General features: G+C 45.2%; 1 long non-coding RNA gene and 1 other non-coding gene across 2 annotated transcripts; one reads left to right on the plus strand and one right to left on the minus strand.

The window, feature by feature from the left end:
* Window positions 1-14707: 14707 nt before the first annotated feature.
* Window positions 14708-74584, minus strand: LOC144582475 (uncharacterized). The gene is made up of 4 exons (XR_013535203.1): window positions 74118-74584; window positions 45967-46149; window positions 17006-34806; window positions 14708-15037 (listed from the first exon to the last, which is right to left on the minus strand). It is a non-coding gene; the product is annotated as an uncharacterized LOC144582475 (long non-coding RNA).
* A 7796-nt stretch (window positions 74585-82380) lies between these two features.
* Window positions 82381-82507, plus strand: LOC118154363 (small Cajal body-specific RNA 15). Its single transcript, XR_004744230.1, has one exon.
* The last annotated feature ends 61672 nt before the right edge of the window (window positions 82508-144179 follow it).

Genomic DNA, 144179 nt, shown 5'->3' on the forward strand with positions numbered 1-144179 from the left:
TTTCTGTTCTTGTGTCAGTTTTCTGAGGATGACGTTCTCCAGATTCATCCATGTCCCTACAAACGACACAAACTCATCATTTCTGATTGCTGCATAATATTCCATGGTGTATATGTGCCACATTTTTCCAATCCAGTCTATCGTCAATGGGCATTTGGGTTGATTCCAGGTCTTTGCTATTGTAAACAGTGCTGCAATGAACATTCGTGTACACGTGTCCTTATAGTAGGACGATTTATAGTCTTTTGGATATATACCCAGTAATGGGATTGCTGGGTCAAATGGAATTTCTATTTCTAAGGCCTTGAGGAATCGCCACACTGCCTTCCACAATGGTTGAACTCATTTACACTCCCACCAACAGTGTAAAAGTGTTCCTTTTTCTCCACATCCTCTCCAGCATCTGTTGTCTCCAGATTTTTTAATGATTGCCATTCTAACTGGCGTGAGATGGTATCTCAATGTGGTTTTGATTTGCATCTCTCTGATGACCAGTGACGATGAGCATTTTTTCATATGATTGTTGGCCTCATGTATGTCTTCTTTCGTAAAGTGTCTGTTCATATCCTTTGCCCACTTTTGAATGGGCTTGTTTGTTTTTTTCCTGTAAATCTGTTTGAGTTCTTTGTAAATTCTGGATATCAGCCCTTTGTCAGATGGGTAAACTGCAAAAATTTTTTCCCATTCTGTTGGTTGCCGATCCACTCTAGTGACTGTTTCTTTTGCCGTGCAGAAGCTGTGGAGTTTCATTAGGTCCCATTTGTCTATTTTGGCTTTTGTTGCCAATGCTTTTGGTGTTTTGTTCATAAAGTCCTTGCCTACTCCTATGTCCTGGATAGTTTTGCCTAGATTTCCTTCTAGGGTTTTTATCGTGCCAGGTCTTATGTTTAAGTCTTTAATCCATCTGGAGTTAATTTTAGTGTAAGGTGTCAGGAAGGTGTCCAGTTTCTGCTTTCTGCACATGGCTAGCCGGTTTTCCCAACACCATTTGTTAAACAGGGAATCCTTTCCCCATTGCTTGTTTTTGTCAGGTTTATCAAAGATTGTATAGTTGTAGATATGTTGTGTTGCCTCCGGTGCCTCTGTTTTGTTCTATTGGTCTATATCTCTGTTTTGGTACCAGTACCATGCTGTTTTGATTACTGTAGCCTTGTAGTATAGTTTGAAATCAGGTAGTGTGATGCCCCCCACTGTGTTCTTTTTGCTTAGAATTGACTTGGCTATGCGGGCTCTCTTTTGGTTCCATATGAAGTTCATGGTGGTTTTTTCCAGTTCGGTGAAGAAAGTCAATGGTAGCTTGATGGGGATAGCGTTGATTCTGTAAATTACTTTGGGCAGTATAGCCATTTTCACGATATTAATTCTTCCTAACCATGAACATGGAATGTTTCTCCATCTGTTTGTGTCCTCTCTGATTTCGTTGAGCAGTGGTTTATAGTTCTCCTTGAAGAGGTCCCTTATGTTCTTTGTGAGTTGTATTCCAAGGTATTTTATTCTTTTTGTAGCAATTGCGAATGGCAGTTTGTTCTTGATTTGGCTTTCTTTAAGTCTGTTATTGGTGTAGACGAATGCTTGTGATTTTTGAACATTGATTTTATATCCTGAGACTTTGCTGAAGTTGCTTATCAGTTTCAGGAGTTTTTGGGCTGAGGCAATGGGGTCTTGTAGGTATACTATCATGTCGTCTGCAAATAGAGACAATTTGGCTTTTACCTTTCCTATTTGAATACCCTTTATTTCTTTTTCTTGCCTGATTGCTCTGGCTAGAACTTCCAGTACTATATTGAATAGGAGTGGTGAAAGAGGGCATCCTTGTCTAGTGCCAGATTTCAAAGGGAATGCTTCCAGTTTTTGCCCATTCAGTATGATATTGGCTGTTGGTTTGTCATAAATAGCTTTTATTACTTTGAGATACGTTCCATCGATACCGAGTTTATTGAGGGTTTTTAGCATAAAGGGCTGTTGAATTTTGTCAAATGCCTTCTCTGCATCAAATTGAGATAATCATGTGGTTTTTGTTTTTGGTTCTGTTTATGTGGTGAATTACGTTCATAGACTTGCGTATGTTGAACCAGCCTTGCATCCCCGGGATGAATCCTACTTGATCATGATGAATAAGTTTTTTGATTTGCTGTTGCAATCGGCTTGCCAATATTTTATTGAAGATTTTTGCATCTATGTTCATCATGGATATTGGCCTGAAGTTTTCTTTTCTCGTTGGGTCTCTGCCGGGTTTTGGTATCAGAATGATATTGGTCTCATAAAATGATTTGGGAAGGATTCCCTCTTTTTGGATTGTTTGAAATAGTTTTAGAAGGAATGGTACCAGCTCCTCCTTGTGTGTCTGGTAGAATTCGGCTGTGAACCCGTCTGGACCTGGGCTTTTTTTGTGTGGTAGGCTCTTAATTGCTGCCTCGACTTCTGACCTTGTTATTGGTCTATTCATAGTTTCAGCTTCCTCCTGGTTTAGGCTTGGGAGGACACAGGAGTCCAGGAATTTATCCATTTCTTCCAGGTTTACTAGTTTATGCGCATAGAGTTGTTTGTAATATTCTCTGATGATGGTTTGAATTTCTGTGGAATCTGTGGTGATTTCCCCTTTATCATTTTTTATTGCATCTATTTGGTTGTTCTCTCTTTTCTTTTTAATCAATCTGGCTAGTGGTCTGTCTATTTTGTTGATCTTTTCAAAAAACCAGCTCTTGGATTTATTGATTTTTTGAAGGGTTTTTCGTGTCTCAATCTCCTTCAGTTCAGCTCTGATCTTAGTTATTTCTTGTCTTCTGCTGGGTTTTGAGTTTTGTTGATCTTGCTCCTCTAGCTCTTTCAATTTTGATGATAGGGTGTCAATTTTGGATCTCTCCATTCTCCTCATATGGGCACTTATTGCTATATACTTTCCTCTAGAGACTGCTTTAAATGTGTCCCAGAGGTTCTGGCACGTTGTGTCTTCGTTCTCATTGGTTTTGAAGAACTTCTTTATTTCTGCCTTCATTTCGTTGTTTACCCAGTCAACATTCAAGAGCCAGTTGTTCAGTTTCCATGAAGCTGTGCGGTTCTGGGTCGGTTTCTGTATTCTGAGTTCTAACTTGATTGCACTATGGTCTGAGAGGCTGTTTGTTATGATTTCAGTTGTTTTGCATTTGTTGAGCAGTGCTTTACTTCCAATTATGTGGTCAATTTTAGAGTAGGTGTGATGTGGTGCTGAGAAGAATGTGTATTCTGTGGATTTGGGGTGGAGAGTTCTGTAAATGTCTATCAGGTTTGCTTGCTCCAGGTCTGAGTTCAAGCCCTGGATATCCTTGTTGATTTTTTGTCTGGTTGATCTGTCTAATATTGACAGTGGAGTGTTAAAGTCTCCCACTATTATTGTGTGGGAGTCTAAGTCTCTTTGTAAGTCATTAAGAACTTGCCTTATGTATCTGGGTGCTTCTGCATTGTGTCCATATATGTTTAGGATCGTTAGCTCTTCTTGTTGTATCGATCCTTTTACCATTATGTAATGGCCTTCTTTGTCTCTTTTGATCTTTGTTGCTTTAAAGTCTATTTTATCAGAGATGAGAATTGCAACTCCTGCTTTTTTTTTGCTCTCCATTTGCTTGGTAAATCTTCCTCCATCCCTTTATTTTGAGCCTTTGTGTATCCTTGCATGTGAGATGGGTTTCCTGGATACAGCACACTGATGGGTTTTGGATTTTTATCCAATTTGCCAGTCTGTGTCTTTTGATTGGTGCATTTAGCCCATTTACATTTAGGGTTAATATTGTTATGTGTGAATTTGATACTGCCATTTTGATGCTAAGTGGCTGTTTTGCCTGTTAGTTGTTGTAGATTCTTCATTATGTTGATGCTCTTTAGCATTTAGTGTGATTTTGGAATGGCTGGTACTGGTTGATCCTTTCTATGTGTAGTGCCTCTTTTAGGAGCTCTTGTAAAGCAGGCCTGGTGGTGACAAAATCTCTGAGAACTTGCTTGTTCGCAAAGGATTTTATTTTTCCTTCACTTCTGAAGCTCAGTTTGGCTGGATATGAAATTCTGGGTTGAAAGTTCTTTTCTTTAAGGATGTTGAATATTGCCCCCACTCTCTTCTGGCTTGTAGTGTTTCTGCCGAGAGATCTGCTGTGAGTCTGATGGGCTTCCCTTTGTGGGTGACTCCACCTTTCTCTCTGGCTGCCCTTAGTATTTTCTCCTTTATTTCAACCTTGTTGAATCTGACGATTATGTGCCTTGGGGTTGCTCTTCTTGCGGAATATCTTTGCGGTGTTCTCTGTATTTCCTGCATTTGAGTGTTGGCCTGTCTTGCTAGGTGGGGAAAATTTTCCTGGATGATGTCCTGAAGAGTATTTTCCAGCTTGGATTCATTCTCTTCATCCCCTTCTGGTACACCTATCAAACGTAGGTTAGGTCTTTTCACATAGTCCCACATTTCTTGGAGACTTTGTTCATTCCTTTTTGCGCTTTTTTTCTCTAATCTTGGTTTCTCGTTTTATTTCATTGAGTTGGTCTTTGACTTCAGATATTCTTTCTTCTGCTTGGTCAATTCGGCTATTGAAACTTGTACATGCTTCGCAAAGTTCTCGTATTGTGTTTTTCAGCTCCTTTAATTCATTCATATTCCTCTCTAAGTTATCCATTCTTGTTATCATTTCCTCATATCTTTTTTCAAGTTTCTTAGTTTCTTTGCATTGATTTAATACATGTTCTTTTAGCTCACAAAAGTTTCTCATTATCCATCTTCTGAAGTCTAATTCTGTCATTTCGTCACAGTCATTCTCCGTCCAGCTTTGTTCCCTTGCTGGTGAGGAGTTTTGGTCCTTTCTAGGAGGCGAGGTGTTCTGGTTTCGGGTGTTTTCCTCCTTTTTGCGCTGGTTTCTTCCCATCTTTGTGGATTTGTCCGCTTGTCATCTGCGTAGTTGCTGACTTTTCGATTGGGTCTCTGAGTGGACACCCTGAATGTTGATGATGAAGTATTTCTGTTGCTTGGTTTTCCTTCTACCAGTCTAGCCCCTTCACTGTACGACTGCTGAGGTCCGCTCCAGGCCCTGCTTGTCTGGGGTGCTCCTCTAGCAGCTGTGGCACAGCGAGGGATGCTACCAGTTTCTTTTTCTGCTATCTTTGTCCCAGGATGATGCCTGCCAAATGTCAGTCTTTTGGATATAGAGGGGTCAGGGAGCTGCTTGAGGAGACAGTCTGTACTTTATAGGAGCTCAATTGCTGAGCTGTGAGCTCTGTTGTTCATTCAGGGCTGTTAGGCTGCTATGTTTGATTCTGCTGCAACAGAGCTCATTAAAAAAAACCTTTTTTTTCCTCAAATGCTCTGTGTTGAGGGGTTTGGGCTTTATTTTTGGATGTCCGTTGAGGTCCTGCCCAGCTAGGAGGCAGACTAGCCACTGTTTGCCTGCCGAGGCTCCGCCCTGTTGTTGTGTGGTTCGCCCTGTTGTGCAGTCTCTGCTGTTCTGCTGTGTTCTTCGCCACGCCCTGCGGCGGAGTCTCTCTGTTGTAGCGGGTTGCCTCGGCAACGGCAGGCTGCGTCAGCAGTGGGTGTGTATCTCAGTAGGGACGGGTTGCCTCGGCAACAGCTGGCTGCGTCAGCAATAGGCGTGTATCTCAGTTGGGGCGGGTTGCCTCGGTAATGGTGGACACCCCTCCCCCACAGCACGTCTTGGGCCGTCTGCACGGGGATTGTTTGAAATCGCGGTTTTGTTCGTCCCACTGGGCCACCCCAAACGCTCTGTCCCTGCAATCCCCTGGGCTGGCCCACTGTCCAAGTCTCGCTCAGTCTCAAGTCCAGCCCTCTCACGTCTCCAGTTGCCGGTTCAACAGGGCACCCGGACAAGTGCGCCCTGTGGGGAGCACTGGGCAGGGCCGGCCGCCGCCACCCCGGCTGCCAGCTTTGCCAGGCAGAGGTTCTGCCTGGCATCCCACGTCTCCTCTTCACTTGGGAATTTCCCCGTTCCGTGGGCAACAAAGATCAGTCTGGAAATGCAGCTCCGACTCACCTCTCCGCAGACTCAACGAGAGCTCCAATCCTGGGTTGTTCTCACAGTGCCATCTTGAGTCCTCCCCTAACTTACTCTTATAGTAAACTCTTTTAGCTTTCAATTTGAAATCATTTTAAGCTTTCAGAAAATTGCGAAAATAAAATTGAGAGTTCCCTTATGCCTCTCCCCCAGCTTCCCCTAATGTTAAGAACTTATGTAACCATAGTGAAAAAAAAAAAAAAAAACACCTGGAAAGTTAACATAACTAATCTGCAGACCGTACTTGATTTTCACCAGTTTTCCCATTAATGCTCTTTCTCTGCTCCAGGTTCCAATCTAAGATCCTACATTGCCTTGAGTTGTCATGTCTTCTCAGTTTCCTCCAATCGGACAGTTCCTCGGTCTTTCATCTTTCATGACCTTGACTCTTTTGAGACGGTACTGACCAGCTACTTTGTAAAATATCCCATAATTTGGGCTTGCCTAATGTTTTCTTAGGGTTAGATTGAGGGTATGTATTGGGGGCATGAATATCGTAGAAGCGATGTGCCTTTCACAGTGCAGGGGAGCATGATGACGCGTCATACCAGCTAGTGAGTGTCAGTGTGTCCATCATGTGTGATGTTAACCTTGATCACTTGGTTAAGGTGGTACCTGCCAGGTTTCTATGCTGTAACGTTACTATGTTTCCTCTTAGTAAATAATAAATATCTTGTGGGGAAATACCTTGAGATAATGCAAATACCCTATTCTCATCATACTAAATACTAATTTTAGCATCTGTTGATGTACTCGCCTGTGACAATTGCTATCATAGTATTTGCCTACTGGTGATTTTCTATTTCCATCATTCCTCAACAACTATTAATCAAAATTCCTCTGCAAGGAAGAGCTGTCCCTTCTCCTCCAGTACATACAATTATTTCTATCAGTATGGATTTATAAATATCTATTTTATTTCATGGCTTATAATCCAATTCTTACAGTAAATTCTAACATAACCCTTTTTTCTCCTGTTGAATTTGCTATTCCATTTCACGGCTATTTTGGTATATTCCTGCCCTAGTAATACACTATCTTAATCATTACAGCTTTATAATGCATATTAGAATCTTCACATTGAAGTTCTCTTCTGTCATTATTTTTCCAAAAATCCCTGGGTGGCTTTTTCCTATTTATCTTTGCAGATGAGTTTTTAAATAGTTTTGTCAACTTACACAACCCTAAGGGCATTAGGTTGAAATTGCATTCAATTCAAGAACTAATTTGGGGAAAATTGTTTTCTTTACCATACTGTCTTCCCATCCAAAAACACGATATGCCTCTCCATTGACTTAAGTAAGCTTTCAGATGCCTCTGTGAAGCTTTGCCATTTTTTCACGTAGGTACTATACCTTTTGGTTGGAAATTCCTAGAGTCTATTGTCCCCCAGCATTCTTTTTTTGTAACCAGACACCTTATTGAACCATCTTATTCATTCTGAAGTTTTAGTTGATTTATTTACTCAACAGTTCTTTACCAAGCATCTACCATGTATCGGGCACTGACATGAGAAATGGGGAGTCAACTTTGTTCTGGGCTTCAGAGACCTGAAATTCTAGCAGGTCAAAGAACAGAAAATAAGTAAATATTTACAAGTAGGACTGTTGTTTATAATAAGGCAGTATTAAGTGCTCTATACAACACTAAAGCAACATAGGGAAGAGAAAAATGAAAGGAAGTGGGTATTTTCTTAGACATGGCCATTGGGAAAGCCTCTCTGGAGAGGTGATATTTGAGCAAAGACCTGAATAAAATGGAAAAGTAAGCAAAGAAACCATCTGGGCAAAGAGCATTCCAGGTAGAGAAAACAGCCTGTGCAAGGGTCCTGTGGCAGAAATGAGTTTGGTAGGTTTGAGGCATGGTAAGACCAGGGTGGCTGGAACAGAGTGAGGGAGGGCAGAGTAGGAGGACAGCAGGTCGGAGAGGTGGGCAGAGGGCAAGCCATGCAAGGCCTTGAGGCCCTGGTAAGGAGTGTGTAGCACAGTCTAAGTGTGATGAGAAACACAAAGCAGGGAATGCAGTAGGGAGGCCCCAGAGGTCACCCAGGTGACAGAAGATGGTGGCCAGGACCAAGGCAGGAACTGAGGAACGGTCAGAAGCAGTCAAATCTTTGACACATTTTTTAAAGCAGCCCTGTCAGGATACTAACAGGTTCAATGTCGGGAGTGGGGGAAGATGAGCATGAAGGAAATGTACCAAATCCACAGCTGGGCATATATTTCATGCCTCTCACATTTATCCTCAAGGATCCAGACTCAGCCAACACTTTGTTACACTCATATAGCTAATGCATAAGGTCATAGCTAATTTAACAGACTGTTCTTTGACATTAAAAAGAAAAAAAAAAGGGGGGCATTGTGTGATGACTCAATCCTATAATCTCAGCACTTTGGGAGGCCAAGGCAGGAGGAACACTTGAGCCCAGGAGTTCAAAAGCAGCCTGGACAATAGCAAAACCCCATCTCTACAAAAAATATAAAAATTATCATGCAAGGGATGGGGTGAACTTGCAGTCCCAGCTACTCAGGAGGCTAAAATGGGAGGATCCTTTGAGCCCTGCAAGTCAAGGATGCAGTGAGCCACGATTGTGCCACTGCACTCCAACCCTGATGACAAAAACAAAAAAAAACACGCCATAATGGCGCTGGTGGCAAGTCCATCTAGGGGGAAAATTGGTGACAAATGTGGACCCAACACAAGCAGTTCCCAGTTTTTCATCTGCACTGCCAAGATGGAGTGGTTGGATGGCAAGCATGTGGTCCTTGGCAAGGTGAAAGAAGGCATGACTATTGCGGAGGCCACTGAGCGCTGTGGGTCCAGGAATGGCAAGACCAGCAGGAAGATCACCATTGCCGACTGTGGACAACTCCAGTGAGTTCGACTTGTGTTTTATCTTAACCACCAGACCATTCCTTCTGTAGCTCAGGAACGGTCTGGTGGTTAAGATAAAACACAAGTCTAACTTACTAGGAGAGAGCACCCGCCACCCCATCTGCTCGCAGTCTCCTAGAATCTTTGTGCTCTCCCTGCAGTTCCCTTTGGGATCCATGTTTTCCTTGTTCCCTTCCATGCCTAACTGGACTGCAGAGTTAAATTTATGATTATGAAATAACAAAAAAAAAAGAGGCTCTGTTTGCTGGCTCCTGTGTTTGGCCATAAAGCAGATCCACATACTCCTGGGATAATCAAGAAGCAGCTGAATCATGTTGAATATGCTGTGATGTAATAGAACTTAGAGCTAGAAAGCAGGGGCTCCAGGCAAACTTCAGCTCATGACCCAGCCTCTCTGGCCCCAGATTCCTCACGTACAAGGAAAGGGCTGAACGGGCTCCTCTGGAGGTTTCCTAGTCCAGGCATTCCAGACTCTATAAGCTGCATCACCACAGGGACCCGAGTTAAGGACAGCAATGAAGGCTAGACAAGCAACAGAGAAGAGCCCCAGTTCTCACTGCGTGCCCAAGGACACAGCGGGATTCCCTGAAGCCCACCACGTGAAGCAGAGCTGAGAAGATTACATGAGAAAAGACCTGGAAAGTTCTAGCATCACACCTGGCAGATGAGAAGAGCTCACTCCGCAAAAGCTGCCAACACATGTCTAGTTAACAGAGAGTTAACAAGTATATATAGATCACCAATTTCCAACTCTATTATACTTGTCAACTGAAACTCTGCTCAACACATTATATTTTATTGATGACTCAAGTACCCTTCAGGCTTGGGAAGGAGCCTGAAGGTCATGATTATAATCTCTAATTAGCTTTGTTCTGGAGCTGTGTGGGAGGGCTGGTTAACCAGAAGTTGCAGGTACGTGAGTTCTGGATAAAGAATTGCTACCACAATGGATGAAGAACAGATTTTGTTCATTTACTGAAGTGCTTGTTAATTGTGAATAATTACTGGAGGGTGTGCTTTCGCCATCACCTACACATATAAATAACCGTTTGTTCCATGACTCCAAGCTATTAATACGCTCCCAGGGCCGTTCTGATATAATGCCAGGAGAAGTGTGGGACTTCCATCCTCTATGTGAATTTTTGTTTGGCCTAACATCAGAGGATGCCAGGAGGAAAAAAAAAAAAAGAAAAACTCCACTGGGATCCAAGTTAACCTGAATTAGTGAAGGTTTGAGCAACTAGCATCCATAATGAAAACTGCTTAAGGACAAGGTATTTTTGGAAGCCCCACCCCCCACAAAGGATTACAAAAGAATTAAACTCTGGAATACCTTAGAGTCAAAGCAGGGCCCCCCACTGGCTTCAAAGACTTTGGCCTCTTCATTAAGGAGCAAAGCAAGAGGGTGGTCCTGGTGTTTACCAACTGTCCTGGAGCTGGCCTCCCTTCTGTCAAATGCTGGGCTTAAGAGGGTTAAGAGCGAGTAAGTGGTACAGAGGAATGGGCCCAGCCAGGGAGGGGCAGCTCAGACCCAACCATCTCACCAGGCAGCAGGTTCTGCACATTCCTCAAAAATAAAGTCAGCCCAGTTCATCCCTTGATCCACCATCATCCCTGACTCCTGCGGCCACTCTCAGCTTTTCTCCATCATCTCAGGGCTCTGCTTGGAAGTCCCCTATCCGTGCACATCACCTCTCTCGGACCAGTTTCCTTCCTTAGGTTTAGCTATGCCATGTGATGTTGTTTGAATTGCGTCCCCCTAGTAGATAGGTTAAGGTCCTAACCCCAGGTCCCTGTGAATGCCACCTTATTTGGAAACAGACTCTTTGCATATGTAATTAATTAAGGTGAGGTCATACTGGATTAAAGTAGGCCCTAAATTGACTATGATGACTGGTGCTCTTATTAGAAGAGATGAAAACACACACACACACACACACACACACACAAAGAGAACGTTCTGTGATGATGGAGAGTGATTGAAGTGACACCATCTATGAGCCAAGGAAGGCTAAGGATTGAGGGCCACCCTCAGAAGTCAGGAAGAAGCAAGGAAGTATCCTCCCCTAGAGCCTTTGGAGATGGAGTGTGGCCTTGCAGACACAGTGATTTCAGACGTCTAGACTCCAGAACTATAGAGAATAATGTTTTAAGCCACCCAGGTTGTCAGCAGCCCTAGGAAATTAATATAGCATGCAATACAGCCACGTTCGAACTTTTCTGTTCAGCCACCCTTTCTTCAAATAAAAGTTTACAAGGAAGTTTAATAAGATATTGGAAGAACTCTGATGAATGTAAGATGTGGAGAGAGAGAGGTTAGCAGGAACTCAGGCCTCCACCCTCCCCTTCTCTAACCCAGAAGCTGGGTGTAGGGAGGGCAGGACCATGTCTGACATCCCTCAGATACCATAAAGCATAATTTGGCATGAGAATTAGACCGGCCTACAGCACAGGCTTTTCCTGGATTTGAAATTCAGCTCTTCCCCCTCCCAGCTGTGCGATATTTGACAGATAACTTATTGGGGACCCAGTTTCTTCATTGGTAAAATGAAGACAAAACCACCTACCTGAGGCAATCAGTGTGTAGACAAATGGAGCTCCTATTTGCAGAGCACTCACCCTGGCCCTGTAACATAGGCGGAACCATGTCCCCTCCCAAAATTTCTATATTGAAGTCCTACCCTCCAGTACCTCAAAATGTGATTCGACTTGGCACTGAGGGTATTTAAAGATGTGATTCAGTTAAAATAAGGTCATTAGGGTGAGCTCTAATCCAGTATGACGGGTGTCTTATGGGAAGAGGAGATTTGGACATAGGCAAACCAGAGTAAAGACCACGTGAGGACAGAGCAAGAGGCAGCTCTCTACAAGCCAAGAGAAGTCTCGGAAAAAACCAGATCTGCCTACACCTTGATCTCAGACTTCCAGCCACCAGAACTGTGAGACAATACCTTTCTGTTGTTTAAGCACCCAGGCTGCGGTGCTTTGTTACGGCAGCCCAAGCAAACTAATAGAGCCTGGTACACAGGTCATGCAGGCAATGTTCATTTCCTCTCCATTCCTATGTACCAGACTCACCCACAAGTTTGGTTTTTTTGTTTGTTTGTTTTTTTGCGATGGAGTCTTGCTCTGTCACCCAGGCTGGAGTGCAGTGACACTATCTCAGCTCACTGCAACCTCCACCTCCCAGGCTCAAACGATTCTCCTGCTTCAGCCTCCCAAGTAGCTGGGATTACAGGCCATGCACCACCATGTCCAGCTAATTTTTTTTGTATTTTTAGTATAGATGGGGTTTCACCATGTTGGCCAGTCTGGTTTTGATCTCCTGGCCTCAAGCGGTCCACCTGCCTTGGCCTCCCAAAGTGCTGGATTACAGGCATGAGCCACTGCGCCCAGCCACTGGGAAGCATTTTAATGTCACATTTGATTAATTCTAGATGCACCGTCTCTCCCCATGTTGACATCTCTGAAATGGGGACGTGTCTGGTAGTCTCTGGGAGCCAGGCCAGGTGGGTGCCATGATCACAGTTGTCATTGCCATGTACACTCAAGCCTGGTGGGGACTTCCGGTGGATAAGGGCAACTCCCACATTTCAACCAGCAAACAACTGACTTACAGATTACTGAAGGAACACAAGTCTGGGCGCCCTCTGCAAACCCTCTATCAACACCTCCTAGTAAATTCTAAAAATTTCAGCAGCAAAATTTGCAGAATGGGCAGCTTGGGGGAAAAAAGATTCAGCTAGGAATTGAGAACATTTCTAAGAGTAACTGCACTGTGAACACCCTTGGTGGCGCTAAGGACAAGGTGACAGAAAAGTGCAGGCATCGACCCCTGAGTCAAAAAGTGATTCAGAGAAACTGAACTCTGAATGTGAAAAAGGTTTAGGAATCCTTCTATCAATTTATTTTGCTTATATTTCCCTTTTAATGTATGCAACTGCCTGATATATGATAGAATCTATGTCTAAATGAATTTTAAAGAGCTTTCAATAAGCATAAAATAAAAATTCTAAGTGATAAAAAGCATGAACTCTAGTTTAGATAGCAGCATTTTTTTCTCTCTTAGTGATGCAAAAAATAAAAGTGCATCTTACAGTTAGTGGTCAGAGGCTTTGGTTTGATGAAATATGGTATTATTTTAATTGCCACAATGACTTTAGGCAGGAGGTATGGTTATCCTCATTTTACAGGTGAGAAACTGAGGCTGAGAGAGCCTACATGACTTGCTCAGCATCACACCAATAACCACTCAGGCCAGGATTGGGAACCAGCCTTGTACCTAGAGACCCTTACCACCTGGCTGTGCCAACCCTCTCAAGCTCACCTTGGCTGCCCCCAACCTAAACCTGAATTCCAATCCTGAATCCAGCCTCCGGCAGGAAGTTATTGCCAAGGAGTTAAATTAGTTGGTTTTCCATGCATATATAATGAACTCTTAGCAATAAATAAGGCTTTTATGGGTGGCAGATTTATCCATTTTTATGGTACAAAAGTAAAACTTTCAGGGTGTGTATTTCTAACAGGTGCTGCCTCTCACATCTGCATATGCAAATCACAGTGGTGTGAGATGGAAGCGTGGGGGACCTGCCTGGAGGCCTGGTTTACAAGACTGTCAATAGTCCCAGCCTAAGGAAGCCTGCATGACATAGGGTAGCACTGGGGTGAGGACTATTTACCAGACACAGTCCAGCTACTGGGAGGTCATAAAGATAATGTTCCGGAGGGTTGGAGTGGTCCCCAGGACACCTGGATGGGCTGTCTAAACAGACATGAAGTATGTCACTGAGAGCGCTAGAAGAGAGAGAAGCCATTCCCAGGATGGCAGGCAGAGCAGGAATCCACAGGGCACTCTGGAAGGAAGCAAAGTCTTAGAGTCTAGGCTTTGCCTCAGAATCATCCAGAAGGCCTGTCAGAATACAGACATCCAGGCTCCCCCTCCCCGTAAAGCCTGGCTCAGGAGGTTTGGGCTGGGGCTGAGATTCTGCATTTGTCCCAGGAGATGCTAAAGCTGCCAATCGATGAATCATGCTTTAAGTATCATTGCTCAATGCCTAGATTTTATTTTGAGTAAAGGCACAAATATCCCAGCATGTGCTAGCGCAGTGCATCCAGGTGTGAAGAGCCAGCCTGGGGGCAGCCTGGCAGTTAGGAGCATGGACTCCAGAGGTGCCTGGAGAACTCAAAGCAAGTTGCTTGTTCTCCCTGAACCTCAGTTTCCTGCTCTGCAAAATAGGGTCATAATAGAACCCCTAGGATGAGATAGTTGTGATGGTTGAGTTATTTTAGGCAGGGTTTTCTCTGCTCAGTAATTGTAAAGCCAAGTGATGGGTTGAGGGGCATTAATTGTACTATTATCTTCATCTTCTGTGTACATTTTTTTGTAATAAAAAAGGTTTTTTTAGGAGGCAATGCGGCCGGGCATGGTGGCTCACGCCTGTCAACCCAGCACTTTGGAAGGCCGAGGCAGGCAGATCACTTGAGGTCAGGAGTTCGAGACCAGCCTGGCTAACATGGAGAAACTCCATCTCTACCAAAAAAAAAAAATTAGCCAGACATGGTGGTGTGTGCCTGTAATCCCAGCTACCCAGGAGACTGAGGCAGGAGAATCACTGGAACCTGGGAGGCAGAGGCTGCAGTGAGCCGAGATTGCGCCACTGCACTCCAGCCTGGGCAATAAAGCAAGCCTCCATCTCAAAAAAAAAAAAGGCAATGTTTGTACACATACCCAGCTCACAGAGGCACATTTCTATTCTATGTCCCCGACTCTGGCATACCCCCCCACCCCCAAAAGCAGCCTGGAAACTGCAGCTCTAGAAACAAATGTGTATATGACAGGAAGTGGGGGCAGACCAACTAAAGGAAGTGCTAGGTTTGCTTGTATTTAATTTTATTTGCTTCAAAAAATAAAGAGGAGCGACGAGGGGAGGTTTGCACAAATGAACGCCTTCCACTGCCTCTTTCGGCTTCTATTGTGATCTCTTGCTCTGAGTCTTCCCTCCTCATTCTCTCCCTCCTTATCTTTCTCTTTCTCTTTCTCTCCTTTTCTTTCCCTCTGTTCCCTCCTTCTCCCCCTCCTTCTCTCTTTTTCTCTCTCATTTTCGACATACGCATCTGTGAATCTGTGGAAGGAAGCGAAAGCAATTTCAGAACAGCGACTTCAGTTTTTACCCCCAGCACTAGCACCCTACTCCCAACATTTCCGTGCTTGCTTACTATTTTTGTGGGGTAGTCTTGCGGAGTGGTGGAAAGAACCCAGAATTAAATCAGACACCCCTGGATCTGAATCCTGGCTCAGCTTCTCACCAGCCATGTGGCTGGGTAAGTAACCCCTAAGAGCCTCAGTCCTCTCATTTGGAGGAAGCAGGTACGTGTTTGGGTTCCCCTGAGAGCAGAGCCAGAGTGTATTAATCCATTTTCCGTTGCTTATATCAGAATACCTGAAATCGGGTGATTTATGAAGAAACAGAACTTATTTCTTATAGTTGTGGAGGCTGCGGAGTCTCAGACTGAGGGCATGCATCTGTTCAGAGCCTTCTTGCTGGTGGTGCTGAGTCCCGAGGTGGTGCAAGCCATCACATCGTGAGAGGCACTTTGTTACAGCAGCAAGCATAACCCAGTCTAACCTTCCCTACCCGTGAAGAACTCTCTGCCAGTAAGACAATTGAGGCATGCACCCAAGTGTCTTAGTAGAGAGATGACTTACAGGAACTTCAGACCCTGGAGGATGATTTCTCACGGTGATACCAGGCTGTTCTGCCATGTGGCACAACTGCAGGAGCCATTCACATTTTCTGTGTGAACAGCACTCCCCGTATTTGTACAACCTGCCACCCTGGGCAGGATTCCCAGAGGAGTGGGCCTTGTTGCTGAGGCTCCAAGGATGAGTAGGAACCCCACCCATGGAGATGGAGAAAAGGCACTGCAGCTGGATGAAACAGAAGGGACAGAGACACAGCATATGGAAAACCAGAGGCATGCATGCGTGCAGCAGTAATAGCCACCAGTGTCTACTGAGCAGGAACGAGAGGCCAGACATTGTGCTAAGCTCTTTACATACATTAGCTCACTCAGTCTCACAACAGCTTGTGCAAATTCACTCTGGCTCCAGAGGCTGTGCTTTAAATCCCCCAACAGATCCTGCCCACTATCAGTAACATTAGTAGAGCACTTTACAGTTTACAAAACCCCTTTGGACTCATAATCTGTTTTCATCACGGCAACAGCAACTGTTCCCGTTTTACAGGTGAGGAAGCAGTACTAAAGGTCTTATGACTTGTCAAGGTCACACAGAGAATAAATTGAGAGGCCAAGACTCGAAACCCATCCTCTGGCCTTAGACCAAGGATACCACAGCAAGGTGTCTGCAAAGCAGTCTCCTTCCTCCCTGCTCTGCACAGAGGTGAGGTGTCTATATTTAGATCATTACAAGAAGCTGCTGAGAGAATGTCCTCAGGCTATGAATTCAGCCTTACCCACAAATTCACTGCAGATCCAGGAGAAGGCCAGGAATAAATGGGTGGGAGAAGGTCCTTGACTCCAAACAGAAACTGAGCTGATCAAACACAGCCTGAGCATACACACAGGCTGCAGGAAGGAAACCAGATTAAACTCAAACCCTGTGTACTCAGAAGCTTTCCCCGGTACCCAGGTCCCACAGGCAGGAAATTGTCATTTCATGCATTTGTTTATTTTTCCCATGTCTTTTGCCAGGCTCCGTATTTCACCGAGTCCTTATCTTCTCTGTCCATGTCCACAGACTATTGGGTTGGAAATAGCCAAAATCTATTCAGACCATTTCAGAGGCTGAGTTGTATCAAGGATATTTCTTGTGGGTAGAGCAAAGGTATGCTCCCACTCTCCAGTTGGGCTCACTGAAACCTCCCCTTCGTGGGGAATTGGCTGGGCTCCTCTGGCAGAGATGCCTACTACTTATCAAAAATGCATGCTCCCCCTACTGTGATATAGAGTTGTCACTGAAGAACATGGACCAACCAGGAACTACATTTCCCAGCTACCCTTGCAGATAAGTGAGGTCATGTGACCTGTTCTCACCAATGGAATATGAACAGAAGTGACAGGTGTCTCACCTGGGCAAAACAGTTACAGAGTGGATGTGTTTTCTCCACATTCCCTCTCTGCTTCTGCCTGGATTCGCACCTGGGGAATGGTACATAAAAGGAAACTGAATATCCGTAAAGAGAAAATATTTGTGTTAGGTTACTAAAATGATCAGAGTTATTGGTTATAGCAGCAAGCATAACTTGAATTAATCTATCATCCTTCCTGACTCTTGGCAACTTTAGCTCCCTATGGAGAAAGGGGTTGGAATACCACCTGTTCCTCAAAGAGAGCTGTAATCTTCTATTGTTCCCTGTTGTGTGCTGGCCTCACCCTCACAACTGGGTTCCTCCCTCAGTTTCCCTGAATAGAATATCAGATTCTCCTTAAGACAGAGGTGACTCTTATCCACGTCCATTTGGGACTGACTGCCCAGCTTTTGATGTTTTAGTCAACATCAAAATGGGCTAAGACTCCAGTGTTATAATTGATGCCCACCTACCCAGCCCCCCAATTCATGTAGCCACTGCCCAGCAACTCTGCTACTGTATTTGGTCCCTTTGAGGTTGCCACTGGCTGGATTTGAGCCCACAATGTCTAGCCATACTGGTGACTTCATACTAGACCCTTAGGGGAAGAATGATTTAAGAGGAAGAATGTATTAGTCTGTTTTCATGCTGCTGATAAAGACATACCTGAGACTGAATTTACAAAAGAAAGAGGTTTCATTGGATTTCCCACATGGCTGGGGAAACCTCACAATTGTAGTAGAAGGCAAGGAGGAGCAAGTGACATCTTACATAGATGGTGGCAGGCAAAAAGACGATGAGAACCAAGTGAAATGGGTTCCCCCTTACCAAACCAGCAGATCTCATAAGACTCATTCACTATCACAAGTACAATGCAGGAAAGACCCACCCCCATAATTCAATCACCTCCCACCAGGTCCCTCCCACAAGACAACACATGGTAATTTACGATGAGATTTGGGTGGGGACACAGCTATAGAATCAGAAGAACCAAACCTACAATTTCCAGGATGAAGTTGTGCTCTTCTGGTAGTCCAGGAGGTGCTCTGTGCATTGCCCTTGCCAACTGCTCAGTCTTCTCCATCTACTTTCTCCCAACAGCCTGGCCCACTTTCTGCTCTCCCAAATGTATGGCACTTCCTGGGCCAGCAGAGCCATGCTGTTCTCTCCATTCAGAATGCCCTTCTGACATAAAGTTCAGAGCCTGGCAGGGGCTCACTGCTAGTTTTTGCCTATTCAGCAACCCTCTATCTTCTTCTGGAAACATAAACCCATGTGGGGAACCTAATCCATGAGGCTTAATTAGGGTTAACCCCACTTTCTTCCCCACCAGAGGGGTAAGCATGCAATTGTTTGGGACTGATCTAGGAAATTTAATATTTTGACACCAGGAGAGATCAGATCTCTTTTTTTCCTAAGATACATGAAAAAATTAAGCTTGAGGTCTTCAGTAACAATCTCCATTTGAGAATGGAGTTTAAAAGGAGACCTCATGGGAGAATCACTTGAACCCAGAGGTAGAGGTTGCAGTGAGCCAAGATCCCACCATTGCACTCCAGCCTGGTGACAGAGTGAAACTGTCTCAAAAAAAAAAAAAAAGTACACCTCAAAAAGAGGCAAGAGATAAATCCCTGAGTCATTGCTTGAGCACCTTGGTGTGGACAGTGTTGGAACCTCACCCAGATCCCCTCTACAAGGCCAGAGAACACCTTTGTTAGTGTCAACTGGGAACTGCTAACAGCTCATAGTTGTACCTTTGTTTAAAGACTTGCCTCACCCAAAGAGAGCCAGTTTTCCCAGAAATTTTCAAAAGATTATGCACCCCATCCCAGAGGGAACTCCCAGCCAATGCCTGATCAACATGGGGGAACAAAAGATGAGTCCTCTTGCTTTGTAGTGAGACAGCTCTGTGATGGTATTCCTATTCCAGAGATCCTCACGGGAACAGGTTGAAAACACATCCTTCATCAGCTTCTTCTCCTTCCCTGTCTGGCATAAAAAGCCACTTCCTTGCAATTACCACTGAAAGCACCTCCTCAGTAAATCACTTGCACAAGAATCCCCGTCGCAAGTTCTGCTTGTACTGAATCCAACCTGAAATACCCCTGGATCAAGCCATGCCTGAAGTTAGACCATGGACTTTCTAGCCCCTAGAGCACGGAAATTCTCTTTTTTACTTAAGCTGGTTGAAATTGGCTTTCTGACAGTTGGGCTTGATCTTGGAGACCTCATATTTAGTGAAAAATAAATATTCATGCAGTGTCCTTTATTCTCCATCTCACCTTCACCATCAGCCCAGAGTGAGGTAAGGCTACAGCCTGCCGGCTCCCTGGAGAATCATGTGTCTAGCCTATGCAGGCAGGCATAGCCCCACACCCAACACCCCCAAGCTACAAACAAACTGTCACACCTCCTCACACACATCTTGGTAACTTTATTCAGTGTGTGATTCTAAAAAGAGTTTCCAGATCGGGCCAGATTTCAACTGCAATAAAAAGGACCAACTGCTTAGCCTTTCTTTAGTCTGTGCTGAATACAAATAATACTTGTATTTGTAATAAATGTTTAGAGAAAAATTGTGTCAGTCCTCGGCTTTAGAGAGTTGTGTGCCTTTCAAGTATTCTTGCATCTGACTGTTATAATGCAGAGATTGCTGGCTATTAGGATCTGTTCTGAAATCCTCCAAGATGTTGGCACTGTATGGTATTAGAAAATTATGGTGTTTTGCTGTGTCACCACAAAAAGAAAGATTAAACAGAAAGGAGGGTTTAATAAATAAAGTTGAAGGTTGCTGAGCAGAACAAGGGAGATTACTCTTCATTCCTACGGCCAATGCCCTGAAAAGCCCAGAATGAATTATACACACCCCAAACTCCAGACCCACCAATCCCCAGCATTTTCAGTCCTTATCTCTCCAAGAGAGGTTGTTACAAATGACTTGGGTGTTAATGTGTGTTGCTAATTTCAGTTGATACTGGGTATAAACCTCAGGCTTTTCATTCAATCTGTATATGTGCATTAAAGCTGCTATTTATTGATAATATCATACCAAATTCCTATCAAGCCAATAAATCATTATTATCATCCTCATTTTACAGAGGACAAATCCCAAGCCTACAGAGGCTGGATAATCTGCCCAAGGACACATCATCAATAGGCTGAGATGGGAATGGAGAATTCTCTGAATCCAAAAGACATACTATGTTCATGGAGCTACATTGCCCTCTGTGTCAAAGAATATAATGTGGATTTATCCATTCTTCTCTTTAAAAGTTTGATAATTTTGTGTGGAGCACTGTGAATAAAGCTCACTTTTGTAGTAAAGATTACCTTTCTAAGATGAACCTTTAAAGTCAAGGTGGCCACAAGTCTTCAGGACCAGAATTTGCTTCACTGGGTGGCCCCAGAGCAGGATGCACCCTCAGAGCCCACCACATGGTGCCTACTTGGAGAGCACCAGGTATGGGACCCGGGGGTCAGAGGCAAACTGCCTCATGACCTCAGAAGGGGACAGTTCCTGTCATCCTTTGCTAAGACCCCTGCTTTCTCATCTGTAAAATGGGGATCATAATGCCTCCCTGGAGGTCAGTTTTGAGAGTTAAAACATTGTGGATGTGAGAGATCTTAGCAAAGTATCTGGCATATAAAAGCTGCTCAGTCATGTTTGCTTCTGAATCTGAATGGGTTCAGAATACTCACTTAATAGATGAGAAACCTTAGGCCCAGAGAGGAAACAAGACTTGCCACGGCCACACAGCAAGTCTAGCTAGAAGCTCTGTTGCCTCTCGGACCAAGGCTTCCTCATCTTCCCTATATGCACTCCCTCCTGAAGCTGGCACAGAGAAGCTCTGTCTCCACTGTGCCTCACACAATACTTCCCAGGGAAGGTGGTTTATGCACAGGCCTCCAGACACTGAGCTAGCACAGTGGGGAGGGGAGCAGGGGGTGAGATGGCCTCAATTAGCAGGAATCTCCCTGCCTTCTTTTATCGGGGTGGGGACTCCAGCTGCCTTTTGCCAGCATGACCTTACATGCTCCCTTCAACCTAAGCTGAGGGCAGACACCTGGATAGAGCAAGGGAGACCCATTAGGCAGTGAAGGCAGATGGTGGCAGGCAGGCAAGCACCTCCAGGAGGCAGAGGCCAATCAACAAATGCTAAACGGGCCACTTCCCCCCAAAACCCTGAGCATCCCATGAGCCCCAAGCTCTGCTCCTCTTACACATCATTTTTTCAAACCAGTTTGTCCATCAGTCCAAGACCAAAGGGAGTCTCAACCCGCAGCCCCTGCTTGTCGCGGGCTGCCCCTGAGCCAGATTCACCAAATACTTGCCTTCTCACTCCAGCTCTACCATCTCCACCGCCATCCTCACCGCCCTCCCTGCTCAAACCTAATCTCATTCCTGATTAAACTTCCTCTCCCTTCCATTTGTAATCGTGTGCAGAGATGTGAGTTTTGAAGCCCCGTATAAATATGTGCTTTAGAATTAAACTGGTTCAGCAATTCTTGACAATGATTTCTCAGAAATTAAGCCCGGACAATTTGTTTGGCTGGAGCACAGCATCTGAAACATGCATGATGGAAAGGCGGTAAATGTACTCAAAGCCCAACAGCTTCATAAATATTGGTTCCTCTGAGGGCAGGCATGCAGGCTCCACGGGAACATGCTGCCCCCTGGCAGTACTCAGGATTAGTGCCAGCCCAGAGCCCAGAATCTCACACATCCTCCAAGTGAAACAAAACATCACCGCTCCTGGGCACAGGCCAGGCACACTTTCCTCCACTTGGCAAGGACCCTGGGACTTCCATGGGCGGAAGTAAATTTGTGAAGGAGGGAAAAGGGTGGGATACATTTTTATCTGTGTGTCTGGTGTAGCAGGCTCTGTGCAGCATGAGATTAAAAAGGAATGGAATACTAATGCGTGCTATAACACGACGAACCTCGAAAACATTATGCTAAGCCAGACACAAAAGAGCACATATTGTATGATTCCATTAATATGAAATGTCCAGAATAGACAAATCCATGCAGACAGAAGGCAGATTAGCAGTTGCCAGGGGGCTGGAGGAGGAAGGAATGGGGAATCGCTGCTAATGAGGTTTCTGTGTGGGGCAATGAAAATGTTTTAGAACTAGATAGTAGCGATGGTGGTACAACATCATCAATGTACTTAATGACACGGAATTGCACACCTAAAATGGTTAAAATGGTTATGTTATGCATATCTTGCCACCAATAAAAAAATCACTAAAACAACCTAAAGTCTCATTTCTTGCCCTGACTCCCCATCCACACCCTCAGCATATCTCAAGGTTCTGAATATTTCTGTGTGACCACAGAGGATTCTTTGCTGACCTGTGGTGTCTGCCAATTCCCTCTTCTGGCACCAGGCTTGCTGCAGTCCTTCCCTCTTCTGGCACCAGGCTTGCTGCAGTCCTGCCCCATGCACCTGCTGAGAGCATCCACAGCCGCCACCTGGCTCTGTGGGGCATCCGACAGGGATGAGAGGACTGATGTCTGCCCCAACAGCATCACCTCTTCTCCTGCAGGAGCTGGTGGCATGAAAGCTGCAGACTTCTGGTATAGGAATGGCCTACAAGTGGGGCTGGAGGTTTCCTTGATGACAAATACTGCATCTGGCTCAGAAGCCAGATGTTTCTCTGGTTTCTCTGGTTTGATCTGCTATCCTCAAACCAGACTTGTGGATCTAGAAAAGATCTCCCCAGGAGCTCCTAGAACCCATCTTTTGCCAGAACCCTGGCTGGCATGTCCCCCTCCCCATCCCCGTCTTCTTGACACATCAAATCCCAGGCAAGTGCCCATTTAGCACTGTATTTAATCTCATGCATCTATGAAACACAGATTATTATTCTCACCTTATTGCTGAAGAAATAGGCTCAAAAAACAAGAGCCACACAGGAAGTTGGGGGCAGTCAGAATTCCAAGCCTGACCTGTCCAGATTTTTCCTGGACCCCTTGCTTCCTCTAGGGGCTGGGTTCACATAATACAGCAGGGATCAGAGGCAAGGAGAACTCTGGGAGTCATGAACTACCTCTCCCACCAGCCTGGAAGCTCAGAGAGGGCAGGGGTGGGGAATTCATCATTGGTGCCCAGGGCCAAGCACAGAAGCTCCCAACATAGAAACATCAGCAAATGTTTACTAAGATGAACTGGACTCAGGCCCCACTGGGACTGAGATAACAGAATGGGATTGGAAGAGAAAAACTGACCTGAATATTTGCTTAGAACTTAAGATAAATGATGAGTTAAAACTGGTTGTGGGGTGGGCATCTTTCTTACTCTCTCTCTCCTCAACTTTGGTTCTGTCTCTCTCTCTCTCTCACACACACACACACACACATGCTCACACACACACTCACACACACACATGCTCACACACACACATGCTCACACACACACTCACACACTCACACTCACACACACACACAAATCCAGTCTCGAGTTTTCAAAACAAGACACTGAACATATTGTTCTTAATACTCATACTCCCCTTTGTACTACCAACCCACTCACACCTTGAACAGTCAAACCATTTTTAAAGGGGCTAAAAGGTTGCTCACAATTCTTAGATTCACCTTAAACAGTTAGAACTACTTTTCTCCCACATATGTTGAAGGACAAAACTGGGTTTCAGGGTAATCCTGCCAGGTCGGGGCGGTGGGCCAAACCAAACAGCGGAGGTCAGAAAGGAAAAATAGGAATCTTACACTCAGTTCAAAAACTGTGCAGGTATCAGATGGACAAGGTGTGACATGACGGTGAAGCCACTGTGTGATTCGAATGTCCAAAGTGTGTGATTTTATATTGGGTCATATGAATGCAAGTATGGTGCTCAGGACAAGGGAGGTGAGAGCCCATGTCCCATCGACAGTTCAGAGCATGCTGAGGTCTTTGGTAAGGAGTTCTGCACTCCCCTCTTAACAGGAGAAAATTGGAATCTTTCCAGAGAAGTCAGACCGTGACCTTCTTTTTCAAATGAACATGGTTCGTTTTTCCCCTTCTCAATTTCCAGCATCGTTATCTACTCAAACTCCCAGAGAGAACCCCTAAAAGGACTGGCCTCAACCCTCTCTCTCACCTTCTGCTGGTGGCATAACCCAGTCTGCCAGTTTGACTTCCTGAAGATCTCCAGTGCCCTCCCTCCCTTTCTAGCCCTTCTATACCTTAACTTGTACAGTGGCCCAACACCAGGGCCCCCAGCATACCCCCCAACTTCTCATTGTCCATTCTTCATATCGTATTTAATTCCCTTGTCCTGTCCCCCTGCAAGGTCACCTCTGGCCCCAATCACACATAGAATAAAGTCCAAACAGCCCAGCTCAGCCCTCTCCTACCCTCTCTCCCAGCCTGTCTTACCCTTTCTGACTCACAATGTCCTAATCTCATACCAGCGCGGGGGGGTCCATCTCTCTTTCTGGCTTTGAAGGTGCCATTTCTTCTGATGGAGACACTGCCAGCCTCCCATTTCCTACCTGCAGAACTCTGACTCACCCTTCAAAGCCAGGCTCAGCCATTCCTTCCTCTTGGAAGACACAGGCAGTATGGTCCCTCTGTCTTGCAGGCTCCTGAGGCTCCCTGAGTTACCCTTATCACATTGCACCAGACCTGTGAATGGGTCTGTCTTTTCTCCCAGACTAGATATCATTGAGAACACACCCTGAGTCCTATTCATCTCATAACCTCCTGTGCCTAGAGCAGAGTCTTGTACACAATACTTACCAATTAGCTTAGCATGAATGGATGCATGGATGGATGAACACATGGATAAATGCATGGTTGATGCATGGTTGGAAGGGTACATGGATGGAAGGGTATATGGATGGAAGGGTACATGGATGCAAGGGTATATAGATGGATGGGTACATGGATGGATGTGTACATGGACGGATGGGTACATGGATGGATGGGTATGTGGTGGCTACAAGAATAGATGATTACTATATCTGTGATCACATTCAGCATGACTTCAGACCAGCTCTGTCAATCGTCTGCTCAATGACCACAGGCTCCAGAGTAGGCATATGCTGTAGGTACAAATCCGCCATTCCCTTGGTTGGTCTCTGTCCCTTTGAGCCTTTCAAAATGGAAGCATCTCTTTGCATTGACTTGGATTCCAGTCCAATCCAATCAAGGGTCTTCTTCATACAAGACCCCTGAGCCAGTGACCTATTCCAGCACTGGAGGAAGAGCTGGCTGCAGCGGACTTGCCCAGAGGCGTTATGTTAGTCTGCACCAAGAGACCTCCCTAAGAGATCATGGCGGGTTGGGCTCTCCAGGAAGTAGACCTAAGACAGAACAGCAAGTGCTCCTGCGATCACTCTTTGTGAAAGGAGGCAGGACCGGGAAGAGAGAGGAGTTGGCTCTGATGCAGTCTCAGTAAAAGCCCCTGCTGACTCCCTGGGACACAACCTGGAGTTGTCCCAGGTTGAAGAAGGAGACCGGGCTTCCATACACACATGTCAGTATGTGCTTCCCTGGGCAGGAGACATGGCCTTGGGAGAAATGACTCTCCTCAGTCAATGCATTCTGCAGAGGACCATCAGCTGAGGGCTGACAGCCGGCAGCACCCCTGGCAGCCCGGGGAATATGTCCTTCAGTCCTGCATGGAGATGTGGGTGGCACATCAGAGCACCACAGCAGTCCATGTGTGGCTTTCCCAAAGCCTCACCAGGGTGTGAAATCCCACACCCCAGGAGAATGCTTCCAACTGATAGACTGTTATCCAACACCATACCTCTTTTTGCCCAGCACTCTCAGAACTCAGTCCCATACACACCGGCCTGACTCCTCCCAGTAGGTGCAGACAAGGCCCTGCATCTCCTCTAGGGCATATTCTCTTTCCTGCCTTGTGAGACATGGTAAAGCCTTACTGGGTTATGATGAGACTTAGCCCTAGCTGTAGCCTATGAGCAGGAGGGGAGATGGGGCAGATCCCAAAGGGAACATGAGGCCTTGAAGAGACAGGTTTCTGCACTATCTTCAGGCAATCGGGGCAGTTATAACTGCAGACTCAGTGGGCGTAGGGGAATCTTCAGATTCAGGATTTTGGGGTGTATCAACCCAGACATCCCTGTCTCATGTGTCATGGTCTCATTCTTTCCCAACCAGGGTTCTCATTGTAATACAGCAAGGCAGGACCAAGATGAAAATCAAACTTCCGCTGCTCTCCTGATGAAGCCCTTGGTCTGAGCCTCAGCTTTCTCTGCCCTTAGATTTCCCTTCCTAGTTACCAAAAAGGACCTCTGTCTTTCACACTACACTGTTTTGGGGACAGGGGGGAAATAAGGTCTCACTCTGTTGCCCAGACTGGAGTGGAGTAGTGCTATCGCAGCTCACTGCAGCCTCAACCTCGTGGGCTCAAGTGATCCTCCCACCTCAGCCTCCTAAGTAGCTGGGACTAGAGTTATACACCACCAAACCCAGCTCATCTTTTTTTTGTGGAGACAAGGGTCTTGCTGTGTTGCCCAGGCTGGTCCCGAACTCCTTACCTCAAGTAGCCCTCCAGCCTCAGCCTCCCAAAGCCCTGAGACTACAGGTGTGAGCCACCATGCCCAGCCATACTGTGCTTTTAATTGACTAATGAGCTTCCAGTCCTTCCTTATCTTTTTCCAATGTGTCAACTGGGCTGAGCGACAGCCATCCAACTTCTCTGAGTTTACAGGTACTATTTGACCTGTATTTCTCAAACGTCTGATGCCTTCCTAGTGCTTTTCCTTCCACCAGAATATCATCCCAGCTTTCACACTTATACTGTTACTCTATAGCAGGGGCCATCTGTGCTTCATCTACCCCCAGGGATGGGGTCCTCGCTGTCAGCCAGGAGGTAGGTGATCCACCTCCAAAAGCCTACCTTAGCAGCTGCTTTCTCAGACTCCTCCTTGTGCCCACTGTCCCAGTTTGGATTTCTTCAGAGGTGGACTCTGAGTCTGAGATGAGAGGGCAGCTTTCTTAGAAAGTCATCTTGGGTCTGCCTCAGGACCCTGGTTACATTAGTTAATATCCACTGTTGTAAAATATTTATACATAGTAATTCAAACCCAATAGAAGTGTATTTCTCTTTATGCAAAGATAAAAGAGGTGTTTTGCATTCACAGATGGCTCTCTTCCAAGTGGTGACTGAGGGACCCAGGCTCCTTTTCTCTCGTGGCTAGAAGCCATCTGTGCCATGTGGCTTCAGGACCTCCACAATCCTTTGAATAGTGTCAGTGGCATAAGCCTAGATGACCCAGTGGGAGGTCCCATGGGCCAGGCGTGGAAGTGGCACCAATCACTCTGTCCACGTTTCATGGGCTAGAATGAGCTAGATGGCCACACCTGCCTGCAAGAGTCTGGAAAACACCACTTAGCTCTTCTTCCAAAAATGAAGAGGAAATGGGCTTGGCAAACAGCCAGCCACTGTCTATAGCATTTGAGAAGTTGAAACTTTCCACTCTGGTAGGAAACCAGAGTAGCACTAGGTATCTTGCTCTTAGCTCAGAGCAGCCAGCAAAGCTACAGTCACTGAAGTCATTCCATAACTCTTAGCTTTAAATCCCGGCTTCCCTCTTTGCACTGCAGACTTTCCATAGCCACAAGTCTTCTCTTAAGGTTCCCGCTAAAGCCTTCCCTACCCCGCTCATCACATACTCAAGCAGCAGCAACTACAAATAGCATATGTGAGACTTAGCACCATCAGCAGAGGAAGAAGACATAATGAATTTTGGCTCAAGAGCCAAAGCAGCATCCTTGTCTCCAGGAGAAAGCTACAATAGCTTATTTCTTCACTTCTTCAGTCTCTTACAGTAGCTATGACAGTTTCTTACAATATTTTTGAGATCCAAACACTCCAAGTATCAGCAGTGGACAAGTTAATGAGAAATACAATTGTTGCTGTTAAAAGTAAAGAGCTGATCACAGTGAAATGTGAAGAAATTATTGCATTTATCTAGGGTTTGTCAGTTTAAGTGCAGGAAGTTAATGTTGGGGAAACAAAAATGGTCTTTGAACCAAGTGAATAATGCAGCTGCTTCTTTCTGCTATGTTTTATAACTATTATTAAATTAAATACACATACATTCAAATGCCTCCAAGATAATGCATTGAAAATACCTTTTGGGAACAAGTCATACTTCCAATTTGAGATGCCAATTTGAGCCTACATATTTAACTCCTTTTCCTCTGATCTGCCAATAGAAATGAACAAAGAAATATAGAGACTTAGTAAAAGGAAGGAATCTGTCTCTCTGCATGCTAGACAAAAAGGATGACTGCTCCCAACAAGCCAGAATCACTGTGGCATGTCTAGCAGACATAATGTAGGTGGCACCACACTGAGGAAAATACGGGCCCACTCATAACTAAAAATAAGTGAAGGAAAAACCCCATCCAGAAAGTAGGCAGGGTAGATCCCTGGTAGAACCAGAGTTCCTATACAACCCAACAACCAAATAAAAAAAATTTAGCACCAGTGGCTACAGGTAAAGATGAGATGTGAGATGTCTGGCAAGGGGTAAAGCTTAACCTCTTATGGGTGTGGGTACAACAGGTCTAGAAGAAGCGCAGTACACAGATGCTGTCAGGACCCTGCCTGTGCCACCTCAGCACTTATTTATTCCCATGCCAGCCTGACTTCCAACCTCTAGCACCGGTAAAGTTTTACTCAATGGCTCTCTCTGATCACCAACACCAGCTCTACAAGTCTCAAGGCCCTGGAAGCTGGGTGTGTAAATACCTCAGCTCCCTCACCTCTGAGATGGTATCACTTTGAGCAGCATACTCTACACTGACTCCCAGAGCTCCCTGGTGGGGCTGAGTTACAGTTGGGCTTGCTGCTAACATGTTTGATTGTGTACTTTGTGTTGGGCATCTTTCCTTCTCTGTCCCACTTCCTCACTCCCATGACCAGTGTGTCATAATATCTACTCTCAGAAAAACTACTTGCACTTAAATTTTCATGTCATAATCTGCTTATGGGAAAACCCAAACTAAGCAGGGAGCTACACCCGAACCCTCCGAAGGTATGGGTGGTGGATCAAATGAAGTGAAGCCATTGTCAGAGTAGGGACATAGGATGGGCAACATAGGCTTTTAGGGATGAGGGCCATTGTCTTAACGAATGTCAAAGTGATCTGAACATAGGAGAGGATTCTCCCAGGTCGTGGAGCACCCCTTTAAATGTCTCCACTACACACACACACACACACACACACACACACACACACAGAGAGAGAGAGAGAGAGAGAGAGAAGTAACTAGACTCTATTTTTCTTTGAGGAACACTTGAACAGAGACCCTTATAATATTTGACAAAACCCATCTCAGCCTTGAGCAAACATGAGTCTCTCAAAGAATAAGAAAATAAAGAAAAATCACCTACTATAAGAAAATATTTGATGGTTAAAAAAACAACAGTCCTATTCTGCAAAGTCTCTACAAATATTTCCCAGTATATACATTTGAGAAAACTATAGAAAATCTCTTCTAAATATATTCAGAAAGATCCAGAAACACATTGCAAGATGTATGACATCAGAGGAAGCTGGGTGAGGGTGTATGGGAAGTCTCTGCAGTACCTTTCCACCTTTTTTTGTAAAACTAAAATTATTTGAAAGTAAAACATAAACACAAGACAAACTAAACTAAACAAAGCAAACATTGCCTCTATGAAAGAAATGCTTTGAAATCAGAAAATACTTTTGGCAGGAAAAGCAAATGTGACAATCAAAATACCTAAATAAGTGAAGGCCAAAAAATGGATTGGACACTGTCAAAACCCAACGGAGTCACTTTGGAAGATCAGCGTGAGTAATTTCCCCTAACTCAGAGGAAAAGGAGGAAAACATGAAAACAATGAGAAAAGAGAGAAGAAAATGAAAATGGATCCTGGAGGCTCAGTAAGCCCCTGTGTGGAATTCTAAAAGGAATGAAAAGGACAGATGGAAGAGAAGCAATAATGGAAGAAATAACAGAAGGAAAAGTCCCTCAACTGTAAGAAATGGATCAGATCCCAAGGATGGTGAGCAAGTGCTGGCAGGAAAACCTACAGAAAGTAGTGACACGGACCAGCGCCAAAGCTCACCCCTGAGCCATGCCGGAGCCCCTTGGCATCTGCCCAGGTGAACATCACACAGAAGAAATGCAAAAAACACTGGCTTGCCTGCAGTTGCAATACAACAACCAAAGAGATGGAAAAGTCTCAGATTCCTGGCATTGCTCCTGGTGACCGGCACATTTGCATAGGTCAGGGCATCTGAGGAGTACACAGAAGAATCCTACTGAGCATCTCTGCACAGCTCTGGGAAATGAACAAAGCTGAGGCAGCCTTTGGGAGATGTTTTGGAGGTGGGGGTGGGGATGGGGGGCTTAGGATTAAGTCCAGATGCAATGTTGTCTCTCACCCTTCCAGTTTCCTTGCCTTCCAATGTCTATGTTTTCCCCATCCCCACTCCATCACTCTCCTATCCAGACTAGAAGGCTTGGATGACTTTGGATATCCCATTATACCCCAGTCCTACTGGTCTCCAGATGATTACATTTTAGGATTAATGTCTATCTCATATTTATGTTCCTCTACATCCCCAGAGCCTCAACCCAAGTCCAAGCTCTTAGATTATTTTAACCCTATCTCACGTGGTGTTCATGCTTCCAGCCTCTGAAACTCAACCACCTACTGTGTACCAAGACTTGGACCAAAGCGGATGTCACAAACTAAAATGCCCACAGGTCATACAAATGAATGAGGCAAGCAGGTTTAACAATGGGAAGCAGTGGGGACTGTGGAAACTGGAGGGCACAACTAAAAGGAACAGTCACTACTCACCCACAGCCCATAATTCCCCACAAAAGCCATAACTCAGAGAAGCCCCCTTTTGTTTGTTGTTGTTCTTGTTGTTTTGAGATGGAATCTCACTCTGTTGTCAGGCTGGTGTGCAGTGGCACAAACTTAGCTCACTGCAACCTCCGACTCCCTGGTTCAAGTGATTTTCATGCTTCAGCCTACCAAGTAGCTGGGATTACAGGCATATACCACCACACCCAGCTAATTTTTGTATTTTTAGTAGAGACGGGGTTTCACCATGTTGGCCAGGATGGTCTCAATCTCCTGACCTTGTGATCCACCCACCTAAGGCTCCCAAAGTCCTGGAATTACAGGCATGAGCCATGACACCTGGCCAAGAAGCCCATTTTTTAAATAACCCAGATTTTTCCATTAAAAAAAAAAAACTGAAACTCAGACTTTTTTCTGAAACCTTTTCACAAACCTTTAAAAATCTGGTTTTTAAAAGTTGGCAATTCAATTTTTAAATACTCTGAGATATTCCTATCTTCTTTGATCTCTGACATATTCACAACCCCTAGGACAATGCTCAGGAAATAGTCCTGAAGCCTAAGTGCTGTACAGATGCAGTAAGACAAGCAGGATTTTGCATGTGTCTTCACTGAAGCATCTTGATTAGTCCTTGCACAGTGGAGTGGGTATTATCAGTCTTGCCTCAGAGTTGAGGAAAATGCACTCACAGAGAAGCAGAGGCTTGCCTAAAGTCACACAGGCAGTGCCAGTACTGGGATTTAGGTTCAGGTCTCTCTGACCCCACTACACCACTCAGAAAAACAGGAGACTCTCCTCTGTCACTATCAGCCTGTAGGATCTTAGACAAGCCATCCATGATACTTCCCTGTCCCTCAAACCTACTTCTCTGAGCCTTCTCCAGGTTCCCTTTGTCTGGTTCCCTAAATATTTCTATCACTAGCCCAATCCCATTATCTTCCCCTGAACTATGAAGTGGCCTCTTCTATACGGCCTCCCTGTCTCAGTGCTGCCTCTTCCTTCATCATGGTGCCCAGAGTTTTGCCAGGTATCATTCTGGCAGAAGGACGATACAAGACTCAGAAGACTTTCCAGAGGGGAGAAGGCCAGGCTCCAAAGCCTACTAGCTGAATTTCTTCCATATCTCGTGTGACCCACCTCACAACGTCACTGTCCACCACTGCTCCCCCAAGTTTACACTACAACCAACCTCTTCAAACTTCTTTCTCATTCCGTACAAGCATTGTGCTTTTCACACCTCTTTGCCTCTGACTATGCTGTTCTCTCCCACAATCATGCTTGTGCTTCCCTTCTCCTTTGAAGGACTCTTATTCACCCTTAAAGACCTGGCTTGAATGGCCCCTTGCAAGAGAACTTTCCTGACTCTTCCAGAGTCTTCCATAGCTTACTCATGGCCTCCTAGTGCCCCACAATATCTCCAGCAAAATAGCACATCTCACCGGTATCACAGCCACTGCCTCATGTATCTGCCTCCTCAAATAGACGGTTCTCTCCTTGCCTTTGTCCTTTGCATTCAGGTAGAAGGGAGGAACAAATATGGTTTGTAATTATCTCATTTAATTCTTTTAATAACCCTGCAATTCTGTAATTACATTCATCTTACCAAGGAGGAAATGGACATTTAGAGAGATTAATATGCTCAAGATAGGGCAGCTAGTAAGGATTTAAATCCAGGAAGAACAGCTAATGGATGCTGGTCTTAATAGCTAAGTGGTGGGATGATTGGTGCAGCAAACCACAGAGGTATATGGCACGCACTTACCTCTGTAACAAACCTGCACATCCTGCTCATGCACCCCTGACATTAACATAAAAGTTAAAACAAGAAAAAAAAGAATTTAAATCCAAATCTGTGAACTTCCAAAATCCCCATTTTGTTCATGACGCCATACTTCCCTTCCATGACAGCAACAGTCCTTTGAATATTCCCTGTGGAACATTCTTTTCATCTGGCTCAGCAACCTCAGTTCTTTCAGCCATTCCTGACATGTTACAGAGCCCTGAGCAACTTGAGCAGGTGAAGAAGTTCACCGTGGTTCATCTGCTGATTTGATTCTCACGTTTGATTACCACGGCTTCTCCAGGCAAATTCTGCTGATTGTAATGGAAATTTGAGGCAAAAATCGGGATGACTCCTTGCACCCTCATCTCCCTCACCAAGAAGAAACATAAAAAATGCAAGTCCTCATGACTATGCTCTTTAAAAATGAATGGCGGGATTAGCCTATTCTGTACATTTTATAGGATGCAGTTATACAATGTATGGTCTTTTGTGCCTTTTCAGGGAGTCAGGGAGAGGAGAATAAGAAGTGACTGCTAACAGGTATGGGGTTTCTTTCTGGAGCAATAAAAACGTTCTGAAATTAGAGAGTGGCGATGGTTGCACAAGCTTGTGAATATACTAAAAGCCACTGGATTGTGCATTTTTTTATTATGGCTCCAGATACATAACATAAAAGTTTCCATTTTAACCATGTTTCAGCGTGTAGTTCTGTAGCACTCGGTACATTCATACTTCCATACAACCATTACCACCTGCACCTTCAGAATTTTGTCATCCTCCCTGAATTAGTCAGGGTTCTCCATAGAAACAGAACCAACAGGACGTGTGTATGTGCGTATACAGTCACGTGTCGCTTAACAACGAGAACACATTCTGAGAAATGCATCATTGGGCAAAGTTCGTCATTGTGCTAACATCATAGCATGTGCTCGCACAAACCTAGACGGCATAGCCTCCTACACACCTATGCTATGTGTGGCCAATTGCTCCTGGGCTACAATCGGAGCTACAGCATGTCACTGTACTAAATACTACAGGCCACTGTAACAGAATGGTAAGTATTTGTATATCTAAACATACCTAAGCCTAGAAGAGATACAGTAAAAATCCAGTAGAAAAGATTTTTTTTTAAATAGCACACCTGTGCAGGACACTCACCCTGAATAAAACTTGCAGGCCCGCAAGGTACTCTGAGTTAGTCTGCGAGTAAGCTGTGAGTGAATGTGAGGGCCTAGGACATTACCATTTACTACTGTGTACTTTATAAACACTGTACATTGAGGCTACACTAAATTTATCAAAAGTATTTTTTTCTGAGCACAATGGTACATCCTTGAAGTTCCTGCTTGTAGTTCCCGATTACAATTCCCTTGTTGGAGGAATTTCTGTATCATTCTCCTGAATCATACTATTTTTTTAGACAGGGTTTCTCTTCTGTTGCCCAGGCTGGAGTGCAGTGGCCCACTCTTGGCTCACTACAACCTCTGCCTCCCAGACTCAAGCAATCCCTCTGCCTCAGCTTCCCAAGTAGTTGAGACTGCAGGCACATGCCACCATACCCAGCTAATTTTTGTATTTTTAGTAGAGATGGGGTTTCACCATCTTGGCCAGGTTAGTCTCCAACTTCTGACCTCAAGTGATCCGCCCACCTCAGCCTCCCAAAGTGCTGAGATTACAGGTATGAGCCACCACACCCGGCCCCCAATTGTACAGTTTTTAAACGGTGAATTTTATGGTATATAGGTTATATCTCAATTTTAAAAGTTAAAGTCATGCAGAAAGAACAACATGAAATATTCTACAGGACAGCTAGCCTGGACTCTTCCAAACATCAATGTCATAAAAAATCAAAAATAACCTAAGGGGAAAGTTGCAGATTAAAAAAAACAAACAAACAAACCAAGAATAAAGAGACCCAACAACCAACAAAGAAAACACAGATGAGAGGAAAGGCACCAGACGCTGCTGGTTAGTTCACTCAGTACCCATTCCCAACTTTTCTTTCTTACCTTCCTCTACCTTCCAGTGAAGGCTGGAAGGAGCAAAGGTAAAGAGGACTCAATTCCCCAGCCTCCCTTGCGGCTCACCGTGGAGAGAACTCTGGCATTTCTGGCTGACGAAATGTAGTAGAAATCTACTGAACACTCCTGGGAAATGTTTTGCTTTCATATCTCCTCCTTCTTTCTGCCTGAAAAAGCAAAGATAAACTGGAAATGGAGCAACATCTTGTAACCATAGGTAAAAAGCTCCACTACACTAAGTATAGGAGAACGGAAACCCTGAGTTCTTGGTGGCATCTTTGACTGCCACACTGGCCCTGGATTCCCTGCCTCTGGACTTCTCCTGACATGGAATTGGTGTCTGCTTCTTTGTTTTTGAATTCTTTAAGCTATTGTTAGAGTTCCTGTTATTTGCAGTCAAGTGTAGTACCAAGTATTACAGGGAAGTTTCCTTATGACTCTTACTTTATAGATGAGGAAACCGAGCTGTAGCGAGGCTAAAGCAATTGGCTCCCTAAACCTCAGTTTCCTCACCTATAAAGTAAGAGTAATCATGAGGCTTTGACAAAGAAACATTACAGCCTTGGTGTGAGGATTAAAGTAGTTAGTATGGTTAAAGCACTCAAATGAGAGCTTACAGGTAAGAACTCAATACATGTTAGCTGTTACTTTGTTACTATTATTATTATTCCTGTAGAATGAGAGAATGTTCACAAAAGCCCACTCTCTGAAGCTCATCAAATTAATTAAAAAGGAGCCCAAAATAGAGATGGAGACTTCAGTGAAGAACCCAGACAGCTTCTATGGACTCAGCCAGATGTGAGCTCATGAAACGTCGACCAAACCAAAGAGAGACACTGGGAAGCCCCGCAGTTTGATGGACAAAAGCCTGGGCTCTGGAACCAGCTTGGATTAATTCAGTTCCTGGATCTGCCACTTATTAGGTTGAAATGTTAGGCGAATCATTTAACCTCCAGATACAGTTTGGTTATTTGTCCCCCCAATTCTCATGTTGTATTGTAATCCCCAAGGGAGGGGTACCTGGTAGGAGGTATTTGGGTCTTGGAGGCTGTGATGGTTAATACTGAGTGTCAACTTGATTGAATTAAAGGATGCAAAGTATTGCTCCTAGGTGTGTCTGTGAGGGTGTTGTCAAAGGGGATTAACATTGGAATCAGTGGACTGGGAGAGGCAGACTCGCCCTCAATCTGGGTGGACATCATCTAATCAGCTGCCAGTGCAGCTAGAAGAAAGCAAGCAGAAGTTAGAAGGACTAGACTAGCTGAGTCTTCTGGTCTTCATCTTTCTCCCATGCTGGATGCTTCCTACCCTCAAACAACAAACTCCAGGTTCTTCAGCTTTTGGATTTTTGGACTTACACCAGTGATTTGCCAGGGGCTCTTGGGCCTTCGGCCACAGACTGAAAGCTGCACTGTTTCCCTGCTTCGAGGTTTTGGGACTTGGCCTGGCTTCCTTGCTTACAGACGGCCTATTGTGGGACTTTATCTTGTGATCATGTAAGTCAATACTCATTAATAAACTCTCCTTCATATATACATTGATCCTGTTAGTTCTGTCCCTCTAGACAACCCAGACTAATACTGAGGTGGATCCCTTCTGGCTTGGTGCTATCCTCAGGATATTGAGTTCTTGCGAGATAATGGTTGTTTAAAAGTGTATGGCACCTTCCCCTCTCTGTTGTTCCCACTCTTGCCATGTTACACCTGCTTCCCCTTTGCCATCCAGCATGACTATAAGTTTTCTGAGGCCTCCCCAAAAGCTGAGCAGATGCCAGCATCATGCATTCCTTTACAGCCTGCAGAACTGTGAGCCAATTAAACTTTGTTTCTATATAAATTACCCAGACTCAGTTATTTCTTTATAGAAATGCAAGAATGGTCTAACACACTCCAAGAGCTTTTATTTCCTTACCTGTAAAATGAGGATGATAATAACAATCCCTAACTCAAAGAGTTGTTGTGAAGATCAAATGAAGTAGGTAAAGTGCTTAGCCCAGAGCCTTGCCTGTGGTAATTGAACCAGACTCTCCATTTCTTACATGCTTTGACTGCTGCTGCTGAGGTTGGTGTTATCTCTAGAGTCTTAGAAAAGGTGTTTGGGCTGGGCGCGGTGGCTCACGCCTGTAATCCCAGCACTTTGGGAGGCCCAGGCAGGTGGATCATGAGGTCAAGAGATTGAAACCATCCTGGCCAACATGGTGAAACCCCTCTCTACTAAAAAATACAAAAGTTAGCTGGCCGTGGTGGCACATGCCTGTAGTCCCAGCTACTCGGGAAGCTGAGGTAGGAGAATTGCTTGAACCCAGGAGGCAGAGGTTGCAGTGAGCCGAGATCACACCACTGCACTCTAGCCTGGCACCTGGCGACAAAGCAAGACTCTGTCTCAAAAAAAAAAGGAAAGGAAAGGTGTTTGATAAATATTTATTTGTTGGGATCATGAAAGAATGCATTGAATAAATGGATGGATGGATGGATGGATGGACTGATAAATGGATGGATGGTTCAATACGAAGACGGATGGACAGAATGTCATGGAGGTTGGGGGTTAGGTAATATCGAAATACCCTGTTGGTCCTGGAAGGGTAACAACATCCATATATACACCACCCCACTAACCTGCCTGGACTTCCTCCTCCCTCCCCACAGAGTAGAAACAGTAGCCTTAATCCATAGTCTCAGTGTGCACAGTCCCTCACCGATAGTCACTTCTTAACAAAACTCTAAAAGAAAAGTACATCTCACCACTGCCAAAGGAATTATAGGCTGTCAGTAGCCCAGGATTGGTGCATATCTCCAGAGTTTATTTTTAAAAATAACCTTCTGGGCTTCTCAATCTTAGGGGACCAGACCACTTTGAATCGCCTTGATAATGTCTGACAAAGAAAGGAACTGCCTGTACCACCCAACCTCAAGCAAGCCAGGCAGCTTCAACCAGACAGCACCACAAATCATAATTAGCTACTACATTCCATTGTGGGTGTGGAGGGCGAGGACAGCAAAGCCCACACCAACCTCAGGCACAAAGGCAACCCTCAGATCAATTCACTGAGAGGTAATTACAGGGACTGTCAGAAGCTGGTGCCAGCTTTACTGTCAAGTTGAGGAAGCTGCAGGAACCTAAAAACTCCACGTATTCAAAAATAATCACTGAATTCCCATAGTGAATTCATGGGTCACACACTCACCACTCCTTAATAAAGATGTCAGCAAAGTACTTTGTTTCTTTCAAATGGAACAACAACAACAAAAATGAGTTATTGCCATTTCAATGATCCCCGAAAAGGAGGGAGCAGAGAACTGGTGCTACTAAACATCTGCTACACACCACACTAGAGGGTTCAGGTATTCTTCCATTTCAGTTACACATGCTGTGAGGCTGACATTACGGATCCCTTTTTGCAGATGATGAAACCAAGGTTTACTGAAGTTAATGATTTGCCTAGGGCTCCAAGGTGAGACGGGGATCTGGATCCACGTGTCTATGATTCCAAAGCTAGCATGAGTTCCCAGAAGCCCTTGCTGGTCATCTCAGTTGGTGCATCCTATGGCTGCTATGCCCTGCCTACCACAGGTCTGTCCAGCTTCCCACAGTGGTGTCCAGTCGTGTGGACACTCTGGCCCAGCCAAACGGCTTCTCATGCTGAGCTGGCCTGGGTCTGCTGCCCACACGCCTGACTCAGTGTACTAGAGGTGAGAAAGCTGCCTGAGATCACTCCTCTACACACAGTATCCATAACTGCCCCTCTAACCTTTCCCAGGGTTTCACTCCAGCTCCCCGCCAGGACCAACAGCATAGCTGTGGCTGAACACCTTAGCCTAATTCCTACCACTACAAACCCCAGAGCTTCCCCAGCCCTCCCTGGGCCTCTGGCTTATGCCCACGTCACCTGCCTTATTTTCTCACTAACAGATACTTATTGAGTACCGTCTCTGAATCAGGCTCCATGCCAAGTTTTCAGAGCCCAGCAGTAACAAGACAGCTATGGCCACAGCCTCATGGAGCTGTTAGTCTAGCAAAAGAGGCAAATACTAAACAACCAGGGACCAAACAGATCTAGTATCATCCATTCAAAGCATCCAATGTTCCAGTGGGAAGATGCTTTGTATCAGGGCATCTAGCACCAAACTAAACAGCACCTCAGTTAACACTCCACAAGGGTCTATGAGTTAAGTATTAATATCATCCCCACTTTAAAGACAGACAGACTGAGTCTCAGAGAGGCACAGTGAGCCCAACAGCTCATCATCTGACAAGTGGATAAGCAAGGTTTGTACGCAGGCAATGTGACTCCGCAGCCCACACTCTAACCAGCTGCCCAATAATGTATGGCAGACTCAAGGAGCCAATAGCCTCACTTACTTTGAAAACAAGTTTAAAAAACAATTCAGAAGGGTGCCAGCATACTCACACGAGCCAGACATTGTCTTTTAAAACAGCTTGTTTTTACCACTCGACAGGTATCCGGGTGGCCCCAGGCACAAATCAGAACTCATTTCTCTGCCAGGGTGGAGATCCATTGCAAGGATAGAGGACAAGCCCTCCCCGCTGCCACTGGCAGGCCCCAACCGTCTGGCTGGCCAGTGTCCATACGAGAGGCCAGCTGATGCCCCCGCAGTCACAGCCAAGGTCGGCCACTGCAAGCTCAGAGCAGCAGGACTGATTTTGGATCTCTCTGGAACCTGAGAATGCATCAATTACCTATGCGCATGCAGCCCATTCGGAAGGCAGATATTACCTCCTGCACTCACCACAGAGCCTCGCGTCCTCATTCAAGCACAGATGGAGGACAAGGGCGTGGGGTTAATTGATCAAGCAACACCAGTGCCTGTGCAAGGGTTGGCAGAAAATGGCTCATTTCACAGATGCACAGGCTCCTTCCTTGCCAGTCTTCTGTGATTAAACCCGGTCACTAAGGCACTTTTGAACAAACACACCTGAACTTACACGTTCAGGTTCATCTTGTCCCCTCCAAAGTGGTCACCTTGGAATACTCCACATGCCTTTCTCCAGTCTGCAAACATTTGTTGAATACCAACCAGAAACAAAGTATGGAGCTAGGATGGGGGGGTGCAGGGTACAGTTCAGTGCAACGTAGTCGATTTCAACCAATGAGCACCAACTAGGTACCAAGACCCCATGGTAGACGATTAGAAGATGAGTCCTACCCTCAGTACACAAAAGGCAAATAAAAGGTTATTGATCGGAGAGCAGGATGTGAGGAAAGCAGGAAGTTGAGGGCGACAGAGTGCAGGTCATGAAAACAATACCAGATAGAGGGTGCTAGATACAGGAAAAATGGTCACGGGTGTCAATTTTATGCCTTAATCTTGGAAAGGCAAGACATGTCACAATAATTTCATTTGCTCTAAACCTATCCCAGACCTCAGCTTACTTACCTGGCAGGAAATTCATATTTGGGGTCCTCTTCTTGCCCCAAAGGATCCTGTGAAGGTCTCAAGGGTCTTATGCCTAGGGCCAGCTGTGGGTGTGTTCAGTGAGCACAGGTCCACACTGCTGCCTTTGTCAGAGCTGCTGTCCAAGCCCTCCCTGCTTCGTGTTGGCAGATACCAAGGCTGCCTCTGTGGGGTTGGGCTCCAACGTGGGTCGATGCTCAGACCGGAAGCCCCAATGCCTGCGCCCCAACCTTCTTCAAAGCCCCAGTAGTCATCTGCCCTGGTTTCCCGCTATTTCCAGAAATTCCCTTCTCTTCTCAGAACCAAACAGCATGTCTGGTCTTCAGGATCTCGCTCTCTCCCTCTCTCTCTCTTTCTCTCTCTGTCTGATTTTACTTTCTCCCCATCAAAGGTCTCTCCCTCTCTCCCTCCCCACCTTGCATTATGCCCTCCCCAACACACACACACACACACACACACAAACATCCACACTCTGGCACTGAGCCTAGGTTTTCAGAAAAACGAAACCAACCAAGAGACCCCTATTCAGGCAACTTGTGCTTTGAATCTACAACATAAGCCTCCCTTAGCAAGGAAAGACAAAAGCCTCTTCTCCTTACAATACGGAATGCAAGAACACAACACAAATTAATGTATTAAGTCATCCCATCTGTCAAAGGAAGCCTCAGAAACAGAAATATTTAGAAAGGAAAATTTCACTTGCAAAGAGTGCAAGGGAACCAGACTTCAGAAGCACTGGTTCACCAAATACAAACACAGTAATTATTTCCAAGAAACCAATTGTAAAATTACCAAATTCACCAGGTTTACATTATTCTGGCATGAAAACAGCAACCCTCTCACGTGACTGTCATATTCACAAAGGTCTTGCTCTGTCTTCAGTGATCATCATAGCAAGAATCAGGGATAAAATTGTCTTTGTCAGGGAGTCCAGGATTAAGGGAAATACTCAAAGATTTGTGATTTGGGAGATGCTGATGTTTTAGGTTTGTCTTGGGATTTAGAAATGTGTATCACTTCACTGTCTTTTTCTCCCCTAATATACTGTGTGAGATGCTTAATCATCCTGGAATCAGGGCAGAGGGATAGCTTTGGTTTCTATACCTCAGACGATCTAGAGGGAAAATGCAATGGAAATTCAAACTAGTTAATCTGAGGAAGTCATAAAAGTATCATATGAGACCTGAGAGCCTGGGGAGGGTTTGGGCACATGATGGAGTGAAGGCAGACACAGGACCTGACCACCGAGCTGGGAGGCTCACAGTGGGGCAAGGGGGTTGTGAGGGGAGGTTGAAAAAGCTGGTTGAAGACAAGGCTGAGGCTCAGGAGTGGGTTTCTCTGATATCCCAGCTGTCTAAAGCATTCCGAGAACACCAGTCTCTACCAGTGGCTTTGGAATCCTAAAATATTAGCCAGACACCAAGGCCATTTAATCCAATCTCTCTTCCAGCATAGATGGGAAAACTGAGGTCAGGGAGCTAGGGTGTGTCCCCACAATGTCTTCAGTGATAGATAGCATGTTTAGCCTTCAGGCTGATGGGGAGGTAGGGAGGTGAATTTTTGAAAATAGTTAAAAAGACACTCAGAGTCAGGTGTGAAGAATCAGGCAGGAATCAAAGTATGCAACGGCACTTCCTGCTAACATTTTTGTAAAATCAATTTTTGTAAGGATAAGGACAAGAATGAGAGCAATTTTCTCATGCCATTAATTGCCACCGAAGGCCGTTCCCGACAGACAGTCCAAACACTGAAGAGACTGATAGGAACATGGACACAACCCCCCAAAGGGGTCAATACTCATTTTGGTGGTTACGCTCTCCAGTCTTTACTTTCTTCTTGTGTATTGCTCATGTTAATTACAAATAATCATCCATGCTCACTGCGAAACAGCTACACAATAAACAAGCAAACGGAGTAAAGACTGAAGGCTCCCTCTAATAACTAACCCTGAACTCCCTCTTCTCCCCAAGACAAATAACGTTAGCAATTTAGTGTCTACCTTTCCAGCTGTTTGCACTTATTCATCAATTTGTATGCATATAAACGCATTTAATGAAGAGTTCCTCTACCCAAAGGGTATTATACAACACATTCTTCATCTTCGTCTTTTGTTTTCACTTAGCCTGGCATCGCAAACATCCTTCCATGTCATATAGCTTGACCTTATTCTTTGAAACACCTGCAAATTATACTGTGCAGATGTTTCATAATTGATGTCACTGTTCCTTATTAATGCACATTTAGGTTATTTTCAAGTTTCTTATTAATATAAATGGTACCACAATGCAAATATATATATATATATTTGTACATATATGAAAATACCCTAAAAAACAGATTTCTGGAAGTAAAATGCTGATTCAGTGAATATCTGTTTTTTGGTTTGGGTTTTGTTTTTTCTTTTTTTTTTGATACAGAGTCTTGCTCTGTTACCAGGCTGGAGGGCAGTGGCGAGATCTTGGCTCACTGCAACCTCTGCCTCCTGGGTTAAAGCGATTCTCCTGCCTCAGCCTCCTGAGTAGCTGGGACTACAGGCACACACTACCATGCCCAGCTAATTTTTTGTATTTTAGTAGAGACCTGGTTTCTCCATATTGGCCAGGATAGTCTCAACCTACTGACCTCGTGATCTGCCCACCTTGACCTCCCAAAGTACTGGGATTACAGGCATGAGCCACAGTGCCCACACTCCTGACATCAGTACCATGTGTGAGAGAGGTTCATTTTGTGCCCTTTCCCAAAAAAAGATATTAATGACCTCTTTAAAATGTTTGTGGAAGACAGTATCACGTTTCAATTTGTATGTCCTTGATTATGAGTAAGGTTGAATCGCTTTTTATTAGATTCTGTAGTTGTGGTCAATTCAGGTCCTCCAAGAAACAGATGCCAAGATGGAATTACACAAATGAGAGCCTTATTAAGGGAAAATGCCTCTGGAAGACAAAGAGCAGGGAAAGAGGAGAAGACGAGGAGAGCTCCAGACCAAGAAGCAAGTCTGATATTTGTGCAAGGAAGAGAGAAGAGACAGGAATGAGTAGGAAAATCCTCAGACCACAGTGCAGTTCTGAGAAAGCCTTGACCAGACCACTGTAGAATTCCCACAAGGTCCTGCTTCCCCACAAGGGGAAAACCTGGGAGACGCACAGTCTGGTGTGACCTTCACAGTGGATCTAAAGATGCTCTAGCTTCAGGCCAACAGTCAGCTCTTCTCCCCACAGGAGTTTCTTTCGAAGAGAGATCTGAGCAGTGCACCTCCATGGCCACCACCAGAATCCAGGGTTTCCTCTGGAATTTCCCTGACCATGCCTTTGCCTACGTTTTTATTCCATCTTTGTTACAGATCTGCAGAAACCCTTCATAGATTCAGTGGGTTCACTCCTTGATTTTGTTATTGTTTTTTGTTTTGTTTTTGAGAAGGAGTCTTGCTCTTGTCGCCCAGGCTAGAGTGCAATGGCATGATCTCAACCTCACTGCAATGCCCACTACAACCTCCGCCTCCCAGGTTCAAGCAATTCTCCTGCCTCAGCCTCCCGAGTACCTGGGATTATAGGCACCCACTACCACACCCAGCTAATTTTTTTGTATTTTTAGTAGAGATGGGGTTTCACCATGTTAGCCAGGCTGGTCTCAAACTCCTGATCTCAGGTGATCCACCTAACTCGTCCTCCCAAAGTGCTGAGATTACAGGCATGAGCCACCAAATCCGGCCCACTCCTTGCTATAGGTGCTGCAAGTATTTTGTCCTTGTTCTTGCTTTCCTTTATCTTTGGTTGTATGTTTAATTATATAGGAGTTTTTTACACTTTAACTTTTTTCCTCTAGTAAAATCTGTTAATTTCTTCCTTTAAGACTTTTGTGTCTTACTTAGGAACGCTGCCTTCTTTAAATAGAAAGAAAAAATGGGAGAAGGGTCCCATGACTTTATCTTAAACACTCCCTGGCTGCACAGTACACTAGTGACATAGATTTAGTATAAATGATTATATTATGCACCAACCAGACCTTAATTCAGTTCACGTCTCATCATTTTCAGTTTTTTGCTATCTAATTATTATAAAATGTTTCCTTTTGAAATGAGTGGCTGGGCTGTATTTATTCAAGTCAAAGCCCATGATTTCTCCCACAATGTCATCAATGAGTTTGTGCAGAAGAAAAATGTCTTTGGACAGAGGATGTGGGAAAGATCTGGCATTTGAAAAAAGAGTATGATGTTGCTTTCCCAGTGGGCTGGGCCTGAGATGTATGAGACCTCAGTCAGTTGCAAGGTGCGGATGGGACGAAGAGGAGTCCTGAGGAGCCTGTGCTCAGAGCTCCTCATTTCCAACCCGAGAGCTAAAAAGCCCATCCCAGGGATGGTGGTCCATTCCGCACACACCTGAGTCATCTCTATTGCAGCTCCATTTGATTTTCTCCATAGCAGCTCTTGTAAGCTCTAATTGTTATATTTATGGCTTGGAAACAGGAGTTTCCTGGCACTTCAGGGCTCACTCTTAGGCAAGTGGCCGGAGGATGTCTGCTAAATGCTTGTCAACATGGAGAGAAAAGGCCCACCCGGCAGGGGACAGGCCAGCCACAGCCAAGCAGGGCCTTCTACTGCCCCACACTTTCCTTATTCTACTTTACCCTCCAAGACTCTGTCAGCTCCTTCCAGGAGCTGCCTCACAGGGACAGCCCAGCATGTCCCAGGATGCCCTCTGCCACACCCACCGAGCCCTTGCCTTCTCCTACACCCCCTCCCAAGACCACAGCAATTAGCCCCAGACAATTATCACTGATCTGGCACTGCCTTCACTCCCATTTTTCTGTCAGGATGAATTTGGATTCTGAAGTTGATCTCCTTGTTGTGCGGGTTTTATGAGGGAAAGATTAAATCGTCCTCTGATGTGTGCTTCATTAGACTCCAGATCCTTGAAGAGTCATTAAAGCACCTTCTCATTGAAATGCTCTCAATCTCAGCTTGATGGATATTGGCAGGAAGGATTTCTCCATTATTTGGGAGCTAAACTGGCTGGGAAGCTGGGCAAGACATGGCTCTGTCACAGCCCTCTGAGCCTGGCTCTTCTGTAGTTTGTACAGGCCCCCAAAATCTGTAAATGCAACACTGCCAGAGGCAGGCTCTGTGCTGGCTTTCCCAGAAAAGCCATTCCTGCCTGTCCTCTGTGAGAGTGGGGTGTCCTGAGTCAGCCACGTTCTTACCATGAGCCACAGCTGCAAGTCTAATCTGTGAGCTGGGTAGGGCTCAGTCCATGGTCAGGGCTCAGTTTTGGCCAAGGCCAGGGTTCATTCTGGAGCTAGGATCAGAACTCAGTGTAGGACCAGATCAGAGATCAGTCTGAGACCAGGGTTTGGGGCTCAGTCTACAAGTAGGGTCAGGGCTGAGTCTGGGACCAGAATGAGAGATCAGTCTACAGCCAGGGTCAAGGCCCAGTCTGGGACGAAGGTCAGGGCTAAGTTACCACCAGAACCAAGGCCAATGCAGTCTACATCCAGTATTACACATCTGTCTATGGCCAGGATCAGGGTCTCAATTATGGCCTGGTTTATGGCCCAACCTTTAGCCAAAGGCTCACTAACCAACCGTGGCCTGGCATCAACCCTACATAAGCTCAGGATACCAGGACTTGACACCTTATCTAAGCACACCCAGTCTCAAATATTAACATACCCATTCCCAACCAGGTGGTACTAATGGCCACTGAGAGACTCAAGCTGTTTCAGTTGACAGCACAACAGATAGGAGTATCTCCAAGTGAGGGCATGTATAAGAAATGAGGTGGGCAAGCCGGGGCAGAATTGGAAGGGGTCTGGGAGGTGGCAGGAGAAGTCAAGGCATCATCAGGACCTCAGCCTCAGAAACCCAAGACACAGACAAAGGAGCCTGCATTATTTCCAACTCTTCCTGGAAAAACTTACCACACATCCATCTTTCTGATTTCAGCAGCAGAAAGAGCCAGAATCTATGGGAAAGGATCCAAGCCAATGTCAAGTTTCCTTCCCATCACTGCAGAAGGTGGGAGGACAGTGAGGTTGTTCTCCTGGACCTGCTGGGTGACCTTTGGCAAGTTGCTCTCCCACTCTGGACTTCAGGGTACTCACCTGCAAATGGAGGAGTTGGAGTTACTCATCTGCCATGTCCCCTCAGTTTGGCCAACCGCGAAGAGGATGGAAAGAGAGCCCAGCCAGAAGGAAGAGTGTTGAAGTGGTCACAGGCAAGAGAGAGAGGGTAGCAAGCCCAAAGGCCTGGATTAAGCCCAGCATGACTGGACACAAAGTGAGGGGACAGACGAGAGGGGAGGGCAGAAGATAGGTAGTGACTGAGCACATAGGGCCTGGATGCAAAGGAGATCATCTGGTATTTATCCTGTGGGCCATGAAGAACCTTGAAGGATGCTAAGCAGGTGAGTGCACCGCCAGATCTACATTGTGGAAGGATCGGCCTGGCTGCTACCTGCAAGACGGATCAGAGCGGGCAGGAGTGGAGACAGGGAAGCCGGTGAGGAGGCTGTGCAGGTGTCCAGGCATCAGGAGGAGGCTTGGACTAGGGAGCTGTGCAGAGGAAGTGGTGAGAGGTAGACAAATCTGAGTGTGACTTAGAGGGTAGACTCCACAGGACCTGGTGACCAGCAGATACAAGGAGGGAGGGATCAAGGGGAACTGGTGAATCCCAAGGTCCGGCTTGTACAGTGAGTGGATAGATGACTGTGAAACTCACTAGGTGGGAAGATTAAAACAGGATTGGTGGCAGAAGATGATAGTGAATTCTGATCTGGACCCATGGAGTTCAGATGACCGTGGGACTACCAAGTGAGGACGTCCAAGAATGAATGAACGACATGAACCAGGAGTTTGCGTGAACCAGCTGGGTCTAGGTTATAGATGAGGGAGGCTTCAGGCATTGCCAGGGATAATGTAGAGGGAGAGAAGAGAGGGGAACCTGGAATGGAAACTTGGGACACTCAACAAGTAAGGGGTCCACAGAGGAAGGGAAGTCAGCAAGGGAGCCGAGAAGGGAATCACCGGGGAGCCGGGGGAAACAGAGTGGAAGAGGTGGTGTACTGAAAATTAGAGCAGGAGCAACACTGAATGTGGTCAAGAGACCGAAGCCATGAGAACTCAAATCAGTGGACGGTGGAGGCCACTGCTGACTTTAGAGAGAGCAGTTTCTGAGATGCTTCTAGAGGCAGCAGCCAAACTGAAATGAGTACCAGAAGGGGCTGGCTAAGTGAGAGTGGAGACAGGACACATAGGCAACTATTGAGGAAAGTTTTCTGTGAGTGGGAGGCAGTGGGATCATAGACGGGAAGGCGTGGGATTTGGGGCAGAGAGGTGTGTTCTAAGCAGGGAGAGACTCGGACGTGTGCAAATGCTGTGGGGGAGGACCCAGGAGAGAAGAAATGAAAGATACAGGAAAGAGAGCTATTCGGGGAAGGAGTCATTCAGTGTCTGTCACTTACCATCACACAAAGCACTTTCCATATGCCTTTAATATTTAATTCTCCCAACCTGTCTGTGGTTTCACAGAACTGTGCTCACTTCTTTCACAGCACTCTGTAAATTATTTTAATTATTCTGTGGCTTGTTTACTGACTCCCTTTCCCCCTAATCACTAAGCTCCACACAGGGACTTCCCAGTCTCCATCACTTCTGTCTTATCTTGCTTTATTTTTCATCATGACACTTACACTCCCTGACATCGTATTCTGTGTCTGTTACTCACTTTTTGTCTGTCTCTCCTTTCCTCCACAAAAATGTAAACACCAGGGGAGATAGGACAAAGTCTGCCTTTTCTCTGCTGTGCCTCCATGCCTAGCATTGTGTGCAGCTCATAGTAGGCACATAAAAAACATGTGTGGGAAGAAAGAGAGAAAGAGGGACAGAAGGGAAAGAAGGAAAAGGGAGGGAGGAGGGAGGGAAGGAGGAAGAGAGAAGAGAAGAGAGGGAAAGAGTGAGGGAGGGAGAAAATAGGAGAGAAAGAGAAAAAGAAAGGAAGAAGGAAGAGAGGGAAGGAGAGAGAGAAAGAAGAAAGGAGAGAAAGGAAAGGAGGCCAGGCATGGTGGCTCATGCCTGTAATCCCAACACTTTGGCAGGCCAAGGTAGGCAGATCACTTGAGGTCAGGAGTTCAAGACCAGCCTGGCCAACATAGTGAAACCCCGTCTACTAAAAATACAAAAATTAACCAGGCATGTTAGCTCATGCCTGTAATTCCAGCTACTCATGGGGCTGAGGCATGAGAATCGCTTGAACCCAAGAGGCAGAGGTTGCAGTGAGCTGAGATCACGCCACTGTACTCCAGCCTGGGCAACAGAGTGAGATCCTGTTTTAAAATAAAAAAAGAGAAGGAAGAAAGGAAAGAAGGAAGGGGGGAAGGAGGAAAGGAAGAGAGAGAAAAAGGAGAGAAGGAAGGAAGAGAGAGATTATTTAAGAGGTTCTGAAAACTACAAATTGCTTCTCCAAGTGAAGGACAGGGAGAACCCAGCACATACCAACCTCGCAGCACCCGCCACATGCATAGCTTCATCTAAACTTCACAACTTCTGGAGGTAGGAACTGCTGTCCCCTTTGCAGAAATAAAGTAACTAGGCTCCAAAGAGGTTTGAAGGACTGTCAGAAATCACAGCTAGTATGTAGTGGTGCCAGAGTTGAAAGCCAATGATATTGGTTTTGGTTTTGTCTGCTTTTCTCAAAACCCTGAGCTCATTTCCTGTACCACACGCCTCTGGAGATGATCACCAGTCCCTCCCTCCTCTTGTCCTCAGGACCACAGGCCAGGGCGAGGGGCTGACAGAGTCCATCCAGTGTTCTAAAACCATCCCCACCGGCTGCTGTCCTGCAGAAGAGAGGGGAGCCATTGGTGGGAGAAGGGAGGAGAGCTATCCCCAGAGAGCTGGTGGCTGGGACTGAGCAGGAGGACAGTTGGGAGATTTGAGAGAAAGGATGGACAGGTCCTGGTGGCAGGGAATGTGAGCTGGGAAAGAGCAAGAGGCAGGTGGGGGGCTTGTAGGTTTCAGGCCAAGGAAAGGGCAGTAGCGCTGCCAATGGCTGAGAGAGAAAATAGAAAGGGTGCGTGTGGGAAGGGAGGCGGCTTCCATCTTGGACATGCTGAGCAAGTGGGGCCTGTGGGACACCCAGATGGTGGTGTCCAGCAGCAAACTCTGGAGAGCAGTCCCAGGGGGGAGAGAAACCTGGGATGGTCAGTGCAGCCCTGGATCGATCATAGAGGATGCTCTCGCTGAGGGCAGCATGCCGAGTGTGGGACTTCAGCAGCCCCATAGGCCCCAGGAGAGGAAAGCAGTCAGAGGGGCAAGCAGTGGGTGCCCCTCTCAGCTATGCGGGACAGACGCAAAAGACAAGATGAATGAACTGCTCTATGTGTTCGCACGACAGAATATTTTACAGCCTCCCTGGATAAACAAGCTGTCATCCACCACCCAGCCCTCTGTCAACTGAAGCAGCTTGGGGAAAAGATAATGCTGCAGCTTTGGACTCTCTCCTAGGCTGCCAGTGCCCTAATCACTGCAGGAGCAAAACAAGCCTACAGAGTTGTAGGCAGAAAGGGGCTTGCTGGCTGCCTAGGGAGGAGTGCCACTTTCCCAGTCCCCAGGGGGCGTGGAAGACAAGCACTAACATTTATTGAGCACCTACTGTGTGCCGACACTCGGCACATGCCATCTTATTGAATACAGTTTAAGTATCGTCCCCATGTTGCAGATGAGGAAACAGAGGCTCAGAGAGGCCTGATAATGCACTCAGTTAAAGGGCTGGCTCCAGCGTCTTCCCACTGCACTCCACTGCCTCCCCGGAAAAGGTCTGGCTTGGGTTTCCTCTCTCCTTTCCCTGTCCAGCAGAATCAAATCCCAAGGCCATGTTCATGACTTTGGAGCTCTACCAACTCTTCGTTTCTTTCTAAGGCGTCTTTGTAAGAAATAAACTGTTGGGCTCCTCAGCAGGGCAATAACTATAAAGAAACCTGCCATTAGCAGCACGGACTTTAGCTCCCAGCATTACTATATATTCAAAGTAGATTTCCAAATCACCATTTGACATAAACGGTCATTCCAAAAGGACTCCATTTGCCTCCTTCCTCCTACCCTGCCTCGGGCACACCTATCCAAGGTCGGATGGGGAAGAGGAAAGGAGGTGAGAGGGGCCTCCAAGCAGCCAGGGACAGCTGAGGAGGAACTAGGCTGTCCTGGTAGGAGATGGCAGCAGTCCCGTGATGCAGGGGACAGATCAGCTGATTCTTCCCACCCTTTCCCCTTCCTGACCTTATAGATGGGGAAACTGAGTTTCAGAGAGGAGCAGTAACCGGCCAGTGATGGGATTAGATCCCAAGTCCTGACTCCCAGCCCATGATGATCTTCCAACACGACATGCAGCTTTGTCAGAAGCCAAGGAATCCATTTATAAGGAAATTTTATATGTGCATTTCACTTGCATGATTTAATTTTTTTACTTTAAAAAGAATTATAATATATAGCTTCCAATGCAAATGGGAAAAGCCTACACAGCTTCATAGAAAGAGAAGGAATATCCAAAGACTAACAAGAATGTTCCTAGTGATGCCTTTCATAGTAAATCTGCATGACTGTGCACCACAGTCCAGCCGCAGTGATCTTTTCTTAGTCCCTCAAAGCCCCCAGCCTTGTTGCTACCTGAGGACCTTTTCATTTGAAATTCCCTCACCCAGAACACATTTCTCTAGGCTTCCATGGCTGGATTTCTCTTGTCACAGAGATCTCAACTCAAACATCACCCCCTCTCAACAGTCTTCCCTGACCACCCTCCTTCAGGTAACCACGCTGTCAATCCCCATAACAGTGGATGTCACCCCTGGGCGTGACCACATCCACCTGGATGGATTAAAATACAGACTGCTGAGCCCAATCTCCCAGAGTTTCTAATTTAATAGGCCTGGGTGGCTCCTGAGAATTTCCATTTCTAACAAGTTCCCAGGTTGTGCTGATGAGATTGGTCCAGGAAAACTTTGAAAGCCACTGCCTTATAACATCACATCACCCTGTTTTATTGTCTTTAGAGTGTTTATCACAATCTGAAATTATCTTGGTCATCTATTCAGTTTCTTCATTATGGTCTTTTTTGCTATTTAGGAGCTCCTGAGAGAAGGGTGACTGTCTATCTTGTTTATTGAAGTATCTCCAGGACTCAGAAGAGAACCAGGTATATGATGAATGTTCAATGAGTATTTGTTGAATGAATGAATGAGTGAGTGGGTGAATGGTGGAAGGATGGAGGAAGAGGGAGGAAGAAAGAGAAATGGATGGATGCATGGGTGATGAATGGTGGATACATGGGGAATGGATGGCTGTGGATGGGTGGGTGGGTGGGTGGGTGGATAGATGGATGGATGGGTAGGTTAGTGGATGGATTGATGGATAAATGAATGGATGAATGTATAGTCATCTCACTATCTGGATTCCTGCCTCTGTATATGTCGTCTTAGGTACACACCAAGTTGATCTACAGGTAAAACCAATCCCATCTTTGATTTCCAAAATTTTAACTGATAAAAGCAAGACCATGGCATATTTTGCCCAGGATGTTGAGGGGCCATGGCCAGGAGACACATACGACAAAACAGCAAAGGACTTAAAATTGTACACAGGCATACCTGCTCTCAAAGGCCCTTTCAGCTATTCCATCACCCTCAAGTGATCCCCAGCCTTCTGCCATCTTGAAGGCTTCTCTCTCTCCTCCTCTTCCTCTACTTCATCTTCCTCCTTTTCCTGTTCTTTTTCACCTTTTCAAAGATCTAAAAAATAATAATCTTTTGCATTTTCCCATATAGAGCAGCTTAACCATAATTTTGTACGGCTTCAGTTTCCCAAAAAGACCAGTGCACCTCCTCTGATTTTAAAAATTCCTGCATCTTTGAGACTCAGGCAAATCACACCTTCCTCCTCCATCTTTGTGGTAGCCTCTTGGAAGCTATCCCTTATTCAATGAAGTCTCCTGGAAGCTATCCTTTATTCAATGAAGTCTTCAGTCCCAGCTCAATGACTTCATGCTGAGTGACTGCAGAAGACAAGTCAACTGCTGATAGCCAGGTGAGAATAGGAGGTTAGAGGTCTAATGAGAGAGAGAAAAGCTTTAAATAATTGCTGTGAATGGTTGAGGAGAGAGCTGGCTGGAGAAATGCAAGTCCAGCTCTAGAAACTACGGTTGGAGTTGGTAATGAGTAAGTCAAAGAATAAAGAATCCAAGATGTGAAGAGTTATCCAAATACTTTCTTCTCTATTCTCTTAGCCACTTTGTTAGCTTCCCATTGCTGCTGTAACAAATTACCATGAATCCATGGCTAACAACAAACAAATGTACTATCTTACACTTCTGGAGGTCAGAAGTCGAAAGTGAGCCAATATGGCTGTGTTCTTTCTAGGGAGAGCATCTGCTTCCTGCTGTTTCCAGTTTCTGGAGGCCGCCTACATTCCTTGGGTCACAGCCCCTTCCTCCATCTTCAGAGCCAGCAGTGCAGCACCTTCAAAACTACCTATTTTTCTCTCTCTCTCTATCTCCCCCTACTCCACTCCCTAATCTCTATAGGGCAGGTTTCAGGGTTGGAACATAGACATCTTTTTGAAGGGTGGAGCACATTAATCTACCAATCACCAACTGAGGGAGTCACTCCCAAAGCTTCAACATCATCTGGAGCCACTTCCTCCAAAGTCATTAATCTATGCATCCCACCATGGTTATGGGGGTTAAACAAGTATTGTGTTTAAGAAAGAAACTTTTTTTTTTTGAGACGGAGTTTCCCTCTTGTTACCCAGGCTGGAGTGCAATGGCACGATCTCGGCTCACCGCAACCTCCGCCTCCTGGGTTCAGGCAATTCTCCTGCCTCAGCCTCCTGAGTAGCTGGGATTACAGGCATGTGCCACTGTGCCCAGCTAATTTTTTGTATTTTTAGTATTTTTAGTAGAGACGGGGTTTCACCATGTTGACCAGGATGGTCTCGATCTCTTGACCTTGTGATCCACCTGCCTCAGCCTCCCAGAGTCCTGGGATTACAGGCGTGAGCCACCGTGCCCGGCCCAAGAGAAACCTTTATAGACTAGCTGCATTAGACTTAACCTTGAGGAAGTCATTCCACTTCCTGAACCTGAGTTGCCTAACCTGGAAGATGAGCTTTAATACTCACAGAACAATTAGCAGTGTTTTATCTGCTATGTGTCAAGCATTGTCTGGGTGGCTTGCATATGTCATCCAACCTAAATCTCCCTAGAGCCCTATGAGTACAAATAAGGAAACTGAGTCCCAGGCTGGTTATGTAACTACCTGAGGTTGCAGTTGGTGATAAGTAAGTCAAGGAATAAAGAATCCAAGATGTCCCTGCAACCTCCTCTCCTTGCAGCCTGCATGCCCACACATCCCACTGCAGCCATTCTTCAATCTTATCAGGACCTCCAGACCACCCACCTCTCCTCTTGCCCCCATCCACAAGCCCTGGCTCTCTTCCTTTCCTCCTTTTCTCATTTGGATTCTATATCTATCATTATAGGATGTCTCACAATTCCACGTCTCTATCACGCCTACTGGAAATAATCCAATCTTGGATGGGCTTCCATCTCCCTCCTCCATGCTGTCACTGGAGAAACACTGCTGGATAAAACCACCCAGCAGTACATGTGAATCTTCAGTGTCTTTCACAACTTTACCATGGAGGCATGGGAAGACTGAGAAGCCAGTGGAGGGTGTTGAGCTTGGAAGTGGACCCAATCTGAATATATTGTAAAAAGATCACCTCTGCAGCAGGTTGGAGAATGCACTGGAGGAATGAGGCAGGGAAAGGAAGGAGTGACCCCCTTCACCCCAGCTCCTCACCATATTCTCAGTGCTCTGTGGTTGTTCACACTTAGAATTGTATTAGTCCATTTTCACACTGCTGATAAAGACATACCCAAGACTGGGTAATTTATATAGAAAAAGAGGTTTAATGGACTCACAGTTTCATGTGGCTGGAGAGGCCTCACAATCATGGTGGAAGGTAAAAGGCACATCTTACATGGCGGCAGGCAAGAGACAATGAGAACCCAAGAAAGGGGTTTTTCCTTATAAAACCATCAGATCTCATGAGACTTATTAACTACCACAAGAACAATATGAAAGAAACTACCCCATGATTCAATCATCTCCCAATGGGTCCCTCCCACAACACATGGGAATTATGGGAGCTACAATTCAAGATGATATTTGGGTAAAGATACAGCCAAACCATATCAAGCATCCTCCTCCTTTCCTCTTCTCTAATATTCCTGCAGTCCCTCTTATCACTGGTACACATGTCTTTCTCATTGGCTAAACAGGCAAGATGCTTAAACAAAGGATCTAAGTTCAAGTTTAATCTTTTCACTGACAAGTTCTGTGAGCACAGACATTACTTAATCTCTCTGAGCTTCAATATCCTGATGTGCTTTTGACACTCAACAGAAAAAAAAAATACTGAATGAATTATACCTGTGATCAAGAGTGCTATAACATTCACAAAAAGTGCCTTGCAAACCATATAGCACCCTATTATCTATTATTAAATATTATCATTATCCCTAATTTGCAGCTCCTTTGAAAGGAGGGTTCAAAACTTACTTGTGTTTGCCTCCATCCCTCCCATGCCTCACACACTGAAAATAAAAATGCCATGAGGGATAAGGAAACCAGTGGGTGTCGCACTAATGAACATTTAAAGAGGGAGCAAAACAACACCAAGAATGCCCTTTTAAAGCCTTCTCTTTCCCCTTCCCAAGGTGATCTATGCTCTGATTTGATTTTTTCTGCTCTGAATGATCCACTCTAACCCATGTTCAGAAATTCGCCTGTTTACAAAGAGGTACCTGCCTCCTGATGCCAAGCTCAGAAGAACAAACAGTGAAGCATTAGAAGGCCCTGGAAAACATGAAGATCTTGAGAATCTGACTTTGATTTACTAAACAGGATAATCCAGTGCCGTTTTGTTCAGAGAGTTTGGTTAACACTGCTCTTCTGAGGTTGTTATCTCAAATTCCTTGGGGATCCCAGAAGTGGGGCCTCTTCTCAGAGCCATCTGGTCACCCATGTCTCTACAAGTACAGATGGCCCCTGAATGATGATGGTTCAACTTACAATTTTTTGCCTTTGCAATGGTGTGAAAGCAATGTGCATTTAGTAGAAACTGTACTTTACCCATAGAACCATGCTGTTTTTCACATTCAGTATTCAATAAATGTGTGAGATATTCAACACTTTATTATAAAATGTTTTTTCTGTTAGATAATTTTGCCCAAATGTCCGCTAATGTAAGTGTTCCCAGCACGTTTAAGGTCAGCTAGACTAAGCTGGGACATTTGGTAAGTCAGATGTGTTAAATGCATTTTTTACTTACACTGTTTTCAACTTATAGTGTGTATATTGAGAAGTAAACTCCATCGTAAGTGAAAGAACATCTGTACCTCCTTTTCCCATTACGGGCAGAAGCAATTACTACCCAGATCACTCTCGCACATCCAGGCACAAATATTGCCTTGGAATTACTTTTTAATTTTAAGAGACCCTGAAGCACCTAGCCCAGGAGCTGTCACTCTCTGCAATTAAGAGGTGGTGGGGGGGACCTTAAATGATGGGCTGTTTGCCCTGTTGCGGAAAGAAAGAAGCAAATAGGGCTTAGTCAATCCCCACCTCAGGATTAGACCTCAGCAGCTCTGAAGCTTGGAGCTACTGAGTGACTCTAGGTCTGGAAAATTTACCTCTGAGTCTCCCAGGCTTGCAGCATCACTTGGGAGGCACTGCAGCTGTTTTTCCCTGGTTAGTTGCCAGAGGGTCCAAAACAGTCATGGGAGGGGTGTAGAAAGTATTGCACCTGAAGCGTATAATGACTCCCAAGAGAGTGGCAAAGGCCATCTTTTCTCCTCCTATGCATCCTAGGAGCCTGGGCATCTATTTCTCTGGCAGTATTCTGTGCCATCTCATACTCTGTGTAACTGGCTTCCCTTCCTGAAATTTAAATCTGGAGCCAAGGGACAAGGAAACCCCAAAAATATTGGGGGGGTCTGTCCCTCCCACACTGTTCCTGCTTCCTACCCTTAGAAGCTACCTCAATTCTGACACCTCGTTTTCCAGCCCCTGCCCATTTGGAGGGCTCTAATGGCCTCCATTTTGTGAGAGTTCACAAGGGTTGGTTTCTGAACCTTCTAATCTGGTCTTTGGGGAAAGCGGAACCATATTCTCTGAATTCTCGGTGTTTCCCTGTGTGTTGATGATATAAACATCCAGCGAAGAGGCTGACTCCTTGGATACATTTGCCCCAGATGACATGTGACTGAACTACTGAACTACTTCCCTTTCCCTCTGCAGCACCTACGCACCAATGCACCAGGTGGAGAACAACTACTCTCTGTCGCAGGCCCCAGGGGCAGGACAGAAATTGCTGCTACAGCTTCAACCTCAGTGATCTCGACTGCCTTATGAATTTCAGTCCTACTATCGACTGCTTAAATAGTGAGCAAGAAAAATGACTCTCAAAGTAAAAACATTTGCTGAAAGCAACTCACGGTCTTTAGCTATCTCTGAAGAAGCAGAGTTAACCCCTGCACCACTGAGATGCATCGCACTAGGGATTCCTTGAGGGTGCAAAATGCAATGCTTATCCACAATTTGAGACAAATATTCCTGCCTGAAGTTCTTTCTATTCATCTCAAGGAGCATCATAAAATTCATGTAACTGTGATTAATTTAATGTATGTGGAAATAAATCTACCCAACTTCCCAGCTCTGCGCTTCTCTTGCCCTGAGAGAAAGGCTACCACCTTCCTTAACTAACTCAGAGTATAGTCTATCCTCCAGCAGACAGCTTTCCTCTAAGGATACCCAGAGTTTCCTCAGGCATTCTGTACAACACTTCTCTGGAGGGCACTGAGTTGGTCAGAGTAGGCTAACTAATATTACAGACAATACCCAACGTCTCAGTGGCATAACGCAAGGAAGTTCGTTTCTCACATCACAGTACAACACAGGTCAGTTCGGGAAGTGAACATTTCTACTCCATACAGTCATTCAGGGATCCAGGTCCTTTCCATCTTGTGGTTCCACCCTTCCCTCTAAGTACTTGAAGTTCTCTCCATGTTGACAGCAGATGATGAAAGAGAATGTTGAGAACTGTCTGGATAATTTTTATGGTCCATACTGGGAACTGGTCTAATTGCTTCTGCCCACATTTCACTGGTCAGAACTCAGTCACATGATCTCATCTCATTGCAAATGAGTCTGGGAAATGTAGTCTAGCTGCACACCCATGAGGAAAAGGAATGGGGCTTGGTAAATAAAGGAATGCCACTTATCCCTAGCACTGTGTCATGGTTGAGTGGGGTCCTATCTATTCTGGGCTGTGAGCTCTTCGAAAGCAGGAATTGATTTTGTATTTGCCTCCCTGACTGATGAACACCAGTCTGTGAACCCAGGCTGAATGATCCAGAAGGTGGCCTCTGCTGAGGTCACAGCTGAGCACACCAATTAGCTGCCAGGCACCTGGCACATACAGTCAGATTTTGAGAAAGGCCATCAGCTGGAAGCCTGACAACCACAGCTGACCCAGAGGGTTTAGGGCACAGATGCAGGGAACCTAGAAGAACCCTAAGCCAAGAAAATAGCTTTCTCCCAGAGTGCGGAGAGTTCTGGGAAGGGCACCAACCCAGCATGGACTCAGAGTTTAAAATGAACTGCCTCTCTTATCAATGTGTTAATTCTCATCACAAGAAAGATCAGGACTTAAGGTACCTAGTTTGTGGATGTGGGAATAGAGGAGCTTTCCCCAAGTCAAATAGCACTAGGACGCAAGTCTCCTAGCTAAGGAACTGCAGGAACCTACCAGACTATTCTCTATGCTGATTATCCATAAGAATTCAAGGAAATATCCTTCAGGGACCTCTGGGAACCTGAGAAGCCCATACTTCCATCTGTGCTGTCTCCCACTCTGTGTAAACAGGTGACCATGCATTCCTGGCAATGAGTTATATCACACAGATGTGTTTTGAGAAATCTGTTTGTTTTCAAAATTGACATAAATAAGGAATGTCTAAACATGTTTCTTGTTTTTAATGCAGTTCCTTAATTCATGTTTAAAAATAAAAAAAAAATCACATAGAAATATAAAGCCCTGGCTTTTAAAAAAAAAAAAAAACTCAGGAGGCCCAGCTACCCTGAGTCCGATTCCCACAAGGTGACACTCACCCAGAGCTGAGTAGATGATGTCCCCAGAGATAATTCATGTGTCCTCCAGGTCTCCACAACCCCCACCTTCCTATTTTTCTTCTTTTTGGCCCACATTATTCATTTAAATCATCTCCCCGTTCCCTGTGAGCATCTGAGTTTGTAATCCCTGTCCTATTTATGCACAAGTCTTTGATCATTTATCCTCCCAATCATTCATCTACACACTCAACAGGTGTTTGCTGAGTGGTTGTTCTGGGCCAGGTTGGTGCTGAACAGCAAGGATGAAAATAAGACATGGCCCTGCCCTCAGAGAGCTCACAGTCTAAAGAGAAACACAAATACAGAAGCACGTCATTGTATATTTATTCAGTGCTGTGAAACTCAGATTTTTTAAAGTTCATACAGACACCACTGATTCTGACCCACATTGCCTGAGTATTCAACACTCTGGCGCAAGGAGATAGTTTCCTACTATGAGCACCTGCCTCTCTCCCCTGAGTGTCTCCTGCATGCAGGCTAGAAGCACTGGAGCGTATATGCCCCCAGAAACAGCCCTCGACCACTGACTAACCAGACTTGGCGGAAAAATACCCCAGCTCCCTCACCCTCCAAGGGGGATAACTACAATGTTTTATGACGTCCACCAGAAGTTCCCCAGTTGCCAACATCAGTAAGTTTCTCAGTAAAGTACTCTATACTTTCCCTTCCCCACCCCATTTCCCCTCTCCTACTGTCCCTTTCTCCAATAACCTCCCCAGTCAACCACTTACATTCACAATCTTGTCTTAGGGTCTACTTTAGAGATGCCCAATCTCAGACATGCACCAGTAACTATCTGGGAAACACAACCCTTTTGAGTTCATTTAACTGAAATGGAAATATACTGCCAATTAGCCTGGACTGGATCAGGGAAGAAATCTCAACAATTCACTAGCTTTCCTTTAAAAGGTAATCATAATAATAATCAGGCTAATGAATGCTGCCTGAGCAATTGCAGGGGCTATGTGGTTCAGCACCTGGGGCTGCTGATTGCTGCCTCTCTGGAGTCTTACTGCCCACTAAATCAGATTATTCAGCCCCTTTGCAGGGGGGCCAGGCCCACAGCCACGATGACCTTCATTTCAACGAACCCCTGCGACGCTGCTTTTAGAAAGAAGACAGGCCTGTGAAAATCATGGAGTAGATCAGACCTCAGGAAAAACTGATGTTATGTCATCAACTCCTCTCAACATGCTTTGGAAGGAGACAATATCACCTCCACTCTCAGGGAGATGGGGGTGGCAACAGGGGCTCGGGAGAGTCAGGTGATTTAACTCAGTTCACATTGTTCAAATCCACCTGACTCAACCCACACAACTGCCCTGTCACCAGGCTGTGTGTGTCTGTTTTCCCATGTCTGAAGACTGGGATGAGGAGGGAAGGAAAGAACTTTAAGACCTAACCTTGGGTTTAGAGTGAGGGCCACAGTGCTGGGAATGGCCATTAGCCTGTAGGTTGCTGTTTCCCTCTGGTCCATAAGGGAGCAGAGAAGAACAGAGGCAAAAGACGCAGTGGCATAGCAGGAAGAGAATCTGGAGCAGAAGAAACAAGGAGGATACGTTTTCATTTAGGGGAGATCAAAAGCAAGGGTTCAAGACAGCTCAGAAGTGTCTGGGGGTACTTTATGAGGAATTAACTCTTTTTTTCATTTCAATCTTTTATTTTATATATATATATTTTATTGCACTTTAGGTTCTGGGGTACGTGTGCAGATCATGCAGGACTGTTGCATAGGTACGTACACAGCAATGTGGTTTACTGCCTCCAGCCCCGTCACCTGTATCTGTCATTTCTCCCCATGTTATGCCTCCCCAACCTCCCTACCCCTGCTGTCCCTCCCCTATTCCCCCCACAACAGACCCCAGTGTGTGATGCTGCCCTCCCTGTGTCCATGTGTTCCCATTGTTCAACACCCTCCTATGAGTGAGAATATGCAGTGTTTGATTTTTTCTTCTTGTGTCAGTTTGCTGAGAATGATGGTTTCCACATTCATCCATGTCCCTACAAAGGACACAAACTCATCGTTTTTTATGGCTGCATAGTATTCCATGGTGTATATGTGCCACATTTTCCTTGTCCAGTCTATTATCGATGGGCAATTGGGTTGGTTCCAGGTCTTTGCTACTGTAAACAGTGCCACAATGAACATACATGTGCATGTGTCTTTATAATAGAACTATTTATAATCCTTTGGGTATATAGCCAGTAATGGGATTGCTGGGTCAAATGGAATTTCCATTTCTAGGTCCTTGAGGAATCGCCACACTGTCTTCCACAATGGCTGAACTAATTTACACTCCCACCAACAGTGTAAAAGTCTTCCTATTTCTCCACATTCTCTCCAGCATCTGTTGTCTCCAGATTTTTTAATTTTCAAACTGGTGTGAGATGGTATCTCCATGTGGTTTTGATTGCATTTATCTAATGACCTGTGATGATGAGCATTTTTTCATGTTTCTTGGCCTCATAAATGTCTTCTTTTGAAAAGTGTCTGTTCATGTCCTTCACCCACTTTTGAATGGGTTTGTTTGTTTGTTTGTTTCTTGTAAATCTGTTTTAGTTCTTTGTAGCTTCTGGATATTAGCCCTTTGTCAGATGGGTAGATTGCAAACACTTTTTCCTTTTCTGTTGGTTGCTGGTTCACTCTAATGATTGTTTCTTTTGCTATACAGAAGCTCTGGAATTAACTCTTTCTAAAGAAACTGATGAGGCCAGGTGCAGTGGCTCATGCCTGTAATCCCAGGACTTTGGTAGGCCAAGGCAGGCAAATAACTTGAGGTTAGGAGTCCAGCCTGGCCAACATGGCAAAACACTGTTTCTACTAAAAATACAAAAATTAGCTGGGCATGGTGGCCCACGCCTGTAATTCCAGCTACTTGGGAGGCTGAGGCAAGAGAACCACTTAAACTCAGGAAGTGAAGGTTGCAGTGAGCCAAGATTGCACCATTGCACTCCAGACTGGGCAACAAGAGTGAAACTACGTACCAAAAAAAAAAAAGAAAGAAAGAAAGAAAATAAACTGTTGAAAGTTCATGTGCTAATATTTGGATATACATAGAAAATAAAATATCTGTGGGTAATAATCTCATTATGTTGTCACAGGCAAGTGAGACCAAAAACATAGGGTTCTGCTTCCATAAGCTTCTGTGAAGACCAGGCAGCAACATACATAAAAGTCCAGCACGAAGCCTGGTACTTCAGATTGGCTCCATAAATGGTTGTTCACTCCTTCTTGCCCCTTCCCAATTCTAGCAAATTAGAAGCTCCCCAGCCTGATTTTTCAGTGCTAATGTCTGCCTTCCAGAATCCCATACTGCCAGCTTCTATCGAGAAGCCATAGCAGTATTTTCAACCCATCAACACTTAAACACGAGGCCAATTTTCCCAATACACTGTCTATTTATTTTCCAGGCTACAATCTTTATGATGCATATTCCTGAGGCAGTTAATTTGCTCTTGAATGCATCTCTTTGTGTATTGGTTACCCATTTCATTAGCTGTGATATTGAGACCGGCTGGGACATGTGGGGGATTTTTCACAGAATGAAAGAAGGTTTTTAATAAGCCCCATCATCGCTGGCTTTATGGTGCCATTTGATGAGCAACAAATGTATTCATTTGGCAGCTGCATTCCTTAATCAGGTATTCACTGGGTAACAGCATATATAAATACAGAAAAACACAGAATTTAGGGAGCTGAGTGCAATCATTTTCCACAGGGATTGGAGCATTGTCTGTATTCATCATCAGTGTTCAGGCAAGGGCCTCTCCTTGCCGTATATGGGATTCTGCACAGCATGTGGAACCCAGATATGACTCACTACCATCTACCAGGAGCACCTCTCCTCCACCTGAGGGGCCAGGCCCTCTAAAAGATGCTATCCTCTCTTCCACATCAAACAAGTCTCCAGCATTTTGACTTCTTTGGCCAATGGTACTAAACCTTTCCTGTGGCTCCCATCTCTTTTGCCCTTAAAATGTCCCCGATAAAAAAATGACTACACTGGGTTAGCTCCTAAACATAAAATGTATCCTAATGAATAGAACAAGAAATACATTCTCAGTTTCTTAATTTCTCAAGTTATTGAAAATAAAAAACACACAACTCTTTCAAAGTTTGCTGACTCAGTCTCCAGCTTATGTTCAGTCACACTTAAGAAATAAGACACTGCTGCCAGGTGTGGTGGCTCACGCCTGTTTTCACAGCCCTTTGGGAGGCCAAGGCAAGCAGAGCACCTGAGGCCAGGCATTCCAGATCAGCCTGGACAACATGAAGAAACCCTGCCTCTACTAAAAATACAAGAATTAGCCAGTCATGGTGGCACACACCTGTAATCCCAGCTACTTAGGATGCTGAGGCATGAGAATCACTTGAACCCAAGAGGCAGAAGTTACAGTGAGCCAAGATCATGCCACCACACTCCAGCCTAGGTGACAGAATGAGACTGTCTCAAAAAAAAAAAGAAGAAAGAAAGAAGTTGCTTTAATAAATAGTCAAATTAGTATCACTACTTGCATTTAAGTGGCTTCTAAACTTAGATATAATGTTTAAAATGTCAAAAAGATTTTTTGTCACAAAGTACCTTATGGTTGCAAATGGCACAATGATTCACCAGTTACGGAACAGAGTTGAGCAAATCAGGAAATCAGTCTTCCGCTGGGGTTCAACCATTGCCTTGTCATTTAAGAAGATTCATAAACCAAGCGAAAAGGAAATGGATTAGAAAACCACTTTTTTCTAGTTTTAAAATGAGTTAGCAAATCTATTTTTTTCTTTCTTCTTCAAAACTTACCAGAAACATGGAAAAGGGGGAGCACAGCAGATATTTCATTCATGATGAAATTAGGAAGCACCTTAACTTCTTTGTTTTACCAAAAGAGAACTGCAGGTATAAATAGTATTAATAATAATGTAATAAGAGCCCCAAACCCCATCGTCAGCATATGGAAGTTAGTCAAACACAGTAAACAATTGGACCAGGGAAGAAAAGACACCTGCTGATGAAGGGCAGGTGAGCCCCAAACTTGGGGCTTAGCTTGAGAAGGTTCTTGGCTTCACCCAAGAAAGAATTTAAGGGTGAGCTTGTGGTGTGTTACAACAATCTTTTATTGAACACTACTGCTCCTTGTAGAGCAGGGCCAACTCTAGGCAGTGCTTTCAGAGTTGGCAATGTATGGGCTCTTGATAACTATTTATACTCACTTATTCCTACTTTCAGTTATATGCAAATTGAGGGGTGGGTTATTTAGAACTTTCTAAGAAAGGGCAGTAACTTCTGAGTCACTGCCATGGAAAGGGGTGATAACTACTAGGTTGTTGCCATGGCATTTGTAAACTGTGATGGTGCTGGTGGGAGTGTCTCACACTAATGAGCAATGAGGGTAGCCAGGGATTGCCCTCCTCACCATCTGCTGGTTTCTGCCAGTTTCTTCACTTTATCCTGTCTGGACCAGATCCTGTTTTGGTCTGCGGGGTTATGACCAGAAAAGAAATCCTGCCAGTCTCCTACTTCTCTGCCAAGGCCAATCTCAGGCAGATCTACCAGAACACAGCACTCTCCAAATGGGTTGCATACCTTGGGGGAAAGCCAGTGACCTGCTATTTGAACTAGTACAATTGCAATGAGCAGAATGTCTTTGAGGAGCTTCCTAAAACCCTATCAACACCAGCAAAGGGCAGAACAAGCAGGGCTGAATAAGGAAACAGGCAAACAATTTCATAAGAACCAGGAGAAAGAAATTTTGGGTAACAATCCTATAATTTTTGAAGGGAAGAAAAAGCTAAGACAGCATACACATATGTACACACACATGTACATGTGTGTTCAAACATCCAACCCTATCTCATTTGGGATCACCCTGAGGGCCAGAAAAATATCTTTCTAGCCTGCCTCATGGCATACTTCAGACTGGACTTCCATTTAGTTCTTCCACAAAGAGCATCTAATCTAAACTGCTCTCAGTAATTACCACAAAGGAAATTGCAACAATATACAAAACCACTGAGAGAAACAAGAGGGAAAGGAATATAAAACAATAGGTAGTTGAAGAATGCATACTAAAAAATGTGTAACACCAAGCAGATAGAAATAGTAACCAAATAGTTTCCTGCGGACTCAGGGAACATAGAGGAAGAAGAAATCTCCACGGATCAAGAGCTTAAAACAGAGAGACAAGGCCTCACAGAAAAAGTAATAAGACTACAGGCAGAGATGAAAATTTATCTACAGAACTTGGGAAGATGAAAAAATAATTGCAGAAATAAAGTTGTTTTGGGAGAAAGAAAAGAAAAAGATATACTGAAAACACAGTCAGTGAATTGTCAGCCTTGAGAAAGTTGAGCAAAATGAAAAGTAAACAAAGAATTTAAAGATATCAGAGATAAAATGATAGATATGGAAGACAGACAAAGGAGATTCCACAAACACATAATTGGTGTCCCTGAAACAGATAAAGTAGAATTTAAAATGTTTCAAAGATACAATGTAAGAAATCTTTCCTGAATAACAGAAAGCTTAAATCTGTAGCTTGGAGAACACACTGTGTCCCAAGAAGAAAATAAAACAGATGAATCTATATTGAGACATAAATTTAATAAAGTTACTGGACTAAAAATTTTTAGGAAAAAATTTCAATAGACATACAGAAAAAATTTTTTAAATAACAAGTAATCTGTAGGTTCAAAAAATTTGGTTTAGCCTCTGACTTTTCCATAACATTTAAAACTAGAACACAATAAGCAATAGCTACAAAGTCTTCAGGAAAAGAAAGGGTGATCAAAGATTTATAACCTAGCAAAATGTCAGTTAAGTTTAAAGATAGCTAGAATTGTTTAACATGCAAGGGAATAGCATTCCCATTAGCACTTCTTGAAGAAATTACCAGAGGAGAATCTTAAATATTCTAAGAGTTGAAAGAAAAAGTTATGTTAATAGAACTTATGGTATGCCTTGAAAATACTTAAATGCAGAGCAAAGGCTAAAGAACAATGAAGGAATACAGAACAAAATAGAAATGTTAGAGGGTGCAACAGTATAAAATAATATTATAAGTAATAAAAGTCAGGAGGAAAAGAGGGAAAGAAGGTGGGTATTTGCGTAAGCACACTGAATTCCTAGTTTTTCTTAATGGGGATGGCGGGGGTCACAATATATTGTTCAAAGCTAATAAATCAATTAATTGAGGAATATATGCATTAAAAGTTTTAAGAGAATTAAGTATAAAAATGTGATCAATAAAAATAAAGTGCTACAGATGAGGGAAGAGAGGTGACAGAAGGCACATAATGAGTGTTCAGTAAATGTGATGCTGTTTCCTCTTTGTTCACACTGGGGTGAAAATACATACCATCTACAGCAGAGATACTAGTTTCCCTCCAATACTCATTATCTCCTCCTTTTAAGTAGTAGAATCCCCACCTTCAGAACAGGGGCTGCATTTCCCAGGCTCCCTTGAACTAGGAATGCTCATGTGACTAGGTTCTGGCCAATGGGATATGAGCCAACTAAATGTGTGCATCATCTGGAAAAGCCCTTCTTTTCCTCTTTTCCCATTGATGTGTAGTGAGGCCTCTTGGATCACCCAGATGAAAACAATATCCTGAAGAAGGCAAGGCAGCAAGATAGAAAGAACTGCCCTACCACTTTGACTTTTATGTAACAGCAAAATCACTGTCTTACATAGCAGCAGTCCCCAACCTTTTTGACACCAGGGACTGGTTTCATAGAAGACAATTTTTCCATGGATGCAGGGGTGGGGGTATTGGTTTAGGGTGATTCAAGCACATTACATGTATTATGTACTTTCTTCTTTTTTTTTTTTTTTTGAGACAGAGTCTTACTCTGTCACCCAGGCTGGAGTGCAGTGGTACAATCTCAGCTCACTGCAAACTCCTTCTCCTAAGTTCAAGTGATTCTCATGCCTCAACCACCCAGGTAGTTGGGATTACAGGTGCATACCACCACACCTGGCTAATTTTTGTATTTTTAGTAGAGACAGGGTGGGTTTCATTATGTCAGCCAGGCTGATCTCAAACTCCTGGCCTCAAGAGATCCACCAATCCCAGCCTCCCTAAGTGCTGGGATTACAGACAATTTCTATGATTACAGTATAAGACATAATGACATAATTATACAACTCGCCATAATGTAGAATCAGTGGGAGCCTGGAGCTTGTTTTCCTGTAACTAGACAGTCCCATTTGGGGGTGATGGGAGACAGTGGCAGATCATCAGGCATTTGATTCTCATAAGGAGCATGCAACCTAGATCCCTCGTATCCACAGTTCACAATAGGGTTCACGCTCCTATAAGAACCTAATGCTGCTGCTGATCTGACAGGAGGCGGAGCTCAGGTGGTAATTCGTGCAATGGAGAGTGGCTGTAAATCCAGATGAAGCCTTGCTTGCTCACCTGCTGCTCTCCTCCTGCTGTGCAGCCCAGTTCCCAACAGACTATAGGAATCCTGGGGGTCCAGGGTTGAGATCCTGTACTATATGAGACATGAATTTTGAGTGTCCATCACATGCCAATGAACCGACAGTATAACTTAACTAAATTTCATCTTTAAAAGAATAATGTACTACATATTTAAAATCAAATATTATTTAGCCATAAAAAGAATGAAATTCTGATAATGTGCATGGATGAATCTTTAAAACATGCTAGGTGAAATAAGTCAGATGCAAAAGGACAAATATTGTATGATTCCTTTCACATGAGGTAGCTAGAATAGGAAAATGTGGAGACAGGAAGCAGGAACAGTGGTTGCCAGGGGCTGGTGGGAGAAGAGTTATTGTTTAATGGGTACAGAGCTTCTGTTTAGGATGATGGAAAGGTTCTGAAAATATGGCAATGGTTAAACAACATTGTAAAAGCACTTGACGCCACTGAATTGTACTCTTAATAATAGTTAACATGATAAATTTATGTCATATATTTTACCACAATAAAAAAAGTCAGGGAAAAAATAAAACAGAAAAGAATAGTCAGGAAAATTCTTTTTAAGAAGGCCAGGCGTGGTGGCTCATGCCTATAATCCCAGCACTTTGGGAGGCCGAGGTAGGCGGATTGCCTGAGCTCAGGAGTTCAAGACCAGCCTGGGCAACATGGTGAAACCCCGTCTCTACTAAAATACAACAAATTAGCCAGGCATGGTGGTGTGCGCCTGTACTTCCAGCTACTCAAGAGGCTAAGGCAGGAGAATTGCTTGAAACTGGGAGGCGGAAGTTGCAGTGAGCCAAGATCGCGCCACTGCACTCTAGCCTGGCAGAGTGAGACTCTGTCTCCAAAAAATTTTAAAAATAATAAAATAAGAAATAAAAAGAGCCACAGGGAAAGGCAGGAGCCTGGCCCAGTGGAGCTGCCCTATCCCATACAGAACCTCTAGTTATTATGTGGCTATTTACATTTAAATTTAAATCAATTAAAATTAAATAAAATTTAAACTTCAGTTTCACAATCACACTGTCCTCATTTCAAGTGCTTGATGGTCACATTGGACAGCAGATGTAGAACATTTCCATCATTACATAAAGTTATGTAGCACTTGTCTAGAGCAATATCCTTCCTGGTTTCAGATGCATACATCCAAATGTCCATCTGTGTATCTTACCAGCACTCCAAAACAAACTCATGCACTTTTCCATCAATTTCTACCCCCAAAATTACTTTCTCCTTCTTTGGCATTTTCTCTGTATATAAAGAGTATATCATCTGGCCGGGTGCAGTGGCTTATGTGCCTGTAATCCTAGCACTTTGGGAGGCCAAGGCAGGCAAATCACCTGAGGTCAGGAGTTCGAAAACAGCATGGCCAACATAGTGAAACCCAGTCTCTACTAAAAATACAAAAATTAGCCTGGTGTGGTGGTACATTTCTGTAATCCCAGCTACTCGGGAGGCTGAGGCAAGGGAATTCCCTGAACCCGGGAGGTAGAGGTTGAGATCACACCACTACACTCCAATATGGGGGACAAGGTGAATCTCTGTCTCAAAAAAAAGAGCATCATCTTTATGCTGGTTATTGAGATCAGAGTCTTTTACATGTCCCATGTCCCCTCTCTTTCCCCCAATGTCTAATCAACTACTAAATCCTAATTCTAAAATCTGTCTGTTGTTCTGTGGCCTCCTCTGCCTTCACTGTCATCTGGGTGTCCACACAGTCTCCTAACTGGTTCTCCACATCCTTCCTTGCCTTTTACAAACAGCCTCTTCTGCATACAGAAGCCAGGGAAAGGTTTCCAAAGCACCAATCAGGTTGTGTCTGTCTGTGCCAAAAGTCCTTCATGAGCTTCCCACTGACCTTAAGACAAAGTTCAAAATCTTTTCTTTCCACAGCCCTGCATGCTCTGCCTCTGCTGCCCCCTTCTCTGCCCACCGCCCCACCCCCTTCACAGGCAGTGCCCCAGCCACAGTGAGGGCAGCAAGGTTTCTTCTCCTGGAATACTCTTCCGTACTCTATCCGCCATTGCCTGGCTAACTCCCACTCCAGGTCACCATCCCCAAGCGGCTTCCATAGTAAGGAGTGGGGGTACTTTAAGGCACCAAAGATGCAATTGAACCCCTAAAAATTCCAGTCTAGGGCTCCTGGCCTGGTGAAAAGTGACACTTCTCTGATAATTTTTTGCAGCTCTCCCAAAATTAGCTGGTAGTGCTGGAGGGGAATGAGAGAGCCGGTGACAGCCACATGACCCCCCACCATCAGTAGGGCCTGCAATGTGTTCCTCCTCTACTCACTGCTGAGCAAACAGTGGTGAAATCTGTGAGACCAACCACAAATGCTGTCAAAAGGCAGGAGTGCCCTCTGTGTGCTGTCCATCCCTGGCCACAACCACCATAAAATAATGAATCCATTGGTCCCTGAAGGCTGTGGTAAGAAGATAATCTCAGGCTCTCATCAGCTGAATTCATTCCAGTCATCACTGTACACCCATCAGCCTAAGGAGTCATCTGTACATTTCTACTGAAAATTGGACAGAAGTAAGGGTATTCAGGGTTAAAACCATCAATCTCTGCCTTTCTTTCTTCTCAGCTGGAGGTAGATTCTTCTATTTCCCTTGGGCTTAGAACCAAGGCCATTTCCCTGAAGACAATGAGACTGTCTCTCTCAGGAAGTTGAAGGCCAGGATGTGTGTGCGTGCGTGTGTGCGTGTGTGTGTGTGTGTGTGTGTGTGTGTGTGTGTGTGTGTGTGTTTCAGGGCTGCCATTGACAGAGAAAGTGTAACCCAGCTAACTAGACTACCAGGGCAGGAGTCATGTCTGCTTGCTGCTGCTACATCCCTGGTTCCTAGAGCCATGCCTGGAACAGCTGGATCCTCAGTGCATATTAAAGGATTAGTCCACCAAGGGCCTTCTTCTCTGCCCAGTGACTTCTAAGCTGTAAGCGAAAACTCTCAGATGCACCAGCAGACCAGGAGACCTCCCCGGATTCTCGGGCCAATGGTGGCCTTTCTAAGACAGTATCGCCACTCTCTAAGCCAGGAGAGAAGACGGGCAAAGAAAGGAGAATGCCAAAGGAGAAAACAGCAGATGGAGGAACCCTATCCAGTTGCTGGCAGCCTTGAACAAGGAAAGCCAATCTCAGTTTGGAAAGGGGAATGTTTGTAGGGACTTGGCCAGGATTATAATGAAAGGAAGAAATTCATTAAATGTTATGAAAATAACACAATTTTTTCTCATATCTGGAACTGCCTGAACCTCTCTCTTTATAGTCACTACATCAAAACAAGCCCTGGATCTGTAAGAGGCAGGATAGGACCTCTAATCTGTAGAGAGCTGGGAGGCCCAAGGCCACAGCCAAAGGGACACAATGAACTCAGGTGTGGATGGTCTCATCCAGAAGTCAGTGTACTTGGGCCAGAGCCCAAGCAACAGGAGATAAGGTGCCAGGTGAATAGCTCTGGGCATCTAGGTGTGTGGTCCTTACTCAAAGGAGCAGAAGAGTAGGAATCAGGAGAAACCCGTGCAGGGTGACAGACCAATAGCCAACAGCCCATCTCCTCCAAGGAAACCTCCCTGACTTCCTCTGCATAGTAAGGAGGGGGATGCTTTTAGGCACCAAAGCTGCAACTGAACCCCTAAAAATTCCAGTCTAGGGCCCCTGGCCTGGTGAAAAGTGACACTTCTCTGATAAATTTGTGCAGCTTCAGGGAATTAACTGGCAGTGCTGAGGCGAGCAGGAGAGCCGGTAGGAGAGCTGATAGCAAGTGTCCCTCCCCAGACTCCCACACCCCCACAATGAGCTCTACAGTGCCCCTCCCCTCCAGCCATCTCAAACACTGAGATCTTCTTATTGGCAGGAACCACATCTCATAGGATGCACAAAGTGGAACGGAATGGGAAGTGTCTGCCATTCAGGTAGGCTGTTTGGGGAGGAAAAATGTCACTGTGCAATTAAAAGAGAGCCAAGAGTTTTGCTACTCAAAGATTCGCTCTTTCGTAGACCAGCAGCATCAGCATCACCTGGAGCCGTGATACAAAGGCAGCATCTTGGGCTCCACCCAGACCTTCTGCATCAGAGTCCACATGTTCACAAGCTCCCCAGGTGATTCACATGTTCACCATAATTTGAGAAGCAACAGGCTAGAGAGATGAACTTAGATCTTTGGGACTCCAAACTCATACCTCTTTGAACACCCACATTTCCATGATGCTTTGAGAATCACACAGCCACTCTGGCATGTTTTCTCTTGAGGCTTCCCCAGCATGAATAGACTTGAGCAAGGGACGAAGACAAATAAGAAGAGAATATTGTGAAAGAAACTAGAACTCACTAATAGAGCACCTACTCCAAGCCAATCACAATCCTGGAAGCTGTCCGAAGCACTCTCTTATTAAGTCATCAAAGCAAGTGCTGAAGTCAGGAGAATAATAGGCACCATTTTCCAGATGGAGAGAGGCTGAGAATGGTTCAGTAACTTTACCAAGTTCGCGCAATTAGGTCTCGTTTAGCTGCAAGAAACAGAGACTTTATTCTAACTCAAGCAAAAAGATCATGTTGTAAAGAAAATACGTTACCCGGAATCCTATGATAGGGAACACAAGAAGACCAAATCCTAGGAGCCTGAAAGTGGACAGCACCTGTCTTTGTTTCTTGCCCTGAGTCTGGAATTCTTCTGCAAGTAATTCACTCATGGAGGCTCTCAGGAGGGAGAGAGGGAAACAGGACAAGGAAAGGGAAAAAAGCCAAGCAAGGATGTCATCCCAGGTGGAGAACAACTTCACCCTGATGCCACAGGGAGCTCAAGTACAAATGGCACCATAGAGTTGGTCCCCTCTTGAGACAAGGAGGTTGGTCTTTTGTGCCCTATGTCAGTCAGTCACTGGCAGCAGTTTGCTGGGGGAGGGGAAGCCACCAACCTGGCCTGAATGCCATTAGGCCAAGGATTTCTATGGACAAGGGACAAATATAAGGCATTAGTGGTCAACAGTCACAGCAGCCTGAGGATGGGGCACCTGCCTAGTGAAAAGGAGCACCGGCAGTGCATGTCTGTGTGTGCATATGTGTGTGTCTGTGTGTGCATATGTGTGTGTCTGTGTGTGCATATGCATGTGTCTGTGTGTGCATGTATGTGTGCATCTATGTGTGCATGTGTACATGTGCATGTGCATGTTCACTGTGCATGCTAGTGTATGCATGTGCGGATGTGTGTGCATACACGTGTGTGTACATGTGTGCATGCTCTTGTGTGTTCATGTGCATGTGCATGCATGTGTGTGTTTCTCTCTCCCAGGGACAACCTCTACTCTAGCATGAGGCATCTCTATCTCCCTGTGCCCAGCTCCATTCTCCTCACCTCTGAAGGCAGTCCTCCTTTCCCAACTTCCTCCTCTTCTACATTCTAACTCTGGTGTGCACACCTCTTAAAACAACCAATCCAGCCCACCAAGGCCTCTTGACCAAAAGGCTTCAGCTTCTCATCCGCACTGAGTCTCCTGGCCAAATTCCTGAGCGAGAAATCCAATTGGCCACACCAGTCACGTGTCCCTAGCCAACAGAGGGAGGCACCCTGAAGTCACATGTCTACTCCAGCCATCAGCTGAGGACTTGAACAACATAATGAAACACAACCAAGAGAACTGGGGAATAAGCCCATTCTTCGAAAAGCTTCAAGTGAAACAGGCAGTGATGGAAATTTCTACTTCTGCTCATTGGCTGGAATGCAAACTAACATTTCTCTGGCACCAAAGTCGTGTTGCTCCCTCATGACTTCCCCTTCTTAGTGTAATTGTTCAGAACAGACCTCTTCCTGGGTTCAAATCCCAGTTCTACAACTTGCTGCCCACAAAACCTCAAGTTATTTAACTTCTCTGTGCCTCAGTTTCCTCATCTGAGAGGTAATGTTAGTACCTGCCTCATAGGGTTGTTAGGAGGATTAAATGAGTATTTGTAAAGTACTTAGAATAACGCCTAGCACATAATAAGCATAGCAGAAGTCACTGCTAAATCAATGTACACCATAAGTGCATTTTTCCAGCTCTCAGCAGGAAGGCAGAGATGAACAAGAGTAGCCCTATGGAGCTCCAGAGATTATTGACACATTGAGCTGTCTGGGATGGAGCCCTGGGAGACAGACAGACAGCAATGTCACCAGTATGGCCTGGACAAGAAAGATGGTGCTGTTCCCTTTCCAGGAACTCAGCTCCATGGCAACTTCAAGCCGGCTGGGGCAGCATGGATGTCAAAGCTCATAAGAATCCCTGAGAATAATAGCGACCTATGTTTCTAGCATTCTGCTGTAGATATTACAGGTGCTTTTTGTGTGTTGGACTGTATACTGCCCAAAATTTCCTAGGTTTGCTATTCTGTGGACCAGCAGCAGCAATACAACCTGGAGCTGATGTTGAAGATGTAACCCCCTCAGAATGCGACTATATTTGGAGACAGGATGTTTGCAGGGGTAATCAAGTTAAAAAGAGAGTGGGCCTTAACCCAATATGACTGGTGCCATTTTTTAAAAGGGGAAATTTAGATACAGAGACACATAAAAGGAAAATGGGCCAGGTGCAGTGGCTCACTCACTCCTGTAATCCCAGCTCTTTGGGAGGCCAAGCCAGGTGGATCACGAGGTCAGAGTTCGAGACCAACCTGACCAACATGGTGAAACCCCATCTCTAGTAAAAATACAAAAATTAGCCAGGCATGGTGGCACACACCTATAATCCCAGCTACTCAGGAGGCTGAGGCAGGAGAATCACTTGAACCCAGGAGGCAAAGGTTGCAGGGAGCCAAGATCCTGCCACTGCACTCCAGCCTGAGAAACAGAGTGAGACTCTGTCTCAAATTTAAATATTAAAAAAAAAGAGGGGGTGGGGGAATGGTGTAAACACTGGGAAAAGATGACCCTCTACAAGCCAAGGAGAGAGACTTGGATATATCTTCCCAGCATGGCTCTCAGAAGGAACCAACCCTGCCAATACCTTGATCTCAGACTTCTAGGATCTGGGACTGAGAAAACACATTTCTGTTGTTTAACCCACCAGGTTTGTGGTACTTTGTTATGCCGCCCAGTGAATGAATACAGTGCCTTAGTCTGCACCAGGCACCACGCTGTTCATTTCACAGGCCTTAGCTCAATTATCCTGCCTCCCATCCTGGGAGGTAGAGGATGTGCTGTCCCACTTCACAGAAAACTGAAGCACAGAGCCAGTAAATACTGTCTACAATCACGCAGTTGGGAAAATGCAGTTCTGAACCCTGGACCATCATAGGACTGAATGATGCCTGGCACACAGGAAGCACTCACTCATGTGGGGTGGGAAGCACTCACCCTGCACACGGGAATCCCCTACCTGACATACGGGGAAACAGCTTACACGCGGGAAGCCCTTACCTGGTTGTGCTGTGCCACTCTTCTGTGCCTCCTCCCTCTTGAGATCAAAGGCCTAGCTAACAACCAATCCATCAAAGCTTTGAGAAGGAGTCAAACTGCCCCGCTCTGGGGACTATCAGGTAAGAAGCCAGGTCCCAGGGAGAAGCTGGGCTTGCCTAAACTCTCAGTGTCCCGGACTTGAAGAAGCAGAAGGACCTGGAATTTTTATAGGAGTTACTAAGAAAATATTTTAGGCAGTTAGGAAAAAAAGGGCCAACGCGTCCTTGGGAAGTTTTTGTTTTTTAAAGCATCTCAGGAGAAGTTTCTTGTAAAGCCCCCGGCTCTCAGGGCCAGGCCGGCAATCTTTGATATGCAAATACAGGCCATTAGAAACTGGGTACACCCAACATGGCGCCTCCCGCAGCCTTCTTGCCCTTTTCCCCCCATGTTCCTAGCAACATGGCTGCCCCACATAGCCTCACTTGTACAGAACATCATGGCGCCCTGTATTTGCATATTAAAACCTAGGGTGGGAGGGGCAGCTTTTTCAAGGGCTACGTGAATGACATGCCTAGTCAAACCAATCCCCTGAGTCCTATGCAAATCAGACACCGCCTCCTCCAGCCTCTGCATATATATCTGTATGGTATTCCCGGGCAGGTGGGGACCTTGTCTTTAGGCTTCGGGGTCCTCCGTCTGTCTGTACGGGGGAGCCTCTTCCTTCCTACTTCTCTTCTCTTTCTTGCCTATTGAATTCTCTGCTCCTTAAAACCACTCCACGTGTGTCCCTGTCGTTTAATCTAACCCTACTTGAGGACCAAGAACCCTGGTATTCTTCACAGCGTCAGAGTCTCTTTGAGTACTTCCTATTTCCTGGCTCCTGTGCTGTCCTCCAGCGCCCCTTCTTTGTTGAATAGCCTCTCTTTCCCCAATATGGAGCAAGAGCCTTTCCTTCCTGAGATAACCAGAGACCCGCTCTTAATTATCTCTTTGAACTGACAGCCACGTTTGAGGCTTTTCTTCCTGGTGGAAAACTGCCTTACAGCAAACTAAAATAAACTCACTCGCAGCCCCCACTGGGCTTTCACATCTGAGCCACAGACAGGACAATGTTATTACTTTGCATGAGAACCAAGAGATCCACCAACAAAAGAGGCCCAGCAGAAAGAGAAGAAAGAGAGACGGCTGCAAGCACACAAGAGGCACTGCTTTCTCTCCTGTGCCTTAAATTACCTGTATTTAACGTACAAATGGTGAGATTTTTCTTATTTCTGGCGGGAAAATGTTTATTTGCAAAAAATTGGGAATTTTTTTCACAATAAAAGCAAGAAGAAGAAATTGGAACCATCCACAATCCCAACTCTCAAAGATAACCACTGTTTATATAGAAAAGGAATCCTATGTATGAGTACACACAGACATGTAAGACGGGTCCTGTTTTTTTATACTAAGTATGCTGTAAAAATGTTTCTGTGCTGAACCAGTCTATTTGTACTCATTTGCCCTATAGTAACAGAATCATCAACATGTTTTATGATTGTCCACACTTCTTTTAAAAACCCTACTTCCCAGGCCGGGTGCTGTGGCTCACACCTGTAATCCCAGCACTTTGGGAGGCCGAGGCAGGTGGATCACGAGGTCAAGAGATTGAGACCATCCTGGTCAACATGGTGAAACCCCGTCTCTACTAAAAATACAAAAAATTAGCTGGGCGTAGTGGCCTGTGCCTGTAATCTCAGCTACTCAGGAGGCTGAGGCAGGAGAATTGCCTGAACCCAGGAGGCGGAGGTTGCAGTGAGCCGAGATCGCGCCATTGCACTCCAGCCTGGGTGACAAGAGTGAAACTCTGTCTCAAAAAATAAAAATAAAAAATAAAAAACCTACTTCCCAGCCTCTTTTCCATCTAGATGTGGCCATGCGACCAAGTTCTAGCCAGTGGAAGGGATGGGAGTACTGCACCGAAGGAAAAGGACATGCCCTCCATTGCCCACTCTTGCTACTCCCAGCTAAAGGGAGTGAAGACAAAGTGTGGTCTGTCTTGGATCATGCTCTACAAGCTATTAGGATAGAAAATGGCTGATAACAAGATAGACAGACTGAAAACAAAAGACTGATAAAGAGACAGAAGGCTGATACGATAAGATAGAAGGCAGAGGAAGAAAATAAAGAGACTGGGGCCCTGAGCGACCTCATGGAGCAGAGCTACTGCAAGCTCTGGACTGACGGTCTCAAAACTGAATGAAGAAGAAACTCCCATTTTCTTTGCTTCATTATAGATTGGGTCTTCTTAATAGTAGCTGAATCTATATCCTAATACATGTCTCCAGGTCTCCCTCTACAATACAGTTTGAACGACTGCATGTTTTTCATCATATAAACGTTAAATATCAAGGTGGCCATTTTTGTTACTTTTAAACTTTTCTTCCTAATAAATACCACAGCAATGAATATCCTCATACATAAACCTTGAGTAATTACTGAGATTTTCTTAGGATATATTTATAGAAGTAGAACTGCTAGATCAAACAATATGAACTTAAAAAGTACTTTTTTTCTTTCAAGAGTATTGTTTATTGTAGGAGAGTAGCTTGCTTGAACTTCCACCTGAATATCCTCCCATACAAATTTTTATTTGCATAGACTTGCACTATTTGCCCCATATTAAATTTATATTTATTGTGCCCTCTCTCCTGTACATATGGGAAGAAGTATAATTAGTCATGCTTCCTAGGTTCATGTGTGTATAGCCTTAGGAATATTACTTAACCTCTCTCCATTCAGCTTTCTTGTTTTTAAAAGAGGGGTTCTAAAACTATGCACCTCATGAAGCTGAGAAATACATGAGTTAATGTGGGTAAAGCATTTAGCACCCACCCACATAGAAAGTGCTCACTAAACACTAGCTATTATTATTCTTGTTTTCTGGAATTATTTATTTCAATTGGTTTTCATTTAACAATATATTTAGACATATTCCAGGTTCAAACTCCTTCAAATCTTATTGCTCAGCATTGAAATACTGAATTTCCCTTTCTTAAAGTGTTTGTTTCAAACCTTGATATGTTGAAATGAATTTTCCTGTGTATTTTTCAGGAAAAAAAATATACAAGTGGTATAGTTCCTGTCTTTGTATATCTGAGACTGTTTTAAAATTGTCTTCCAATACCAATGACCTCTCGTTTGGGCACAGAAGTTTTGGGTAACTTTTCCTTCAAAGCTTTGATGTCCTGTTTTCTTCTGTATTCAATGTTGCAGAGAAATTTGCTGTTAACACAGTTGGATCTTTCTTCATTCTTTTATTTTTTAAATGTTTACTTTCATGTATATTGTAGGAGGATTATTTCTTTATCCTTGAAATGTAACATTTTCCCAGGTGGTGATGAGAGGATGGTTTCTTTATGTTAAATTCATGGGAAGACTTTCCATCTGCAGGTTCAAGTCTTCCCTTAGCTCAGTTAAGCTTTCTGCAACTGCACCATTAGATGCTGCTTCCGCTGCAGCTGCCACCGCTGCTTGTATTGCTGCTGGAACAATGTTCTAGGTTCTGAGTCTGTGTTGCATCCACTTCATGTCCTTCATCATCCCTCTCATCACTTTCAGATTCTTATGTGCTGGGAGAACTTCCCAGGTATCGAGTCTCATTGATTCCTTCTCTTAAACAGTTCTTAAATCTGTCTACCTCTCTCCATCCCAGCTACTGCCACCCAAGAGATCTGCTTCTATTTTCATACCTCTACAATTCATTCTCTGCACAGCAAGGGAGGAAAAGTATCTCTTTTAAAATGTAAATGGTGTCATTCTTCTCTCATATTGTATCATTCATCAGTGGGTTTTTTTTGTTGTTGAATTTAGAATAAAATCCAGTCACCTAACGGCCTCCAAAAAACTGCATGGTTCAGCCCTGTGAGTCCTAAGCGACGTTTACCAGCCTTTCCCACTCAGGCCTGTTAGAGTTGGCGGCATTGTAGGATGGCTGCAGAGCTTGGAGTGGTAGGAAAAGTCCAAGAAGGTGGAGCTTCTCTTAGGGAATACACTCCACCCACAGCTATCAGGACAAGGATAAAAAGAGATGAAGATGCAGGAAATGAGGCTCACCATGGAGGAGTAAGTTGTCACTGTTTTTAAGGACCAGCAGGTTCCAGGTCCTAAAAACATCTCTGGATCAGACTAAGAAGGTAATAAAGAGCATATTTATTGAACATCTACTACAAACAAACATTGCTCTACATTAGCCCATTTAATCTTCACAGCTTTATTAATTATCCCCATTTTTAATAAAGGGATGTTCTGAGAAGGTGAATGACTTGGCCGAGATCCCATGGCTAAAAGGAGTGGAGACAAAGATAAAATGCAGGTCTGCATGATTTCAAAATTTCTCCTTTCCCCTATAACTTGTGTCCTCCCTAAAATGTGAACTGCAATGTGGCAGCTGATAACAGAGCCATGTAGAAGTAGAAGGCTTGAATAGATCCTTAAGAGGGAAACCAGCTTCTTGTACTGTTTCAGAGACCTTCAGCCTAGCCAGAGTAGGCTAGGTTTGGCAGGAATAAATAGATCCCAAAATGTGGCAATCCAATTCCTGGCTGGAGGACAGCTTGCTCCATGTTCCCTGCTATGGATCCACCACCCTTGTCATCAGAGGTAGCCTCCTAGCAGAAGGAGGCCAGTCATCACCTGCTCTTCAAATGCAAGATGATCTACTGAATGACTTCAAGATCTTTAGAGATGGTACAACTAAAAGTTGCAAGGAGCCTGGGTCCCAGCATGGAAGGTCATCCATCAAATGCCCAAGCAAGAAACAAAACTTTTACGCTTGAAAAGCCACTGAGATCTTGGAGTTGTTTGTTACAGCAACCAGCATGTGTTATACCAACTAATACAAATAATATCACAGGTTTAAAAAAAGAAGGCTCTAAAAGGCAAGGTGCATATTCATGTCTTTCTCATGTTAAGTTCAGGACTGGTTCCCCAGGAACACCCTGCCCTGGTGACCTGCAGCTAGTCCTGGTTCAGGCTTCAGCTCTCTAGAGAACTCAGGGAAAGTCACTTCCCTTCTCTGGGCTTCAGTTTTTCCATTTGCAGGATAAGAGCCTTGCCTGAGATGGTGACAAGAGGCACTCTGAAGGCATCTTACTACTGCCCAAATGGATCATTCCACAGTGACATGTGCAGTCACCACACCTGTTGGGTCATTGAGTCATTCATTGTAAGAAGAGGGTCAAAACTTTTTTCCCCCAAAAGAGTCATTCCAGCTTATTATAGCATCATCCACATTTAGAATGCCTTTACAGTAACCATGGAAACCATAGCATGTGTGAGGCACAAACTTTATTCTAAATCTGCTGATGAGGATGAAGGAACAGCTCCCTGTGTGGACCTCAGAGGGCCCAGCATGGTTCTGCTCCCTCCTCGGTTGGGGCTCAACTTGGCTGCTGGCCATAAGGAGCTAAGGCCAGGAAGAAAAAGACGTTCAGTATCTAGACTGAATTTTGCAAGATGAACTGAGGCCTTCAGTAAAGATACAGCCAATCTCCAGTGATCTGGGGGAATAAATACACCGATTATATTTTTTTCTGCCTGGCCCCCATTGGCCCAGTACAACCTGAGGCAGAGAACAGAATGGCTGATACAATCCCTGGTGATCACCTCCGGGACACAGAGAAGGGAAGAGGAGAGTAGAGCATAGATCTGGAGGGGCAAACAGAAGGTGCCCGGCAAACCTTCGAAGCACTTGTCCCACCTTGTAACTTAGGGGTTGTCTCTAAGTCCATGTGATTATTTAAAGCCTATGTTTTCCATCTGACCCTGAACTCTGTTATCATGGACTAGGTAACCGCTTCTTCCTAACAGCTAACATAGCACCTGCACATAGAAGGGATCTCTAAATATTTACTAAGTAATGAATGAAAAAAATTAATGGTTTCATGACTAAGCAAACTCCTCAGTATGAAGAGTACTACACATACACACACACACACACACACACACACACGGGGAAAGCTCCAGGATCACTCAGGACTCTTCCTTCTCAAGCCCACAAAGCTGAGGAATGGCTGTCATTGAGCATCAAACATCACCTTCCGTCCCTTTGTCACCCAGCCTGGGACTCAGCCCTGCTTCAGGCAAGGGCTGAGCTGGTTCATGCTTCCCTATCATACTACACTTCCCCCACTGACTCAGAGCTGGTCCCCTCTACCCATACCCCCAGACTCAGTATAGCACCCAAGAGACCTCCAGCACTGCTGCCCACCTGCCATGTCTGACCCCTACATGTGAATACCAGGCTGATTGACCTGAGGTCACTGTGCCCCCTCTGATAGTGTGGTTGAGACCATGAACTGCCCACTGCTCAATCCTGTGCCAAATTACACCACACTCCACCAGGCCACGCCTAGCCCAGTCTCACTCTCTTTTCTATGTGGCTACAGCTAAAGTCCCAGAATTCCAAATGTTAATTTCAGCATAGCATCCAGTCAGTCAAGTAGGTAGGGACAGTGGGGGTGGGGAATCAAGATCTGTAGGCTTTGCTCTTGGGGCAAGTTCAAACCAATAAGGTCTGGTTTTGCCTTCCTGACTCCTCCTACATGGAAAAGGATACCAAGTCTGCTATGTATAGTGGAAAAGTTGTTCACTTCGCAAAGGGGCCCAACTAAATTGAACAGTGAGGGTTCAAATCCAGCCCATGTTCTACTTGCCAAGGTGTGTATCCTGGCATGGGCTGGGTCTTCTCTACAGAAAGGATGTCTTTTTTCCATTTGCACTAAGGTGCCATATAATCTAAGGAGCCACCTTGAAACAAATTCTGCTGGAAATCTGGGTCAAAAAGTTCATGCTCAACAGGACTGGGGCCTGGAATATTCTCTTTATATCTCTGATTTTCAGGAAGTCTGATGGCTTCAAGGCCAGTCCTTCCTGTAGAAATTCATTACACAAGAAAAGACCTTCTAGAGTAACAAAAGATATCATTGCAATTACATTTATCAAAGAAAGCATGGCAATCAATGTCTTATGCACAGACCATGTTTCAAATGCCCTTAATCAATGGCTGTGCTAATTACACGTTTATTGCAATTAATTTCATTTCAATTATACCTTAATTACTAACCTTGAGTGAGATTGGGCAGCTCAGAGAGTTTGTGTCACCACAGAGCTAGGACCCAGAGATAAGTTGCTGTCCTTTGATTGAAAGATGCCGCTTCATTAAAACGTGGTTTATTGGCTCAAGGCCTTTTTGCAGGGGGGAGGGGTTTGGTTTCTCCAGGGAGGCAATTCATAATGTGAGTCTGAAATTGAACACAGGAAGGCAGGCAGCTGTGCTTACGAATTAACTAGAGCTGATGTTTAATTTGCTTCTTATTGATGCCATTTCCTCACTGGTTCATTAGCTATAGTTGGAGAATAAATGCCTTCAGAGTTCATTCTTTATGATGTCCTCAGCCTCTGGGTCAGCTTCATTTGTTCCTTATCTTCTCCCCAAAGGAGGGCTCTCTTTTAGCCTCTCCTCATGTCTAAAGGCTCAGCTCTCAATTTCTGGGGCAGGGCCTGGGCTTTAATCTCTGCACAGGGCAGGGGCCCCTTGGTATCTACAGTGTCTGCCCACTGAGAATCCCAAGGATAATGCCATGGCAACAATCCAGGTAGAGGTGTTGGAAATAACTTGCCCTGGGGCGAAGCAGAAACAGCTTGTATGGTAATAGAACTTGGGCTTTGGAATCCCCCAGACCAGGGTTCATGTCTAAGTTCTGATACTTCTCAGCTCTGTGGTCCTGGGAAAAGAGGTGAATTTCCCTGAGTCAGTCAAGTGCAATACAACCATGCCCAACACTTGGTAGGAACTCAAAAAGTTCAACTGTCTTATCTAATAAACCCTTCTTCAGGGCTTACAGCAACCCCACCTCGGGGAGATTTCTTTTATTCCCAGGAGGAAAGACCTTTCTACAAAACATTTCTTTAACTAGCTCACGAGGAAGGAAATGTAGAGATTTGCTAGTCCAGGCCTTCATCTGAAGTCAGGGAAGGAAGGGAAAGCTCGAGGTCACATTGGGAGTTGGTACCAGAACTGGACTACAGCCAAGTCTCCTGGTTCTCAATTCTGGAGCTTTCCCAGCACATCGCAAGCTAGCCTCTGTGAACAGTGATTTGTCAGTGTCCGGTAAAGACTGAAAACATATAAACATCCCACGTGTGGCTCACAGAGAGAAGAATAAAAATATTTACTGCAGCATCATCTGTCATCAGAAATAAGTACCAACTTAAATAGCCCTCAACAGAGAAACACGGAGGCCTGGAGACTAAGAAAACAGAGTCCTTGAAGTCCAGCTGGCTCTGCTGTTAGCCTCCTAAATGAAAAGGTAGATAGAACAGGTCTTGTTTGCAAAATAAATGCAATACCTACTTATCTATCAACAGCAGAAAAGAGAGAGAGAGAAATGCAGAAGCAAACTGTGATGTGTTTTTAGGCTGGAATAGTATATAGCCATTAAAATGGATACACCTGATCTATATTATCAGTATAGATTCCTTTCTAAAGCATAACATTTGAATTTTAAAAAGCAAGTTGCAGAATATTTATAGCAGGATATCGCTTATGTTAATTTTTTAAATTCACAAACTCGAAGAGAGAGATTATAAATATATCCATATGTAATTTAGATATTAACACACAGGCAGGAAGAATATATCGACCTGAGGAGAGTGGCCAGCTGGAAGAACAGGAGAATGGGATCAGGACAAGCACAAAGGGAACTCCGGCAGAAAGGGTAGCATTTGACTTATCTTTTGAGAAAGATTTGATGCAAATAGGATTAAATGTGCTCATCTGTTTGTACTGGATAGCAAGTCCTTGGTCTTTTGCTTTCCAAACTCCTCTTTCTGTTTGAAATTTTTATCACCACATGAAAAACAAAATGGTTAAGCTTTGATGTAGATTCTCTGTCTAAAAAAAATCTCAATGATTGTCACTTACGGAGAACAGAGACACGGAAATTGGAGATTGTTCCAAGATAACACTCAACACCATGAGAGATAGGCTGATTACACGCCCCAGTTTGCCAGGCCTAAAACAGAGTTTGTTGGATGTAGTAGGTACTCAACAAATATGTACTGAATGAATCAATTAAAGAATTGAAATATAATGGCCACCAAAAAATGCATTTTCTCTGCTTTCCTTATGAAAGTTTCACAGGCAAATCAGTTCAGTGGGGCAGAGTGAGTCATGGAAATGAATGAGAAGCCCTTTGTCTAGTCCTCGACTCGTGGAGAAAGACAATGATGGCTGGGACATGAGTGACGGTAGCAGACAGAGAGAGAAAGATGTAGACAGGTTTCAAAGACAGATAGGATTTGCTGATGGAATGGACATGGGGATTGAGGAGGAAGATCACAGCTAAGAATCTGGCTTCACTATTCCCTTGGAGAAGACGAAGGAACAGGGAGAGATTTTGAATTTCATCTTGAACATGCTGTATTTAAGGTATAAGCTAACTTTCAAAGGGAACATACTCCCTTCAGTGCCCCATCCAACACCAAGCACATCTCTCCCTGGGCTCTCTGTGGTGGGCTCAGCCCTATGCCAGCACTGTGCATTCCTGCCTGATGTCCCAAAGGGCTCCTAGCTTCTTTTCCTTGGATTATCAAGAAGTTTCCTGTGACTCAGATGTTAATTGGTCACAGTCAAGTGGACTTTGAAGCAGCAGGTCTGCCAGAGCCAAGCAAGGCAGAACTTTCCCTCTTACCTTAACATTGTCAAACTTCTGATAAGAAGCTGTATTAGTCCATGGTGGCTGTGTTAGTCCATTTTTGCACTACTATAAAGAAATGCCTGAGGCCAGGTGTGGTGGGTCACGCTTGTAATCCCAACACTTTGGGATGCCAAGGAGGGTGATTACCCCTGAAGTCAGGAGTTAGCAACCAGCCTGGCCAACATGGTAAAACCGTATCTCTATTAAAAACACAAAAAATTAGCCAGGCATGGTGGCAGGCACCTGTAATCCCAGCTACTCAGGAGGCTGAGGCAGGAGAATGGCTTGAATCTGGGAGGTGGAGATTGCAGTGAGCCAAGATCATGCCATTGCACTCCAGCCTGGGCAAGAAGAGTGAAACTGAAAAAAAAAAGAAGAAAGGGAGGGGAGGAAGGAAGGAAGGAAGAAAGAGAGAGAGAGAGAAATGAATGAATGAATGAATGACTGAGCCTGGGCAACTTATAAAGCAAAGAGGTTTAATTGACTCATGGTTCCACAGGCTGTACAGGAAGCATGATGCTGGTACCTGCTGGGCTTCTGGGGAGGCCTCAGGAAACATACAACCATGGCAGAAGGTGAACAGAAAGCAGGCACTTCTTATGTGGCTGGAGCAGAGTGAAAGAGAACAGGGAGGTGCCACACACTTTTAAATGACCAGCTCTCACAAGAACTAGCATAAGAACAGCACCAAAGAAGAAATTTACCTTCACAATCCAATCACCTCCCAGAAGGCTCCACCTCCAACATTGCATTACAATTCAACATGAGATTTGGGTGGGGACACAGATCCAAACCACATCAGTGTCACATTCCTGTAGTTCCAGCTACTTGGGAGGCAGAGGTGAGAAGATTGCTTGAGCCAGGAGTTCGAGGCTGCTGTGAGCTATGATCATGCCAATGTACTCCAGCCTGGGTGACAGAGCAAGACCCCATCTTTTAAAAAAACAAACAAAAAAAAACTTCTAATAAGAGTGTTTCTGAACCTCACCAGAAGGCTTTCATCCCTACTGGGTCTGACCCCCAAAGGGGACCCATTCCAAGAGCCTGTGAGTTACATAGATAAACAAAAGGATTCCCGGCCCCTGCCCTCTCAGGGAACACTCCACACTGACAGCACTGGCATGCACCCAACAGCCAATGTCTGCCTTCATATCCCTAAAGAGAACACAGAGGGAAACCCTTCTGTGAGTAGAAGGTTTTACAGTGCCAGTGAAAAATTATTCAAAAAGTAATTAACATAATCAAAATCTTTGTAGGTCATGTGAAAATGCCTTTTCTTCAAACATTAGTCTTGTTCTTGGGTCTTATCCATTTTTTTTCTGTCCTGAATAGTGTGGAAATGTTGGCTTTCTCCAGATGGACTCACTGACTCTTGGTGGCTGCAAATGGATTTCCCAAAGGCTGTGCACAGTTGGTTTTCTTTCAGCTTTTCTTAACTTTCATTTATTTTTCTTCCATCCTCACCCTGGCATTAGGCCAGTGCTTTTGGGTTGAATAAATTTAAAATGCCATTTTTGATAATTGGAAAAGGCAAGCCCACCTTTGAGCCGCATCACATAATGTAAGTTTTTCAGATGAAGGGATTATAGGTCATCAATATCTCCACTAACATTTACCCATAAATCCATCAGACATCAGCATATCAAGTCCTAGTTCAAGTTTTGTGCAACTCCAGGGTGCTTGCAATTATCTCAATGACTCTTTCAAACTTCTTAAAAATTTCTCAAAACAATCAAATTTTCATTCAGTGTCCAATTAAAAATAAGTACATGTCATTCAAGACTTTGAAGCAGGATTTCTTTAACCTGCTTCTTAACCTGGGATGCACAGGTCTATGGACAGAATTCAGTAATCTATGAACTCGAGCCAGAAAAACGTTACCTCTTTTTTTCACTAATGGTCTGAAATTTAGCATTTTCTTGCATTATGAATGTAGACAATAAACCACAGTAGCAGTAGCAGAATCTGGGGCTTTCAGCAATAAAATCCATGGATATTTTCATATCACATAACCATTAATACATAAATCAGATATTTTTAAATATCTAACACTACTTTGAAATCACAGTAATTATTAAACCTTCTGCTAGTTTGCTATTTAAGGTGCTAATAAAAAGTACATTTATTACAATACCACAAATTCCTGAACATTTGGATAACTGTATTTCAATATTAATTGATTTCCTTTGGAATTCTATGTCTTTTTTGTACATTTAAAGACTTTATACAGAGCAGAAGTTCAGAGGCCTCACCAAACTGATGACTGTTTAGGGGCTTATGCAGAAGAGAAAGGATAGGAGCCCGAGGGAAGAAATTCCATCATCACAGTTGGAGAATCTAACATACGCAATTCTGTTCTGAACCTATTCAGGGGAAGAGGCATCTGAGATGGAAGCAACAAGATTCTACCCTCTTCCCAAAGCAACACTTCTCAGACTTTAATGTTATATAGTAAATAACTTAGCCTTTCCCAATGAGAGGTCTGACCTTGTTCCAGGCTCCTGGTGGGTAACCTCTAAACTCTTGAAATTTCCTAAGTGATTGTACTGTTATTTGTGGTGGCCCCTCTGACCACACCTGATAGTTTATGCTAACAAGGTGACTCATGGTGGTCTTCTCTAGGGAGTAGGTGCTGGGGATTGAGTTTACCCTGTGGGCCATCAACCAGCCAGTCATGCCTATATAATGAACCCTCAATAAAAACTCTGGACACCAAAGTGCAGGTGAGCTTCCCAGGTTGGCACAGCATGCCATCCACATTGTCACACCTCTATGCTGAGAAATCAGCACATCCTGAGAGCAATGAAAGCTATGCATTTGGAGCCCTTGCAGACTCCATCCTATGCATCTCTTCCTTTGGCTGATTTTAATGTATCCTTTTCCTGCAATAAGCCATATCCATGATTATCATGGCTCTCTGTGAGGTCTGTGAGTCCTTCTAGAGAATTATTGAAACCTAGAATGGTTTTAGGAAGCTTCCCAAACTTGCAGTTGGTGTCAGAAGTGAGGTTGGTCTTAGGAGGATTATTCCCTCTTAACTTCGTAGTTGGACCCTACCTCCTTGCAGTTGGGGTCAGAAGTATTGGGCAGACTTGGCAGTTGGGAGCACTGTGCTCTCCTACCTTTCAGTTTGGCTGAAAGGGGTAAATGTCCATGAGAATCACCTGAGGATCCCATTAGTTCTGATTAGTATGCCCGGGGTATGGCTTGAGATGGGGCATTTCTAACAAGCCCCAGGTCATTGCTGATGCCGCTGTCTCTGGACCACAGCTTGAGTAGGAAGGTCCTAAAGCACAACCAATGACATCTCTTCTCGGTTTCAGATCCTCAGTGGGTATCAGTGACCCCTAGAGACTGTGCACACTCCTGAGCATGGCATTCCAGGCCTTTCAGGATCCGGCCCCTGCATTCTCTTGCCCTTTTTTCCCCTAGCTGTGTCTCCAGGGGTCCACCTGGAACGTAAGACCTCCATACTCACATGTTTTGTCCATTCAGCCTCCCTCTGGCCACAAGTCCATCTCTTTATGAGCCCATCCCTGCCCCTGTCCCAAAGCCAGGCCCAGCCAAAAGCATCAGCAATGGCAGGCAGCTCCAGTCTGGCCCTGACCCCTGGCCCAAGCTCTGAGAGCTGAACTGATACCAAGGTGTGAGCCCTAGGCACATCTAGCGGGTGAAAGGCCAACTCTTCATTTTCTACTCCAGTCCCTATCAGCCTAGGTGAGAAGACTGATTCTGTGCCTGAACTCTAGTTCCTTACGGACAGGGCTGAACCCTAATCTCAAAAACCCAGTGGCCTAGGCTCAACTCCTGGCCTGACTTTCCTGACCCTGGCCACCTGTCCAGACTGCTGACAGACACCTGTTGCTGGGACACCTGCTGTTTTCAACCTCATCCTCAGCCTTTGTGTGGACTTTGGCTGAGAATTGTTGCCAAAAATCCTCTTGTGGATATTTCAGGTGGTGGCTCAAGAATACTCACTCTCTGCCACCCTTCTCCTTGGGAAGGACGTACTTCTCACTGATGTTGGGCTTGGTCACATGATTTGCTCTGGCCTCATGGTGAATGGACTGTACCTGCGCCTTGACTTCAGGCTTAGTCTCAAGACTTTCTTTGTCCAATGGGACGTTAGCAGACATAATACAAGAAGAGGCTTGAAATGTGCTTGTAGAATTGGGCTGTGCCTTCTTGCATTCTGGTGATCTACAGTGAGAAAACCATGCCCCAGATAACAACTGCCCCTCCAGCCTGGGATCCAGGATGAACCCAGGTGAAGCAGATCTGAGCAGAACCACATTGAGAAGTGTAGCCCAGCCAGATCCATAGTTCAAAGCCCAGACAACATCTCCCAACATCCAGTAACCCTTAGCTATGTGACTGGGAATTTGGGGAGTGGTCTGCTATGCAGCAATAGCTGATTGATACACTTTGGACGTTTGTGCTTATCCCATTTGATTGAACTTCCTGGGTCCCCATCTGCTCCACGTAAGTTCACCCAGAACCTAACCCACATCAAGGGCAAAACTTGTGCCAGTTCCCAACCTTGCTTTCCGCTTTCTCTCTTCCTATTTTGCTTTTCATTGTCTGTGTAATCTTGGAGGAAAAAAATATTTAACTTCTGTGAACCTCATTTCTTTAGGATTGTAAGTAATACTAAATAGAGGTGTTTGTTAATCCTCTAGGGCAATTCTAGGGATATAGAAGATATTTAATAAACTGTAGTAAGTCAGCCATTCCAGGCTGATTCCTAAGAAATAGGATGACCATCACTCCATTGAGGTGCTAGAGAAAGAACTAAAACCCTAAGCTGGAGACCAGTTTTACATTTTCAACCTCCCTTCCTTGGGCTTCTCTTGTTTCTTCATTCCCAGTATTCTTATTAGCACTTACTGTTCCCATTATGATGAGTCATTTCTGCCTTCTCTGCTGGATTAGAGGCCCCTTACAGGCAGTAACTATGACTTACTCATCCCTGTATCCTCAGCCTCTGTCTAGCACAGGGCCTGGAATAGAGTGTGTGCTCAATAGATGTTTATTAAAAGATTGACATAGTCATCCAATGAATAAGTCAATGAATCAATGAAGAAAAGCAAGAAAGAGAGGGAGGGAGAGACAGAAAAAAAGGAAGGAAAGGATGGACAAAGGGAGTGAAGGAAGGAAGGAAGGAAGGAGAGAAAAAGGATATACAAGGATTTAGGTGGATGGTTGGAAGGATGGATACAGGGATGAGTGTGAACGTCTGTACCTTTGGAAGGGTAGATACCAGGTGAGTACATGGTTTGTGGATGGATGAATGGAGCCCCTCATCCATGGGGATGCCCAGTAGCTTCACACTGACTTCTTTTTCTATCCCCTCCAGCTCTTACTCATTCCTCTCCTGTCGCAGTCAGCTCCTGGGTTTATTTTAAGTATCCTTTTGAACAAATAACAAAACTGCAATTGGCGTGTGAGGGCTTCTAGCATTCTAATTGTGAAGCATGCTCCTGAATGACTTAGGAGCTAAGGGGAGCTTGAAAAAGCCCAAGATGCTGAGAGAAAATGAGAATCATGACATTTTGAAAAGGAAACCAATTTTCTTTAACTAAAACTGTTGCCTCTATAAACCATATTATAAATCCAATAAATTCACATAATGCTATGGTAAATCTCACAAAAAAGAGAAGGAAGGGGACAAAGAGAAAAAAAGGATAAGAAAAATCTTACAAAGATTTCCAAAGTCATTCTCTTTAAAAACAATTGCTTTGATCCTTACGATAGGTACTAACTGCCTGAATTCAAGTACAGTCTCCACCAATTCCAAGGAAATAACTTTGGCAAATCACTGAACCTCTCCCTGCCTTACCTCCTTTACCTATAAAATGAAGATGATAACACCTACTTCATTGCATAGTTGTGAGAATTATTGAGATCATATAAGTAAAGCTCTTGGGAACCTGCCAGGCATATAGCAAGTCGTAGGGAAAATGCACCTGAGAGGAATAATTTAAGCACATCTTTAGAATGACCCTGTATGGCAGATGCACCTGAATGCGTGTTCCAAACTAGGCAAGCTAGGGAATTCAGGAGTGGCCAACCCAGAGACTCATCCCTTGACTATGATAAACATCTGAGCCCCCAGTCAGTCCCATGGAACACAGGCTGTACAGGGACTGAGGCCCGGAGTTTTAGGATAAAGGAAGGCTGCCAGGTAGAGGTCATTAAGGGGTGGGAGTTAAGTGAAAATGCTAATATTGGCCAGGCGCAGTGGCTCACGCCTATAATCCCAGCACTTTGGGAGGCCAAGGTGGATGGATCACGCAGTCAGGAAATCAAGACCATCCTGCCTAATACAGTGAAACCCTGTCTCTACTACAAATACAAAAGTTATCTGGGTGTGGTGGAACGTGCCTGAAGTCCCAGCTACTCAAGAGGCTGAGGCAGGATAAGCACTTGAATCCAGGAGGCAGAGGTTGCAGTGAGCCAAGATCATGCCATTGCACTCCAGCCTGGGTGACAGAGCAAACTCTGTCAGAAAGAAAGAAAGAGAAGGAGAGGAGAGAAGGAGGGAAAGGGAGGAAAGGAGGAAGGGAGGAAGGGAGGAAGGCAGGAAGGCAGGAAGGCAGGAAGGCAGGAAGGCAGGCAGGCAGGCAGGAAGGCAGGCAGGAAGGCAGGAAGGCAGGAAGGCAGGAAGGCAGGAAGGCAGGAAGGAAGGAAGGAAGGAAGGAAGTGCTTATATATTGCCTGATTTTTTGATAAAAGCCATTTGGGGGGTAGGAGAGTGGGAGGGTGGAGGGGTGGGGAGTGTGAATTATTAATGAATACAAAAGAGCTAGAAAACTGAGTAAGTGGCTCATGCCTGTAATCCCAGCACTTTGGGAGGCCAAAGAGAGCGAATTGCTTGAATCCAGGAGTTCAAAACCAGCCTGGGAAACATGGTAAGATGCTTTCTCTACTAAAAATACAAAAAATTAGCAGGGCATGATGGTGCATGCCTGTAATCCCAGCTACAAGAATTGCTTGAACCCTGGAGGCAGAGGTTGCAGTGAGCCAAGATCTTGCTACTTCACTCTAGCCTGAATGACACAGCAAGAGTCTGTCTCCAAAAAAAAAAAAAAGAATAAGACATAGTATTTGCTCGCACGATAGGTGGACACATCATCTTCCCTGATGTGATTATTATGCATAGCATGCCTGTATCAAAACATCTCATATAATCCATAAATACATACACCTACTATGTACACACACAAAGAAGGTGTTTTCCCCTAATTCCTTCCAATAAAGAGCATTGCCTTTCTGATAATAGAAAGAAGGAATAAAAGAAAATGCAAGATAAACTGCATGCTGTTTGCAAGTGATTGCAGTTTCCTTGCCCAGCCTGCTGTGACTGGGCTGTGTAGTTATGTCATCCATCCCACCACCACTGGGCGGTAAAGTGGATATCTTGTCCAGCCCACACCACTGCACCATGTGTGTATGTAAGGCAGTCTCCTGTCCAACCCACTGCCACTGGACTCTCTCCCCTGTTAGGAAGCCCCTAATAAACCCCATGCCTCAATTGCTGGCTCTGGGTCTCTTCTTCAGCCTCTTGAATCTGGTGCCTTCCCTACTGAGGTTAATAGGGATTTGGTACAACATAAGTGTATAATAAATGTGGGCAATTGTTGTCACTATTACGCCCTACACTCACAAGGTAAGGAACACAGCACCAGGACCTGGTGACCTAGGGACCCTGAGTAGATCCCACACTGCTCCAAAGACACTCATTCTCCTTGACAGCCTTACATACAGTCATTCTCTACCCTGATCACCCCTAATGATCCTGTCACTAACTCCTCACAAGTCTAATGCCAAACTTCATGTAACCAAATGTGAATGTGGGCCATGTGGTCCAGGCTTTATACAGCGTTATATTGTAAGAAAGAGCCAACACCCAAAAGTAATTCAAAATACTCAAAATATTACTCCGTCTTTCAAAGAAATGGAGAAGTACATTCTGAACATACAACCACAAACATCTTTAAAACTTTTCCTATCAATCACTGCTTTCAATCTTACACACACAGCAATTAACCCAAAACTCCCTCTCTCTTTCATGCACTCTCAATGCCAGACCATACGGTTCTATTTCTCACCCACTTGATCTGTTTCCATATTAGTTCTTCATTGGGTAGATCAACTTAACCTCTGACATCTTAGTGCTTTATCTCCATTTCTACCTGGATTTACCTAGATTCTATATAGCAAAGGTAAACCCAGGAGCTGACTGAGTAGACCAGAATTCTTCCCTATAGAGTGGGGGAAGATATTAAAAATAGTCATCCTTAATTTTTGTCTCTGCTACACCAAATTCAAGTTCTCTGAAATCTCCATGCCTTTGCTGCTCAAGCTATAATATTTCTTCTGTCTAGAATGCTCTTCACTTCTTCTTCTTCTTTTTTTTTTTTGTGAGACAGAGTCTCACCTGTCGCCCAGGCTGGAGTGCAACGGCATGATCTCAGCTCACTGCAACCTCCGCCTGCCAGGTTCAAGCGATTCTCCTGCCTCAGCCTCCCGAGTAGCTGGGACTACAGGCATGCGCCACCATGCCCAGCTAATTTTTTGTATTTCTAGTAGAGATGGTGTTTCATCATGCTGGCCCGGCTGCTCCAGATCCCCTGACCTCATGATCCACCTGCCTAGGCCTCCCAAAGTGCTGGGATTACAGGCATGACCCACTGTGCCCAGCCATACTTCATTTCTTTTAAGAAGCCTTTGGTGGGTTGGTCTCTCTGTTCTGGGAGCTGGGAGTGAGTTGGAGAAGCAGAAGAGGCAGAGGCTGGAAGTCTGAGGTCAGTTTAGGTAGCTGACTCAACTCCAGTCTGATTTGGAAATACAAAATGTGTTCCCACAAAGCCTGAATGACCGCTGGCCTGATATGTGGTCCAGGGGACATAATGGCTGATAGGTGGACTAGCTGACCCCAAAAAATCAGATTCTGTGGTATTCATGACAGACAGTTCCATTGCAGGAGAAATGGGCCAATGTTTACTCTAAATGGCAGCAGAGCTGGCCATTGCCACTGTGGTCCTTTTGAGGCAAGAAGTTCAGACTTGGAGGGTAGTACAGTCTCCTCCAGACCAGCAGGTCCATGGTGGCCTCTCTACAGCCTCATTTCCACCACTGGCCTCCATCCTACTAAGCGTGGAGCATGGAAACCCTAGACCAGGCTCTTTAGAAGAACACCTTGAAAATCTCATCTTTCACACAGCAGTTTATAGTTTTCAATGAATTGTGACCATTGTCCTCACCACCACATGAGACCAATAGGAGCAGAATCCTTGCTCTGGCCATAACTCAATGTGACTTTGAGTGTGCCACTTCTCCTCTCTGGAGCTCAGTTTTCTTGGGAGTGTATCAGTCAGGATAAACTAAGTGCTATGCTACATAACAAACAAGTCAAAAATCAATGCCTTTATACTCTAAGCATTGATTTATTGCTCATGATAAATTACCAAAGAGAGCCTGTGAGGGGCTGTGCTCTATACAGTCACATGGGCAGCCAGAGTCTCCTCCACCTCATAGCTGCACCACCTGGAATGCGAAGCTTCTATATTCACATGGCAATGGAAGAACTATATTAGACTGGAATTCTAACTATCTGAGAAGTGACATGCATGAGCCCTACTCATATTTTATTAGCCAGAGCTAGGCACTTGGTACTGCCTACTGCTGATAATAGAAAGAAAGAAAATGCAACATAAATTGCATGCTGTTTGCAAGAGCAAACACGAACCAAGAAACATAAGACAACACATGGAATATCTGGTTAGTAACACCATCTCTGCCATGGGTGTGATCGTAATACCTCTGTTAGCAGGTGACTAGAAGGATGAGGTGAACAACTATTTTTCAAAAAGACTTTTTTTTTTTTGAGACGGAGTGCAATGGCGCGATCTCGGCTCACCGCAACCTCCACCTCCTGGGTTCATGCAATTCTCCTGCCTCAGCCTCCTGAGTAGCTGGGATTATAGGCACGTGCCACCATGCCCAGCTAATTTTTTGTATTTTTAGTAGATATGGGGTTTCACTATGTTGACCAGAATGGTCTCAATCTCTTGACATTGTGATCCACCCGCCTCAGCACTCCCAAAGTGCTGGGATTACAGGCTTGAGCCACCGCGCCTGGCCCCAAAAAGACTTTCAACACTTAAACCTCAGAAAATATTTATTGTGCAGCTACTATCTCCTAGGTCCTGTGCTTAATGTCAGGAATACAACAGTCATCCTACCCGTGTGAGCTTACTGTCTTATGTATGAGAGAGACAAAAAGCACCAAATTGCACCAATGAGAGTGTCATGAAATACCGCAACAGATGCTCCAAAGAGAGGTGTGAGGTAGGGAGCCTTAACTCATCCAGGCGGTCCAGGAAGACTTCTCTGAGGAGGCCACTCTTGAGCTAAGATCTGAAGGAAAAGCAAGGAGCAAGTAGATGAGCCATTAAAAAGAAGGCAGCCAGATGTGGTGGTGCACACCTATATGGGAGGCTGTGAAGGGAGGATTGCTTGAGCCCAGGAGTTCAAGTCTAGCCTGTGCAACATAGCAAGACCCTCACCTCAAAAAAAAAGAGAGAGCGAGAGAGCAGGTGGTGCAGAGTATTGTTGGCAGATGAAACAATATAGACAAAGGCCTGGTAGCAGGAAAAGCACAGCATGTTTGAAGGACTGAGAAAGTTGGAGAGGCTTCAGTACAGAGACCAATGCACAGCTTCCAACGAGAGATGGTCACATTCAACAGAGACGCAACCTTGTGGACTGAGACAAGGATTTACTTGTCCTTTATCACCAAAGCAAACTGAGGCAACACGGTTATTATGGTCACCATTCCCACTTTGAAGAAGTGTAAACTGATACTTTGAGCAGCCAGGAGACCCACTTAGAGTCAGTAGAGGAGCTGACATTCCGACTCACCCTAACCACTGTGTGGCCACCTCCAAAAGCCTCAGGGCAATTCAGGACCAAGAACATTCTCTCCCATAACAAGAAGAAACATTTCCTTCCTGGAGTAGGTCCCACCTCCCAGCCAGTGATGTGGGAATACTCACAACATTGGCCTAAGCTGGGCCAGCCCCATGGGCCAGGACAGGTTGAAGCCAAGAGATGGGGATAGAAATGACAGGAGATAGAGGCCCCAGGCACTTTCCTTTCATCTCAGCAGTACCATTATTTGACCATGTGAATTTGGGCAAGCAATTTCCCCTTCCCAGCCCTCAGTTTCCCCATCTCTGAAATAGAGGCATTGAACCAGATGGTCTCTGAAGTCCCAGCAACAGGAGTTTTAGGTGTGTTTTCCGGCTGAGTAATGAAGGGGGAAAGTGAGTAGACTCCAAACCAGTCTTTATCTGGAGAACTGCAATTTGCCAAACAAGAAAATCAAGGGGAAATTGCAAAGATGATGAGGGATGGACCTTTTTTAGGAACAACAACCTAATCACAAGTCACTGCTAGAGAAGAAATGTCACAAAAACCTTGATTTGCAGCTTTAGGGAGCAGCATGCCATGGGATACAGGCAATTAACAACGTGAGAAGCTTCCCCAAGGCTCAGATGAATCATGAACGGCAGTGTTGATGGGCTGGAAAGGATGCCGAACAGCATGTGATCAAAACCCTAGTCTAATTCATGAAGTCCTGTGGAGCTGTCCCACCAAGCAGTCACTCTGCATCCACTGAGACAACCCTTGTGATGGGGATCTTTGTACCCACTCCCCCTTTGCACAGTGGCCAACATAGTGCATGGCACATAGCAAGAGCTCAACACATATTTTTGAATGAATTAATTAATTAGCAGCTGCAGTGCTGTCCCTATATCTCTCCTGCTACTTTTATCTGTGGGTTCTAGTGCTCCTCACTGGAGCGCCTCTGTTCTCATGACTGTCTATCTCAAAAGTAGACATTTATTTTGGAGGTGCTTTTAGGAACTCCTGTTGAGGAGGAGGAACTAAGACAGGTTAGCAATGGAAGCCAACATGGGGAATTCATGAAAAGGTTACCACTGTGGGCACCTGCAGCTCAGTCCCTCTGGAAAACCTCTGGGAGATGATACAGAATTGGCTGGCCAACTCAGCAGCCACCAGCCACATGGGGCTATTGGGTACTTGAAATGTGGCTAGTCCAAATTGAGATGTAGAGTAAGTGCAAAATACATACCAGATTTTGAGGACTTGGTATTTTTAAAAAGTGTAAGATATCTCATTAATGATTTTTATATTATGTATGATTATGAAATGACAATATTTTTACTATATTGAGTTAAACATAGTGTTAAAATTAATTTCACTTTTTTTTCTTTTTTGATACCGAGTCCCACTCTATCACCAGGCTGGAGTGCAGTGGCGCGATCTCAGCTGACTGCAACCTCTGCCTCCTGAGTTCAAGCAATTCTTGTGCCTCAGCCTCTGAAGTAGCTGGGATTATAGCCGCCCGCCACCATGCCTGGCTAATTTTTGTATTTTTAGTAAAGACAGAGTTTCACCATGTTGGCCAGGCTGGTCTCGAACTCCTGACCTCAAGCAATCCACCTCCCTCAGCCTCCCAAAGTGCTGGGATTACAGGCATGAGCCACCATGCCCTGCTATTTCCTTTTACTTTAATTTAAAAGCATATATGACTCACACTTATGGCTAACATATTTCTATCATTCAGTGCTGACCTAGACCATACCTTAGAGTTATCCCACCCAAGGGGTGAGGAAGCTGGGGTTTTACCCACCCATTTGTATCCATCATTGGTTGAGTTCTGCTCCCAGGGGTATAAAATCCTTAGTATTTCTACCTGGCCCATGCACCAGTGAGCTTCTGCAGCCAGAGAAAGCCCTCAGAGTTGCAAGAACTTGTCATAGGAAACCATCTGCATGCTCAGGAATGAAGAGTGTAGGGCAATGTGGGCAGAGCACTTGTGGCCCTGCTACCCTGCCCGACAGAAATCTGATGGCCATATCTATGTCCCACCCTTTCATCTCTGAAGTGAATGGCCCAATTTTGCTCTACAAGTCCTTCCCATAAAATTTGGTTTCTGTCCTCTCAGCTTCTGGACCACCTTCTCTAAACACATATGAGTTAGTCATTTTCCTTTCTACAGGGCACTGGTTAAGATGGTCTATCCATTCGCAGGCTTCTTAGTTCTCCTGAACCAAGGACTCCTTAGAGATTCCAGTAACTTCATGGAACTTCTCCCCAGGAGGAAATTTTTTGAGGCCATGTGCACCATTCTCACAAACTTTTGCATTGCACTTTCAACAGGGGTCACCACCCCAACGTCCATACGTCAGCCTCTAGAAAGGTCGGTAAACACAAGATTGAAAACCCCAGCTCTAATACTCATCTGTCTGACTCCTTTTTTCCCTCCACTACATATGTTCAAATCTTTTTTCTGAATGCTTTCAATTTTCTCAGCAGAAAAGGAACTTAGTTCCTAAAGCTGTAAGTGGAGGCAGGCACCCCAGAGGGAGCTGCCGGCCAGAGATGAGTTACTGGGCACTTGGGGTTACCCCCCACGCCAATCCCCGCTGACTCGCTGGCTCTTAGTAAACAGCCAATTTTGTGAAGATGAGCCTTACAGGCAACCAGGATATCAAGGTAGAGAATCTCCTGCCCATAGGGCACAGAATGATAAAACCAGAAGAGAGGCCAAGGACATTGGGCTATGTTACGCATGCCAGCAAAGCTGAGCTTACAGGGCATGTCATTTGATCCTTGAAACAACTCAGTGAGGTATTCGGGGCCATCGTCTTGATCCCACAGTTGACACTGGAATCAAGATAGAGACAGTGCAGCTCAGAGGGGAGGAGCTTGTTCGAGAACACAAGGGTAGCAAGCGGGGAAGCCAGGACTTGAACTAATATCCTCTGAGTCCCAGTCCTATGTCCCTCTATCCCCATCAAGTTGATCCTACTGAAGGAAACTGCTAGCTGTCCACCCAAGTCCAACTCCCCTTACTCCACAGTAGCTGCGATTGAGACAAGGCTGTTTGTCCAGGAACTGCAGTCCCAGCTTCTCTGCAGGTCAGGGATAGGGTATGAGTGGACATAATATGTGCCATTTCTGTCTCACTTGTTTACAAAGACATGTATGGTCCTTATGCCCTGAGTTCACACATTTTTCTCCTTCTACTGACAAGATGGCAATCATCAAGGTGACCGTGGAAGCCACATAAACCTGGCAGAGTCATTATAAGCCTGGGATCCTGCACATCCATGTGGAGCAGAGCTACAGAACATCACCTCTGACTATTTTGTGGAAGACAGTCGACTTCTTTGTTCCTTAAGCCATGGTATTTGAGGGTCTTTTGTTACAGCAGCTGTGCCTCTTACCCTAATATACACCCCTAGGGAACATCAAGCCAAACTTCCTTATGATACGGACTTATTTTTTAACTAGTTTTTTTTTTTTTTGAGACCAAGTCTTGCTCTGTCACCCAGGCTGGAGTGCAGAGGTGCAACTGCAGCTCACTGCGACCTCCACCTTGTGGGTTCAAGCGATTCTTGTGCCTCAGCCTCCTGAGTAGCTTGGATTACAGATTAGCCACTGTACCTGGTTAATTTTTTTTTTTTTTTTTAAGTAGAGATGGGATTTTGCCATGTTGGCCAGGCTGGTCTTACACTCCTGGCCTCAAGTGTTCCCAAACTGATCTCAGCCTCCCAAAGTGCTGGGATTACAGGCATAAGCCACCACACCTGGCCTTCCGTATTACACAGAATCATTCATTCACTCATTCATCTAGAAAGGAAGCATCTGAACCATGGGAATGCTGGTAAACCAAGACAGTCATCAGAGATCTTATTTCATCAGTGCCTCCAAGGAGAGGAAAAGAGGTCTTCTGGGTGCAGCAGGGCCCATGCATGACACACTATACCTGCTACCCTGGATCAAAGAAGGGGCAAGAGGTAAGAGCATGAAGAAACCCAGGCTTGACCCTGAGTGGTGCTCTCCTGCCCAGCCCAATGGAAACTTGGTCTGAGCAACTCAAAAGGCTTAATTGAATTAAACTGAGAACAGCAGTTCCACTCTCCAGAGAGCCTAAAATGACAGCTGTCAGGCAGAGCTAGGAAGAGTATCTGTTTTAATCGCCTCCTCTCCACCTCAATGGTGAGGGAGGGATTCCCACCCTAGGGTTATGCAGATAGCCAAGTGCACAGCATCCCACAGTGGACAGATACGCTCCACAGCTGTGTATGGATCACATATGCTCACAGCCAGGGTTAAGGAGTGTATCATAACCACAGAGGGCCACACAGGGATTGCACTCAGGAGCAGAGGGAAAAGTCAGGATCTGTGGGAGGCGGGCTTTGCAGCAACAAGAGGATGGGGCAAAACCTGGTTCTCACGGGAGGGTGTAATAGGCTTGTTTGAGTAACTCCACGGGCTGGCACGGAACTGAAACCTGCTACTCAGGGATAAGCAGGAACTGTATGCGGCCCGCACGATGAGAAGGGCTGCTTGGTTGCAGACCTTATGCGTGGGAGCAGAGTTCGGAGAGAAACTTACACTTAGGCTATTTGAGGCCCTCCCAGTTTCACCAAATGTCAAGACAGCATATAATATTAGGCCTTAATTTTTGGCCTCACACCACACCACAGAATGATCCCTAAGGATTACAACATCAGCAGCCACAAGCTTCATCGTCAACATCATCAGTTCAGGTAATCTCAACATGTACAGGATCTCATCCCAGAGATTACAGAATCTCAGAACCCAACACATAAGTGCTCACTGCTGGCCCCAGTGGGCTCAGAGCCGTGATTCAGTCTGAGAGGGGAAAGGGGTGGAAACACTGTTACTTACACATTCCCCAGCCTCCCTCCTTCCTATAAATCACCCTGCCTCAGCTGGGTCAAAAATCTCCACCACCCACTGCTTAAATCCCTCATTTTGCTCCTTTCTCCTACATTCGAAACAGACATACATTAATACATCTACCCTTTGCTCTTATAAGAAAACGGGCTCTGTAACCAAGACGACTGGTTTTGGCCTACAACACAGAACACAGGAGAAAGCCAGCTGCCCATAATAAGGGTTCATCCACCTGGGGCCCTCCCCTGGAGACCCCTGCCTCCTGCCCTTCTGTCTGGGTGCTCCCAGTGACATGCTCACCCAATTAGAGGGCTGCATTTCTTTCTGGACTGGCCTTTCTCAACTTCTAGAATCAACTCCTGGCTTGAAATGCCATCTGGGCTGAATCCACAGAAAGGAATGAACTACATCTTGCTTTTACCATAGCTTAGGCATCCAGCTCATCACGATCTTCAAAACCCTGCACCTCACAGAAATGATCCCCATGAAGGCATGTGGGGATAGGTGGCCACTTGGCTCGCGTACAAACTTCCAGGTGCCATGCTCTAAAACCCACCTTGGCTGCCTCATTGCAGCTGCGTTCTGGAGGCCAGACCTCATGCAACTCCTCAAGCTGCTTGCTGTCCAGTGCTGATACTGAGCACCATCTGGGAAACACCAGCTGGCCCAGGTGCAGCTAGAAGCCTTCCTAGAGTGTGGCTAAAGCCACGTTGTTTACCAGAGTGTCCCACCTTCCAGCCGTATTAAATCCAATTTTTCTCCATTAGAAATAAGGAAGTGAGTCAGGGCTGCCACTTCAGGCACTCAGGGACAATGAATGGCCCCCATGGTCCAGAGGGAATCCATAAACCAGAAAAGAAAATTAGGATCTGGGGCCAGGCACAGTGGCACACGCCTGTAATCCCAGCACTTTGGGCGGGGATCACCAGAGGTCAGGAGTTCAAAACCAGCCTGACCAACATGGAGAAACCCCATCTCTACTAAAAATACAAAATTAGCTGGGTGTGATGGCACATTCCTGTAATCTCAGCTACTCAGGAGGACACTGAGGCAGAACTGCTTGAACCTGGGAGGCAGAGGTCACGGTGAGCTGAGATCACACTATTGTACTCCAGCCTGCGCAACAAGGGCAAAACTCTGTCTCAAAGAAAACAAACAAACAAAAGACAGAAAATTAGAATCTGACTCTCTGGAGAAGCAGAGATGCTGCCAAAGCTCTGCCCTGAATTATCCAGTGGTGGCCTACTGGGAACGTCATCATATTTGGGGGTTTCTTCCTGAAGTCATCTTCCTTCTTTATGGCTAGTAGGGTATATCACCTCCGGAAAGGGGGAGAGGCCAACTGGGGCAGTTCTGATGATGAAAACCCAGTATGAGTTTGCAGGGGCTGCCCAAGACCACATAGTTTCAACAACAAAAATCCATTTTCTTTTGAATTTATTAATTTTTTATTTTATTTTGAGATGGAGTCTCATTCACCCAGGCTGGAGTGCAATGGCATGATCTCGGCTCACTGCAAACTCTGCCTCCTGGGTTCAAGCAGTTCTCCTGCCTTAGCCCCCCAAGTAGCTGGAAATACAGGCACACACCACCATGCCTGTTTAATATTTGTATTTTAGTAGAAATAGGATTTTGCCATGTTGGCCAGGCTGGTCTCAAACTCCTGACCTCAAATGATCCGCCTGCCTTGGCTTCCCAAAGTGCTGGGATTACAGGCATAAGCCACTGCACCCGGACTATTTTCCCATGATTTTCGAAGCTAGAAGTGTAGGATCAAAATGTTGGCAAGGTTGGTTTTGTTGAGCCCTCTCTAGTTGGCCTGCAAATGGCCATCTTCTCCCTGCGTCTTCACAGGGTGCACATACATGTCTGTGTCCTCATCTTCTCTAGATGGACACCACTCATATTGGATTAGAGTCTACCCCTATGGCCTCAGTTTGCCTTCATTACACCTTTCAAAGTCCTATCTCTAAATATAGCCACATTCTGAAGTACTGGGAGTTGGGACTTCAACATATGAAGTTGAGGAGGTTGGAGTGACACAATTCAGCTCACGACAGACCCCACTCATTCCTCTTTGGAGAGGGTCAGCAAGCTCAGAATGCCCCTAGCACTGGGCTTTATTTTCCTGGAAGACCCAACAAGCCCTGTTATGGGAGTAAGGAATTCAGAAGGAGGCCTTCTGTGCGAGAAGGTCTCATGGAGGAGAGAGGCAGTGCCCTGAGACAGAGAGCAGGTAGAAGGAAGAGGAAACGGCACTGAATTGGGGAAAGATGCTTGGTCACCACATTTTAACAGATATGAGAATAAATTCATTGTGCCTAAGGAAGATGAACAGGCTGTGAAAAGGCCTTCAAAGTCACAGGGGACACTTAGCTTGAAGAGAAAGAGACATATGGATTAAGGATCTCTGTTTTCACCTCCCTGCAGAAAGGTAACCAATGTGCCCCAGAGGACAGGACCAGGACCTGTGGGTAAACACCGAAGACAGGCATGTTTCCACTGCAGAAAGATCAAAGTGTTCCAAGCAGTGAAATAGTTGACCTTGGAGTAAACTCCTGTAATAAGTAGTACTCTCCCTTCACTCACAGTATTTCCGTCTGGCTGAAAGATCATCGGGGGGCTTCGAGGAGAAGTTTTCATGCACTTCTCAAATCCTATGACACTCCAAATCAGAGGGCTGGATGAAATAATTGTGCTTAAAACCTGCCCTTGTGGTCCTCTCGTCTCCTAACACTTAGCAATCTCTTTGCAGACTAGCTAAAATGCAAGGAGAGTGCCTGATGACACATAATTTTTGGCACAGAATTCATGACATTCATCCCAAATGTCCAAGTTACTACTATAAATTAACAGATCTTCACACACACACACACACACACACACACACACACACACACGCAAAAACATAGCTCATCTAAAAAGTGAGAGAACTTCCGAACCATGAGAGGAAACCAAGGCTTTTGGAAGAATATGGCTCTGCATCTGTTAAGACAGGAATCCATCATTCTAAAAGGGCATGGTAGTCAGAGGAATGTCCCCTCTCCCTCTAACACACACACACACATCCATGTTCACTCCTAATCCCCAGCACCTGAGAATACGGTACCTTACAAGGCAAAAGGGACTTTGTAGAAATGACTAAGGTGAAGGACTCTTAGATGGGTGACATTATCCTGGGTTATTTGGTTCATCCAGTCTAATCATGTGAGTCCTCATAAGATGAGATGCCTTTACTGACTGTTGTCAGAGAACCAGAGAGGCACAGCAGAAGAAGTTGGCCAGAAGTCAAGGAATGTAGGAAGCCTCTAGAAGCCAGACAGGGCAACAAGATGGATTCCCCTCTAGAGCTTCCGGAAAAGATGCACCATGTCAACACTCTGATCTTGACCCAGTGAGACCAACATGGGACTTCTCTTCTCTAGGACTGCAAAATAAATTAAATACATTTATGTTTTTTAAGCCACTACACTTGTGATAATTTATTAGAGCAGCAATAGAAAACTGATACAAAGAGACAGGCACTCTGAAATCATAAAACCAGGATTCAACTCCCAATCAGCAGAGTCCTAGCTGTGCAAGCTTGGGCCAGTTAATTAACCTCTCTGAATCCCAATCGGCTGCAAATGGGGGCATTCACTCCCCTCACAGGGCTGATGTAAGAATTAACGTAGATAATAAACCACTGGTAACGCACCTGGCACAGACAATCCAGCAGATGTTCCCATCTCTCCTTTTCCACCTTATTTGCTCCTAGCCTACTGTGTTATTTGTGTCATTGCTCCTTGGGAAAAGAGGAAACTGGGTTCCAGGTAAGCCCAAAGATATGCACAGTAACGTGCACCCGATGAGGGTGAACGTGGGTTTGCAGTCTGGCTTCATGAAGCCTCACTTGGTGGCCTGCTCACAGAGCAGTCAGAGCAAATCCCAGCTGCAGCCTCAGCACAGAGTGCTCCGGGCACATTCTTAGAGATCACTCCAGGAGGTGTGCTGGGAGCAGTGGCCGATGATAACCAGGAGAATAGGCTGTAGCCAGCTACTTGGGAGGCTGGGTGGGAAAACAGCTTGAGCCCAGGAGTTCAAGGTTGCAGTGAGCTATGATGGCGCCACTGCACTCCAGCCTGGGTGACACAGCAAGACCCTGTTTGTTTAAAAAAAAAAATAATATTACCTCTCAGAGGGCTCCTATTGCTCAGACCACCAGGAGACACCACCCCCTGCACCCTCCCTGCCCCTGCACACCTGGACAATTTCTTGCCAGCACCCTGTATGAAGCTTGGAGGCTGGGGGCAGCCCACTTGAATCAGAATACCTTGACCTTAGGGAAATCTTGTCTTTTTTTGAAATGGAGTCTAGCTCTGTTGCCCAGGCTAAAGTGCAGTCTCCAGCTTGCTGGGGTCTCCTCTACTTGTTTCAAGCATTAAGAGTTCCCTAGGGTCAGCCAGAGGGATGGCTCACGCTTGTAATCCCAGCACTTTGGAGGCCAAGGCAGGCAGATCACGAGGTCAGGAGTTCAAGAGCAGCCTGACCAACACAGTGAAACCCCGTCTCTACTAAAAATATAAAAATTAGCCGGGCATGATGGCGGGCACCTGTAATCCCAGCTACTCAAAAAGCTAAGGAAGGAGAATCACTTAATCCGGGGAGGTGGAAGTTGCAGTGAGCCTAGATCTCACCACTGCGCTCCAGCCTGGGCAACAGAGCTAGACTCCATTTCAAAAAAAAAAAAAGATTTCCCTAAGGTCAAGGTATTCTGATTCAAGTGGACTGCCCCAGCCCCCAAGCTTCATACAGGGTGCTGGTGAGGAACTGTCCAGGTGTGCAGGGGCGGGGAGGGTGCAGGGGGTGGTGTCTCCTGGTGGTCTGAGCAGTAGGAGCCCTCTGAGGGGTAATATTGTTGTCTTTTTAACAAACAGGGTCTTGCTGTGTCACTCAGGCTGGAGTGCAGTGGCACCATCACAGCTCACTGCAACCTTGAACTCCTGGGCTCAAGCTGTTTTCCCACCTAACCTCCCAAGTAGCTAGGACTACTCGAGACCTATGCCACCATGCTTGGCTAATTTTTTTTTTACTGTTTGTACAGACAGTCTCACTCTGTTGCCAAGGCTAGGGTGACCCTTCTAATGGAGCTGGCAATGGACTGCATTCTGGAAGCTCAAGCAGTCACTCTCATCCAGGTGAGCCTGGAAAGTGTCATCACTGACATCGCTGCAGGTTGGAGCAACTGAAGAATAAACTGTGGAATTCCTGCTGTGACTCTGATAGACTGCAGGATGCAGGATCCACCACCCCTATTTAGTTCCAAAACCTTTTTATCACCCCAGAAGGAAACCCTGTACCCATGAGGCAAGCATAGCCTTCACTCCCATCCCCAGACAAGCAATAACCTGCTTTCTGTCTCTATAGGTTTACCTATTCTGGATATTTCACATAAATGGACTCATATAACATGTGGCCTGTGCTGTGGCTTCCTTCACTGAGCATAACGTTTTGGACACTCATCCACATTGTGGCATGCATCAGTACTTCATTCCCTGATGTGGCTGAGTCCTATTTCATTATATTTAATTTTTTAACAAGATGTTCCACATTTTCAGTTTACGCTGGGCTCTTAAATTATGAAGCCGGTCTTACGAAGCTCTCTTGGGGAGTGCAGAGACTGGTCTCTCAAATGGACCTCCGCCTTCCTGCCCTCCTCTCTCCATGCACCCTCCACTGTGTAGCCAAAATGATCATCCTTGGCCGAAGCCTAAGCATCCCATCTCTGTACTTATCCTGTGACTGACACCCATCACCCTCACCCTACTATGTCTCAGCCCCTTGGCTAAAGGATCCAGCTCTCCAAAGGGGCCAGGCTGTAGGGAACCTCCATGCCTTCGCCCATGCTCCCACTCAGCCCAGAAGGCTCTCCCCCAGCTGCCTCCACTCCTTCTCGCAAATTGACTCCAATACTGTAACTCTATGATTCTAAGGTCTCCATCCTCAAGAATGAGGTGAATGGTGAAAGGGCCCTTGGCTCAGTAGTGATAACAAAATGCAATTTGCTTAAAGGCTGACCTTAAAGAAGGACTAAAAAAATTGATAAGTCAATGTAATCTTCTGCACTGACACTTCCAGGGACCATAGAACTCACTTACAAGGGAACTTATGTAACCAATGAGATAAAAATAAGCACATTAAAGTATTCCTGCTTCTGTCCAGCTTAACGGCCAAGAAACCAATTGTAAGAAATCGGAAAGGATCTGAACAAAATATGGGTAGAGTGCTGCTTGATACAATGAAGGAACATGGCCCAGGAAGTAAAAGCGGGGACACAAATCGGGGATGTCCAGACGCCCATGGGCAGTTTTTCACTGTGGTCATAAACTTTTCTACTTCCTCACATAAACCATCATCATTAAACAGTAGCTGGCAGTACCTGGATGCCACTTCCTGACAAGAGCCAAGAGGGCATGGTGTGCAGAGGACGGTGGGGTTATCCATCTGGCTTGTCCCGTCAGTGGCCAATGTCCTCTAGGGTCAGGGGTTCCTGAAACCACTATGAAGAGTTGTGGCTGGGTACAACCCTGCACTCTGGATTCCCCAGCTGTCCAGGTCACCCGCTGCCCCCTCCATCCTCTCCTCCTCCCTCACCTGGCCCCAAGTCCTCACCTCCAAGATCTTACTGTGTCTGGATGATAGTCTCCTATTTTCAGTCTTTCCCTCTCCAGGATTCCTTCATGCCCACCCTCGAAGGTGTGCATCTCCCCATTTGGGCAAAAGCCCTCACCTTCACCCAGGCTGCCCAGCTCCAGCCTCACACCCCACAGTCCTTCATCTACAGAACAATATGATCCCTCCGAAGCATATCTGAACTGCCTCTGCCCTGCCTGAACCTCCCAGGAGCCTTTCACCACCCCCAGAGGAGGCCAAGTCTCAAGCTGGGCATTCAAGGACCATCTTGACTTGCCACCCTCGCCTCTTGGCCATCACACATCCTGCAGCCACTCCTCCCCCACTTCCCACCTTCTACCTCTCTGAGCCTGTTTCCCCATCTATGAGGTGAGTGGTTTGGACCAGCTAATCCCTGAGGCTCCTCCTTGGTTCTAAAAGAAAAATACAGCACACACACCGCTTAGGCTTTGTTCTGAGTAGCTAAGTGCTTCCCATGGAAAGCTCAAGAACAGGCGGTGAGGATCCCAGCGGAAGCAGTGGGCGCATTCTCTCTCGTGTTTTTTTCTCTCTGCCTTCAATGTATTTTACCATCTTCTGAACAAAAATAGCCTGGTTTGATTCCCTACGGGAAAAAATAGGAAAGAAGCTGAGAGTCAAACTAGTGTCCACTCTAAGAAATTTTTTTTTTTAATGCAAAGAGAAAGAGATAAAAAGCAAAAATGTAGAGACATCGGGCTCACAACTCAACCAGAAAACTTAGCTGCCCATGACTGGGGATCCAAACAGGGCCAGAGAGACTAGGGAAGTTGAGGCAAGGGAAAAGCCTTGCCTAAGGTCTGGGCTCCCTATTGAGACCCTGCTAACAGGTCTCATGAGTCACCTATTTTTAGAGCAACACTGACACACATCAGCTCGGACGCAGAACCATCCCTTCTCACTTGGAGTATCAGATAGGACCAATAGCTCGCCTGCCAGTGGGTGGACCAATTCTCAAAATATAAAGTGTCTAATTCTTGACACTGGAGGAAGAGTTCAGCATACCTTGTTTTCTTCTTGGTGCTCGCAGTTGCACTGATGTATACCTGGTCTTCTGGGAGAGAAAAAGAAGGTGAAGAAGTGTGTTTTGAGGTCCCTGGAGGACTGGGACCCAGATTGTTACCTCTGGGTAGTGGGATAGGGCATGTGCAACGAGGAAAGGTGTCTTTCACACTTTACTTCACATCTTAATTTTTATTATTTTTTTTGAGATGGAGTTTCACTCTTGTTACCCAGGCTGGAGTGCAATGGCGCTATCTCGGCTCACCGTAACCTCCGCCTCCTGAGTTCAGGCAATTCTCCTGCCTCAGCCTCCTGAGTAGCTGGGATTACAGGCACGCACCACCATGCCCAGCTAATTTTTTGCATTTTTAGTAGAGACAGGGTTTCACCATGTTGACCAGCATGGTCTCGATCTCTTGACCTCGTGATCCACCTGCCTTGGCCTCCCAAAGTGCTGGGACTACAGATGTGAGCCACCGCGCCCGGCCAATTATTTTATTCTTTTTCAATCAACATATGCTGTAGTTGGCTTGAGTTTTTGTTTTATTTTGCTTTTTTTTTTAAATGCACAGAGATAATAGGCAAAGTTTTATTTTCCAGGTTCTTCAGAGAAACAAATCAATTCTGGAAGGCCAAAGTAACTCGCTGACCATCTCCAGTCTGTTAAACTCCCATCCATGACAGGGCTCAGCAAACCACGACACACAAGCCAAACCCAGCCTGCCACTTGTTTTTCTAACTCCCGAAAACTAAGAGTGCCTTTTTATATTTTTAATGTCTCTTTTTAAATAAAGAATTCTATCTCATAATATGACATGTGAAAATAACATGAAATTCAAATTTCAGGGCTCGTAAAGTTTTATTGGAACATAGCCACGCACATTCATTTGCACATTGCCAATGGTTGCTTCTGCGCTCCAATCAGGAAAGACTATATGGCCCAAAAAGCTAAAAATATTTACTATCTGGCCTGCACAGAGTTTGCCAGTCTTGACTCTATACTATTATACAACAACCTGTCTCAGGTCTTGAAGGATTAAGAATAGAGGGGGCGTGAGGGAGGGAAAAAAAGAATTAAGAATACATTAAATCATATATTTAATCAAACGTCTGTAGAATATTGAGTATATTTTTTAGGAACTCTATTGGAAACCTTACTTAAGGACTTCAAAGTGTTTTTTCCTCTGTAAATTTTTCACTATGGAAATTTTTTAACATATTTAATAGTACACAGAATAGTGTATTGATCCCCCATATGTTCACCATCCAGCTTCAACAATTATAACATTAATATTATTTTTATTAATATCTTATTTTTTATTTTTTAATTCTTTTCAAGATGGAGTCTTACTCTGTTGCCCAGGCTGGAGTGCAGTGGTGCAATCTTGACTCACTGCAACCTCTGCCTCCCAGGTTCAAGCAAAATAATGCAGGAGAGGTAAGTGGGTGGGCCATAGTTGAAACTAGATCTGCCATAAATTGATATTAATCAAGCACCAGGTACGGTGGCTCACGCCTGTAATCCCAGCACTTTGGGAGGCCAAGGTGGGTGGATCACGAGGTTGAGTTTGAGAGCAGCCTGGCCAACATGGTGAAACCCCTTCTCTACTAAGTATACAAAAATTAGCCAGGCGTGGTGGTGCATGCCTGTGATCCCAGCTACTTGGGAAGCCGAGGCAGGAGAACTGCTTGAACCTGGGAGGCGGAGGTTTTGAAGCAAATTCCAGACAGGATGCAATTTGATCTGTAAATATTTCACAGCAAACACTGTTTTAAATAACATTTTACAACCAGAGGGAGACTGTGACAAAGTTGTGTGTAATAAGGAATTTATAGCAGAAGAGTCATGAGCCCGAGGCAGGGGAAGAGGGTGTGGGTGGAAGACACACTTTGTAACTGATTGAGAAATGCATGTGTGCCACCACCTCGTCTTCCAACCAAAACTCCTGGCTGGAAGACAGTCACCAGCCATGGGAATAGGAAGGTCTCTCCCCCATCTATTGGGATCAAAGCAAGAAAAAATGGGTGGAGCCAGGGACAAGGAAAGGCAGCCTGTTCATGTAATTAAAGACTGGGAAGGAGACAGACAGGGTTTCACCTGCATGAGTACCTGAAAGCTGGGTGGGTCACCTTGGCAGTGAGTGATGTTCGATCTTTCTCTTCCTTTAAAAGCCAGGGTCAACCCTGAACGGAGAAGCAAGCTGCCTTTGTGAGTCCAGGCCCTTTCTTTGGGCTTTTTCCCCTCTGTCACCCCAAGAACCCAAAAGACAGGAGAAATAGGAGGAAAGAGAAGAGTCACATCAGAGGTCAGGACTTCAGGGGAGGCACATGGCCTTAAGAGAAGACGCAGCATCGAAAAGGGAGGAGGAGGCTGGGCATGGTAACTCACTCCTGTAATCCCAGCACTTTGGGAGGCTGAGGCAGGTGATCACCTGTGGTTGGGAGTTCAAGACCAACCTGGCCAATATGGTGAAACCCTGTCTCTACTAAAATACAAAGATAGCTGGGTGTGGTGTGGTGCATCCCTATAATCCCAGCTATTCAGAGGCTGAGGCACAAGAATCACTTGAACCCAGGAGGCGGAGGTTGCAGTAAGCCAAGATCACGTCACCTGCACTCCAGCCTGGGCAACAGAGTGAGACTCTGTTTCAAAAAAAAAAAAAAAAGAAGAAAGAAAGAAAGAAAGAAAATGGGAGGAGGAGAAGCTGGGGTGAGAGAAGAGGAAGGAAGCTTCGCCAGGGGGATCAGGCCCAGCAGTCAGTGCAGGCTATTTGCACAGGGACAAGTTAACCAGATTAGAATCCTGAGAGCCAGCTTTATATGTCAACATGGTGAGGCTCTAGTACCTACTTAGTCACTCACACACTTATCTAAGGGTTGCTGGGGAGATATTCTGTGCAGGTGGTTAACATCTACAGTCAGTTGGCTTTAAAGAAAAGAGATTATCCTACATACGGCGAGTGGATTTCAGCCAATCAATTGAAAGGTCTTAAGAGCAAAATTGAAGTTTCCTAGCGAAAAAGAAACTCTGCCTCAAGACTGCAACATCAGCTTCTGCCCAAGAGTTTCCAGTCTTCCAGCTTGCCCTACAGATTTCAGACTTGCCAGGCCCCACAATCATGTGTGTCAATTCCTTGAAATAAATTTATTCATATACACACACATACGCACACATAGTATATCTACTGATTCTATATGTACACGCACACACAGATTTACTGATTCTGTTTCTCTGGATAACTGATACATATCCTTAATATTTCTCCTCGTCGCCGAGCACAGTGGCTCATGTCTATAATCCCAGCACTTTGGGAGGCAGGAGATCCCTGGAGCCATCTGAGAGTAGCCTGCGCAACATAAAGTACACCCCCATCTTGAGGAAGAAAGAAAGAGAAAAAGAGAAGGAAGGAAATAAGAAAGGGAGGGAGAGAGGGAAGGAGGGGAGGGAGGGAAGGAAGGAAGATAATAATACCCAACATTTATTGAGCACTTACTATGTGCCAGATACTGTTTTGAGTGTTTTATATATATATATGTATATATTTTTTTTAGAGACAGAGTCTTGCTCTGTCGCCAGGCACCAGGCTGGAGTGCAGTGGCGTGATCTTGGCTCACGGTAACCTCCACCTCCCGGGTTGAAGCAATTCTCCTGCCTCAGCCTCCCGAGTAGCTGGGAATACAGGTGCACACCACCACACCAAGCTAATTTTTGTATTTTTTAGTAGAGACGGGGTTTCACCATGTTGGCCAGGATGGTCTTGATCTCTTGACCTCATGATCACCAGCCTTGGCCTCCCAAAGTGCTGGGATTACAGGCGTGAGCCACCGTGCCCAGATGCTTTACCTACATTAACTTACCTAATCCTCACAATAGCCCCATGAGAATATTACTGTGCCCATTTTACAGATGAAGAAACTGAGGCACAAAGAGGGGAGATGACTGTGAGCCTACAGCAAAGAGCCAATGGAGCCTGGGAACAAGGGCAAAAGGACCATTTGTTCCTTCACTGCATGCTCACTTAAGACCTAGAGTGCAGTTCTCTACCCCCACTGGAGGCAAGAGGAGACATCCTTGGGCAGAGGGCAGACAAAAAAAAAAACACCAAGAACCAAAACCAGTTGTGCTCAGTCTTTCCGATTCTAGCATAGCAGCATCAACAGAGCACAAAGTAATCTCAAGAAATTATCCCATCACATTTCTGCTATACCACAGCAAACTTTTAATATAGTAAATCTTTGATTTTCTCATTTACACTCTCCTTCCTATTTTTATTGATGTTGTGCTTGAGGAGTCCCTAATTCAAAGATACCTGAATCAAGTCTTGTTACCCGGGAGAGGGAGCGAGAAGACGCTGCGGATGGCCAGAGAAGCAGACAGATAGTCCACAATGCCAAGGAATCTTTGCTGGAGGAACTTCAGCAGGCGGGGCCCCGAGAACCGGTGGTTTCTCGCCAGCATCCGTCATCCGGCTGCTTCTCAGCTCCAGCTCCAATCTGGAGACCGAGCCATGCCTGTGGATGTTTCCCAAGAAGGCTCTGGTGGGGTGGGGTGGAAGTTTTTTTTCTCCCTCCTCTCCCTTGAAAACATATTTGACTGCTTTGCGATCCAAACCCAAACAGCCTGACAACGTGCTGAAGTTTTCCGAAAAGCAGGAAGCTGGGCCACAGAGAGGTTCAGAAAAGAGAGTCCTCCTGAAAGACCCTCAGAAGGGAGAGCCCTGGGGTCTCTGAATAACATGGCCTGCCTGTGGGAGGACCTGCCTGCAGGAAGGAATATGTTCTAATTTTCTTTCTTTTCTTTCTTTTTTTTTTTTTTTTTGAGACAGTCTTGCTCTGTCACCACTCTGGAGTGCAGTGGCGCGATCTCAGCTCACCACAACCTCCACCTCCCAGGTTCAAGCAATTCTCCTGCCTCAGCCTTCTGAGTAGCTAATTTTTTGTATTTTTATTTTTAGTAGAGGTGGGGTTTCTCCACATTGGTCAGGCTGGTCTTGAAACCCTGACCTCAGGTGATCCTCCCACCTCAGCTTCCCAAAGTGCTGGGATTACAGCTGTGAGCCACCGCACCCGGCCCCAATGCTCTTCTTATTCATTTGTTTTTTGGGGAGTTAAATAATTTAATATTTATTAAATATTAATAAAATAATATTTTATTATTTTTTGTCAGAACATATTCGTCATTTGTTTATGCAACAAATATTTACTGAGCACCTACTCTGGGCCAGCCGCTGTTCCAGGTCTTGGGTTGCATAACTGAACAAACAGAACAGAGTAGCACAAGGGTGTGAGCTCAGGACAGAAAAACATCCAGCCTGATCACCCCCCAGGAACTGCATTAACTGAGGCTTCCTGAACGGGGGCTCACCTAGGAGAAGGGATGGCGGATAGGGTTTGGATGTCCCATCCAAATCAAATGTTGACATGTAAACCCCAGTGTCGGAGGTGGGGCCTGGTGGGAGGTGTTTGGGTCACGGGGCTTGGTGCTGTCCTCTGGATGGTGAGTTGTCATGAGATCTGAGATCTGGTTGTTTAAAAGAGTATGGTACCCGCCCCCCCGCTGTCACACACACACTCTCTTGCTCCTACTTTCACCCTATAACGTGCCTGCTCCTGCCTCACCTTCTGCCATGAGTAAACGCTCTCTGAGGCCACCCCAGAAGCTGAGCAGATGCCAGCACCATCTACAGCCTGCAAAACCATGAGCCAACTAAACCTCTTTTCTTTATAAATTACCCAGCCTCAGGTATTTATTTGTAGCAACCCAAGAACCACCTAACACAGAGGGGAAAGGGACAGGCTCCTGGCAGAGATTCTGGAAAAGGAAGAGAGGCTCCTTTGGAACTGAAAGAAGAACGGTGTGAGAGCAACTAGAAAGAAAGCTGAAGGATGGACAAGGCTCAGCCACACAGGGCCTGGTCACTGAGGATTTGCATCTTTGTCCCCGGAACAGGAGGGAGCCACAGAAGTGTTGTTAGCATGGGAGGGCCACGATGAGGTGTGTGTTTGTAAAACATGGTGCTGGTGGCTGGACAGAGATAAACGGTGGGAGGAACAGAGTAAAAGCAGAAAGGCAAAGGCAGGGCTAGGGTAGGAGCTGGCGAGGTGTTGATGGTTTAGAATACAGTAAAGGCTGGGAAGACAGAAAAGAACGGATGGAGAGAAATTTGAGAAGTCGGCCACACTGGAGAGGAAGCTCGCTGTCTTTACTTTGCTGGGGTTGCTGCAACAAAGTACCATGGACTGGGTGACTTAAGCTCTAGAAATTCACCAACGCACAGTTCTGGAAGCTAGAAGTACAAAACCAAGGTTCAGGCAGGATTGGTTCCTTCTGAGGGCCAGCAGGGAAGGAACTGTTCCAGGCCTCCTTCGCTGGCTTCGAGGTGGACATTTTCCTGTTCTCTTGGCCTCCTCCCTAGCTGTGTCTGTCTCCAAATTTCCCCTGTTTATAAGAACACCTGTCATCAGGCTGGGCGTGGTGGCTCACGCCTGTAATTCCAGCACTTTGGGAGGCCAAGGCAAGTAGATCACAAGGGCAAGAGATCGAGACCATCCTGGCCAACATGGTGAAACCCCATCTCTACTAAAAATACAAAAAATTAGCTTGGCATGTGTAGTCCCAGCTACCCAGGAGGCTGAGGCAGGAGAATCGCTTGAACCCAGGAGGGAGAAGTTGCAGTGAGCAGAGATCATGCCACTGCCCTCCAGCCTGGGGAACAGAGCAAGACTCCATCCCAAAAGGGGAAAAAAAAAAAAAAAAACAGTCTGATGGGAGTGAGAGGAAGATTGAATATCCTTTCATGGGTTTAGAGAGACTCAAGTTACAGCAACTCTGCTTGTACCCTCTTACCTGCCTAGACCGGCTGTGAGGGTTTGCTTGCTTTGCTGTTTGAGATAACGCCTTCCAAAAGGATCACGCAAATCTGAGATTCCCATCCTTTCCAAAAATGAAATCTCAGGCCCAGCAGTCATTCCTACTGGATATGTTAGCCTAGGGAGGGACAAAAGAGCCTGGCCTGGCCATAAAGCATGTGCCAGCAACACCCAAGCAGGACAGCCAGGAAGGCCAAGAAGGGAACCCAGTAAGTAAGGGGCCTATTTTCCTTCTTTTTCCAAAAACATCCAGATGTTTATCTGCAGTATTACTGTCTCCTCCAAAAGGTCTCCAAATGTGATTCATAGTCACTTGACTCAGGGTGCTTATTAAAATGCAGCTTCCCAGGCCCCACCCTAGGGGATTCTGAGGTGAGACCCTCAGACTGCTATTTTCCTCGCATGCCCCAGCTGGCTCTGGTCTCCAGTGGGGTTTGGAAGCTGCTGCTCTACCAGCCTTTCTTCCATGGCCTAAAGATAGATGCGTACTCAGGGCTGTGCGGAGCCGGTGGTTCCGATCTGTGAGGAACTGGCACAATTCCTGGCCCTTGTTTGTCCCTCGAAGTTGTCTCAAGGCAGATTTTAATTTCTATTTCTATTCCTGCCTCTCAACTCTGATTACTTCAGCAAGTGCCTTTCAATTGCCCCATTCTTTTTTTTTCTTAAAGAACCGCCTCTAACTTCAATTTTAAAAGTATATCTATATATATATCAGCTATTCCCCGTGTTCCAGAAGCTTTGTGCTTTCTACCTCAGGGAGGGGTTTAGAAAAAGATTGTATTTGTCCTACTTTTGATTCCTTTAAGTCAACAGAGACAGACTTAACATGACATTTTTTGAGAGACTGGTTCTCACTCTGTCACCCAGGCTGGAGTGCAGTGGGGCATATCATGGCCTACTCCAGCCTTGACCTCCTGATCTCAAGGGATCCTCCCACCTCAGCCTCCCAAGTAGCTGGAACCACTGGTACGCATCATGACCAGCTAACATGTTTATTTTTGTAGAGACAGGGGTCACCCTGTGTTGCCCAGGCTGGTCTCAAATTCCTGGCCTCAAACAATCCTGCCTCAGCCTCCCAAAGTGCTTGGATAACAGGCATGAGCCACGGCTTGGCCTTACATGATATTTTGATCAGAGCTTTTTTTTTTTTTTTTGAGATGGAGTTTCACTATTGCCCAGGCTGGAGTGCAATGGCGTGATCTCAGCTCACCACAACCTCTGTCTCCTGGGTTCAAACGATTCTCCTGCCTTGGCCTCCAAGTAGCTGGGATTATAGGTGCCCACCACATGCTCAAGTAATTTTTTGTAGAGATGGGGTTTCACCATGTTTAGCCAGGCTGGTCTCGAACTCCAGACCTTAGGTAATCTACCCGCCTCGGCCTCAAAAAGTGCTGGGACTACAGGCACGAGCCACCACGCCCAGCCTTGATCAGACCTTTTGAATGCTGGTGGAGACGGCCACTGGTGGACCACACTTAAGCACCACCATGATTGGCCCCTGACTGATGCTGCTAGGTCCCTGCCTGCAGTCCCTCAGCACTAAGTACCTCCATACATGGAAGGCTACTTAAGGCAAACATTTCAACTCTCCATCTGTGGCTACGGGTGCAGGATAGGCTAGTGTGCAGGAAAAATCAGAGGTGCCAGGGAGTGGACACCCCCAGTAGCAGCCCTCCATCCATAGATAGACCAGGAATTGGTGGATAGATGCCCCAGCTTCCTTGTCTCTAAATTGGGATCCCTCCAAGACATGTTCTACACTGGATCCCAGTTCCCCAAGTGAATTGGGCTCCAGATGCCCACAGTGGTAACCTGCCTGATAACACGCCCTGTGTTGGCTTCTTTCCCTTCTTTGTCTCACTTCCCTTCCTCCTGGACCAATGTTTCTTCAGATGACATGCCAAGGAAATTACTTGTGCTCAAATCCTTATTTCAGGATCTCCTTCTAGGGGAACTCAGAGCAAGATAAGCACTATTCTAAACTGCTTTTCCTGTGCTAGACCACGGCTCACTCGGGAACCCAGATCCAAGGCTGTACTATATTTTGAATTAAATTATAGGATATTTAGGGTGCAGCACCCTAGACTTTAGAAGGCCTTTTTGGGCAATGTTAAATCCAATCCCATAATTCAAACTGAGTGTTCCTCTGAGACTTTGGACCATATTAGGCTGGAAGCTTCAATTAATTGTCAGCATCTGCAAACCCATTTTGGCCAACATAAACCGTAAGGTTTTTGGAGATGGGACTGGGAAGTGGTGCAGCCACTTTGGAAAACAGTCTGGTAGTTCTTCCAAGTGTTAAATATAGGGTTACCACATGACCCAGCAATTCCACTCCTAGGTCTGTACCTAAGAGAACTGAAAATATACAGCCACACAGAAACATATACACAAATGTTCACAACAGCAGTATTCCGAATAGCCAAAAAGTGGGCAAAACCCAAACGTCCATTCACATCAACTCAACTGATGAATAAATAAAACTTGGCATATCCACACAATGGACTATTATTCATCCATGAATAAAATGAATAAATAAACTAATAAAATGAGTGAAATACTAACACATGTTACAAAACGGACACACCTTGAAAATATTATGCTCGGTGAAAGAAGCCAGTCACAAAAGGCCACATATTATATGATTTCATTTCTATAAAAGTTTAGAATAGGCAGATTCACAGTTAGAAAGTAAATTAGTGATTTGCAGGGGTATATGAGGAGTGACTACTGATGGATATGGGATTTCTTTGGGGGATGATGAAAATGTTCTAACATTAGACAGCAGTGATGGTTGTGTAACTCTGTGACTATTCTAGAAACCACTGGATTGTATTCTTTCAAGGTGAATTTCATTTTATGTGAATTATATTTCAATAAAGCTGTTTTTTGAGAGAAAGATGGGGGAGAGGAGTTGAAATTTTTTGTGTTTCTGGAGTCTCCTGTGAAACCACACCTCTAAATTTATATATCGTTTATTTATTAGAGGCAGGCTCTTGTTCTATCACCCAGGATGGAGTGCAGTGTCAAAATCATAGCTCACTGCAGCCTCAAACTCCTCGGCTCAAGTGATCCTCCCACCTCAGCCTCCTGAGTAACTGGGACTACAGGCATGCACTACCTCACCTAGCTAACTTTTTAAATTTTTTGTAGAGACCAGGGTCTCTCTGTCACCCAAACTGGCCTCGAACTCCTGGGCTCAAGTGATCCTCCTGCCTTGGCATCCCAAACTGCTGGGATGCAGCCTCACACTTCTACATTTTTTACAGCTTTCTACAGCTCTTCAAAGCCACGTCACAATCTCAGTGAGACTAAAAGTCTGGTGTGGGTCTTGGTGGTGGCAAAGCTGAATTTCAAGCAGAGGCTGGGTATCGCTAGAACTTAGGCCCATATCTCCAGCCATGCATCATGTGCACAGGCAGAAGTCAGGCAGGGCCAGGGTGTGGAGAGGATCAGACTAAGAGACTCAGGGAGCCAGGTAGGGAAAAAGCCAAGGCCATACCCAGAACTTCTTCCTGTACCAGAAAGGCAATAAGCATAGCCATGTGAGAAAGCCCTTAGAGAGAAGCTTAGAATGACCAGTCATCAAATCCAGGCCAAACAGCTGGAGGGCTGCTCATGGAATCCACACAACAGCCCTCCTCCACGGAGATCTTTTTTTTTTTTTTTTTTAGACAGAGTTTCACTCTTTCATCCAGGCTGGAATGCAGTGGCTCGATCTCAGCTCACTGCAATCTCCACCTTCCAGTTTCAAGCAATTCTCCTGCCTCAGCCTCCCTAGTAGCTGGGTTTACAGATGCCTGCCACCACACCCAGATAATTTTTGTATTTTTAGTAGAGATGGGGCTTCACCATGTTGGCCAGGCTGGTCTCCAACTCCTGACCTTGTGATCTGCCCACCTCAGCCTCCCAAAGTCATGGAATTACAGGTATGAGCCACCGTACCTGGCCATGGAGATCTCAAAGTGTATGCAGATAACTGTAAACTGGAAATAAAACCTATGCTATAGAGCTGCTGTAAGAAGTAATGAGTTGATTTACATAAAGTGCCTGGCAAGTCCCTGGCACACAGTAGGAAGCCTGAATGTTAGCTCCACTCTTCAGTAGGACGGCTGACAGTCTAAGAACCTGTTCCTCAATGTAGATCAAAAAACCAAGAGACACAAGTTGTGGCACACAGAATTGCAAGACGGAGAGAAGAGAGCCTTGAAAAATATCCAGTTCTATGTAGTAAATAACAACTTGAGAAACTGAGGCTCAGAGAGAGGCAGCAATTTGCCTACTGTCATTCAGCAAGATGGCTTGGTCATTCAGAGAAAGAGCAATTCCATATTCCCAAGTTTTTTCCCTAAACTTCAAGGAGCAAAAACAACTCCTCCTCCAATGATCTTTGGCAACTCTTCATAAAGACACTTCTCTGGCATAAAAGCTAAATTGCCTAAATATGGCTAACTCTTGGATAATGCTGGTTAATCCTGGCTAATGTTTAATTCTCTAAAGGATCTTTTCCTATCAATAAACTTTTTTGTGGAAACTCTCATTTGCCTTGTGTTTCTTATGGAAATGTGATTTGTACATACATCCTCCTTGCATAAATATTTAGCTCATCATTGTGCAGCACAAATTCCCTGCAAATTAGGTGGAAATCAGCCTCAGCTGACAGAAGCATCTATATTCATCCAGGGAAAAATCATTATTATTTAGAACTTATTAAGCCCTGACAGTAAGTACTGGATAGGCCTGGGAACTTCAATAAATATTGAATGCAAATGTACGCCAAATGCTTGGGCACAGATTGCTCTTGTAATTTCTACCTGCCAAGAGGCAGGAAAAGGTAGAGAAATGAAAATGGGTTGAAACTTGGCTCTGCTCATTACAAACTGTTTCAATAAGAGCAAATCACTAAGATCCTCTACATCTATAAAATGGGTCTAAGCAAACCTATCTCATAGGGTTTGTTATGACAAAGATTAAATAGGATCATATGTGTAAAGGACCTAGCATGAAGCCTGGAACACACTAGATGCTCAATAAATGTTTGCCTCCAACAAATAATTGAATCTGAAGTAGGTGAAATGTAGAAATGTCACTCATGGGTTGGTTACAGTTGCATCCTACCCCCCTGTGCTGTGAACATAATTTCCTCCAATTTCAACTAGGTTTTATTTGAAGGTTGCAGTTAACTCTGCCAATCTTACATAAAATTAAGTAGAGAACCGGTTTCTAGATAGCTTGGAATGGAAATTTACATCTTATATAACTTGCATTATTAAACTTTGGAGCCAACACTGACAACCTCCGGCCCATACCCCTTAGAAGTTTTATTGTGCTCCACGAAATTCCACCTGTCAGCATCTGTATCTCTATGCCTGAGGGCTCTTGTTCCAGGAACCATGGGAAACTGCCCTGCCAGTGTGTGATAGGTCAGATGTGCCAGGTAAAGAACACTCACAGGAGCCACCATCAACCAGTGGGATATAAATACCCCAGCTCCTTCACCTCTTGTGTGGGACCAGTCTGAGGCACATGTCTTGCACCATTTCCTCAAGTTTCCTCACAGGATTAAACCATTATGACTGATGGCTCAATGACACATTTTGCTGGCATCTTGTCTTCCTTGCTTTACTTCCCAACCTTTGTGACCTGGAAGGGGTTCAGAGTATGCCATCCCAAAATACACCACTCTGGCATAAGGATTATTTTGAGCTGAAGTCAATTGAGAATAAGGAGACACAGGACAAGCTCTCTGCCCTTCCCTATCTGCCTGAAAGCAGAATTTAAATTCCTCTTGTAAAGATGTTTCCTCAACTCACATACCAGGAAATGGATAACAACCTTATCACCAGAAATGAGAAAATGAAGCAATCTACACAAAGAAACCTTACTAACCAGCCCTTATCTACCACTAGTTTTCCCATATATTTACCTTACCACAATGTGTTGCCCCTAGAAGTCATTTTCGTCTTATCACTTCTCTATAAAATTATTGTTCTTTGTTAAGATGGTATATAACCCCAAGCTCTAACTGTCCCTTTGAGTTACTCATCAGTAAGTTCTCTCATATGTAGGTACACTGCCTGTGTTCATAAACTTGTATTTTCTCCTGTTCATTTGTCTTTTGTCACTCTAATTTGCAGGGCCCCAGCCAGAAGGGTACAGGGGGAAGAAAAGTCCTCCCCTACAACCTCTATTTCCCAAATAAATGTCTTTCACCTGAATTCTTGTCTTAGCATTTGGGAGAACACAAATTAAGTATGTGCTGGGTTCAGAGCTCCAGCCTTATATACCCAACAGCACACTGGACACCCCATTAGCTCTTTCATTCAATATGAGAAAGTGATCTCCCTATCAGCCCCACACTCACCTGCTCCAACCCCAGAGACAAACCCACCACTCACTCATTCTTCCAAGCCAGAAACCTAGATATCACCCTTGCTTTTCCTTTTCCCTCCCCTGCTCCCCATCATTTCCAGCCATTTATCAAGTCCTGCCAATTTGACTTCCCTAATCTCTCCTGCAATCAATCACTTTCTCCATTCCTTTAAATACTGAGGCAAACCATCTCTGGCTTCTATTGCAGTAGCCTCCTCCCTGTTGTCCAGATCCACCATGGATCTTTTCTCCATGCCGCAGACCAGAGGAATTGTTCCTTTTAACTGCAAATACTAACAGCAACAACAGCACCTAATGAAAGCTTACTTTGCACTGGGCACTGCTTTGATCCTGTTACTCCCAACTTAAAGTCTTCCATGAGCTTCCTATAGTGCGTAGGATAAAACCTCCATCTCCTTGTTTGAGTCTATAAGCCCCTATATGATCTGGTGCCCCCTCTTATCCATAACTCTTTTTCTTACCATTTCCATTGCTGAATCTAATCCCAAGAGTTCCTCTTTTGAAATAATCATGTGGGTCAATTTTTACTTTTCCATGGAGAATTTTTTTTCTTTTTCCTTTCCTTTTTCTTTTTTTTTTTTTTTTCTTTCATGACAGAGTCTCACTCTGACACCCAGGTTGGAGTGCAATGATATGATCTCTGCTCGCTGCAACCTCCACTTTCCAGGCTCAAGTGATCTTCTCGCCTCAGCCTCCCAAGTAGCTGAGACTACAGACACGTGTCACCATGCCCAGTTAATTTTTTTGTATTTTTGCTAGAGACAGATTTCACAATGTTGCCCAGGCTGGTCTTGAACTTGTGAGCTCAAGCGAACCACCCATCTTGGTCTCCCAAACTGCTGAAATTACAGGTGTGAGCCACCACGCCCAGCCTGAGAAATGACTTTTGAATGTCCATCAATGCCAACTCCCCATCCCTACCCTCACTCCTACACATCATCTTCCCTGGCCCTGCTCCATCCACAGCCTCTACCTTCAGGAGCAAGCCTTTCCTCCCTTAGGTCCTTGCTGAGGCACCTGCAAAGAACATGAGGTTAAGAGTGGTTCTGTTTATGCTCTTAAACAATCCATAGGTTATTTAGAGCCAGAACCCTCCTCCACCTTCTACAAGGCCTGGCACTGGGCCCAACACACAGTAGGTGCTCACTGAATGTTTGTTGAGTTAATTAAGGAAGCCATCCAGTCTTAATCACAAACATTCAAGATGCTTCCTGCAAACCACCTTCCCCCGAGGGAGCCTATGGTTGATTGGACAATTACTCCAGTGCTGGAACAAATCACCCTCAGGCGCTGGATGAAACTATTCAATGAATGCTGCTGACAAAAGAGCTGATTGTGCGGCTTTGACCCGGAAAGTAATTACATGCACCAGCATCCATCTGCCTGTGGGGTAGCCCAGAAGGGGGTCCTCACCTCATTGCAGCTCCATCTTCTAAATAAACTCAAAAGAGCGTACATTGTCATTTCCCCCAGGATTGTTATGGCTTGTTAGAAATCAAACAGAGGGCAGGTAAGAGGTGTATAATCTGCATGAGCCATCTCCCTAGGCTCCAGCAGCCTCCCTTAATCATCTCTATCACAAAACCAAAACCTGAGAGCCCCTCACTCCTTGAGAACTCAGCTGGGAGCCTCCATGCCCCACTAAAGCCCAGGATCAAGTGACTGTTCACTCTACCTTCAACCCCACACATCAGCCATCACTGGCCCATTAATTACCTCCTTCCACCCATGCTGAGAAGCCAGAAGTCATCTTTGATGCTTCTGTCTCTTCATTTATCCATTTATTTATTCATTCTTTCCATAAGCATTTATTGAGTACCTGTTAGAAGGCAGCAAACACTGCTGTGTTTACACTAATGAACAAGACAGCATAATCCCTGGCCTCATGGAGCTCATAGTCTAGAGAGGAAAATGAATATTAACCAAACAAAGGCACAAATGTTTAAGATAAATGTACATTAAACACACACCTGTTATTTGCCGAATCTTTGCCAGGTCCTGAAGGAGAGGAAAGTAGCATGGGAAGGTAAGTCATTGACCAAAACGGCCTTACCTTCCCCTCAGTTTCACTATACTTTAAACAGATTTCTTTCTGACTTTGAGACCCTGGCGTCCATTTTCTTAGAACATTTTTTTTTTAGGCACAGTCTTGCTCTGTTGCCCAGGCTGGAGTGCAGTGGCGCAATCTCAGCTCACTGCAACTTCTGCCTCCCAGGTTCAAGTGATTCTCCTGCCTCAGCCTCCCCAATAGCTGGGATTATGGGTGTGTACCACCACAGCCCGCTAAATTTTGTATTTTTTAGTAGAGCTTGGGTTTTGCCATGTTAGCCAGGCTGATCTCAAATTCCTGACCTCAAGTGATCCACCTGCCTCCGCCTCCCGAAGGTTACAGGTGCCATTTTCTTTAAAGCATTTAAAGATTTACAGTCTACATTGTTTTTGTTTGTTTGTTTGTTTTAGCAAAACTGCCCCCTTTGAGATGTAAATCTCCCAGTTTCTAGCCAATGTTTACAACCTAGGAATGTCTTTCTCAAGGACCTGGCAGTTATCCCTTTGAAATGCAGTAATTGAGAAAGATAGCACCACAATCTCTCAGTCTCTGCTGGAGGGAAGGTGCCTAACTTTGGTAAGCACCAACATCAGCAAACACAAGTGTCCTCCAGGACTTCCCCACTGGCGCACCCCAGTGCTTAAAAACCCTCCTGGCTTTTTTTTTTTTTTGAGACGGAGTTTCGCTCTTGTTACCCAGGCTGGAGTGCAATGGCGCAATCTCGGCTCACGGCAACCTCCGCCTCCTGGGTTCATGCAATTCTCCTGCCTCAGCCTCCTGAGTAGCTGGGATTACAGGCACGCGCCACCATGCCCAGCTAATTTTTTGTATTTTTAGTAGAGACGGGGTTTCACCATGTTGACTAGGGTGGTCTCAATCTCTTGACCACGTAATCCACCCGCGTCGGCCTCCCAAAGTGCTGGGATTACAGGCGTGAGCCACCGCGCCCGGCTGCTACCCTCCTGGCTTTTGCTTCAGGGGAGGTAAGTTCAATCTCCCTCCCCTACTGCATCATCTTAGTCTTTCTCGACTGATTAACTCTGTCCAATAGAAAAATGAATAAAACATGGATCCTGCCCCGAAAGAATGTAAGATCTGATTAAGACAATTAAAACTTTCAAAATTGTAGTAAATGCTGTAATCCCAGCACTTTAGGGGATCGAGGTGGGTGGATCACTTGAGGTCTGGAGTTCAAGACCAGCCTGGCCAACATGGTGAAACCCTGTCACTACTAAAAATACAAAAATCACCCGGGCATGGTAGTGCATGCCTGTAATCTCTGCTACTCAGGAGGATGAGGAGGGAGAATCGCTTGAACTCAGGAGGTGGAAGTTGCAGTGAGCCAAGATGGACAACATGGTGAAACCCTGTCACTACTAAAAACAAAAATCACCCAGGCATGGTGGTGCATGCCTGTAATCTCAGCTACTCAGGAGGATGAAGAGGGAGAATCGCTTGAACTCAGGAGGTGGAAGTTGCAGTGAGCCAAGATCATGCCACTACATTCCAGCCTGGGATGACAGAGCAAGAGTGGAAGGAAAGGGGAAGGGAAAGGGAAAGGAAGAAAGAAAACTAGAGGAGGCTAAGAGACAATGTAACAGGGGAAATTTAATTTAGATGGGAAGGGGTTCTAGGAAGACCTCTCTGAGAAGAGGTATTTGAGCTGGGACAAGCATCTCAGGCAGAGGGGCTACCACACATAAAGGCATTTAGATCAAACATTCAGCTCCAGAAATGTTAGGTCACTGCCTCAAACCAAGTTTTACTATATTTGCGCATGCAACTCTTCTCCTTACATTGTGCGCCCTCAGCTCAATAACCTCCCATGAATCTCAGGTGGCTCCTGAACAAAGCTCAAAGCTCCTGACTTCCATAGCCTGACGGTCAAGACTGTATTTAATCTGACTTCTTCTTATCTCTCCAACCATACAGAGAGACAGCCTCCCAGTGAAACACAAGCCTTCTGGGTGTGACAGATGAAGGGGCTTCTTGCAGATGGAAGACAATCTAGAAAGTACAGGTGCAAAGCACTCACATGATTGAGAGTCTATTTATATACTCTAAGTACAGATAGGAGGGAAAAAGTTCTCTCCTACTGGACCAAAAATCCAGTTATTTTTCCTTATTCTGTGACACAGGGACCTTAAGTAACCAGGGTACACAAGATCAGTCCTTTCTGAGTTTTTTTCCCAAGTAAAAGACATGCCTGGTGCTTGACTGTCTCCTGCAACCTCACTAGCCCTGGAGCCCCTTTTGTCCCCAACACACTCATTCCCCTCACCCACTCTGGACCAATCCCTACACCTCCCCCAGCTCCTTCCATGCTTTTGATAGGGAAGGAGCATCAGGGTCACCCTTATGTTAGGGATAGAAGTAAAATCTTGATACTATTACATTTGGACACCCCACAATGCCTGATTCCTGGCTCTCTGAAGGATTCCCTAGGGATCCCTCATCATAGAGAAGTCACCAAGCAGGAAACACCACGTTCTGCTGTGATGAGCTGGGCCCATGCCTGGTCCACACAGTAAAAAACTGAAAAGACCTGAGGCTGGAGCCCAGAGCTTGAACTCACCCTTGTTATCAGCTCTACCTCCCTTAAAGTTCCAGTCGCGATGCACCAGCAGGGAGGGCATGCTGGCCAGAGAGCGCCTCCTCAGGAAGGGAAGTCTACGTGTGTGTATGCAACTGCACAGCCCACTGTGGCCTTGCCCACAGGTCCCTGTGATCCAATCACTGTCCTGGCCTTTGTACAATCAGATGGTCAGAGGGATTGGAGCACCTGAAGGAAGAGAGCATCTCCCCATCACCTCTGACCACTCTTTTCCAGTTCTTGCTGCCTGCTAGGCCTGAGCACAGGATTGTCTCAGTTTGACCTCCCAAGTTTCTGGGTCCATCCCAAAGCCATGCCCTTGTCTCCTCAACTCCCCTTTCTTTACCCCTTGGCCCATGACCTATGTAGGTCTTCAAGCTCTGGATAGTGGTCCACACACTCTGCTACTAACTTCTCTGAATCAGGAGCTTCCAAAAGTCAGGCCTGCAGCCCAGCAACCCCCTTGTCCTTGACTCATGCATCTGGGATGAGCTCTATCTGCACCCCGTCAAGGGCAATGAGTTACTATGGAGATAGAAGCAGGACTTTTTTCCCTTTAATTCAATTAAGCCACATGCTGACTGTGATACTTCCTCCACTATCTAAGGCAGCAGGTGCCTTTGCAATTACTTCCCCTCTGCTGAGCCTGCATGTCGCCTGGGGTCTCCGGGAGATAGAGATGAAGCTATAGAATCACGAAAGCAATGTGATGAGGAGAGAGACAGGCCAGGGAGACCAGAGGACTGGCCACAGAGTACGTGAGAGGAAGATAGGCCACGAATGCAACAATGCAGGTGGCCCCAGGCAAAGCTACATCTGGGAACCAGCTGACCTGTGACTTTCAGCTGCTTTCAAGGGCCTTAGAAGCAAGGGAGTATTTTTTTAGTTTGGGTTCCCCCAAGAGCGGATCCAGACACGAGGACGTGGTTGCAGGTAGTCTATTTGGAAAGTGATCCCAGGAAGCAGTGAAGGAGAAGTGACAGGGCAGTAACGAAAGTCGGCAAAGCCCACAGGAATGAGAGGGTCTGTTGCTGTGGGCCGATGGGGCTCAATCCCACTTGGAACTCTATGGGGGACTGTGTGGGGCACACCTGAGAAGTGTTCCCAAGGGGTAAAAAAGCCAAGTGTTTACTCACCGGACAGGGTTGAATGGTGGCCCCCAAAAAGATGCAGATGTGCCCCTATTGGGAAAAAGAATTTCTGTCAGTAAATGTAAAGACCTTGAGATGAGATCACCCTGGATTATCCAGCTGGGCCAGAAAGCCAGTGACAAGTGTCTTCATCAAAGACACAGACAGGGCCAGGTGCAGCGGCTCATGCCCATCATCCCAGGCTTTGGGAGGCTGAAGGGGGCGGATACTTGAAGTTACGAGTTCAAGACCAGCCTGGCCAACATGGTGAAACCCCCATCTCTACTAAAAATACAAAAAACTTGCCAGGCATGGAGGCACACACCTATAATCCCAGCTACTCAGGTGGCTAAGACAGGCGAATCTCTCCAACACAGTAGGTGGAGGCTGCAGTGAGCCAAGATCATGCCACTGCACTCCTGCCTGGGCAACAGAATGAGACTCTGTCTCAAAAAAACATAAAGAGACATAGAAAAGGAAAAAGCTCTGTGAAGGTAGCGGTAAAGAGTGCAGTAATGCAACCACAAGCCCACGAATGCCAGGAGCTCCCAGGAGCTGAAGATGCATGGAAGGGTTAGAGCCTTCTAGGAATCACTCGGCCCTACCAACACCTTGATTTCAGACTTTTGGTCTTGAGATGCCTGAGAAAATAAATTTTGAAGCCACACAGTTTGGGATAACTTGTTCCAGCAGTCACGGGGCACTGATAACACCCATCCATACCCAAACCTTCCTGGTTAAGAATTACTCCTGCAGCCATCAGCCCCACAGCACTGAAGGCTGAGGCCACTGCTGCAGCCAGAGAAAGGCCTCAGGCAGACAGACACCCGTGTCTGCAATATGAAACCCTCAGCATGACCAGGAACTGCCCACAGAGACTGCAAGGAACTCTGGGAAGAGAAGGCTGAAGGATGTGGCGGAGTTGGGGAATACTGACAGCACCTGCCACAGGATGGCTAGAATTGGATCCGGGCCACCTTCTGGTCCACCTGACTGTTTTCTAAGGAATCAAGCACTTCCTCAGGATCATACCCTCACATAGGAAGGCAAGAAAAGAAATCTCACATTACAATGTTCCCACTGTGTGCCCACACACACATCCTCTCACCTCCATCCTTTTAACAGGCTGTGACATACCAAGGATATGGCAGGCAGAATAGTAGCCCCCAAAGACGCCCATGTCCTAATCCCCAGAACCTGTGAATGAGCGACCTTGTATGGCAAAGGGGACTGACTTTGCAGATGTCACTAAGTTAAGGTCTTGAGATGGGGGATTATCCTGGATTATCCTGGATTCCGCAGATGGGCCCAGTGTAACATACGGTTCTTATAAGAGAAAGGGGGAGAGGGGAGGGTCAGGGGATCCAAATCGGAGATATTTGAAGATACCGTCCTGCTGGCTCTGGAGATGGGGAAAGGGGCTATAAGCCAAGGAAAGCAGACGGCCTCTACTAGATGAAAAGGCAAGAGAAAGCATTCTCCCCTAGAGTCTCCAGGAGGAATGCGGCCCTGAAAACACCTTCATTTTTGCCCACTGAGACCCATTTCAGACTTCTGACCTCCACAACTGTCGGATTACACATTTCATGTTTTAAGCCAGTGAGTCTGTGGTCATTTGTTACAGCAGCAATAGGAAACTAATACATTTTACAAGGGCCTTTGAAGCAAGGGGTTGTGTTTTCATTTGTCTTCCCCAAAAAGCAGATGGAGAGACAAGGACTTGGGTGCAGGCAGTCTATTTGGGAAGTGATCCCAGAAAGCACAGTGAAGGAGAAATGACGAAGGGCGACGGAAGTTGACAAAGCCTACAGTAATGAGAGGGTCTGTTGCTGCAGGCCGATGGGGCTCATCCCACTTGGAACTCTGGGAGACTGTGTGGGGCAGACTGAGATTAATCCGTGGGCTGCAAGGAGTGGGACTGGAGTTATTAGCAGAAGCTTCTCTGGACTTGTGTTTCTTTCCTATGGTGCAGGAGAGTGTTTCTGAGATAGTAATGATACTTTCTTTTTCCTCTTTGCTTTCGCTTTTTTGCACTCTTGCTTTCTCCATGGCCTTCCCACCTCAATTCAAGCTGTCAAGCCTCTGGGCTCATTGCCTTAGAGAGGGGGACAGACATGACCTGGGGGGACAACGGAAACACAGTCGCAGTCGCCTTCCTAGTTTGCCATCTCCACAAGGCTTTGCCCTTGGAGAATGCAAACACCTACAAGAGGAATATGGCCATCTGACCTTCCCCACCCCACCAGCCAGGACTGGTGAATTTTGCCCCAGGACTAAGGAGGAGAGCTGAAGATCTCCACTGAGAAAGGGTCTGCACCCCAGGGAGGCAGCAGGAGCCTAGAAAGGAGAGACTGAATGCAGAGACCAGGCAGGTGGTGCTGAAAAATTGCCCGGGCTTGGCACTTCACATCAGATGTGGGATTTAAGGTTGAACAAGCCAGAGTTTGGAGCATATGCCATGCACCATCATGACTGTTGCCAGAGCTGAGGCCAGACCAAACCCCAATAGAGGGAAGGACGGTTTCCCATGAAGGGCATGGCTGCTGCCACCGTAATCCCAGGGCAGGAAATAAGGAGATCTTGGCCTCGGCCATCAGAGGATTTCCTCTCCCTCTAAGGCCAAGGATGAAATGTGGCTGGAATTCCAAGCTCTGTGGATGCCTGGAAGTGCCAGCAGTGTCAGCTGACCTCACCGGCAGAGCCCAGCCAGTGGCTCTTCCATATCTCCAAGGTGGCACTTGGGTCTGGGGGCTCCAAGAGCAGGTTTTTCTCATGGTAACCTCATATATTACAGCCTCAACCAAGAGACTGAAGGAGAACAATCCAGGAAGCCAATGAGGAAGGGGATTAGTGGTCACTGGTGACATCCCTATCCCCAGAGCCAGCCCCTTGTAAGCAGAAGAATGGCTGCAGGGGCAGAAGGAATTGCTGTGCCCTCCCAACACACATATCATGGCAGCTAGGGAGCCCTCTGAATAACAAGGGGCACTTTAGAGTGGCTTCATTACCAACAAGAGGCACAGAAGGGGCTAGAGCCAGATGATTTCATAGTCGACCGGATGCACAATTGTGTCTCACAGCACTGGAGAGGCTTCCAGATTACACTTGTAATAAAACATTTTATGGGGAAGAAACAAAACAGGAGTAAATTTGAATGTGGAAATAAGCAATGTTGTAGAGTTTTGTATCATTAGCAGAATTCGCTAATTAAAAACATAAACCAGAAATAATAAGCCCTCCCTCTCTGGGGCACCCTATGTATTCAAGGAGATGCTATGTATACAGGACCCATCAGAGCCAGCAGAGCAGACAGTGAACAAATCTACACAAGGAAGGATCATTCTTAACATCCCTCCCCAACACTACAGGGCAAGAGTATCTTCTGTAATAATCATGGAATAATCAACAATAATCATTATGCTCCTGATTCATTCTTTAGTCTTAAAACCATTAGCAATTTTAAAAGATAAATTTCAATGTTACATATATCATTCAGATTCAGGAAAATATTTACTGGAATAACCAAAATTTGCATTCACCAAACAAAAACATTCCAGCTCCCTGGCCAGGCACAGTGGCTCACACCTGTAACTCCAGCCCTCTGGGAGGTGGAGGCAGGTGGATCACCTAAGGTCGGGAGTTCGAGACCAGCCTGACCAATATGGCAAAACCCCATCTCTACTAAAATATACAAAAATTACCCGGGTGTGATGTCATAGGCCTGTAATCCCAGCTATTCAGGAGGCTAAGGCTGGAGAATCACCTGAGTTCGGGAGGCAGAGACTGCAGTGTTTCTCATGGTAACCTCAGCCCCTACAACCTCAGCTCACTTGCCAAACAAAAATATCACACCACTGCACTCCAGCCTGGGCAGCAGAGTGAGACTCTGTCTCAAACAAACAATAGAAATATTCTAGCTTACGTTTCAAGTTCCACCTTAGTGTTCAAATTTTTTAGCACCAATAAAATCTTCAAGTGGTCATATGGACTTAAAGAATTAAAGTAACTCACATTAGATTTTTGTCATCATTCAGTTAGTGGACTATTATGGCTGATACTGGATCAACTGTTTATTTTTATTTTATATTTTGAGACAGGTTCTTACTCTGTTGCCCAGGCTGGAGTGCAGCGGCGCACTCTCCAGAAGCTTCTATAATGTACGTGGAAGCATTTTGTATACTGTAAGTGCAGTACAGATATGACTAGAGTTAACAGTAGTAACTGTGCAGATGCAATGCATTTGGTCACAACAGCAGACCAGAAAAAGGAAGGTAGTTGTATATGCGGCTGTTGAGAACCTGGACAAAATGCCACAGCCAAATTGAACAGCACCAATATTATGTTACCAAAACGGAGACTGTGAAGACAGCAAAATGGGGTGACCGCGCCTCCCAATGCCAGGCAGCCAGCTGCCAGAGACGCATTTCAGCTCACAGTCATGCTGAGGCAACTGTGCCATTGCAAAGAAATGGCCATGATATTTACCAGCTCCTGGAAACCCAGCAGCCCCCAAACACTTCCCCAGAGGCAGGTTACACCAGGTTGTTGGCAGAGGACAGAAATGTGAGAGACAAATGACCACACGGCTGCCCACAGATGTGCCTGCTGGGACACAGGCACTAAATACGAGGTGTTCTGGAAAATCCATGACCCCTCTGTATTGAGGCAGATAAATAAAGAGCAGAAAGCTGCTCTTAGCAAAAACATATTTAGTGAACACATAGAATTGAGGCTGGATGTTTCTATTTTTTTTCTCTTGTTTTCTTTCATTTATGAAAGAAATACATGGCCCCTAAAGCCACTCTTCTCTGCCTACTCATGAGTAATGTGTAGAGGGAGAGTTATTTAGCTGGAATGAGGTACAAAGAGGGGCTCACACAATGAAAACGAGATAGAGGCCCCAGGCGCCCCACAGCTGACCTGGGAGCAGCTTGACATCCCGGGAAGGGACCCTTCCTGGAAGGTCACACAGGTCAACCTTCCATCCCACACTAGAATGGCTCTGCTTGCATGCCTCCCAGGACAGGACAGTCACTGCTGCTGGAAACAGCTGTGGACATCTCTGATGGTGAGAAAGGTGGACTACTGGCCAAGCCCTCCACACTGCCCGTGTCTCCATATTCAAGCCACAGCTGTGGTTGGGAATGCCTTGCAGAAGCACCATGCCACCCATCACAACCCATCCTCCCCAAATGAAATAAAGCCCCCATGTGGTCCCTGCCCTTATTTACAGCGCACAGCTGTCTGTCTGTGTTTTAGCCTATTTTATTACTCTTTGTCACACCCACTTTAACTGGGAGCTCTTTGAAGACACAGTTTTCTCCTTGATGCCTGAGCAAAACAGATACTTCAAAATCCTTTTGTTAAAAAATGCAATTCTATAACAACATTGCCCAAGCTCCCTCTGCCCTCCAGCTTCTGTGCTAGGCACAACCTCACAGAGCATCAGCCACCTGGCCCCTCTCATGCCCTCACCCCAACTGCAACTCCAAGCTTTACTCCACCCCTAGAGAAACTGAGCTCAAAGCAATGGTTTTAGAATCTCAGGGCAGCTTTCTAATCCGATCCTCTGTTCCCGTGGTTCTCAAACTTGATCATGCATCAGAATATTCTGGAAGGCTTAAGACACAGATTTTTGGCCCCACCCTCTAAGTTTCTAATTCAGTGGGTCTGAGGGAGGTCTTGAGAGTTTGCACTTACAACACATTCCCTGGCAATGCTGAGGTTGCTGGCCCAGGGATTCTATTTTGAGAACCATGGTACCACACTGTTACATTGAGGCCAGTCCTTGAAGGACATTCCCAGCCACAGGAATGGCTTAAGTGGAGGCAGAGGCAGCATAGAGTTTAGGTGACATCTGCCTTTTCTCACCATCCAAGATGTCTGCAAGCTGCTTTTAGCAACATTGTGGGACCCAAGGGACACAAGCAGAGGATACCAGACCATATCACACACTCACAGCTTCTCTGCTCATGGTTTATCTAACCTCTGCTTACACAACTCTGCCATAGTCTGTTTTTTGTGAGGGTTGCTATAAAGAAATACCTGAGGCTGGGTAATGCATAAGAAATGAAGTTAATTTGGCTCATAGTTCTGCAGGCTGAACAAGAAGCATGGCGTCAACATCTGCTTGGCTTCTGGTGAAGGCCTCAGGCTGCTTCCACTCATGATAGAAGGCAAAGGAGAGCTGGTGTGTGCAGAGAACACATGGCAAGAGAGGGAGGAAGTGAGGAGGTGCCAGGCTCGTTTCAACAGTGAAGTCTCATCGGAACTAACAGAGCAAGAACTCACTCACCCCAGCCTTCAGGGAAAGCATTTGTCTATTCATGAGGGGTCTGACCCCATGACCAAATACCTCCCCTTAGAGCCTAACACCTCTCATTAGGCCCTACCTCCAACACTGAGAGTCAAATTACAACATGGAACTTAGAAAAGACAAATATCCAAACTACAGTCACCTTCTTCAACAAGATATTCACAACTTGTCCAGTTAGACTAGCCAATCTTCAGTTATTTCTTATACTGAGTGACTGCTCACCTCCTACCTAGGATTGCCAGATAAAATACAAGATGCCTAGTTAAATTTGAATCTCACATAAACTATAGATAGTTTTTAGTGTATCTCATGCAAATATGATTATTTTCTTTTTTTAAATATATATATATATTATTGCACTTTAGATTCTGGTGTACATGTGCAGATCACGCAGGATTGTTACATAGGTACATACAAGACGATGTGATTTGCTGCCTCCATCCCCCCCGTCACCTATATCTGTCATTTCTCCCCATGTTATCCCTCCCCAACCTCCTACCCACTGCTGTCCCTTCCCTATTCCCCCACAACAGACCCCAGTGTGTGATGCTTCCCTCCCTGTGTCCATATGTTCTCATTGTTCAACACCTGCCTATGAGTGAGAACATGCTGTGTTTGATTTTCTCTTCTTGTGTCAGTTTGCTGAGAATGATGGTTTCCACATTCATTCATGTCCCTACAAAGGACACAAACTCATCATTTTTTATGGCTGCATAGTATTCCATGGTGTACATGTGCCACATTTTCCCTGTCCAATCTATCATCAATGGGCATTTGGATTGGTTCCAGGTCTTTGCTATGGTAAACAGTGCCACAATGAACATACATGTGTATGTATCTTTATAATAGAATGATTTATAATCCTTTGGATATATACCCAGTAATGGAATTGCTGGGTCAAATGGAATTTCTATTTCTAGGTCCTTGAGGAATCGCCACACTGTCTTCTACAATGGTTGAACTAATTTACACTCCCACCAACAGTGTTAAAGTGTTCCTATTTCTCCACATCCTCTTCAGCATCTGTTGTAAGCATCCAGATTTTTTAATGATTGCCATTCTAACTGCTGTGAGATGGTATCTCAAAGTGGTTTTGGTTTGCATTTCTCTAATGACCAGTGATGATGAGCATTTTTTCGTATGTTTGTTGGCCTCATATGTGTCTTCTTTTGAAAAGTGTCTTTTCATGTCCTTTGCCCACTTTTGAATGGGTTTGTTTTTTTCTTGTAAATCTGTTTTAGTTCTTTGTAGATTCTGGATATTAGCCCTTTGTCAGATGGGTAGATGGCAAACATTTTTTCCCATTCTACTGGTTGCTGGTTCACTCTAATGATTGTTTTCTTTTGCGGTACAGAAGCTCTGGAGTATAATTCAATCCCATTTGTCTATTTTGACTTTTGTTGCCAATGCTTTTGGTGTTTTAGTCATGAAGTCCTTGCCTATGCCTATGTCCTGAATGGTTTTGTCTAGGTTTTCTTCTAGGGTTTTTATGGTGATAGGTCTTACGTTTAAGTCTTTAATCCATCTGGAGTTAATTTTAGTGTAAGGTATCAGGAAGGGATCCAGTTTCTGCTTTCTGCACATGGCTAGCCCGTTTTTGCAACACCGTTTATTAAACAGAGAATACTTTCCCCACAGGTTTGTCAAAGATCGGATGGTTGTAGATGTGGTGCTGCCTCCGAGGCCTCTGTTCTGTTCCATTGGTCTCTATCTCTGTTTTGGTACTAGTACCATGCTGTTTTGATTTCTGCAGACTTGTAGTATAGTTTGAAGTCAGGTAGTGTGATGCCTCCAGCTTTGTTCTTTTTCTTAGAACTATCTTGCAGGCTCTCTTTTTGATCCATATGAAGTTTAAGGTGTTTTTTCCGGTTCTGTGAAGAGGGACATAGGTAGCTTGATGGGGATAATGATGAATCTATAAATTACTTTGGGCAGTATGGCCATTTTTACACTATCAATTCTTCCTAGCCATGAGCATGGAATGTTTTTCCATCTGTTTGTGTCCTCTCTTATTTCCTTGAACAGTGGTTTGTAGTTCTCCTTGAAAAGGTCCTTTACATCCTTTGTTAGTTGTATTCCTAGGTATTTTATTCTCTTTGTAGCAATTTGTGAATGGCAGTTTGTTCTTGATTTGGCTTTCTTTAAGTCTGTTATTGGTGTATAGGAATGCTTGTGATTTCTGCACATTGATTTTGTATCCTGAGACTTTGCTGAAGTTGCTTATCAGTTTAAGGAGATTTTGGGCTGAGACGATGGGGTCTTCTACATATACAATCATGTCATCTGCAAATAGAGATACTTTGGCTTCCTCCTTTCCTAATTGAATACACTTTATTTCTTTTTCTTGCCTGATTACTCTGGCTAGAAATTCTAATACTGTATTGAATAGGAGTGGTGAGAGAGGGCATCCTTGTTTGTGCCAGATTTCAAAGGGAATACTTCCAATTTTTGCCCAGTCAGTATGATATTGGCTGTGGGTTCATCATAAATAGCTTTTATTATTTTGAGATATGTTCTGTCAATACCTAGTTTATTGAGAGTTTTTTAGCATAAAGGGCTGTTGAATTTTGTTGAAGGCCATCTCTGCATCTATTGAGATAATCATATGGATTTTGTCTTTGGTTCTGTTTATGTGGTGGATTACGTTTATAGACTTGTGTAAATTGAACCAGCCTTGCCTCCCCGGGATGAAGCCTACTTGATCATGAGGGATAGGCATTTTGATGTGCTGTTACAATCAGTTTGTCAGTATTTTATTGAAGATTTTTACATCTATGTTCATCATGTATATTGGCCTAAAGTTTTCTTTTTTTGTTGAGTCTCTGCTGGGTTTTGATATCAGGATGATATTGGTCTCATAAAATTATTTGGGAAGGATTCCCTCTTTTGGGATTGTTTGGAATAGTTTCAGAAGGAATGGTACCAGCTCCTCTTTGTATGTCTGGTAGAATTTGGCTGTGAACCCATCTGAACCTGGGCTTTTTTTGGTTAGTAGGCTATTAATTGCTGCCTCAACTTCAGCCCTTGTTATTGGTCTATTCAAAGTTTCGACTTCTTCTTGGTTTAGGCTTGAGAGGTTGCAAGTGCCCAGGAATTTATCCATTTCTTCCAGGTTTACTGGTTTATGTGCATAGAGTTGTTCATAGTAATCGCTGATGGTGGTTTGTATTTCCGTGGAATTGGTAGTGATATCCCCTTTGTCGTTTTTTATTGCATCTATTTCATTCTTCTCTCTTTTCATTTTTATTAATCTGGCTAGTGTTCTATTTTGTTAATCTTTTCAAAATAACAGTTCCTGGATTTATTGAAGGGTTTTTCATGTCTCTATCTCCTTCAGTTCTGCTCTGATCTTAGTTATTTCTTGTCTTCTGCTAGCTTTTGAGTTTTTTGTTTTTTTTTTTTTAATCTTGCTCTTTGGGTCTTTCAATTTTGATGATAGGGTGTTAATTTTAGATCTTTTCTTGCTTCTCATGTGGGCATTAATTGCTACAAATTTTCCTCTAGACACTGCTTTAAAAGTGTCCCAGAGATTCTGGTACATTGTATCTTCATTCTTGCTGGTTTTGAAGAACATCTTTATTTCTGCCTTCATTTCATTGTTTATCCAGAGCACACTCAGAAGCAAGTTGTTCAGTTTCCAAGTAGTTGTGCAGATTTGAGTGAGTTTCTTAATCCTGAGTTCTAATCTGATTGAACTGTGGTCTGATAGAGTTTGTTATGATTTCCCTTCTTTTGCACTTGCTGAGGAGTGATTTACTTCCAATTATGTGATCAATTTTAGAGCAGGTGTGATGTGGTGCTGAGAAGAATGTATATTCTGTGGATTTGGGGTGGAGAGTTCTGTAAATGTCTATTAGGTTTGCTTGGTCCAGATCTGAGTTCAAGTCCTGGATATCCTTGTTAATTTTCTGTCTCATTGATCTAATATTGTCAGTGAAATGTTAAAGTCTCCCACTATTATTGTGTGGGAGTCTAAGTCTCTTTGTAGGTCATTAAGAACTTGCTTTATGTATCTGGGTGCCCTGTATTAGGCACGTATTTATAGGATATTTAGGATCATTAGCTCTTCTTGTTGCCAATGCCTTTCTTTGACTCTTTTGATCTTTGCTGGTTTAAAGCCTATTTTATCAGAGACTAGGATTGCAACTCCTGCTTTTTTTTTTTTTCTCTCCATTTGCTTGGTAAATCTTCCTCCATCCCTTTATTTTGAGCCTATGTGTATCCTTGCATGTGAGATGGATTTCCTGGATAGCACACCAATGGGTTTTGATTCTTTTATCCAATTTGCCAGTCTTTTGATTGGGACATTTAGCCCATTTACATTTAAGGTTAATATTGTTATTTGTGAATTTTATCCTGACATTTTGATGCTAGCTGGTTGTTTTGCCCATTAGTTGATGCAGTTTCTTCATTGTATCAATGCTCTTTACCATTTGGTACATATTTTGAGTGGCTGGTACTAGTTGTTCCTTTCTATGTTTAGTGCTTCTTTCAGGAGTCTTGTAAGGCAGGCCTGGTGGTGATGAAATCTCTCAGCAATTGCTTGTTTGTAGAGGATTATTTCTCCTTTGCTTATGAAGATTAGCTTGGCTGGATATGAAATTCTAGGTTGAAATTCTTTTCTTTAAGGATCTTGAATATTGGCCCCACTCTATTCTGGCTTGTAGGGTTTCCACTGAGAGATCTGCTGTAAGTCTGATGGGCTTCCCTTTGTGGGTAATCCGACCTTTCTCTCTGGCTGCCCATAGCATATTTTCCTTCATTTCAACCCTGGTGAGTCTGACGATGATGTGCCTTGGGGTTGCTCTTCTTGAGGAATATCTTTGTGGTATTCTCTATATTTCCTGGACTTGAATATTGGCCTGCCTTGCTAGGTTGGGAAAGTTCTCCTGAATAATATTCTGAAAGAGTGTTTTGCAGCTTGGATTCATTCTCTCTGTCACATTCAGGTACACCTATCAAATGTAGATTAGGTCTTTTCACATAATCCCTCATTTCTTGGAGGCTTTGTTCATTTCTTTTCACTCTGTTTTCTCTAATCTTGCCCTCTCATTTTATTTCATTGAGTTGATCTTCAATCTCTGATATCCTTTCTTCTGCTTGGTTGATTCGGCTATTGAAACTTGTGTATGCTTTGCAAAGTTCTTGTGTTGTGTTTTTCAGCTCCATCAGGTCATGTATATTCTTCTCTAAGCTGTTTATTCTCATTAGCATTTCGTCAAACCTTTTTTCAAGGTTCTTAGTTTCTTTGCATTGGGTTAGCATGTGTTATTTTAGCTCAGAGAAGTTTGTTATTACCCACCTTCTGAAGCCTGTTTCTGTCATTTCATCACACTCATTCTCCATCCAGCCTTGTTCCCTTCCTGGCGAGGAGTTGTGATCCCTTGGAGGAGGAGAGGTGTTCTGGTTTTGGGTGTTTTCATCCTTTTTGCACTGATTTTTTCCCAACTTTGAGGATTTATCTACCTGTGGTCTTTGTAGTTGGTGATTTTCAGATGGGGTCTCTGAATAAATATCCTTTTTATTGATAATGAAGCTATTTCTTTCTGTTTTTTAGTTTTCCTTCTAACAGTCAGGCCCCTCTGCTGTAGGACTGCTGGAAGTCCACTCTAGACACTGCTTGCCTGAGGATCACCTGCAGCAGCTGCAGAACAGTAAGGGTTTCTGCCAGTTTCTTCTTCTGTTATCTTCATCCCAAAAGGATACCCACCAGATGTCAGCCTGAGCTCTCCTTTATAAGGTGTCTCTTTGGATATACGGGGGTCAGAGAGCTGTTTGAGGAGACAGTCTGACCCTTATAGGAGCTCAAGTGCTGAGCTATGAGCTCCATTGTTCTGTTCAGAGCTGCTGGGCAGGTACATTTAAGTCTGCTGCAGCCAAACTCATAACTGCCTTTTTTCCCAGGTGCTCTGTCCTGGAAAGGTGGGGCTTTATTTATAAGTTCCTGATGTGCTGATGCCTTTTTTCAGAGATGCCCTGCCCAACTAGGAGGTAGCCTAGTCACAGTCTGCCAGCAGAGGCATTGCTGAGCTGCTGTGGGCTCTGCCCAGCTGCTGTGTGAACTTCCTTGCAGTTTTGTTTATAGGGGTATAGTTAGAACTGCCTCAGTCATGGCGGACTGCCTCTGTAATGGCAGGTCCAGCTCTGCTTGCTGTGAAACTCTCAATCCAGAGCATTTCAGTTGCTGGTCTTTGTGGGGTGGGACCCACCATGCCAGATCACCTGGCTCCCTGTTTCAGCCCCCTTTTTTCAGTTGAATGGGCAGCTCTCTCTCCTAGGCATTCCAGGCACCAGTTGAAACAGCTGCCCAGATTTATGTGAGTTTTTGTGCGGAGACCTGCTGCACTGGCTGAAACAGCCGTGCTGGAAACTCATGGTGCTTCTCAGTCCAGGAATCTCCTGGTCTGTGGGCAGTAATAACTTGTTTGGAAATGCAGTGATCACTCACCCTCTGTGTTGTTCTCACTGGAAACTGCACTCCAAAGCTGTTCCTGTTTGACCATCTTGAATCTGCCTCAGTATGATTATTTTCATTTGCTAAATCCAACAACCCAACATTCCTACCCATGAAATCTCCAGGTGCTTGACCCAAGTTTTTACCAATACTGAAGCAGCCAGGTGAGCCTCAAGTTCAGAGAAAGCTATGTCTTATGTTTTCTGTGTCACAAAAACCAATTTAGCCAAAGCAAAAAGGGTCAGTTTCAGGAAATACACTTTGTTACTGCTGCATATACAGCCCAGGTCTTACAGCTAGTCCAGGGCTTGGGCTGTGGCAAGAAAATTACTTCCACCTGGGTTTCCCAGGTGTACGGGTCCTTGCCTTTGAAGCATATTTGTGCTGGAATCCTACCATACAATCAACACCTGGTCACCCATCCATACCCACAGCATAGGGAAATGTTAGAGCCAGGACTAAAACCCACTTCTTCTGATTCCTGTACTAGAAACTTCTCTCTAATGCAGGAATCATTTCCTAAGAGGTAACCCCAGAATCCTAGCACATGGCAGAGGAACCATTCTGTACAAACCTTGCCATTGCAAACTCCAGATTCCACAGGGCAGAAGAGTCCTGCCAACTTCGTGGTGTGCCCCTTAGAGCCCATCTGACCCAGCCACATCATAGGTGACCAGAGAGGGGAAGGGGCTTGCCCAATCTCCAATCCAAGTTGACAGCACAGCTGGACAAGAATCCACGTCTACTGACAGCTCAAACCTTGTCCCACTCTGCCAGGATCTCTTCCAAGTAAAAGGAACTACTGTTAACTTAAAACCACAGAGATATACCATTTTTCTCTCATGGAACTAGCAACAATTAAAAATTCTGACAATATCCAGTGTTGGAGAAGAGCTGGAGAAAATGATATTCTCCTCTACTGCTGGTGGGACTGTAAATCACAAGGGCAAACTTGGAGAACATTTGACAATACCTAGTAAAATGGAAAGTGCACACATACAATGGAATGATTCCACTGCAGCTTCCAGCCCCTACAGCAACTCTCTCCCATGAGCCCCATGAGATCTAGGGCAAGGATGCTGATTGCAGCATTATATGTTATGGTGAAAAATTAGAAAAAATACCTAACTATGCAACAAGACAGAAATGAAAAACAAAACATGGTCTATCTACATGATAGACTACCTTGCACAGTCGTTAGGTTGGTGCAAAAGGAATTGCAGTTTTTGCCATTACTTTCAGTGGCAAGAACCACAATTCCTTTTGCACCAACCTAATAGAATGAACGGACTAGAGCTAAGTGTATCAATAAGAACAGAGGGTGAAAGTGGCCTTATGTGAAAAAGCAAAGTGCAAAGAGACCCAGAGCAAATTTGTGTACATGTGGTAAAGCATCTTCACAAACAATACCCTGCATTTGTTATTCATAATATATTACATATGTATATACAAAATACAAACGTTTCCCCAAAAAAGGCACAGTTATTCACAAAAGACATGGTAGTGGCTGGCTCTGGAAAGGGATAAAGACTAAACTTTGAGGGTGTTCCTCAAGGGGTGCTTCAACTTATTCTGTAATGTTTTATCTCTTTTATTAAAAAATACTTGAAGAAAATATAGCAAAATGTTCACAGTTATCATCCCAGAGGTAGGGAGGCAACTTTGTTTCTTTTGTATTTTTCTTTTAAATTCTCAAAGAAAAATAAAGCAGTTATTCTGAGGCACTACTCTCTGAACCGAAACCAAACATGTTTCTCGGATTTCAATAATTCATCACCTGAGCAGGGGCATGGGTGTGGGAAAGGCTCCATCCTTAAGGAAGTGCAGTGCAGAAGAACGGAAGAACGCATCCAACCCAGGCTAAAATCTCCCTCCCTCCATCCTGACTAGAGATGACCTTGGGTCTGAATGAAAAGGTAGAGGGTTTAATGCACCAGATGCTTCTCCCAATCTACTTTAGAGCGGTAGAAGGGAACTTATCTGGTTCAATAATTCATCAGAACCTAAGCATGATGGGATGGAGAACCTTCCAGAGTCCTGTGCTGTGAGTCCAGCTCCAACCCTTCATGACCACTCGCTGGCTGGTTTGAGGTGAGGGACTCATCCCGAGGGTGGTAAGAGACATAATTCCATTGGTGCGAGAGGTAAAACCTAAATGTGCACACAAACCACATGTGGATCCTGCTAAGATGCCAATCCTGACCCAGGAGGTCTGGGAGAGGGGAGGCAGTCAGGGGTGGGGAGTGCTGAGACATCAGTTTTCTATCAAGAGGGCAGGGTGCAGTGGCTCACACCTGTAATCCCAGCACTTTGGAAGGCCAGGGCAGGCGGATCACTCGAGGTCAGGAGTTCGACACCAGCTTGGCCAACATGGGAAAACCCCATCTCTACTAAAAATACAAAAATCAGCCAGGTGAGGTGGCAGGCACCTGTAATCCCAGCTACTGGGGAGACTGCGGTGGGAGAATGGCTTGAACCCAGGAGGCAGAGCTTGCAACCAGCCAAGATGTCACCACTGCACTCCAGGCTGGGCAACAGAGCAAGAATCCATCACAAAAAAAAAAAAAAAAAAAAAAAGATATCCCTGAGGCTTCTACCCCAAGGCCCGCAGTATGAGTATCAAGTCTTAACACTGCCCACTGTAACTGCTGCCCGGTCTTTCTAGGTCATTATCCCACAAATAAAAACAGGAGTGTGGGTGGTATTTGATATTAGAATCAGGAGTACCAGAAACACTAACTCCAATCCCAAAGGAGATGGTAAAAATATTTACAACTTGGTCACAGAGGTGTGTACAAATGTCAAAACTCATCACACTTAAAATCTGTACCTTTATTGTATGTAAATACCACCTCAGCAAAATATCCTTAAAAAAACAAGCCTGGTCCACCAACTCCCCTAAAAGCTAACCTAGATCTTGACACCTTGCTACCCACTGACTGCCCTGGAGGAAACTGTCCCTAGTGACACACACAACTGTAGGGAGGAAGAAATGGAACCTGAATATCCAACCCGGGTGCACGCCCTTTCCACACACAGCAGCCACATCCACTACTGAACATGCCCTCGCTGCAGGACCTTGAATTTGCCCACTTACTAAACTCTTCCTTCTTTGCAGGGAGAAATCTAAAACTGAGGTGGGCAGAGGGGTGTTTTTCTTCTGCCCTCACAGAGGTAACCTTAAAAGGGCAGTGTGGCTACTGAGAGAGATGGTGTGTAGCCAAGGGAAGTGTCACCAAACACTATCCTTGTTAATGTCCCTTTCCCACCTTCCTAGTGGCTCTAGCCTTTCCAGTGCTGAGCTTCCCCTCTGTTGTTTCCCTTCTGGACATCATCCCACCCAGAATACGAGTTAATTTGAAGACCAGGCTGTCTCTCTCCCACCTTTTTTATTTTTTTCTTTGAGACGGAGTCTCACTCTGTTGCCCAGGCGGACGTGCAGTTGCATAATCTCAGCTCACTGCAACCTCCGCCTCCCAGGTTCAAGCAATTCTTGTGCCTCACCCTCCCAAGCAGCTAGACTACAGGCATGCATCACCACACCCAGCTAATTTTTGTATTTTTAGTAGAAATGGGGTTTCACCACATTGGCCAGGCTGGTCCCAAAGCCCTGACCTCAGGTGATCTCCCCGCCTCGGCCTCCCAAAGTGCTGGGATTAGAACACAAGTTAATTTGAATACCAGGTTGTCTCTCCCAGCTCTGATTCCTCTCTGGTCCCTCGTTCTGCAGTACTCTGCAAACAGCAGACCAGTGGCTTACACACCTTATCGTACAACATAATCCGCTGGAAAACCTGTCAGAGTGGTGTCCCACCCCAAGTTTCTGATTCAGGAGGCCTGGGTGGAGCCTGGGAATCTGCATTTCTGACAAGTTCCCAGGTGACACTGCTGCTGCTGGCTTCAGGGATGTGCTTTGAAAACCATCATGTTAGACTTTCAACAAACATGTACTAAATGGATAAAGAAGCAGAACTGGAAGTAGTCAGTTCAGAGCTCGTGTCCTGGTTCTGGAGCTTGCTCAGAGATCAGCTTTTTAGGTACAGCTTTCCTCCTGAGACACAGCTTACTCATTTTCTAAAACAAGGATAATAATGCCAACCACATAGAATTATAGTGGGGATCCGGGAAAGTCTTCCTTAGAACCTGTTAGAACCTACCTCTGCCTCGAAGCCCTCCAAATCCACGGCCCTCCAAATCCATGACCCCCTCAAATCCCTGACTCCCCCAAATCCCTGATTCCCCCAAATCCATGAAGGTTTAGTTCCCTCTGGAATCCTCCAGCCATAACCACTGGAGGAACACTTAAAAGCAAACTACCTTCTATGGGAGGGTATATACATTCCCCTAAATATATCTGTGTTCAGACCTTGTGCCACATCCTAGAGCTGCTGAGACGGGGAAGATAGTAGTTCCCAGGCTGGTGGGGAGACAGATACGGGAAGATGCATTTGATGCACACACACAACGCTTATCAATGCAGGACCAAGCACAAGCTCAGAGTCACCAACTCTGCTGAGGAGGAATCTGGAAAGGCTTCCTGTAGGCAGTGATACATGCGCCAAGGACTGAAGGATAAGCAGGAGTCTGTCAAGTGCACAAGACACCCTGCTTCTTGAGTGGCCCATAGCTGATTCAGCTTAGGGACTTGACTTGCCAGTGTCCTTCAGAGCTCGGATCCACGCACACAGCAACAGCACATGCTCAAAAATATGTCATCATTGGGCTGGGCGTGGTGGCTCATGCCTGTAATCCCAGCACTTTGGGAGGCTGAGACCAGCAGGTCACTTGAGGTCAGGAGTTTGAGACCAGCCTGGCCAACATGGTGAAACCCCATTTCTACTAAAAATATAAAAATTAGCTGGGTATGGTGGCCGATGCCTGTAATCCCAGCTACTCAGGAGGCTAAGGTAGGAGAATCACTTGAACCTGGGAGGCGGAGGTTGCAGTAAGCTGAGATCACACCACTGCACTCCAGCCTAGGGACAGAGGGAGACTGTCTCAAAAAAAAAAAAAAAAAAGGGTAATCATTGGATTAATAGGC

The sequence above is a fragment of the Callithrix jacchus genome, chromosome 5 (assembly GCF_049354715.1).
Source record: "Callithrix jacchus isolate 240 chromosome 5, calJac240_pri, whole genome shotgun sequence".
NCBI classification, from domain to species: domain Eukaryota; kingdom Metazoa; phylum Chordata; class Mammalia; order Primates; family Cebidae; genus Callithrix; species Callithrix jacchus.